At 43.6% G+C, this 127,240-nt stretch overlaps 3 protein-coding genes across 3 annotated transcripts; all 3 read right to left on the reverse strand.

Moving 5' to 3' along the window:
* Positions 1 to 13,220: 13,220 nt before the first annotated feature.
* Positions 13,221 to 44,802, reverse strand: LOC144272643 (high-affinity choline transporter 1-like). Its single transcript, XM_077834461.1, has 8 exons — positions 44,625 to 44,802; positions 38,184 to 38,297; positions 31,421 to 31,576; positions 28,532 to 28,680; positions 23,510 to 23,653; positions 21,256 to 21,409; positions 16,370 to 16,587; positions 13,221 to 13,754 (listed from the first exon to the last, which is right to left on the reverse strand). The coding sequence occupies exons 1-8, from the start codon at positions 44,800 to 44,802 to the stop codon at positions 13,221 to 13,223; spliced, it is 1,647 nt and encodes a 548-aa protein (XP_077690587.1).
* Positions 44,803 to 57,282: 12,480 nt separating this feature from the next.
* On the reverse strand, positions 57,283 to 71,307 carry LOC144257407 (high-affinity choline transporter 1-like). Its single transcript, XM_077807221.1, has 8 exons — positions 71,130 to 71,307; positions 69,049 to 69,162; positions 63,995 to 64,150; positions 63,363 to 63,511; positions 61,244 to 61,387; positions 60,678 to 60,831; positions 59,362 to 59,579; positions 57,283 to 57,759 (listed from the first exon to the last, which is right to left on the reverse strand). The coding sequence occupies exons 1-8, from the start codon at positions 71,305 to 71,307 to the stop codon at positions 57,283 to 57,285; spliced, it is 1,590 nt and encodes a 529-aa protein (XP_077663347.1).
* Positions 71,308 to 83,273: 11,966 nt separating this feature from the next.
* LOC144257472 (transmembrane 4 L6 family member 1-like) lies at positions 83,274 to 96,486 on the reverse strand. Its single transcript, XM_077805449.1, has 5 exons — positions 96,316 to 96,486; positions 92,363 to 92,428; positions 85,007 to 85,152; positions 83,992 to 84,178; positions 83,274 to 83,294 (listed from the first exon to the last, which is right to left on the reverse strand). The coding sequence occupies exons 1-5, from the start codon at positions 96,484 to 96,486 to the stop codon at positions 83,274 to 83,276; spliced, it is 591 nt and encodes a 196-aa protein (XP_077661575.1).
* Positions 96,487 to 127,240: the final 30,754 nt, after the last annotated feature.

Here is a 127,240-nt window from a genome sequence, read left to right on the forward strand (position 1 = left end):
ACAGCAGTCTGGGGAGTGCCCAGCCAGAGAGGGAACTCTACCAGGGCAGTGTGTGTGTGATGCTCTCATTTACATCCGGGTTTCAGGACAGAATCTCTTTTTTGAGCTTGCTTTCTCTGTCTGAAAGGGGTTTTCAAATAAACAATAGCTGGAGTTTTTGCAGATCGGAAAGAGCCCTGATTGGTCCACTTCTCAATTGGTACCTCCCCTGCATCTGCGGCTGATTGGGCCATTCCCCTGCAAGCCAAAGGGTCCAGATCCTGCCCCCCTCTCGCAGAGCTGGGAAGGGGGTCCCACAGGGAGGTTCTGACCAATGGCTGTCGCTGCATCCTGGCCTTGTGCCAGCTGCCCTGCCACCGACAGGGAGCAACACTGCCCCCCACCTCCAGTGAGTACCCCCACCACAGGTACCCCCTCCTGCACTGCCAACTGTACCCCCCTATTTCCCCCTCCCACTGTCCTCTTTTTGGGAACCTGAAATATGGTAACCGTAGCTCTCATTATTTTCAGTGGGGCCAAGCTTTGTCAATTCTGTTAGAAGTAAACAATCTGTGGCTGACACTGCAGAGCCCAAATGGCTAAACAGATAGAGACTGAGATTTTAAAAGCTATCTAGGGCACTTATGCACTTACCTTCCTTTACAGCTAATTAATTATCTCAAATCAGGCACCCCAAATTACTAGTCACTTTTCAAAATCTTGGCCTACATTTTAAAAACATGTCAATAATCAGGCCCGGATTAACCAACGTGCATTCGGTGCCCTTGCACAGGTCCCTCATCACAGGGGCCATTGACCACAGAAAAACCCCACCCCCACCCCCCAAATCTGTGTGGTCCTGCGATCCCACTGAAACATGCCAGGTTGCAACATTACTCACTCAGATTTGGCCCTGCTGCCTCTCATGATGTAGAGGTGGCTCGGCCAAACCTGAATGAGTGACACTGTGACCGGGGCTGGACCTGTTCCCTTCTGCCATAATCACTAAACTATCAGAAGGCTTGCCATGCCCCACCAGAAAGTCAGATGCTGCCCCTAAGGGGGAGCACCCCCCCAGCTGAGAACCTCTGTTCTAGGGAGCTGAAGGGGGCAGGCGGGCAGCACACAGAAGTTGTGCCTAGAGAGGCAATTGTCTTGTATATCACATGGTCCGTCTAGTTTAAGGAAGAGGAAGGCAATTTCCATAGTGCATAGGGTCCCAAAATTCTTTAATCTGGACCTGCCAGTAATACTTTTAAGAAAGAAGAAATGTTTGCAATTACAGTTCTACGGCAATATGTTTTACTTTCACAAGCAAAGTGAAAGAATGTAACATGATGAATGATATTAACTCTATTTAATGTTGGATTTGTTTGGAATTGTTGCAGAAGCAAAACCTATTTCCACAGGAATATCATGCCAATATATAGCACTTGCTCGGCAGTATTGCAAATTTGTCTCTTGCCTCAAGCTGTAATAAAACTGAATGTGTCAACACAGGAATACAGATCAAGGAGTAGGATAGAGGGGGCTGTTACATATTTCCTAGCAAAGGTGAGCTTTGATCCAGACGGCTGTGTGTAGTGCCTTCAGCTGTTTAATATGTGTAGTGTTGTCATACAGAAAATATATCCTGCAGAGCCAGGGCTCTGAAACTTTTTCACACAGCAGAATGCTTCCTAAGCTAGAGCCCCTCTTGTGGATGCCACCCTTCACAGCCCTCGAGGCAGCTTCTGTGGTACTTACATGGGACTCATCACTGAGGAATAGGGTGACCAGACAGCAAGTGTGAAAAATCAGGACAGGGGGTGGAGGGTAATAGAGGCTTATATAAGAAAAAGACCCAAAAATCGGGACTGTCCCTATAAAACTGGGACATCTGGTCACCCTACTGAGGAATCTGAGCCCTTCATGATCCTTAATGCATTTATCCTCACACCACTTCTGTGAGGGGGGGCAGTGCTAATATCCCCATTGTACAGATGGAGAACTGAGAAACTAAATGAGACAGATAGGAAGCCAGTGATAGAGCAGGGAGTTGTATCGGGGTCTGCCATGTCTCAGGCTGGTGCCATAACCACTGGGCCATCCTTCCTCTCTCATAGCTAGACTCTGTAACTTGTTTATATGAAAAGTAATATGAGGAAACAAGCTGAAAATCAGCTCACTTTAACATGATGGGTGAGATTAAAAAAAATCTTATGGAAATCCTAAAATAGACTTGGACTGGGTTACAGCGAGCAGCAGATGTCCCTACCAAAGACTGATAGATGCTTCACTCTTGTGCCGAACAGCTTTGCGGCTCTCCAAACAGCATTCTACAGACCACTGAAAAGTACTGTCCTGAAGTTGTTCCTTGTAAACAATAACATGGGGAAATTACTGCACATTAAAAATAGTTTCATTATAACATCGGCGTCAGTGTTCTCAGTGCAATGGCAATTCAACAGGATGCTGTCAGAATGCAGTTCTGACTCCGTTAGTACACTCAGACTATGATAACTTACAAAGAGATACTGTGACTAAAGCTGAGAGGGAAACAGTTTTCCCATCCTGTGAGATTTCAAAAAAAATTAAAAAATCCTATTCTGCACTGGGGAGAGAGTGACAGCAATTGCACCTCCACCCCTCCCAAATAGCGTAGGCTTGTGGCACTCACTTGCGATGTAGAAGACCACATTCAAGTCCCTGCTTTGCCTGAGACTTATTTTTCTCTTCATTGATCCTGTTTGTTATTGTGTAATTTTTAAGCATTGCATATCTGTCCGGAGCATTGGATGGACATCTTTTTATTACTAAAGTCTGAATAAAGTATATAAAGAATAAAATTTTCTTTGGCTGAAACTCCAAACAGTGTCTATCACCTATCTGCATTTATAAAGTACCTGTCCTTAGATACAGAGAGATGTGCACAAGAGTAACTAACCACAGGAGATTCCAAGAACAAGCTTTTTAAACAGACACGATTACCCAGTCACCCCGAACTAGAACTCTGTTTCTTCAGTTCCCAAAACACACAGCTCCACCAACTGAGCTTAACAGCAGTCACCCATTTATCATAGTGGCAAGTCCCTTATCCTCTCTGTTACGTCTCTTGCTCTTTATCAATAAACATAACATGAAGGAACCCCCTGGGCACAGGGGGATACAAGGAACTGTGTTCTCTAAATATATCAAACATGCAAGGCCTAGCTACATATACGCACTGCTGTGCTGGCAGGGTTGTGGTGGTTTCTGAAACACAGAATACAATGAGGGCCACTAGAGTGCTCACAAAATATGTAAAGGGATACTAACCCAATTCCTATACACTACACTCTCTGCAGGCAACATTAGCCCTTCCCCACCCTACCCAAAGTCAGTATCTGACATTGTGACATGTTACAACATACTTGCTGGACTCTTGAGACTAAAAATCTGGAGGACACACTTGAAATTTCCAAAGCCCTGTCCCAGTTACAAATATCAGAATCCTATTTTTGTGTGTCCTTCAGACACGCCAATTCTACCAACTGGTATAACTGGAATGGTCAGATACACGGTGAATATAAATATAATTTTATAAAAACTGAACCATTTACTTCATGCCATGGAACAAACAACAATATAAATAAATATACATTTTCCATGTTTGTCAGGAAGGACTTTACTCTAAAATCTTGCATTTAATAGAAAAATTATCTACCACTGCTGGGGTAACCTGCTGTGTCAGTTAATTGCCTGGGCCAAAAAAGCAAGTTCTGTCGTGGGTTTAAGTGCACAGCCACTTAGCAATTGACCCACAATGTTTTCAGGACTACAGAAGCACTGCTATCAGATTGGTTATAAACCATTGTTATAAAGTGTAGTCAATCATTTGAGACAACAGCAATGTATAAACTACATAAAGGCAGTCAGTTATTTGTCAGAGTTGTAATTCACATGTAATAAATTCTCCCCATTTTCATAGCGGTTTAGGGCCTGATTTTCAAGGACAATGGTGAATCCAAAAGCACACCTAACTTGCACGCACAGTTACCAGGATTGCGTGATCAAATCAGGGAGCTGTACACACACACCTTGTCCAGTTATGCGTGTAATAGGCCTGTTGAATGTACAAATACCTAACTTGCATGGGTAAGCACAACAATTGTGCATGCACTTTTTTTGCAAGCAGATTTGGATGAAACAGCTGAAATATGAACTTTCAGAAGGCAAATAATTAACAAAAATTGTGCTGGTGAAGGATGCCTGAAGACTGAAATCCTCAGTTATTGACCCAAAACACCTGGAAGAGTGAAGGGTAAGTTTCACTACTGAAGGGTTGTTTTGTGTTGTTACTAGAACATCTTCTTGTTTGGGGGAGCTGTTAGCGAGCACCTCTCCTTTAAATTCTTTTCATGGCCCTTCTTGCTGTGCTCAATTGAAAAAAATATAAAATTTGCAAATATTTGCACCCTTGAAAACACAGAAAGCCTGACTCTCAGGTACACTAGGGCCACTTTATGCCACTATGGCAGCATAAAGGTACCTTCCAGTGAGTGTAAATGACCTCCACAGAAAAGATCATTTAGGACTGTGTTTGGAGTTTTGTGGAGAGTTCACAAATTTGATTTCAGCAAAGGCAAACACAGAAAGAATAAAATTCTCAATGGAAAAATTGTACTTTCAAAATTCAATTTCCCCTCCCAACCTAAGAAAATAAATGGGATAAATTGCCAGCACCCTCCACTCTTAGTTACAGCTGTGAGGTCTATCAGCCTTCACTACAGCAGCACAGCATCTAACCTGCAGAATTGTTATTACTGGTGGAGTTGCAAGATGGAAAAACAGTTTAATTCTCACATCACAGGTTTGTAAGATCGGCACTAGGGATAAAACCCCATCTTTGTATTTGTTTACTGAACACATTTGATCTGGAATCATCAAGAAATGATAAACATGGAATCCATCAATGCCAGTGTTACAATGTAATTTTTCAGGGTAAAGCCACATTTGCTGTGGCTGCACAGGGTTCTCCTCGCATAGGCCCTCCTCGTAGGTCTTTTGCACATTGGTCAATTTCACTTTTTACTTGTGAAAAATTAAATAGGAGCTGTGAAAATTAGGTTAAATTAATTGTTCTGGCGACAATTCAAAATTGTTTAAAAAGATTAATTCCCCATATCAGGTGTTTATTTAAAGGGGCTTTGCTGTTCTTTGGTTTATGTGTTGGTGTGTGCATGGCAAGTGTATTCCTTTTACCTTGCTCTTTAAAGTGACTTGCTTTGATAAATGCATGGTATTGTTCTGAACATGGTAATTGTATTCCTTTCACAGAATGCATTTTCCGGCAGAATTTTCTGCCAGAAAATTAACTGCAAACATTTTAAAATCTTTGTCTAACATACCTAAAGTCTGGCAATCTGAAAAGTAAACATATAAATATATTTTAGCATGCAATCAGTTTGGATCTCTTGAACCTGCCCAATCCAAACAGCCAACCTTGAAAGCAAATATCAAACCCTAATCCATTTTCTTGTGAATGACTGCAAGATGACTCTGTGTGTACATGTGCTGAGCTGCAAGGAATAACTAAAAATCCCTTTAACTAAAATCCCAGAAATATGAATAGACTGAACTGACAGGAAGACACCATTGCTCGTATAATGGGATCTCCATCTCCTGCAGACTATAAATCCTGGACTACAAGTTATTCAACCTGCAGAGGTTCAAAATTGAAACTAATGCACCATATACTGGACCTTAACATGGCTACATAAATTGAGTTTACAGCATTCTGATCGCGTATGTGTTTGGAGAAAAGCTGGCAGCTATGAAATTATTCATGAAGAGGAGAAAGCTTTGAAATAAAATGTTATTGACCGTTAGTAAAATTACCAAAGGGCTAATGGCTACATCACTCCCCTTCTGTATCCTACTGTAGCTGAAGATATGGAATTTAATCTTTATAAACAGAAGGACTGTTAAGTGAAGTGACTTGCACAGAGTTGCACAACAAGTCATTATCAGAGGCAGGCACTCCTGACTCCAATATGAATACCCTCTCTGCTTGTCCTGGCTGCTTCTATTAACCCTCTCCTTGGAAGTAACACAGGAAACACCACATCAAATACATACCTAGTTTAATTCCACTGACTGTACTACACCAGGGATGAGCTTGGCTCACCATCTTTAATATACTTGGGGTGTTTTGTGTTTTTGAGTTAAGCTTATTTTAGCTTTTTGCTGACTGCACTGCCATATTTCTCAATTTTGCTCTGGCCCTTTGTCCTAAGTACAGTTTGTTTGCACTAAATGTTCTTGTTTCCTCTTGTGTTTAAAAATAAAGGAGAAAAATATGATTAGTAGAACCCTCCTCTTTCTCAGCCAGGGGTGGGAATTACATCTGGTTTCCAGCTTTGTTGGGTCACTACTAAATCCATGTGCTCTCATCCTGCCTGGGAGTTGAAGCTCACCCAATGCTGAATGCTCATCTGCTTTCTTACTTCCGCGGAAGGAGTAGGGAACAGAAACTGGGGCTATATGTCTCCAACAATTAACATTGTCAGGGCAAAGAGCAGCTAAGTAGATTCCCCACAACACACAAACTCCAGCAGCATGAATGAAAAGTACTGCCAGAACAGTCTTAGCTACTTTTCCAAGGCCAAGCACTGTGTAGACTTACACCCCATGCTGTCCCTCCCACATTGCGGGGTCCCAGAGCCCGGCCTCCAGCCTGAGCTCGAATGTCTACACTGCAATTAAACAGCCCCTTAGCCTGAGCGCCGCAATCCCAAGTCAGCTCACATGGGCCAACTGTGGTGTTTAATTGCAGTGTAGACATACCCACTGAGTTCAGTTTGGCATCAGGGGCTGGAAGTGCATATGCCACAAGACCACAATGTAAACATTCCCCTGCTCTCAAAGTCTTAGGAACTACATTGTTCATACACAGCTCAAAGGGCTGAGAGAGAGAGAGAGAGAGCAGAAACAAAGATTGGAAGAGAGATGGGAAGAAAGGAGACGGGGAGAAGGAAAGGGGAAAAGAAGGAGAGAAAAGTAAAAGTAAAAGGGGGTGGAGAAAAGAAGGTAGGGTGAGGAAGAGAGAGAGAAAGCTGGGGAGAGCACAAAGCAAACAGATTAAACTCATCCAGGACACTTACTCTGTAGAGCCCACCCAGCAGCCAGGCAGAGGGTCACAATCCCCAGTATGATGCCTTGTCTTCTGCAGCCCTGTAGAGGTCTCATTAGAGAGAAGAGCAAACCCCGGGGGTTGCATTTAACATGGTATCTGGGCCAGTATGACCGGCTCCGAGGACTGCCTGGCTAAGAGCTATCAGGCCTCTCTCCTTCTCCTGAGTTGCTGCCACTGATCCTAGGGCAGACCCAGTTCAGCTGGTTGCAGGCTCTGACTAAACCAGTTCTCACACTCTTTGTCTCTGCCGGAGCTTGAGATTGTTCTGCCGGCCACGCACAAAGCACACACATAAGCAGTAGGCTTCTCCCATTGCTCACAACCTGTGATCCTCTGGTATTGATTTAAGATGCAATTGGCTGAGGGCGGCAATGAGAAGAGGAACTACTATACAGAGTTATGCTGTAATACAGCCAGGAAATGAGCATCTAATTGGCAGTTCTGCAGAGGAGCCAGCAATGCTGCTCCGTTACTATGCACTATTCCAACGTCACCACTTTAGAACTGGGCCACATTCATCCCTGGTGGAACTCTGCTGACTTCAGTGGAGTTAGATCAGGGAAAAATTTGTGCCAGTTCCTTTGTCTGGGAGGAAATACATCACAGTGGCAGGGAAACAGACTATATGGGGTGTAATGTCCTCTAACTCTGCCCTCCACGCCATCTAGGCCCAAGGTTCAGACCCCCTTTGGTGAGACTCCCCTTAGAGAACCTCAGAAGACAAATCCCAAGTGAGGCTGCTGTCCCTTTTATTTCTAGGCACACTGGATTGTTTTACTGTAATATCCAGGAACTCACGGGTGATGTAAATAACATAAGCAAGCCTGTACAACAGCATCTCTGTGTTCCTCCAGACATGCATAATCAAAGAGTGCAGCAGAACCACCCAACCTCCAGTGCACCTTCCCCCACAGAAATGAGTGACTGCTTTTCACTCCACCACTCATGGGTCATCGTTTTCCCTCTCTCCAGAAATTAATAAGAAAGCGCTTCATGAGTTACTTAGATTGTAAGCTCCTTGGGGCAGGGGCTGTCTTTTGTCCTGTATACAACACCTAGCACAATGGGATTCTGGTCTATGACTAGGCCTCCTATGTGCTATGGTAATACAAACAGTAACAGCGATCAGAATGAGTTTTTCCACACTGAAATTAAGCTTGATACACATTTGGGGCCTGATCCTGAAAACTCTCAATCACTTAAGGCCTCAGTCTCCCACCCTTATTCACTTTGGCTATTTGAGGGGTAAGGGACTCCTCAGTGGGTGGCAGAATAATCCATCCTTTCTCTCACAAGTCATGCCATTGACTCCAATGGGATGACCCGCATGAGGGAAGGGTTTGCAGAACTGGGCCAAAAGTAGGATTCTTTTGTTCTCTTGCTTATATTTTCTTTTCCTTGTGGCATTTAAAACTCACAAAAGGCACCAGATTTGCTTTGCCAACCCTAGAGATTGAAGTCATCTGATCACAGAACACGTGCAGCGTAGACAACAGCAGTGCAAGTTTCCCTACACACACAGCAGCAGACCTTAGCCCTAACTGGAGGAAGCACCTTCAGGAATGAGAAGAAAGTTAATTATCTGTGTACCTAGGGATCTTAGGTGCTGGAACTAGGGGTGCTGCTACACCATCTGTCTGTCTTGAAGAAGTTTCCATCATATACCGGGTTTAGAGTTTGGTTCAATGGCTCTCAGCACCCCCACTATAAAAATTGTACCAGCATCCCTGCTAGGGATACTGGACTGAAGTCCTGTGAAGTCACATAGTAGCTGGTAATGGCCACAGGTATAAGTTAGTCTCAAAAACAGCAACCATCTTGCGTCCTTGGAAGAGAGACAGCTCTAAACAGGCAAAAAGCAACAATTCTGTAGTTCCTAATTTGCTCAGCCCAAATGACAGATTCCTAGGATGAAGTATAGCAGTGTGTTAAGTGGGTACAACTTCACTGAAGTCTGACGCTGTTTCCTTACTCAGTGAAGTAGTGTTGCCATTAAGAAAAGCTTGAAAACATGGCCCCCTTCAAGGTTAAAAATAAGAAGGTAAATAAAAAGAATCCAAAATATATTATTTGGGGGCTTAATTCATGATTTTTGATCTCTTGGGTTGGTCAGATTTCCTGGATATAAGTGGGGGCTTAATTCATGATTTTTGATCTCTTGGGTTGGTCAGATTTCCTGGATATAAGTGACTTTCATGGATTCTGTATGTCTGGCCTCCACAGAGCAGCATACAGTACTATAGCATGCTACATATGTATATATAACTGTAGAAAAATTATCTTGTATTATTTGAGAAATGGTGTGTGATCTTGTTATTAAAGATGGTAGGCTAATGTATGTGCAAAAGGGGGCAGCGTTAATGTTACATATACATCCTTAGTTTTGCCATTTTCTGATAAGAATTTAACTGTACAACCTAAACCTTTTTTTGAGAGAATTGTTAATAAAATTGAGGCGAATATAAAATTATGCAGCCACAATACCCAGATGGGCACAGATACCTTCTTCAATGCCAAGGAGTGTGAGTGTCGGTTGGTGTGAAAATAAGCAAGGAGTGGTAATGGTGCATCTGCAGGTGAGAACTGACTGCTTTGCTTGGTATGCCCACACAGCACAATCACACCCAAAGACAGCTCTTCATTGGAGGCCGGAGGCTGTTTTTTGCATAGATGTGTAAATGTCAAGCAGTGGGCCAATAATGGGGATAAAAATGGAATTTATAAAACTAAGGATACGTGACTGTGCTACTGATTGTCACTATGGACAACTAGCACCCCACTAGAGTCACAGCTCCAGCTCCAGTAAGGATATGTTGCCAGGTCATTTTAAGAATTTTTTCTTTGCACCAAAGTAGTTATCTTTAGTAGTCACACATTTCCTATGGTCAAGGGATTGGAGAGGTGTATAACACAGCAGCCTTTTCTCCAAGAGCCATTTTCTTGGTGTCATAAATATAAAGGGAAGGGTAACCACCTTTCTGTATACAGTGCTATAAAATCCCTCCTGGCCAGAGGCAAAATCCTTTCACCTGTAAAGGGTTAAGAAGCTAAGATAACCTCGCTGGCACCTGATCCAAAATGACCAATGAGGGGACAAGATACTTTCAAATCTGGAGGGGGGGGGAAACAAAGGGTTTTTCTGTCTGTGTGATGCTTTTGCCGGGAACAGATCAGGAATGCAGCCTTACAACTCCTGTTAAGTTAGTAAGTAATCTAGCTAGAAATGCGTTAGATTTCCTTTTGTTTAATGGCTGGTAAAATAAGCTGTGCTGGATGGAATGTATATTCCTGTTTTTGTGTCTTTTTGTAACTTAAGGTTTTTGCCTAGAGGGATTCTCTATGTTTTGAATCTGATTACCCTAAAAGGTATTTACCATGCTGATTTTACAGAGGTGATTCTTTTACCTTTTCTTTAATTAAAATTCTTCTTTTAAGAACCTGATTGATTGTTCGTTGTTCTTAAGATCCAAGGGTTTGGGTCTGTGTTCACCTGTACAAATTGGTGAGGATTCTTATCAAACATTCCCCATGAAAGGAGGTGTAGAGTTTGGGGGGATATTTTGGGGGAAGATGTCTCCAATTGGTCTCTTTCCCTGTTCTTTGTTTAAAACGCTTGGTGGTGGCAGCATATGGTTCAAGGTCAAGGCAAAGTTTGTACCTTGGGGAAGTTTTTAACCTAAGCTGGTAAGAATAAGCTTAGGGGTCTTTCATGCAGGTCCCCACATCTGTACCCTGGAGTTCAGAGTGGGGAAGGAACGTTGACACTTGGTAATGGAATTTCCTAATCCCTGCCAATTCCCCCTCTCCCAACTGCAGGGTTGCCCTTTTATAAGGACTTTTTTCCTCAGCATCCCTTTCTCAGGTTGACCCTTTATATTTGGCATGGAAAAGCAACTGCAGCTCTACAGTGGCTATTTTGTAATTGGCTGCTGCTGTTTACTTCATCATCCTCTGTTCCATCTGAGAAATAATCTCAACTCCTGTTATAAAAAGAAAAGGAGTACTTGTGACACCTTAGAGACTTCATTGAGCTGTAGCTCATGAAAGCTTATGCTCAAATAAATTGGTTAGTCTCTAAGGTGCCACAAGTACTCCTTTTCTTTTTGCGGATACAGACTAACACGGCTGTTACTCTGAAATCTGAACTCCTGTTATGTTTTTCCTGAGGAGGTGTGTATGGCTTAAGGATAGTTGTACAAGCTGTTGTGCATGACTCAGCAAGTTCATCCTTTCGGGACAGGGCATCTGCCTTCTTGTTTCCTGCACCTGGCAGGATGTCACAATGAAATTGAATCAGGTGAAGAAAAGGGACCAGCGGATCTGGCGCTGGTTTAGGTTTCAGGCCATGCCAAGGTTCTCCAGGTGTCTGTGGTCTGTAAGGGTCTGAACTGGAAATTGGGCTCTTTCAAGGAGATGATGCCATTCATCTGCCTAAAAGCTGCACGAACACAGCTGTCTGAAACAATGAATAAGTCTCCTCCCCTGGCCCAGTAAAGATAACTCAACTAAGGGGATTTGGATCACAGTTGCACTGCAGTGTGCGAATTACATTTCCGTTTCTCATACGTGCCTCGACTATTTTGCCTGCTTCTGAATCATAACACCTGCCATTTAGGAGGCCAATGAATTGAGACATTTGGGCCCCATTGTCAGGAATGAGGATGTGCAGCTCCCCACTCAGTCTCTGGGCAGCCTATGAGCACAGCTGATCCCCGCAGGGCCGCCTGATTGACTGTTCCCACTGATTGGCCAAGGAAGTCAGCAAGCCTGCGCTTTAGCCCAACAGCAACGACTGATCTCTGGCTGTCAATGTACATGTGCACACCTGCAATTGCTCCTGTGAAAGCCTTGTTCCTGCCCAGCTCCAGTCCAATCCTCTCCAGCTCTGTTTCCTGACTCGACTCTGACCCCTGGCTCTGGGTACTGGCTTCCAGACTCAGCTCTGACGCCGACTCTGGCTTCTGACTCCTGCTCCAACCACAAGGCCTGACCACTCACATCCTGGTTCGTGACACCCATTCATTCCTCTTGCAACTGAGCTGAAGTCTATACAGTTACATCAGAAACAGGCCTCAATATGTTTAAGTAAAACATATATGCATCTCTTAAAGCTTGTAATTGTTTGTACATTTTTCAAAGTTGGATACTAGAGGGAAAAATGAACTGAGTTCAAATTCTTCATTTTCATTATTATGCAGCCAAAATGAATGACTTCTACTCTTTTTTTACTGAAAGGGCACAATCCCTGCCTTTCAAAATATTCTTCATGTGGCTGTTTTTGACACACCTTTTACATAATAACATAGGATTGCAGTATGGGCTCACAACTGAGGTCCATATAGTCCGGTGTCCTCCTGTCTCTAACAGAGACCAGCACCAGATTTGTCAGAAGAAAGTGCAAAAACCCCCATAATAGACAGTTATGAAATAACATGCCCATAGGGCAGTTTATTCCCAACTCCCATCAGTTAGTGGTTGATTTATGTCCTTCTTTAAAGAAAACCCTGTCTAATAGAACTGTGGATTTCTTTCTTTAGCTTTATAAACTTCTAATCCTTCTCTGAATCTTTTTTTAGCTTGTGGCCTCAGTGATAGCTTGTGGCAGCGATTCCACATGTTAATTCTGTGGTTGTGAAAAAAATAAATCCTTTATTAGTTTTAAATGTTGGCTCAATTGATTTGGTTTAATCTATTATAAAGACAGAGACCAGTCCCAAAGTTCAGATCCACATCTCAAACTCTCCCCAAATGTGGATTTGTTTGGCTTTGGGGTTTAGGTTCAGTTTCATCGCAAACGTTCAATCTTATAATAACAAACCAATATATGTCTGTATAATGAAAGAAACAATGTTAATCAGAAAAGAGATTTCAGCTTCCAGCTTTCTAGGGGGATATTATAAATAATCATGCCTTTAATGAAATGAAATTCATGTAATGAATTTCAGCATGTAATGAAAAATACCTTAGCCCATATTATGAAGTACACAATATTAAGTAAACTGGTTAGTCTCTAAGGTGCCACAAGTACTCCTTTTCTTTTTGCGAATACAGACTAACACAGCTGTTACTCTGAAACCTAACAATATTAAGTATGTATTTCAATAGGATTAATATAAACTATATTTATTTGTAAGCCCGCTTGTTCGTCTATCTCAGGGAGTGGAACAGAAGCCTCCCTTTCTTTTATTACGCTGCAAACATCCCACCTGTGAGGGAGGATATTTCTCTTAAACAAAAACGCCACCAGGTATGAAACAGCAATGATAGTCCCCAAAGTGAGAAGCATGGTGAAGGTTTTAAAGGGGAACAGCTGAATGTAGACCCCATCCACAAGAGAGCAACCTGGGTAGTGAATAATAGGGGAGATTTTCAGGGAAGGCTCCCCTGCCAGCAGCCTTAACAGGAACCCGAAGAGGAATCCAGCAGCTGAGCCATATGTGTTGGTGTTGGGAATGAAAAGCACGCAGCAGAGCTGGGGAAAGAGAAGGGCGTACACCAGCTCACCACTCAGGAACCACAGATCATAAACAGAGTTAGAAAGGAAAGCCAGGCCTGCAGCTGCTGCCCCAAAAACCACCATGGAGACCCTCATTATACAGACGACTTCTTTCTCCGTAGCCTGTAAAATAAGAGAGTATTGTTGTAGAAATCATCATTGGCTCATTTTTAATCTCACCCTGAATTAGATCTCAAGGTTACAAAAGTCAGAGGAGTTTATTAATAGATGCTGGCACTGTTATAACAGTGCACTCTAGTGCTTGTGTAACAGCCCCTGCCTTGCCAGTAGTGTTTGAACTCAGGCCTTTCAGCACCAAAGCCCGCACCTCTGCCACTTAAAATAAAGGAGGAACTTTATTAGTTGTACTGTTGATTAATGACTGAGGCCAGCACATTAGTTAAAGTGGCCTTGAATTTTGGGTGCCCAACTTTAGACACCAGAGCCTGATTTTCAGAGGTTTGGACTATCTACAGCTGCATTCAAAACCAATGGGAGCTGCAGGTGTTCAGCTCCTTGCAACATTACATCACACAATATGTCCGCAAAACTAAGCTCCCAAAAACTGAGGCATGCAAGTGGAGAGGCCAGGACATTAACTGTAGTATCAAACCAGGTCAGAATTCATATGTTTCACCAAACAAATAATATTGATCCTTACAGATTTTACATTTGTATTATTTGTCTGTGGTAAGGAATTTTCCATATTAAAAATGGGTAAATTTAAGAAATGTTTACAGAAGTGAGGGTAGATTTTAACTCTTGCACTAAAGAGCTTTTCTGAGTTGCTTTTAAATCCCGCTGGTGGGCCTCATGCTGGGATAGATTATGTGGGATGAAATCAGAGGCAAGTCTAAATGAAAATACCTAAGAGAGTGTAAGCAACTATAATTTTCACCTTCTGGAATTCTCAGTGTGTAAGTTACGCTAACTTGGCCAATACTACAAAGTGTTGCCAAGACAGCTATGTCAGGTAGGAGTATGAAAAAAATCACACACTCCAGCTGACATAGTTATGCCAGCGAAGCCTCCTATGTGGATGCAACTGTGCTGACAAGAGTGCTTTTTTTTGGCAGAGCTGATGTTGTTCAGGGAGGTGGGGGGTAGCTATGCTGACAGAACTCCTTTTGCTGGCATATGCTGTATCTCCAGTAGGGGGCTTTGTCAGCATATCTATGCCTGCAAATGCTCTGTAGCATAGACAGGCCATGGGACTCTCTTCGCTGTTCTGTGGTGTGCTTTGAGGTACTGCTGTTTGAAACAGAACTCCCCCAAGTGAGGAACATGTACGGTTTCCATCCCCATCCCCCATGGAGATGATGATTTGGGCCAAATCTATTTAAAATAGCCTGGTGAGTTTTGCCACTGACTTCAGTGGAGCACTACAGGCCCTGAATGTGGTTGTGCTTGCCTTGGCAGACACAATTACCAACCCCAAGCCCTGAAAAATCATGAGTCAGCCCCCTCCCCCCCCATCACGAGATCTAAAAATATAAATAAATTTTGGATTGCTTTTATTTACATTCTCATGTCTAAACCTTCAATATGTACTCCACCTTTTCAAGTTTTTCTCCATCACCGTGAGGATTAGAAACTTTTGTTTAAAAGAAAGCTGAGATTCCCATGCAGTCTCTTGATTTCAGCAGTTCAAGATATTGATATTGACTTCACTGTGACTACTCGTGTGAGCAAGTGTCACTAGCATGAGTAAAAGGTGCACAATCTAGGCCCCATTGTTTTAGCAGCCATTTTGATTTAGTAATGAAGTGAGAACAACCTTTCAGGAAAATCAGACCGGCCTGTTAATTCTGGAGGGTTACTTGCCCACTCAAATTAGTGATATATTTTTCTAAAGCAGCTTGATATTGAAAACCTAGCTACACATCTTATACAAATAAGACTAATAATACCCATTTCTAGGATACAGTCACCTTGTGCATTAATCTTGGCCTCCTAGTTTTTCCTTTGTCATAACGCAATGTATTTGCCAGAGTTTAAATAAAAAGGTCAGGCCACCAAGTAACAAAGTACAGACCCCAAGAAATTCAATTTCCTGTCTTATCTTTACTACGTACCTTTAAATCACAGGATATCAGTGTGATTTACAAACTTTATAGATAAATCATTTCACCAGCACTGAAGTGCTGTCATAGAATCACAGAATATCAGGGTTGGAAAGGACCTCAGGAGGTCATCTAGTCCAACCCCCTGCTCAAAGCAGGACCAATCCCCAACTAAATCATCCTGTCCCCAGCTAGAAAACTTCTCTGTCACTTTTTTTAGTTCCAATTTCTAAAGTTTTCTTGCCTCCTCTGTGTCACATGAGAGCATCTTAAGTTTGTTGGGAAGGCCAGGTTTCTCTTTCTGGAGTCATTAATAATGAAACAAAACCACTTTAACAAATGGAACAATAGTCAGAGAGGAGCCAAAAAGCGCCTTCTGCTCTCTAATATGCTGCATGAGTGCTTTGAAGTGCTTTGCCCAAGGGCTTTTTGCTGTTCTCTTTGACTTCATTTGAGGCTATGAAATAGATGCACAGCTTTTTCATTTGCTAAATGACTAGTTCAAAGTCTGCTCTCTGTAGTGATTCCATCCCATGTCTAGAGCCCAATGACAGCATTTTACAGCAACATTCGCCTTGAGAAATCTCCTGGGGGCATACAGAGGAGTAGTTTAAAAACCTTCCATAACTTTCCCTATGTGATTCATGGTGTCAGCGGCTCACAAAGACTCCTCACCTTTTTCCTAAGAATTTTCCTGTAGATGTTGTGAGCTAGCATGGAGCTGGCTGATAGAAGGGCTGAATCTGCAGAAGACATGACGGCAGCAGCAATGGCTCCTAAGCCAGCAACGGAAACATACGTTGGGCAAAGATACTGCAGAACTATGGGTAATATCATGCTGGACTCCCCTCTTTCATTAGGGGTTGGCAGACCATAGCTTGTCTGATTCCAGTCTTAAAAAAGAAAAGAACATTAATTAACAGGGAGTTTTGGATTTGCTGTCTTAATTTTTCATTCCTTTACTCTCTTCTGTGTTGAAGTAACTAACAGTGAATTCCGCATTGATCTTGACCTTTTATTTTTCCCTGCAAGATGCAGTAAGACATACTTATTCCCCCTGAAACAATCAATAACTCTGAAGGGAAAGATCATTAGGAACACTGTCAGCATTCCTGGGCTCTGTAAGATCTCTAAATTGTCAGAAATCCACCAAAACTTTCTAAGCTTCATCATGCTTTGAGGTCTGTGGTTTGGGGGTTATGAAAATGGAAGAAAAAATTAAATGAAATTCAACCTTGAAAAACACCAGAACGTTCATCTGAAGGAAAATAATTCAAAGCACAGCATAGAAGGAAGATTCATAGATATTAAGGTCAGAAGGGACCATTATGATCATCTAGTCTGACCTCCTGCACAAGGCAGGCCACAGAATCTCACCCACCCACTCCTGCGAAAAACCTCTCACCTATGTCTGAGCTACTGAAGTCCTCAAATCGTGGTTTAAAGACTTCAAGGAGCAAAGAACCCTCCAGCAAGTGACCCGTGCCCCATGCTACAGAGGAAGGCGAAAAACCTCCAGGGCCTCTTCCAATCTGCCCTGGAGGAAAATTCCTTCCCAACCCCAAATATGGCGATCAGCTAAACCCTGAGCATGTGGGCAAGATTCACCAGCCAGATACCCAGGAAAGAATTCTCTGTAGTAACTCAGATCCCACCCCATCTATCATCCCATCACAGACCATTGGGCCTATTTACCATGAATAGTTAAAGATCAATTAATTGCCAAAATCACGTTATCCCATCATACCATCTCCTCCATAAACTTATCGAGTCAGATAGGTCTTTTGCTCCCACTGCTTCCTTTGGAAGGCTATTCCAAAACTTCACTCCTTTGATGGTTAGAAACTTTCATCTAATTTCATCTAACCTAAAAAACTCAGCCAGTAGTCATCCATACAATTAATCTCTCCTGGCTTCTGCTGCCAGAATCACCGAATTCTGTTCAGCACTGGTAGCTTTTGGTAGTTTTGCATTCTTTTAATTTTCTTGACAAACAACACATTTTCCAAATTTGTGGCAAGTCCTGTTCTTTCAAGTACATTTTAAGGGGCTTGTGTCCTTGAAGTCTTCATATACTGTAACTTCTCTGTAGAGGTAAAATTCCCAAAGTATATTGTTAGCATTACCACCACCACCATTTTTCATTTTGTACAAGTACACAGATTTGTGCTACAGAAGATATAAATTAGATCTATGTTAGCATCAGAACTGACATTTTTGTACTGACCTATGTATAAGCATCACTAAACTAAAAAGCTAATTTCTATAATATTTCAAAGGCTTGTACTGCATGAACAGGCAATTGCAAATTAAAACATTCTACCAGGCAGATCAGGTGCAACATCATATGTACAAAAGCTTACAAATAGAGAAGCATTACATGAGGAATTTATATATGCATTCATGTCTACCCACTATGCAGTACAAACTGTGGGCACACAATCTACTCTTTGGAATGTTGTAAAACAAGAACTTCATCAAATCAGTTGGTTTACAAACAAAAGTCAATGCAATTTGGGGATGCACAGGCAGAAGAAGGGTTATGACAGCTCCTGTCTACATACTATAGATATTTAGGCCCCATCAACGTAGTATCTGAGCACCTCACTAATACCAACAAGTTTATCATCTCAATAGTTTTCTGAGGTAGAGAAGTAGTAATATCCTGATTTTTCAAATGGGAAACTGAGGCACAGGGATTAAGTGACTTGTCCAAGATCACACAGGATGTTTGTGGTAGAACTGGGAACAAAGCTCAGATTTTCTGAGTTTCTTATGGTTTAACCTTGAGGCCATTTGTGATAAGTGAAGCGGGGGGTGGGGGGTGGGATAGCTCTCTTTTACGGACACCCAGCCAGCCAGTTAGCTATAAAATCCCTGTTAGTAGCTGTTCTCTACTTTCTTTTACCTATGGGCTTTTTTAACCCTTTACAGGTAAAGCAAGGAAGTGGGGACCTGACTAAAAGAGCCAATGGGAGGGCTAGAACTTTTTAAAATTGGGAAAAAACTTTCCCTTTTTCTGTCTGTTGTTGTTCTCTAGAGAGAGGGGACAGAGCAGAGACAGGGCTGTAGCTATGCTGTAAAAAGCTGTGGGCCAGGTATGAAAATCACTAGATCATACCTACAAACTACTCATTTGAAACCCCAGATATGTAAGTAGATCAGAAAATGTCTAGAAAGATGTGATTAGATTTATCTCTTTTATTTCTTTATGGCTTGTGGACTCCTCTGTGCTAATCCCCAAATGCTTTTGTTTTGCTTGTAACCATTAAGCTGGACCTCAAGAAAACCATTCTTGATGCTTAATTATTATATTTGCTCTTTTTAAATCTAGCAATAGCCTAAGTTCCAGATGTATTTTCTTTCTTTTGGTTTTTAATAAAATTTACCTTTTTAAACAACAGGATTGGGTTTTTGTGTCCTAAGAGGTTTGTGCATGTTGTTTAATTAGCTGGTGGCAACAGCTGATTTCCTTTGTTTCTTTCTCAGCTCTTCCCCGGAGTGGAGGTGAAAGGGCTTGAGGATACCTTATAGGGAGGAATTCCCAAGTGCGCCTTCCTGGGTCTAAAGGGGTTGGTTTTTTGTTTTGTTTTTTGCACTTGGGTGGTGGCAGCATCTACCCATCCAAGGTCAAAGAGAAGCTGTAAACTTGGGAGTTTAATACAAGCCTGCAGTGTCCAGTATTAATTTTTAGAATCCGTGTGGGCCTCCACCTTCTGCACTCAAAGTGCCAGAGTGGGGAATCAGCCTTGACACCATTCTTTTCCCTGCTGAGATTGCATGAGAGTTGGCAACGCTGACATTTTGAATCTCTGTGACTGTAACTCTGTAAGCCTAATATTGCAATGAGCTTTCTTTTTTTTTTAATTCTGAGGGACTGTTCCTCAGCTATTGTAAATTGGTGTGAGCTACACAGATTTACACCAGCTGAGGATCTAGTCCTCATTATATATGACTAGGGATTAAAACAAACAAACCTCTTTGTACCAGAGCATTGCCTATTTAACCATATCTGGAAAATTAATGAGGAAAATATAACTTCCAGAGTGGAAAGAATGATCTTAGGAGTAGAAAGAATTTTGAGACTGAGGATAGCAGGCCTGGGTCCAGCCTGCCCTGTTCCACGTTCTAGCCTACAGCTGCCTGACATTATGTCTTCTAGGAGTTGTAGGCCAGGCTGCAATGCATGATGGGAAAGAAAGAGACTATAAGAGGCAGCCTTTCGCAGTGCTACCAATTCTTGCGATTTTATCACAAGTTTCACAGGATTGGGTGATTTTCTTAAAGCCCCGGCTTCGTGTAGAAACTCAACTTTCATTTAAAAACTAAAAGTTCATTTCTAGCCATATGGTCATTGAGAAAAGTTTGAAAACGTGACCCAAGCCTTAAGGCTCAGAAACCAGAAGGCAAAGAAACGTTTTTTTAAAGTCTCATGATTTTTAAACCAGTCCCATGATTTTTGGAGCATGACTCATGGTTTTTGAATGCTTGGTGATAGCTATAATGCTTTCCTCAGAGTGGACAGAAGGCCCAGGCAAGCAGAAGCGTAAGGAAGCTCTTCATGGGCTTGGATCAAGGTGGTGTGATTCCTTCTTGAGAGGGAGCCAGGGAAGAAACCTGGGAGGGTGTCCGCTGAAGACATTTCAGAAGGCCTAGGATGAGATGGGCCAAGGTGGGAAGTGTCTGGAAAAAAGTGAAGCAGGGCAGGGATTTTAATGCAGTGCACAGCAGCTTAAGGTACATCTACACTGGAATAAAAGACTTGTGGCATGGCTGCGGCTGGCCTGGCCATGGCTGGCTCGGGTCAGCTGACTCAGGCTTATAGGGCTCTGGCTGTGGAGCTAAAAATTGCTGTGTAGATGTTTGGGATCAGGCTGGAGCCTAGGCTGGATCCTCCCCCCTCACAGGGTCCCAGAGATCGGGCTCCAGTCCAAACCTGAACGTCTACAGAACAGTTTTACAGCCTCGCAACACAAGCCCCAGGAGCCCAAATCAGTTGACCTGGGCCAGTCGCAGGTGTTTAATGGCTGAGTAGACTTTACCCTTAGTGGTTGAGGAAGCCTGGGCTGAAGACTGCACTAGACGATGGAATTTCTTTATGGTGCCACCTATAGGAGATGGGAACCTCTGCAACCAAGGAGAAGGCCCTGGAAAGAAAGCCAAAAAGGCTGTCTGGAAGATTTGGATTTTTCCATTTTGTTTGGACTCTTCTTTGTGACTTTTGTATCCTGGAATATTTTTAATTTTGACAACAGGGCTCTCTGAGACCTCCTTCCAGCCAGCTAAAAGGAGATATTGGGAAACTGAGGCAGACACTGCATCTCCATGTAGGAGAGGGAAGATGCCTGTTACAGTGAGATTGATATTTACTTTGCTATTCATTGTGTCACTGTTTACTTTTTCTTCCCCATTTGTTTGTTCTATCCATCATTTGTGCCTCATACGTATAGACAGCAAGATTTTGGGGACACGGACGTGTGTGTGTGTGTACAGCACCTAGCGAAACAGGCCATTGGTCATGGCCTCAGGGTGCTAATGGAAAGAAACAGCTTTTGTGTTACCTGTAGAAGCAGCAACTGCGCCAATAAGAACAGATGGAATGACCATGAAAACACACCCAAACCCTGCAAAATAAGAAGTGAGCCTTGCTTGTCTGGATGAGGAGGCCGCGAGGACTCTTTGGAAATAGATCTGCCATGGAATACTTCCAAGAGCCTGAAAAGAAGGTAAACCATTAAAAATAACTCATGCATCATTATTAGAGGCTGGAGTGACATTTGCTATAGACCTTCATTTGCTCCCTCCCCCACCAGAATTTTCATAGGTCTCTATACTCCATTATGTCTTCCGCTCTTTGTCTCCCTCCCTCCCAACTTTGCAGGATATAATATAATCACATATAATGTTCTACATGCTGACGCAACTTCGCCCCCTCTCCCCTGAATTTTTCTGAAATGACACCTGTGATTCGGGGCAAACCTATCCTCATGAAGGCAGTTCCTCCCTCCAGACAGTAGTCATTCTGGGGTTACTGCTGCTACTGAAACCTGTGGGTTGGTAATATTCCTTCTGGCTGTCACTCTGTCCTTTTGCAGGGGAGGGTGATTGTTAGATCTGTGGCATCCATTATCTTGGCCCCCCACTCCTCCCTGGGCTTGTCTCTCTCCTAACCCCATCCCTTTCCACTGCAGCCAGGAAAGATCCCATGCAGAACCAGGCTTCATAGCCCATAGTCCTTCATTCATTAGGCTTCCTTCATTCTGTAGCAGAGCTGCCCTTGTTCCACTGTTTTGTGGGAAAAGCAGCAGGAGTTTCCTTGTCAGGCACTCAGGGTGTCTTTGGCATAGGAACTCCTTTGTTGTCATTTATTATTTTTACAGCACCCAGTACACAGGACAAATAATAAGACTGGCCCAACCCTAAGACCTTACAATCTAGATTTAAACACAAGGCAAGAGTAACAAACTTCCTGGAGAGGGATGGGCTGAGGCAGGACACGAGTCACAGCAAGAAGAGCACCCTGTTCCTCAGACAGTATTATTAATGTTTATTATTAGGTCTGTCAAGCAATTTAAAAAAATGAATCACGATTAATCGTGTGATTAAAAATATTAATTGTGACTAATCGCACAATTACGCTGTTAATAATAGAATGACCATTTAGTGGAATATTTTTGGATGTTTTCTACATTTTCAAAAATATTGATTTCAATTACAACACAGAATACAAAGTGTACAGTGCTCACTTTATGTTTATTTTTATTACAAATATTTGCACTGTAAAAAACAAGAAATAGTATTTTTCAGTTCACCTAATACAAGTACTGTAGTGCAATATCTTTATCATGAAAGCTGAACGTACAAATGTAGAATTGTGTACAAAAAAACCTGTATTCAAAAACAAAACTACAATTTTTGGTGACATTTCACATAGGCACCAACTCTATGGGTGCTGAGGGGCTGGAGCACTCATGGGGAAGAATTAGCAGGTGCTCCGCACCCACCAGCAGCTAAGCTCCCCCCGCACCCGCTCCTCATCCCCCCCCCGAGTGCCGCATCCCACTCTTCCCTCTCCCAGCGCTTCCCGCCCGCCACCTAACAGCTGTTTGGTGGCGCTTAGGACTTTCTGGGAAGGAGGGGGAGGAGTGGGGACATGGCGCGCTTGGGGGAAGAGAGGGTAAAGAGGTGGGGCGGGGGCGGGGACTTGGGGGAAGGGGGTGGAATTGGGGTGGGGTGAGGGTGGTGCAGGGGCAAGCAGGGGCAGGGCCAGGAGTGGTGGGGGGAGGGGTCGAGCACCCACGGGGCAGAAGGTAAATCAGTGCCTATGGCATTTCAGATTTTTAAACCTTGCATGGAGGCCTGGGCACCTCCCAGCTGCCACAGGCAGTGCGGGACCCCTGGAGCTGCAGGTGGCAGGGGTACCCCGCAGCCCCCAGCTGCTGCAGGTAGCTCCTAGCCCCAAGCAGCTGCCCCGCTTCAGGCGGTATGGGGACCCGCAGGTCCCCATTTTGTCCTGGATATTTTTAGTAAAAGTCACGGATAGGTCACGGCAACAGGTCACATCTTCTGTGAATTTTTCTTTTTTGCCCATGACCTGTCTGTAACTTTTACTAAAAATATCCGGGACAAAATCTTAGCCTTAACCATAATAAAGATGCATTCATAAAAATATCTGAAATTCTGAAGTGTCTTTCTCCCTGTATTCTATCGTGTGAAACTCAGTCTGTACTAGTGGGTTTATAAAAAGGTGCTTTGCTTTTACTGTCACTCCAAGTGAACTATTAGAAGGAAAGGATGGAAAAAAGAAGCTCTTACCACATACAGAAGTTCATCTAACCATCTTCCAAGATACTCTGTTTCTAGTTTGCCAATCCATGGTACTTGATAGAATTCATTAACAGCGGTATAATAAATGCTTTCAGTTGCAGAGTTCAGCAGTGCAAATGGCACACAAGTCCACTATGTTTAGCATGAAAACAATTATCAGTACAAAAGGATAATGTACACCAGACAATATTTGTAACTCTTCTGTTTTCCCTATAAACCTGAAATTCCCCCTCCCCAGACCATACCACCACGAAATCTTGGCATTCCACAGAAATCTGAAATTGCCTCCCACCTTTAAGCTCTTATATGGGATTTTTCTAATGTTAAGGATGATGGTTGTGAGTAGACTGAGGCTGAGAAGGGGGAAATAAACTAGTCCTGTTTAACCTTTCCATTTAAACTTCTGTCTTGTTTTCGATAGCTCTTTTTATACAGCTCACATGGGTACTCTGTCCTTGTCATTTTATAAAGTGGCTGGTTTTGTATAGAGAAGTTGCTTTGCATTGCTGTGGTGCTACAAACCAGCCCTAAAGCTGGTTGAAGTGGGGAAGCATGTCGAGGACTCTTCCCTATACCTGAGCTTTTCTATAGATCTGCAGAAAGACTGCTGCACAGGTCCTGTGGGTGTTGTGCTGTGTTCCAAGGCATAGCCTCGCCTAGTCCTGACTCCATGTAGTCATATCCAGTGCAGTTTATCTCAGCTTCTTGACGGAATACACTGCTATGGGGCTGGGAACAGACAGTGGCAAATCAAATGGAATCTATCCCATTTGGCTCTAACAAAACAGCGGCTGAAATATTAATCATGCAGCCTCTTGAATAATGATGGTGATTAAGCAGTGATGATGCAATTACCAGTATCTATTTCAGTGGGGAAAACAGGCAACTCAACACAGTTATAACTCAGAGAGCCTTCTAAAGGTACAGCAAGCACTTTCCCCCTTGAGAATCCTGGATGTGACTCATTCAATTAGAGAGCAGTGCCCTGACCCTCTTCACAGATTTGCACATGAGGCTGCTGTCCTGAACATACCTAAAAACTGAAGGTTTACTTTTGCCCTAAATCTTTAAGAGCTCAGCTTTGGCTATAAGGCCCATGGAGGTGGCGATGTGAAGACACAAACCCTGGAGAATAAAAGACTAAGAGCAGTGTCACGGGTACACTCCCCTTTATGTTTTACTACTATATATAGCAATGGCGTAGCCAGGAAGGGACTCTTGGGTGGGCCCCGACTTTGGGTGGATGGGCAAGCCCCTGCACCCCAACCCCGCTCTCCGGCTGGAGCACCAGGCAGGCAGAGAGGGGCAAGTGCATGACCCCATTCCCCAACTGGAGTGCCAGGCAGTAGGGTGGAGCAGGGCAAGCCCCCAACCCCACTCCCCGGCTGGAGCGCCGGGCAGGCAGAGTGGGACAAGCCCCTGCACCCGGATCCCACCCCCCAGCTGGAGTGTTGGCAGGTGGGGGGAATGGGGCAAGTGCTGGGGCTGGAGCAGAGCCAGGCTGGAGGGGGTGGGCCTGGATGGCTGTGGCCCACCCAGGCCCACTTGTGGCTACGCCCCTGGTACATAGTGCCCTCCCAGTGGGGAACAGCTGTGATTGTGCTGTAAGGGTGTGGGGTGTGGCAGCAGAGACCAAAGGTCATCCTCCATTTTGGAAAGCAGGATTCCAGACTGCCAGGCCAGAACAAGCTGTGGCTGGCTGTCACTTATAGCAGGATCTTGTTGCTGTGTTTTAAGTGTTTAAGTAATAATGTCATGTTAAATATAAAGCTCTCTGGGCCTCAAGAATAATACCACACTCCCTACGGAGGGGAGCGTTTCTGCTGGCTGGCATAGATAGGGTGAGGACATTGTCTGTCCTGCCCCTTTGGGAGAGGCTGGTGCTGATGTGGGTGGTAGCCTGCACTCTCCTTGAGCTCTCTGGACACAAGTGCAGCAGTTATTTCTAGCCATGTGTGAGTGTGCTTCTGGCACCCAGCGGTTCCTAGTGCCTCTTGCTTTTCTCACCCCACCTTGAGCACCCATTCTGGATGAAAAAATCAATCGTGCCTAAATGGCTAACACCTTTTGAAGTAGGGTGACCAGATAGCAAGTGTGAAAAATTGGGATGGGGGTTAATAGGCACCTATATAAGAAAAAGCCCCAAATTTCAGAACTGTCCCTATAAAATCGGGACATCTGGTCACCCTATTTTGAAGACAGCTGTTTTGTTTATAGCCATGTTCTGGATGACATTAGACTCAGCTGCTGGTTAAGTGACTAGTGTTAACCTAGCCACCAGAGGGGGCCCATGCTGTTCCATAAAAGCAGTTGGAGAACTGCAGTAATGAAGCCTTGCAGAGTTCAAATAAAGTCCCTCCCTTGGGTCATATCAGGCTTGCAACATTTAAGGAAAGACAAACTGAAGACTAAAGTTTCCCCACTTTGGCCTGTGTGGATCTCCCTGCCTGAATTCCCTAGTGACTATTTTGTTTGTGATATTAGAATAAAACAGTCTGAACAAACACACAGATGCCAGACCCTGGCTTATGCTATCTCTGCACCTGAAAAACTACAGCCAGGAGAAGGGATGCAGCTGCTGTGTCCTAAACCTAGCTCCTCCAAAACCCATGCAACCTGAAGCTCATCTCACATCCCTGTAAATCAGGATGAGCTCCATGGAGTTACATTGGCATACAGCTGGTGTCAGAGAGAGGAAAGTCAGGCTGCAGGAGTTAATATTCTGCAGAGCTTGGTGAGTCGCTCCCAGGTTGAGCCTTGGAGGAGCATTCTGTGGAAGGGATCTGGGGTCAGGAACTGTAGGTTGTGTGAGTTTTAATGTCTTATTTACTATTTATGGAATGCATCCTCTTCCACTCAGAATACTCATAATAATCCTGGCATAAGAAGAGCTTGTGTAGACACTCCCTGTCTCTCTAAAATATGGGGGGAGGGGGGAACTGTTTTAAGAAATTTGTGCAGTAATCTGACCCTTCAAAGACAGAGTTCCAGTGATCGGTGGTGTTGGATCCAGAGTGGATACACAGTCATAATCATCATGATCTTTTTCTAATATGCTAAGACTAAACACTGTTTTTGATTTAAATAGTTTTAATTTCAGCCCATCTAATTTAGAAGTGCAGTTACAGACCCGTTTATTGCAAATTAAAGCGCAACACTCTGACAGTCATCTCCCACTGCTCATTCTGTTGGGATTGTTTTGGATGTCCAGTAAAGGCTCCATCCTACAAATACTTATGTGTGTGAATTAGTCCCATTGGACTGCTTGCCTGAGTACTTCATATAAGTGTTTGTAGGACTGTGCTCTGAAACCCACATCCTACGCAGACCCCTTGCCTTCCTACAGATCCATGGATTTCACTGGAGCTCTATGTGGATGCAGGGATCCTCCCACATAGAACTCAGTGTAGGACTGGGAAGTTAGGTACCGGTCCTACAAACACTAAAGCATGTGCATAACTCTAATTGAAATTAATGGTGTCACTCACGCGAGTAAAGTTAGACGTGCTTATGGAATTGAGTTGTTTTTAAGCACTATTGGGCAAGCACTGTTTTCTTTAAACTTTCACCTAACTTTGGGTACCTGAAATGAGCATTTCCAAATTTTCCAACACGTGCATGGTTCTTCCCACAAGTGTAACCTTAATCTGAACTTTGAATCTTTAAAAAAAATACCTAAAATATTCTCTGAAGATATTTCCCCCTTAAGTTATTAAATATATTTATATTTTTAAACTGTTATTCAGTTTAACAGTGATTTGGAGAGAAGGTGGAATTGAGGTTTTTGTGAGTCTGAATAGTGTATTGCTTGAGAAACCTGTTGCTGTTTTAACACAGACATTTAGAAAATGGCATGTTCCAGCTTTGCGGAAAGAATTGTTTTCTAATAAGTTCTGACTTTGAGGTGGTTTCTGGCACTCTTGCACATTCTGGATTTAAAATAAGCTACTGGGGAAGGCACTTGGAAGGACTTGGGAAATTTGGTCTTTTGATGAATTGACCTAGAAACTACAACACTACAGCCTCATAAAAGAATTATTGTTCACCCTGTGCTCGCTCCAAGACTCATGAAGGGTTTTACATATCATTTATGCTGCTTTGTAATTCCTCTTGTAAACCAATGAAGTGTTTGTCTTAATTAGACATACTGAAAGATCCTTGGGGCTGAGACTGTGGGTTAGATTCTGATCTTAGTGACACTCCTAAATCTATGAGGCCAAATTCTGCTCTGGATTTTGTAGGTGTAAATCCAGAGTATTTTCAGTGGGATTACTCCAGATTTATACTGTGTAAATCAGAGAATCTTTCATGGACTGTATGTGAGTCAGCTGTTTTTTCCCAAAGGAGCATGAACTTGCTTGAACTATTTCCCTCTGTTTTGATTCAATCTCCAGCTGTTTTCTGGGAATTCAATAGGGTGGCTCTCCAACACCCCCCCTCCCCCAGTCCCCGCACCCCAGTCAATTGATAGCTGCAGTATGGCCTTCCAGGGTTTCTGTGCTGCTGCAGGGCATCATTTTTCAGATGAGATGTAAAACTAAGGTTGTCACCATACTCTATGGTCATTAAGGATTTTATGGCAATTTCACAATAGTAGCAGTGTTAGCTCCAGTGACTGGGTCGATTCCAAGTGGGGCAATTAGTACAATCAAACTAAATGCTCTATAGTTTCAGTTATATCTGGTATTTTCTCTTCTTCTCCTAAACTGTTGTGTAGTGTGCGTATGTGCTGTTAAACAGTTACTGCCATCCACCCCAGAAGTGGCTGCATTTAAATGGTCAGTAAAATGACATTGGTTTTATGACTACAGAACTGCTTTGTTTCACATCCTGTACATAACTGCCTTTAGAGCAAAGGTTGCTTTTTAATGGTTTTCCTTAGATTGTTATTAACCATGCAATAATGAGATCAGGAAATAATAAAGAAGCCCCTTCTCTACATAAACAGGTTTCTTGTGCTTTACCTCTTCTACACTTCAATCTAAAATCACAGAAGTGTATAGGCCTTACCAGGCTGACCATCATAAAAACCAGCTGTATCACATCAGTGTACGCAACTGAGTATAGTCCTCCCAGTAAAGTGTAGAGTGTAACAGTACATGCTGAAATGATGATAGCTAAATATCCTCTGATATCCAAGATCACACTCATTGTAGCCCCTGTAAAGAAAAACAGCTTTATATATATCTACTCACACACACACACAAACATATATACATACATACACACACTATAATTACACAGTTGGCACCATACCGGTCACAGAACTGCAATCAATATCCTGTTATAAACCAAAACTTGATGCAAGGAATCTTCATGCATCTAATGGGCAGAAATTATTATACAATTTTAAAAATTTTATTTTAAATGCCTTTATTTTAAATGGTTTTTGTGAACATTCCACTTTTACAGTTCAGTCAGTACTAAAGTTTGGCTAGCCTCAAGCAGCGCAACTAATCTTCCCCAGTCTCAATGTTCAGTTTCCCTTTCAATTCCTCTGTGAGTGGAAACACCAAGGACTAGTTTCAGAAATGACACTTGAGATGGTGTAAAGGAGTTTAAGGAGGTCTAAATTGGTGTCATTTATTCACCCAGAGGCTGGAAAAGTGTGAGTTAAAGTAAGAAGAGGCATACTTAAGTTACATCCTCCTGTGAGTTGGTTTTCTTGCTACAGTCCTATCTTCCAGCTCTGTCAGTGTGTAAATTACACCAGCTTAAACTTCTCTAGGCCCCTTCAAACTCACTTACTCCCACTTACCAATGTGTAACAGTCAGAGGTGATGTGTAAAGTGGCTTTAACCCAGAAAAAAAATCTTTGGTAAAATATATCCTCAGTATTCCACACTTCCCAACCATACAACATCCACATACTTTCTCCTCCCCCAACTAAATCTCCAGACTCTAAATCTGGTCATTCTGTCTGGGTTTCCTAGGAACATAAGAATTGCCGAACTATGTCAGAACAGTGCTCCATCCTACCCAGTATTCTGCCTCTGACAGTGGCCAGTACCAGATGCTTCAGAGGAAGGAGGAAGAAAACTTGAAATTGTGGAATATCTTATTCATACAGAAAGCTCCTTAACACTGCCAGTTAGAGGTTGGCTTATGTTTTGCAGTATGAAGGCTTATCCTGTTCAAACTTTTGTTCTTTTTGAAAAAAAAAAACTCTTTACTAGCATAACTGTGGATATATTTGTTATCCATATAAATATCTAATCGTTTTCTGAATCCTGGTAAACTCTAGGCCTCAGTGATACCTTATGACAATGAGTACCACAGCTTAAATGTGCATTGTGTAAAAGTATTTCCTATTATCAGTATTACATTTGCTGTCTTGCAATTTCATTGAACATCCCATTCCTCTTGTATTATGGAGAGAGTAAATAGAAGTTCTTAAACTACCTTCTTTGGGCCACTCATTATTTTGTTAGTTTTTATCATGTCCCATTTTATTCCCTTCCAATTTAGAGTAAACAATTTTTTTATTCTCTCTTCACATGGAAGTTTTGCCTGGCCTTTAATCATTCTCATTGCCTGTCTCTGAAAACTCTCTTTACAAGTCTTCTCAGAAAAAACACCGCAACAAACCATTCCCATTTTTCCATCTCCCAATTTCATTCTTTTCTACATCTCAATTTTTCTATTTCCTTCTATGACACTTCCCCCGTCGCTCTCATCTTCTGTCTCTCCTCTTCCCCATCTTTCTGTACCTGTGCCCACCTCTTTCACTCTTTCTCTGTCTCTCCTATTTCCTCCTCAAGATCCCCTGCTCATTTCTTTAGCTCTCCACTTTATATCCCTCTCAGTCACTCTCCTTTTCTATTCCCTTCACTCACCTTCAGTCCTTCTCTTCCCTCTTTTGTCCTACCTCATTTGCTCTTCCTTATTAAGACTGCTGCCACAGCTTCCCCTTTCTTTCCCAATGGCCAGTGTGTCAAGAGCAAGGCTGTTTCTCTGCTTTTCCCTCTCTGCTTCTCTGTGTCATTTTGTCTCTGCTTCTCTCTTCCTCATGGGGCTTCTTCACCAGTGGATCCATGGACAGATTTAGGCCATTTAGGCCACACCCATGCTGTAGCAGTCAAGAGTTCAGCTGCATGTAATGGACTTCCTGTTGTGTGCTAGCTATCCCTTTGAGGAGAAAGCAAGTTTCCCTTTATTATCATGCTCTGTGGCGGGGGTATAAATTTAGCACAAATGGATTTCCCACTGATGTCAATGGCAGATTTGCACAGGGTGGAAGTATGTAGTAGCTAAATGTTTAGATTTTATCATAATTTGTTCAGTACCTTTTCGTCACATTCAGCATCACCGAGGGGGAGAATATTCTACCTTTAACATCGCTGCTATTTCTACCCCTTGTCACTCTTCCTTCTCAGTCCTCCTTTCCCCCGCCTCTCTTCCTCTCACTCTACATGATCATTTTTGTTTAGTCAAAGACCGAATTTTCCATTGGACAAAAAACTGTTCTGATGGGAAAAGTTTGCTCTGTCCTAGGTCACGGTGAAAGTTTCCTTTGCAAACATGAGGGCTACAAATCTAGGTGTTTGTCACCCTTGCCCTCGGGGAACCGCTGCCCAGTACTAGAACAAAACTAACGCCACCCTTATATTAAATAAAACACTACAGTGTTCTCTCTGCAGTAATAGTCCAAACACTCTGCAGCAGTAGTTCAGATCTTACAGCTTACAGTTACATAATAATAGTTCTGTGGCTCTTTTGTGCAGATTTTTATTGCTTATTTCCCTATTATGATTTAACTGTTGCGTTCTGTTCAAATTTCGGTGTATCTGTACAAATACTAAAAGGATCCAGAAACTACTGACTCTTAAAAAAGCTACATGATGCAAGGGGAAAAAGAAATCTATTCTGAATGAGTATATGTATAAGATATATACTTACCTAAAGCAGAAAGAATAGCTGCAAACCAAAATACATCTCCTATCAATGTTGGAAGAAAGAGAAGGGTTCCCATAGTGTTCCCATAGGTTTCTTGGAGGGGATCCATCATTGTTACATAGCTTTTGGATCGCATTGGCTTTACAAAGAAGAGGCCCCCTAGCAAAAATCAAATGACAAGGTAAATTATTATTTTAGTTATTGCCTACTAACCAAACAAGAATGGGGCCCCATTGTGCTAGGAGCTGTACAGACACAGAGTAATAGACAGTCCCAGCCCCAAAGAGCTTATAATCTAAATAGACAAGACAGACACAGGGTAGGAAAAGAGATATAACAGGCAGAGTGAACAATATGGTGACTGCAAACTTCATGTTAGTTCTATGATTTTTAATACATTTAAATTATGCATTTAATTATGCATAGAATATCTCCTGATCAGAACTATCTTGTCTTTCTGGAGGACGTCAGCATTAAAACTAAGAGAAATACATTATATCATATCCTTTCACTAATGTCTTCCTAATAAAAATTGGATGGTTTCCTCTCTCCTCCCCAAAACATTCATGGGTCACTATTACCAAGTTGTTGTTGTTTTTACATTAAGCCCATCATTACATTGACTTTATTTCAGAATAGAGATGAAAGACCAGTTCAGAAGCACAGAAAACCATTGTTTTGTGTGTGTGTAGAAACCAAACATGGCAAGAGGTTAAAGTTGAGTCCAAGCCAGAATTTTTTCAGATTTTCCATAATGGTACTGAGAGGGCATATGTGAGTGTTAGATATGGAAGCAACCCAAACTGTGGGGACTCAAGGTGCCTCCATCCACCACAAGTGTTGGAGAATGCGGGCAGCTTATGCCTGATACAAGGGGAGAAAAAGCCCATGGAGGGAGACAGAGCTCAGTAACTCTGAACAAGATGGAACCTGAACAGTGGTGTAAGTGGCTAGCGGAGATGCAGAAGCAGCAAGCAACTCAGCAGCAATGGACCACCCATGAGCAAATTCACACAACACAATGGCAACTGCTGCTGAGGGAGTTGATGACCCAGCAGCAGGAGTTCCACAAGAAGATGACACAATGTATTGTGCCAACACTGCACTCCTCAGGAGTCCCTGCAGGGCACAGTAGTGCCATAGTGGGTACCCCCACCAATACCCATGAAGCTAAACAAGATGGGGCCAGACAATGACGCTGGGGCCTTTTAAATTAACTTTGAGAAAGTAGCACGAGCTTCCTGGTGGCTCCCTGAGCAGTGGCCTTTGATTTTTGGCTCTATACTTGACAAGACCAGCACAGGCAGCCTACCATAACTTGGACTTTGAGCAGACTAGGACTATAAACAGGTAAAATCTGGCCTTTTGGACATTTCCAGGGAAACTCACTGTTTATCTTTTAGGTCTGAAACCCCTCCCAAGGGGGCTAGCCCCTGGGTCGTAGCTCAGTGTTTGAAGGAATACTGTTGGAAGCGGCTCCACCCAGAAGAAAGGTCTGGGGCTCAGGTTGCTAAGTGAATTGTGATCAAATAATTTGTAAGGCTGTTGCAGCAAAAGGCAGAGAGTGGGTACTATACCATGACCTGGGACTTTGTCAGATACGGTATGGTTAATGGAGAGTTTTCTAGAGGCCAAAAGGGCTGTTAGAGACAGAATTCATCAAGACCTTGATGCCACACAGGATAGGTTTGAGAGAAACCTGTGAAGGCAACCTCAAAGTGGTAACACCCACTCTGAGGGGGGTCCACCTTTGGGGATGTCCTCCAGGATGATCAGACCAGCCATTAGACCATGGGAAGACTGTGAGGAACAAGGGGGTCTAGCTCGGACATGACACTGCCAGTGGGACCATCAGTCATCTCAAGCAGCTGAAGCAGGACCTGCAGAACAGAGGCCGGCCACTACTCCATGGCCAAGTTCTCCTCCAGCTAGAACAGATACTGTCAGTGCCCCTGAGTAACTTGCTACTCTTCTGGACAGACAGGACACATAAAGAAAGGATTCTCTCTTAATGAATGTGAGTATGACCAGGGTTCTGGACTGCAGAAACCAGTACACAGAAAATGGTACCCCTCAAGTTGACAGTGCTGGTGATGATCCAAGGGAAAAGAGTTCCAAGACTCGCTGTAGGCGACGACATCCCCCAGAAAGTCAATTCACTCACAGTGTATACATGGCAATGTGAAAACATACTCCAGCTGACCCTGTGGACATGTTCTAAGGTGATAAGTGTAGTCCTGGCCCAGAAATTGGCCTACTTTGTAATCAAAGGCCAGGAGTGGCCATTTTTTGGCAAGTTGTTACTGTATGGGTCTGCCCAGTGAATGGGGTTCTGGCTCAGTTGTTGTAGAGTGACTCTCAAGGCTGGTAAACCTTGGGGAATTGGAAGATCCCTGAAGAAGGAACATCACAAGCAACATGCTTGTCAATCTCTGCAGAGAAGGAAGAGGTTATCAGCCTGGAAAAGGAAGTGCTCCTACAAGGCAGGAATTTTGTTCAGGAACAAAAAAACAATCGTACACACATAGCCAATTGTCCGGGCCTATGACCAATTGGCATTTATAAATGGGGAAATAATGGCGCATCAGAGGGTCAAGCACTATCCATGAGAAAGAGCACCTCTACTGAGTTGAAAGAGATCCACGAATGGGGTAAGAAGGGCCCAGCTGGTGGTGCCACGCAAGTATCACTGGACAGTATTGCAGTCTGAACACAACCTCCCATGTGCTGGACACCTGGGAAGACAGAAAACACTATCATGAGTACTAGCTCGATTCTACTGGTTGGGCGTGCGTCAGGAGGTGAGAGAATACTGTTCCTACTGCCCTGAGTGCCAGTTGTCCAGCAGCAAGGGGGCTCCCTGTGGTCCCTTTGCCCTTGATTGAGACACTCTTTGAAAGAATTGGAATGGACATAGTTGGGCCCCGGAAAGGATCACACCGGGGCACCAGTACATATTAGTAATTGTTGACTATGTGACCAGCTCCCCAGAGGCTGTTCCCCTTCACTCTGTGAAAGCTACAGTGATAGACCTAGAGCTCCTGAACCTCTTCTGATGCATGGGATTTCCCTAGGGAAATCAGCTCAGCTCAAGGGACTAACTACACCTCCCAGCTGATGCACTGAAGCTATTCCATAGAGAAAAGGCTACTCGATTATTGAAAAAGAGGTGCTACCGATTAAGCAGGCCATGGATTCCCTGAGGTATTACCAGCTGGGCAGCCCCTTCTCCTTGATCATGAATCACGCTCCTCTATGCTGGTTCCATAGTATGAAAGACTTGAACTGTGTATGATGTGATGGTACCTCGTGCTACAGCACTATAGCTTCAGGGAGCAACACCAGGTGGGAAAGGCCCATGCTAACGCTGGTTTTTTTTTGCCACGGGAAGTCGGAGATGGAGGCAGCCCTCCCCAAGACCACCCTCCCAACTTGAGTGGTGGGCTACGTGAAGGGGCACACCCTTTCCCTATCAAGGAGGAAGCTAACAAACTCCACTGGGCCTGGCCAGCACTATCTAGATACACCTCCAAGGCTTCCTGTGCCTGGTGGGGGAGGGAAAGGGGAAGCCTGCCACAGGAAGAGGCAGTTAACTGGGGAAGCTGCAGTGCCTCAGACAGCTGATTACAGAGATAGATCAGCGAAGAGGGAGACAGTCACTGACTGAGACAGCCCTGAGACTGCCTGGACTAGGTACAGATCAGGTGTCACCAAAAGGGGGCGGGGCATCTAAGGAAGGATTCTAACTCTGATCAGGATGATTAAAAGCCTATAGACAACCTGGGACCCAGAGGTGTGGCACAGAGACTGCCCAAGAGACTGAGCATCTATTTTTTCTTTTTCTTGTCTTTACTTTGTTCCTCCCTGCCCTCAGAGAGGGGGAAAGGAACTCTTTTTTTGGACAAAATCTTGTATACCCCAAGCAGCGGAAGGAATCTGTCCGTTCCAGAAACGCAAGCAACCCAAACCGTAGTCTCAAGAGGCTCCCACCTACCACAGGGAGGCACATTTCTTAGCTCAGCTCCCTCAAGCATGTGTAAACCCATCTTTGTCTGGCCGAGTTCATTTTGCATGAGAGTGCAGTATAGTAGAAGAAACTGTTCATACCAAATGCAGTAGGTGGCACTCTTCCCTCCGAGTCAAATTTAAGTGAAGATACTTCCATAGCTATATTGACCTGACTGTGTAGTGTGGACCAAGCCCTAATCTTTCTCTTATTAGAGGACAACAAAGACAACCTTGGAATCACAAAGATGAATGCTTATCCTCTTTGCTGTTCCACCCTCTTTTGTCATTTCCTTCATCTATTATGGCCATCTATTTACAGTGCAAGGGGTCTATTTTCTGTCTGAAGTGCCAAGCATGCTGTCGGTGCTATATAAATGCTAACAGATAACGGACAAAGTCTTGAATTCCTTCCTGCAGAAAGCTTCCATTGACTTCAACAGGACTGTGTCTGAGTACGTACTGAGCAAAGACCTCAATAATAATCATTTAAGATGATGGTCTTGCATCTTGGAAGTCAGTGGGAGTTTTGTCACTGAATTGAGGGGAACAAGGCTAGGGCTTCATAAGTAATAGGTTGCTGGGTCTAATCCAACACTCATTGAAGTCAATGAGAGTCTTTCCATTGGCTTCAATGGGATCAGGCACAAATGAGTAGAACCTTCACATTCTGATTTGGACTCTGGTATCTGGTGTGCTGATAGGATAGTGTCGGGGCCCAATAAGGGATAAAATATTAATAAAACCTTTGTTCAGTGTTACAACATTAAATAGTTATGTGCAGTTCAGATATTCAGGTTTAGCTGGCTTGTTTCCACTATAACAACCACCATTAACCATTTTTAAATCTTTTATTAAAAACATAGAAAAAGAAGGAAAAGCAGTTACAACACTGAAACCAAGTATAAGACAAACACACAAAAGGGGAGAGACAAGAATAGCAAAGAGAAAAAATGCAGCTTCTGTCTCTGATGCTGACTTTCACAAGTAGCTTCCCTTGTAGACTAACACAGGTCCAGCACATGGTCTTATCAGTCACTCAGACCTGGCAACCTTGTACCTCTGTCAGGCTGTCTAAAGCTGTTGCGTTAAGCTGCCTCTGATCACAGGCTCACAGCAGTTTCAAAAGGTAGAGTTGTTTTGGCTGGCTATGCCAGACTCTTATTAGACAGAAGGTAGAATGAGAAAGATAGTCCAGAGAAGAAACAAGATAGAGAGGGAAAATAACATATGAGGGAGGTGGATGATGGCAGGAACCCAAATCTCAAAACCCAGGTGGTGGTGGTCAGGATTTAGACTAAACTGATGGAGGTGGTAATTTCATCTGGTTCTCTCTGTGGCCAAGTCTGCTCTCATAGCCTTTCAGGATCAGGATGATGACAGCCCAATAGTATCAAGGTAGATCCTGAGGCCCCAGTGAAAGGTCTGAGGCCTTTTTCTGCAGCCACAATAGGAGAGCAGCAGCCATGAGCCAAGAAGCAGAACATCACATCCTCACATTCTGTCTAAATTACATTAAAATAATATAATATTGGGCTGTTACGGATGATATCCTGTCCTAATAGTAGCCACCATCACCAGATAAAAAAACAGATCTTAAGATGTTTAAAGAAAACTTTGTTTAATAGCATTCTGTCTGGCAAGGAATCCTGTGTCAACAGTTGTGGTTGTGAAATCTCTACTTTATTGTTTTGCCTTGATAGTCCCTACTTCTCTGTTGTTTATCTGCATGGTCTCTGTCTGGTTCTTTGATTGTTTCTGTCTGTTACGTAACTAATTTTGCAAGGTGTAAATCAACTAAAGTGGTGGGGCATGACTGGGTGGAGAATTGTTTCACAATGTATTAGGATAGGTCAAAGAATTATTTTGTAATACTTCAGTAAAATGATTGCTTAAGGTATAGCTAAGCAGAACTCAAGTTTCATTCACTATATAAACTGGGGTCCAAAAGGAAACTCTTGGGAACCAACTCCAGGACACAGCCCAAGATCAGAGCTGCCAGACCTCAACACCCTGGCAACCATATTGTGCAGAACCTGGAGTCCCCGGATGACCTGATCTTGACTGGCCAGCAGAAAAAGCTCATCTGCATTACTGGGAGTGGTGAGCATTGTATGCTTAGCATGTGCATTTTGTTTTGATGATTGTTAATAAATAGAGGTTAAGGATATTACTGTCTGAGGCTCTTTCACTGGTAAAACACCCTGAAAACCCACACAGTGTAAGGTTTACACCTTGAGCCCACGGAAGGGTAAGGGTGGGTGCCCTAGAGTGTGGGGTTATACCGTGAGCCCTAGGAACAGGGTAAAGGTGGGTGTTCCTACAGTGTGCGAGTAACCCCAGGAAACGATGGGAGAGGCAGCCACGATGGTACAGTCACCCCTACCAATCCCCAAAATAAGCAGTGTCCAAGAAGGGGGAGCAACCTCATTGCATTAAAATTAACCAATCAAAATGCATTTTGGTGATTTAAATGATAATAATTTTCTCCCATTTCTAGAATCTTTCAGTTTGTTGTTAAGCCAAACCAGGAGTTTAACAGGATCCTTGAAGTCCCCTAAACAGAGTTATTTTAATGTGAACGATCCAGTTTGTGCCTGTCTGTCTCCAACATTTGCTGACTTTCATAACCACTTTTATGCAACCCAGTTGAGTTGGACAACTCAGAATACAGGCATCTGAACAACAAGAAGGCTAAATTTTCATGTTGCTAAAACTGCTTTGCAATGAAAACGTCTAAGAATCGAATTGTTGTTTTTACCAATGATAAAAGCTAGAACATATCCTACTGGAGCCAGGACCCAGGCCAGCCCTCGTGTAGGGAGGTACACGATCTCAGACGTCCCATTGATGTAGCCACCTCCAACCCAAGTTGCTGGAAAAAAAGAAAAGCAGGAGGAAATTGAGAAAAAGAAGAAATCATATGGTTTTCCTTTACTTCAGAGCCACCATCATATTGTGTGCTAGAAGATAAGACATATGAAGCAGAAGCAAAGATAGAACTTCAAGAATATAATGTTACAGAGTGAATTTTCAAAGTGTGGGCCACTAAAGCTAGGCACCTAAATAAGTTGGCTGGTTTTCAGAGATGCTGAGTGCCTATCACTCAGTTCAGCAAAGCACTTAAACACAAGTACTTAAGTCTATCCCTACTCAGCAAGACACTTAGGAACTACTTAGCTACTAGAAAGGTTACACTGTATGTATCCGATGAAGTGAGCTGTAGCTCACGAAAGCTTATGCGCAAATAGATTGGTTAGTCTCTAAGGTGCCACAAGTATTCCTGTTCTTTTTGCGGATACAGACTAAAACGGCTGCTACTCTGAAACCGTTCTTTGATAAGTAATTCATGCTGGCCACTGATGTGATGCATGGTTCTGCAGTTGCTGCTCTTATTTAACCTGTATGGGACCATTAGGAGGATTAGTGAGGAGGAAAGGATTGAGGTGCTTTCAGCATGTAAATGACAGTAAGCAGTATTTTTCCATCCCGTCCAACTCTGGTGGTGCAGGCAAATGGCTTTTCTGGTGCCTGGTTGGCTTCAGTAGGAACTGTGGGAGCTCAGTGCCTCTGAAAATCAGGCTATTTCTTAGCTGTTGCAGCCTCTGCATTCTCCCAAGCAATGATTTTACACTTATCTTTCTGCTTTTCCCTCTTTCTGATGGGTGCCATAGCTTTGATAATGATCCTTAGCTGCCTTGGTTTCCCTTCTCTCACCTGAGTTTGTCTTCACAGCACCTTTCAGCCATGCCTCAGTATCCCTACCAGTATTGGGGTTTGCATCTGAGCCTTCTGGGTTCAAACCAGTTACATCATTTCCCAGCAATAGATCAAAAGGCATATCCTGCAGTATAACCACTGTCAGGTTCCCTGAACCTTCTCAAGCTTTTACAGTGATTTGGGTGTCAGTTTAACTTTTGCAGAAGAGGTTACAGGGCTTTCCCCATAAGTATGGGTGACCATAGGCACTGACTCCGTGGGTGTTCCGGGACTGGAGCACCCATGGGGAAAAATGGTGGGTGGTGAGCACCCATCGGTAGCCCCCCATCAGCTCCACTCCACCCTCCAGTGCCTCCTGCCCACCAGCAGGCCCGGCGGATCAGTGCCTCCCCCTCCCTTCCTGCACCTCCCGCCCACTGTGATCAGCTGTTTTACAGCATTCAGGAGCCTCTGGGGAGGATGGGGGAGGAGCGAGGACGGAGCGTGCTCAGGGGAAGGGGTGGAACTGGTTGGGAAGAGGTGGGGTGGGTGCAAGAAGAGGCGGGGTGGAGGTGGGGCCTTGGGGGAAAGGGCAGAGCAGGGGGGTCAAGCACCCCCCGGCACTTTGGAAAGTTTGTGCTGGTGAGGTGGCTATCTGATGTAACTCACAATTCATCTCAAAAGCATTTAATAACACATCCATGTCAGCCCCCTCCTATCGTGAGGCTAGGCAGCAGTTTAGAAAGGATGCAGTCTGAGAACCCTGGTATCTGAGGTCTGCCCCCACCTCCAGTATCCGGGTGCAACTGGAGCATTTTCTCCATTTCAAGTTCATGCTGATGCTCCTTTTCAGTCTGTACTTTCTCTTCCTGTTCATGTTGCCATTGCTGCTCCCAGTTTGCAAGTTGCTTGGCCTCAAAGTGCAACTTGTCTCTTTGAAGCTGCAGCTTTAACTCCTCAACCTGCAGTCTTTTCAATGCCAGCTGCTGATGAAGAGGAGAGCTTGGCCTAGATGGTGCTAACTTGCTGCTTCTGCCCATCCTCTAGGAGGTTGTTTCCAAGATCTTCCAGTCCTGTGGGGCTGTTCTGGTCTCCCTCTCCCTCAGCCTCCAGCAATCTGGGTGCACCTCTTGAGTCCCCTCCCAGTCGTGGGATATCAGTCTTTCTCTGGTCCTCGGAGTACAGTAGGCAAACCAGCTGGTCTTTGTCTGCTCTTGAGAGATTATCTGCTGCTCCCTGCATTACTGCACCAACTGACTTTTCCTTAGTTGCTCAGAACTCAATCTTCCCTGTTTTTTCCTATTCTTTCCTGAAAAGACGACAAGATATTTTTTTCTGTTGGCTTTTTTTCTACTACAATACTTGCTTTCCCTGTGTGATGTGATTATGTACACCACACTGGCAATGAAAGGGTTAATGTGCGCCTGAGAGGCCAATTATGCTCGCTGGCTGCACCTGAAGGGTGGGCCAGGTTTAATTAATGATGAAGCCCTGCTGGTGAAAGAGCTGAGCAGTGGCTATAAAAAAGGGAACTACCGAGTGGAGGGGGCTGTAGGTCTGGTTGTCAACATTGTGTTTCAAAAATAAGGGACTGTTTTCTTAGTACCCCTGCCCTACCCTCTCCTCCTGATATTAGTATTGACAATAAGCAGTACGCACCTACATTTGTCAGGGGTTATTTCTTGCTGCTTTTTTGCAGCACTCATCAGCTCCTGAGCTTGTTGCAGAGAGATGAAGAAATGAGGGACTGTTAGCAACCCTAGATGCAGGGAGAACTTTGTAGTCACTCTCTGGGTCTAGAGAGGTTGTGATGAGAAAGCCCAGGGGGAAAGCTGGGTCCTGAGATCATCTCCTGAGAAGTCTTGTAGGAGGTTAGGTTAGACACAGAGCAGCTACTGGGGTGAAGCAAGTTCTGGTGAGGAGCCCTGATAATAGGGCAGGATCTGGACTTCCAGGGAGAGAGCCCTGAGCCATGTTCATCTGATGATCAAAGAGGACATGAGAAACATGAAGCCTGCGGAGGGCAGAAGTGGATTTACATTTAGTTATGGATTTTGTTGTGGGATTCCAAGGGGAGGCCTGAGAGAAGGGTGAACTTAGAGAGGCTGTGGGAGAGGCCTGCTGACAGGCAAGCCTTCTTGAAGTCCAAAGAGTCAGCAGCAGCAAGAAATCTGGCAGAGTGAACCTTGACTCCCTGTCCTAGGGTCCCTGGACTGGAGACCAGTGTAGAGGGCGGCCCTGGGTTCCCCTATCAGCCCCTGATAAGGTGGTGTGAAACCCCTGAGAAAGGGATACGGGTGACTAAGAGCCCTGAGAGAAGGGTGTGTGGGCCATGGGGCCCAGAGTCAGGGCTGAAGACCTTTTGTAAGGACATTGGACAGCTGTTTATTGGACTTTATTACTCTGGAAGGGGTGGGACTGGCATGAGGGCCGAGTTGTGAGAAGAGGCAGACTGCTGTAGGACCAGAGCAAGTGTTGGTGGGGAGCATTAGATAAGGAGAGAGCTGGTACGTCCAACCACGAGGGGGCACTCTAGTGGTGAGTTTGCTCTTCTAAACCCTGCTATTCGCACTTGCTGAAAATTCACCACTGTTGTGATCCCAAACCACTGTAAACCTTGTTTTGCCAGGCTGGGAACTAGCGATCAAAAGCGCTGGGGATGGGCAGAGGGTTCACTTGTCGGCAGACAGGCTGGCCGAGACGGGCCCTTTGGAGGAGACTGAAGGAATTGGGCCTCACATCTCCAGGGAATCATCAGCCTTAGGGAAGAACTAGAACTTGCAGTACGCTCTGTTGTATTTTAAGAGACGTTTTCTCTGAAGGACTTTTGTTCTAAATCAGTGCTTCTCAGTCTTTCCAGACTAGCGTACCCCTTTCAGGAGTCTGAAGCCCGAGCCCTGCCAGCCGGGGCTGAAGCATGTAACTTAGCTTCGCCGGGCCCCCTGTGGCTTGGGGCCCTAGGCAATTGCCCTGCTTGCCCCCCTAATGTCAGCCCTGCACTTGCAACCCCCTTAAAGCTATCCTGTGACACCCGCCCCCCTAGGGTTTGCAACCTCCGGTTTGAGAAACATTTCTCTAGATGAGTTGATGTACCCCTGGAAGACCTCTGCATCACCACTGTCATTGCCTCATAGGGTTGCCAACAGTCCTTTATTTCTTCATCTCTGCACAACAAGATCGGGAGTTGCTGAGTGCTACAAAGAGCAGCAAGAAATACCCCTGGTGAATGTAGGTGAATACTGCTTATTATTACCATTATTATTAATAATAACCATGAAGATAATAATGATGATAATAATGGGAGGAGGGTGGGGCATGGGTGCTAAGAAAACAGTCCCTTATTTTTGAAATACAATGTTGGCAACCTTAATTTGTCCCAGAAGGAATAGAACTGCAGAGTCTGAGCAGTCAGACCTGCTCTGGTGATTGTGGCTGACACACCAGGAGCTGCAGCCCAGCACCTGGTCTGAGAGTGGGAGAACCCATGTTTCCACACTACGGCCATTACTTCTTTCTCAGACCTAGAAGGTGTGCTTGGAGAGACCAGGAGGTGTATCACATGCAATTAGTTCAGTAACCATGACACTAAGCACCTCTGAAAATCAGGCCACTTCTATTTAGGTATCTAAATATGAATTTAAATGCCTACCTTGAGGAACCCATGTCTGAGAACTTTGGCATATTGTCCAACTATTTTTTTAATGAATAAGAGCAAAAAATGACTGAAAAATAAAGGCTTTTGTTGAGAAACAAAGCAGCTATGAGAGTGCCGATCATTTATTAAATATCTGAAATCATCAGCAATGGCCATCATAGAAGGTTGTCTAAATTCTGCTGTCAGACCACTCACACAGCTGTGAGGGATCCCAGTCCCCCAGCACAGATCCTTGCCTTACCTGTCTTGGCAGCTACAGACGCAGCTCCACCTCCCCACATTCTCCCAGCAGGAGGCACCAAATAATCTGAATGTAGGCACAACATCAGATGCTTAAACATTATACACAAAAAACTTTGTGATGAAACAGGTAAGGTTTCTACACAGCAACATAACTCTCACAACCCATAGAAGCAAGGATATGAAAATTTAAGTACCCTAACAGTACCTACTCACTGGCACAAACCTCACAACTACCATACACACATTTATACACTCATGTCTCTGATGTGGTTATGAGGCCAAATCTCATTTTAGGATACCCTATATCTGAACAGGGATGAGGTAGTCTGATAGTAGTGATGGACAGGATAAAGAAATGTGAAAATAATGGAATAGAACATCCTGACCACTGAATTTCTGAACTTCCAGTTTCAGTTCTTCAAAATATTTCAATGCCCTATAGAAGTGCTATCCAGTGAAGTAGTACTTTGAATCAGGTTTTAAATGCTGCCCGCAAGATGGATTCCCATTTCCTTTCATCCTACTTGGTAGGCAAACAAGGGAGTAAAATTTTAATTGGTTCCTTCCTATCCCTAGTTCAGGTAACTCTTTTTTAAATCTGCCTCTGGGTGGTTCTATTGAACCTTCTGTTTACTTGCTCCAGGTATGGTTGGATCAATTTGCTGAAGTTCTATTAACCAATCAGAGAGGTGGAAAAGACCCTGTTAAGTCATTTAAGGCTCAAATGTATGAATGACTGATGCCTTTCATTGACTGCAATGGGCACTGAGGAGTCTTGACACTTTGCAGGAGGTACTTGGGGGAGATTTCCAAGGCGTTCACTGTTGGGCGCCTAACTCCCCTTTGTGCCTTTGGAAATCTCCCCCTCAGTGTCTTGCAGGATCAGGCCATAGTCAATGTTCCTGCTATGCAATGTTCCCTTCAGTTTATTTTCTAAGGCTTTGTCCAGTTTTGAACATCTGTATTCGCCAATGGGATCCGGTCCACTCTACTTGGGAGGCTGTTCCACAGTCTCAGTGGGAAGACATTCTGCCTGATATTCAATCTTATTTGTCATTTCTCCTAGTGAATAGAGGGCCCAACTTATTTTATTACACTTATGTGTAAGAACTGAGTAGAATTTTCAACAGGTTGGGATGGTGAAGCCGGTATGTGTTTCAGTGGCAGACAGACACTTGTATTTTGTATAACACCACTCCTCATTTACACAGCAGCTTTCTTCTGAAGATGTCAAAACACTTCACAGAGGTAGCTAAAATACTGTCTGTTATGGAGTCGAGAACAGAAACCATGATACTTAGTCCCGTGACCCTAACCCCTAGACGACAATGCCTCCAGGGTATAAGAGAGAGAAGGGGGAGGATTTCTGACACAGTATCCTGTGCTACTGGAAAAAAGAGCAAACTAAGAGCGCCAATAAAATTAAAGTAGGTGCATAGAAGAACAATTCCTGTCGCCAAAAAAACTGAAACTAAATACATGTAGAGGACAGCTCCTTAGGTTAATTATATAAGGAGAATACACAACAGAATTTAAGAAACTCTTACTGGTCTAAAATATAGATTAAAACCTAGAACAGGAATTAATATTAAGAAACAAACTCACCAGTTGTGGTGAATAATCCCACAAAAATGTTCATATTTCTGCCTCCCACCATGGCAACCTCGCTTCGGTTTGCATTCTTCTCCTCCTTTTTGGTTTTCCAAGCAGCCCAAATCCCAGTTGCCAACATTATCACATAGAACACAATTGTGGCTACCAGACCGGGGATGTTTAGAGCCATTTTCTGCAGCTGTATTATAAAATAATTCTGATCACCAGGACTAACGCAAAGCACCTCATAGAAGATTAAAAGTCTTATGATTGGAAAAGCATTAAGGGGTTTTGTTTTGTTTTTTATATACAAATGCCCTATTGTGGTGAATTAGCTCACTTTGAATTCCTGCTGAGTTGTAAGAACCCAAAGGAAGAAATAACAGTGGTCTCCCAAAGTGATAGGAATGATTACATGATCCAAAAGCTGACGTGCACTCAGCATGCCCCAGACTGGCACCAAGAGAAACATGCTCTCTCCCTTCAGACTCTCACCCTCTTTTCAGACTCCGCCCTCAGTGAAAAAATAGCCAGTCCTGCATCAGTAAATAGGACAAAGAGAAGAGACATTTCTTGGCTAAGGCCTAAATCCTGCTGTTATTAAAGTCAGTGGGAGCTTTGCTAACGACTTAAATGACAGCAGAATCCAGCCCCCCATCAGCTGGGAAATGACACAGACTATGAAATATGCACAAAATGAATTCAAAATAAGACATCAAAGAATTTACAAATGATTATCTTGAATGTGGTACTTGAGTAAAGTACCAGACTGATGGCCTGATCCAAGGCACATAGACATCAATGGGAGTCTTTGCAATGAGTATAAAAGAGTATAAAAATATTGCTCGGGCATGTAGGAATGAAATCAGGAGGGCCAAATCACACCTGGAGCTGCAGCTAGCAAGAGATGTTAAGAGTAATAAGAAGGGTTTCTTCAGGTATGTTGGCAACAAGAAGAAAGCCAAGGAAAGTGTGGGCCCCTTACTGAATGAGGGAGGCAACCTAGTGACAGAGGATGTGGAAAAAGCTAATGTACTCAATGCTTTTTTTGCCTCTGTCTTCACGAACAAGGTCAGCTCCCAGACTGCTGCCCTGGGCATCACAGCATGGGGAGTAGGTGGCCAGCCCTCTATGGAGAAAGAAGTGGTTAGGGACTATTTAGAAAAGCTGGACGTGCACAAGTCCATGGGACTGGACGCGTTGCATCTGAGAATGCTAAAGGAATTGGCGGCTGTGATTGCAGAGCCATTGGCCATTATCTTTGAAAACTCATGGCGAATGGGGGAAGTCCCGGATGACTGGAAAAAGGCTAATGTAGTGCCAATCTTTAAAAAAGGGAAGAAGGAGGATCCTGGGAACTACAGGCCAGTCAATCTCACCTCAGTCCCCGGAAAAATCATGGAGCAGGTCCTCAAGGAATCAATCCTGAAGCACTTACACGAGAGGAAAGTGATCAGGAACAGTCAGCATGGATTCACCAAGGGAAGGTCATGCCTGACTAATCTAATCGCCTTCTATGATGAGATTACTTGTTCTGTGGATGAAGGGAAAGCAGTGGATGTATTGTTTCTTGACTTTAGCAAAGCTTTTGACACGGTCTCCCACAGTATTCTTGTCAGCAAATTAAAGAAGTATGGGCTGGATGAATGCACTATAAGGTGGGTAGAAAGTTGGCTAGATTGTCGGGCTCAACAGGTAGTGATCAATGGCTCCATGTCTAGTTGGCAGCCGGTATCAAGTGGAGTGCCCCAAGGGTCGGTCCTGTGGCCGGTTTTGTTCAATATCTTCATAAATGATCTGGAGGATGGTGTGGATTGCACTCTCAGCAAATTTGCAGATGATACTAAACTAGGAGGAGTGGTAGATACGCTGGAGGGCAGGGATAGGATACAGAGGGACCTAGACAAATTGGAGGATTGGTCCAAAAGAAATCTGATGAGGTTCAACAAGGATAAGTGCAGGGTCCTGCACTTAGATGGAAGAACCCAATGCACCGCTACAGACTAGGGACCGAATGGCTATGCAGCAGTTCTGTGGAAAAGGACCTAGGTGTGACAGTGGATGAGAAGCTGGATATGAGTCAACAGTGTGTCCTTGTTGCCAAGAAGGCCAATGGCATTTTGGGCTGTATAAGTAGGGGCATAGCCAGCAGATCGAGGGATGTGATCGATCCCCTCTATTCGACATTGGTGAGGCATCATCTGGAGTACTGTATCCAGTTTTGGGCCCCGCACTACAAGAAGGATGTGGATAAATTGGAGAGAGTCCAGCGAAGGGCAACAAAAATGATTAGGGGTCTGGAACGCATGATTTATGAGGAGAGGCTGAGGGAACTGGGATTGTTTAGTCTGCAGAAGAGAAGAATGAGGGGGGATTTGATAGCTGCTTTCAACTACCTGAGAGGTGGTTCCAAAGAGGATGGTTCTAGACTATTCTCAGTGGTAGAAGAGGACAGGACAAGGAGTAATGGTCTCAAGTTGCAGTGTGGGAGGTTTAGGTTGGATATTAGGAAAAACTTTTTCACTAGGAGGGTGGTGAAACACTGGAATGCGTTACCTAGGGAGGTGGTAGAATCTCCTTCCTTAGAGGTTTTTAAGGTCAGGCTTGGATGATTTAGTTGGGGATTGGTCCTGCTTTGAGCAGGGGGTTGGACTAGATGACCTCCTGAAGTCCCTTCCAACCCTGATATTCTATGATTCAATGATCTCAGTGGACTTTGCATCAAGTCTTCAGAGACTCCAGTCCTCTGTCCCCAGAAGAGATATAGCAAGGCAAGGTTTCCCCAGCCTGCACTGCCAATGTGCTCATCCTGAGCAGAAGGGATCAGACTGTCCTTCCAACGTCTGTCTTTTTAATTGTCATGGGATGAAATGTTTATGGAAGGGAAAAAGTCAATTTAAATTCACTTTGAAATCTGAACGAATATTCTCTGACTATTTCCCCACCCTATTTCCATCTCTATTTGTGAATAATCTGAAAAAAAAAGAAAAAAAAAAGCTTAAAGTAATACTGCATTCAGAAAACTATTTCAAATTTGTGAGCCAGTTTTCCCCACATGTAATTAAACATCATATTGCTTTCAAGGGCTAGTCCATGTAATATAAAATAATAGATGATAGATGGTTTAAAGCTAAAGATAAGCTTGTTTCCTGAGGTATAGAACAGAAGACTTGGCTGACATAAGTGAGTGTCCTAGTCAGTTCGGGGTGAGATTTTTCAAAAGCACCTAAATCACTTAGATATATAAGTCCTACTGACTTTCAATAGGACTTGTGCTCCTAGGTCACTTAGGCTCCTAATTGCAGTTGAACTGATGTTTACTTTCAGATCAGCCTGAATATTCAATTTCAATTTAATGATCACCATGTCTCTACTCTACAATAGTTAAAAACCTTGATATCCCAAAATATTAAATAGTGTTTCAAGAACTGTGCTGTCATAGCAATGGAAAAATAGATATTACAAAAGAGAGCCAGGAGTCTTGGTATTTTATACTGTTCAAACCATAATCTGTGATATCCCTGCCTCCTCCAAAATCTCTGAGTCAGGGTTTTAATTAACAGCTGAAGGTATGAAGATTTAAATTCACTTTAATTAAAACCAGCTATAAATAAATTAGTGTGTTTTAAATTCAAATCAGAAAACAATGGCCTTACTTTCTTAATTATGTTTTACATTTATAGAGCACCATTTATCCCCAAGAGCTTTACTATTTATCTAATCTCTATAATCAATCACCATTGAAATGCAATAAAGCAACTGGCTTGTAGTGGGAGAGAGGTTGAATTTGGCTAAGGGCAGTAGATCCCACCCCACCCATTCTTGGAAGGTGAGATACAAGATCTTTACTGAAAAGAAAAGGAGTACTTGTGGCACCTTAGAGACTAACCAATTTATTTGAGCATAAGCTTTCATGAGCTAGTGCTCAAGTGAGTAGCTCACGAAAGCTTATGCTCAAATAAATTGGTTTGTCTCTAAGGTGCCACAAGTACTCCTTTTCTTTTTGCGAATACAGACTAACACGGCTGTTACTCTGAAAGATCTTTACTGTTTGTGCAAAGCTGATAGGTTCTCAGTTTTCAAAGTCTCCCAAGAAAACATCACACCCAGTAAAGCTGCCAGGTTCTCTGTTTGGGCCTGATCCGGCATACTCTCACCCATGTGACTATTCCAATTGATTTCAAAGGGACTGCTCACCTGAATAAATGGGGGAGACAAGGTGAGTCAGGTAAATAACTTTTATTGGACCAACTTCTATTGGTGAAAGAGACAAGCTTTCAAGTTCCACAGAGCTCTTCTTCAAGTCTGGGCTAAACAATAAAGGTTTTTAAGATTGGACCTTTACCCATGATACCGCGGAAAAGTGAGAGACCAAATTGATAATAGTGTGATTTGAACCTGTGATTCCAGCGAGTATCTTTCATCTCTAAATTTTTAGACCAGATGCATCAGCATGGTACCTGAGCACCTTAAGAGTTCACTTTTTCTGGCTTAATATGAAGTCCAGAGTGAGTCCCTAAATCATTCTGCACCGCAGTTTCCCCATCTGTAAATGGGAATAACAACACTCACCACCTTCCTCAGGGGGTGTTCGGGGGACTGATTAATATCTGTACAATGCTTTGAAAATGGGAAGTGTGATATAAGCATTAAAGAGTGTTGCAAGTGATTGTATCTTTGTAATTTACAGTGAAGTTGGGTCTTCATAAGTGGAAAACCCCCATTTCCCTCTGCTTATACCAGCAGCATAAAATGTATAGCAAGTTCGTAGGCCTGAAATATGCCAGGTGTGTCAAGTGAATTCAGATCTTTACATTGCTTAAGAGGTTTAGGTTTTAAGGTTGTGTTAACTTAGTGGAGATTGTGGCTCCCGAAAACCTTCAGTAGTGTTCTGTGTAAAAGTATGCTGAGCTGAAATTTCAAGTCTGTCCTTGGAAAGTTATGACTATCCCAGTATGATGTCATCAGTAGGTTAAATGTTTAAGGTCCTGGATGTTCTTTTTTTTTTTCTTCTTTCAAATAGGATATGGAAGTGGAACAACAGCAAAAGGAGAACAACTTGGTAGCCAGCAATAGACATAATCATATTTTATTAAAAGGCATTCATAGAATCATAGAATATCAGGGTTAGAAGGGACCTTAGGAGGTCAGCTAGTCCAACCCCCTGCTCAAAGCAGGACCAATCCCCAACTGAATCATCCCAGCCAGGGCTTTGTCAAGCCTGACCTTAAAAACTTCTAAGGAAGGAGATTCCACCACCTCCCTAGTAACGCATTCCAGTGTTTCACCACCCTCCTAGCGAAAAAGTTTTTCCTAATATCCAACCTAAACCTCCCCCACTGCAACTTGAGACCATTGCTTCTTGTTCTGTCCTCTTCTACCACTGAGAATAATCTAGAACCATCCTCTTTGGAACCCTCTTTCAGGTAGTTGAAAGCAGGTATCAAATCCCCCCTCATTCTTCTCTTCTGCAGACTAAACAATCCCAGTTCCCTCAGCCTCTCCTCATAAGTCATGTGTTCCAGTCCCCTAATGATTTTTGTTGCCCTTTGCTGGATGTTTTCCAATTTTTCCACATCCTTCTTGTAGTGTGGAGCCCAAAACTGGACACAGTACTCCAGATGATGCCTCACCAATGTCGAATAGAGGGGAACGATCACGTCCCTCGATATGCTGGCAATGCCCCTACTTACATCCCAAAATGCCATTAGTCTTCTTGGCAACAAGGGCACACTGCTGACTCATATCCAGCTTCTCGTCCACTGTAATCCCTAGGTCCTTTTCTGCAGAACTGCTGCTTAGCCATTCGGTCCCTAGTCTGTAGCAGTGCATGGGATTCTTCTCTCCTAAGTGCAGGACTCTGCACTTGTCCTTGTTGAACCTCATCAGATTTCTTTTGGCCCAATCCTCTAATTTGTCTTGGTCCCTCTGTATTCTATCCCTACCCTCCAGCATATCTACCTCTCCTCCCAGTTTAGTGTCATCTGCAAACTTGCTGAGGGTGCAATCCACACCATCCTCCAGATCATTAATGAAGATATTGAACAAAACCGGCCTGAGGACCGGTGCTTGGGGCACTCCACTTGATACCGGCTGCCATTCTTCTTGCCTTCCAGCTAAATGTGCCACAGAGTGGTCCAGTGAAATGGATACTGGCCAGGGAGCTGAGTTCTAGTCCTGCTTGTGTCATCACTTAGTTCTGTGACCACCACGCCACTTAATCTCACTTTGCCCTTGGTTCCCTATCTGTAAAACAGGGGTAACGATGCTTTTACCCAGCATTGTAAAATTAATGAATGTGAAGTGCTGTGTGTGTTCTGAATATAGCTGTAATCTGACATGGTAATTCCATGTTTGCTGTTCTCCCTGCAACTATTATGGAACTGCAGTGAGAACAAGCAGATTTCTACTACAAGGCCAGCCCCTGTTCTACCTCCAAACCACAGTGCTAGCATGCTAATGGTTCTTTCTACCTAGCCCCTTCCCCAAAGAGATGAATGCTTATTCCAAGCAAATGTAGCCCTTTGTAGCCCACTGCTGGATGCACAGCCCAAGAGTTGGTGTAGAGTCTTATTCCTCACATCTTGCCCCAACACCTTTTATACTGATTGGGGGAATAGTCAATGTCTCCAGAAGTGGTGTGTATGTTTGCCGAGGGAGTTAAGACAAGAGTTGATGGAAGAATTTGTGATGGAGCCTAGCCAGGGCCAGGGTAAAGGAGCGGATATCTCAATTTCATAGGGGCACTGGGGTTATTGTTAGCAACACATACAGGGACAAAGCTCAGTTGCTACTGTTGAGTTAATTTTGGTGGAGCAAATGGGCTCAGAGAGTCAAAGGTGTTAACATGGACCCTGTCACTGTACAGCACTAAACAGTTAAACAAGGTTCGGGGTTTTGAGTACATCAATCTTGGCCTGTTAGTTCCATGGTGAATACTTCATTAAAATCTTTATTACCTCATTACATATACAGAATAAGAGGGAAAAACAGCAAAAGCATTTTAAATGTAAAATATTAAGTCAGGCTTTCATTTTAACAGCATCCTTTATTGGCTTTCCCTGTAGTTGTATCCACTGTATATAAGGAAACCACCATTTGACAGTATGTTCAAGGGTGCTAAAGGTGGTAATAACGATCCTTTCTGGAAGGAAAAGAGAAAAAGATAATTGCGATAGGCTGGAGCTGTTGTTAAGTCTGATCCTGCTTCCTTGAAGACAAACGCACACAAAAGGCCGGGGAGTATAGACGCCGACTCCGTGGGTGCTCAGCACTCACCGGCAGCCAGCTCCTTCCCCTCTCCCTCCCCCAAGGGCCTCCCGCCTGTTGGCGGTCCCACCAATCAACTCCTCCTGCTCCCTCCCAGGGCCTTCTGCCCTCCGCGATCAGCTGTTCAGCAGCGTGCAGGAGGCCCTGGGGGGAGAGGGAGGAGCCGGGACGGGGCATGCTTGGTGGAAGGGACAGAACTGAGTGGGAAGGGGTGAGGGCGGAGCAGGGGTGGGAAGAGGCAGGGTGGGAGCTTGAACCTGGGGGAAGGGGTGGAGTGGGGGTGGGGCCTGGGGCTGAGCGGGGGTTCAGCACCCCTCGGGAAAGGAGGAAGCCAGCGCCTGTGCAGGGGAGAGAAAAGAACACTAAAGATAGAAAATGCAGCTTCCACCTTTGGACCTGACTTGTAGTTCTAAATTGTAACCTCAGGGTGGAGAAGCCTGGGTACAGCGTATTGTCTTTTCAGACACCCCAAGATCTGGCAAACTTGCATCAGGCTGTCAAATGTGGTGCTTTTAGCTGCCTCTCTGGTCATGGGCTCACAGGAGTGTTGCAAAAGATGCAGTTTTCTTGGCTGGCTAAGCCAGACTCCTCATAAACAGTGTCCTGCTTTGAGCAGGGGGTTGGACTAGATGACCTCCTGAGGTCCCTTCCAACCCTGATATTCTATGATTCTATGATAGAAGGAATAAGGTGGAGAAGGAAAAGGACACATGAGGGAGGGGAGCTGGCAGGAACCCAAGTCTCACATTCCAGGTGTTGTTCAGGACTTAGCCAAAACTGGTGGAGGTGACTGTGTCATCTGGGTCTCACTCTCTGGCCCAGTCTAACCAGAACGCCTTTTCAGATCAGGACGATAAAGGCCCAATGGTGTTACAACGGATTCTGAGGCTGGGGCGTCATTTGCTATGAAGCAAGGGGGGGCAGTTGTCTCCTCCCAGACTGTTCATAAGTCTGCGTGCTCCATTATATCTTCCACTTTTGTGGGGGAGGTTGGGGTGGGTGGGTGGAGGAGACTCTGCAGGTTACAATTTATTCACATAAAATGTTTTATGCTGATGCAGCTTTGCCCCAACCCCCAGATTTATCTGAAATGACACCTCTGCCCAGGGTCCCAGGAGATGGTGACTGCCATGGTGGTAAAACTCATTCCTTCCAGTCCAACCATCCTGCTCCTGGCATCACAATTCCCTCCAAAGTCTCTTTTTTGTAAGGCCCTTAAAAGGGGGTGGTGGGTAGAATGTTGTATCCCCTCATTATTTCATCCACCGTTAGGCCTCATTTCCAACACACCAATTTTGGCCCATTTCCAATTCCACCCTCCTTTTGTTTACCACAGATAATCTCATCACAGTCCTTGGGTGGTATCTGCAGACCTTTCTGTTTGGACTAATTCAGGCTGGCTGTCTTTAACTGTGGCTGACTTTTATAAACAATTGTATGTAAGAGGCTGAGTTGGACTTTTGTTACCTTGGACAACTTAGAGTACAGGCCTGTGCACAACACCATACCCTGATGTGGTACTGGGATAAAAGCATTAAACATATTAGTGTTTGTGGGGAGGGGTACTCACAGGGCAAAGCAAGGCAGAGCTGGGGGCTGGGCAGAAGGGCATTAGATGTGGTTTTAGTTGGTCAGCTTTGATACCTGGTATGGGAAAAGTTTTTAAGTGTTTACATTTTTTTCTTTAGTTTGTGGGCTACTAGGGCCAAAAGGTACTCTCCCCTTATTGTGGGAGGATGGAGAAGGCCAGGATGCTGGTGGTAAGTCTTGTGTAATAGGAAAAGAGCAGAAAGGAATGGTGCTCAAAGCAGATGCCCTTCTGCTGCTAGTTTCATGTGATTGCAGAAGCAGCAAATGTCGCTAGTGGGAACTATCCTCCATATAGGGACCTGATCCAACTTCCATATGAGGGACAGGCAACCGTGGAGTCTAGAAAGGAAATAACATGCCAGGATCTGTCCCCAAGTTGCCAAGATTCACCATTTTATTGCAAGTCTCACAATGTTTGGTGTTTTTTCCTAAAACCCCAGCTACTGGAGTCATGTGACTATATGAGACCCCCAACTTTAATTTTGTTTAAAAAGTAAATTTCTAGTCTTCGTGGTTGCAGTGAAAAGCTTGTGTTTTAACTCTGATGATTTTTAAGCCAGTCATGATTTGGGGTTGGCAATACTGCAAACCTGATCATTAGAATTGGGTGAGAGAGTTTATCTTGCAATCAGAATGACAGGTCCTTGCATGATGATTGTTTTTTAGTTAACACGCAGCCTAACTGGCTCCCAGTGTAGCTTTGAATTGATGCTAACCACAACTTACGTGAATCTTAAAGCCTGGATTCTTTTGCTTTCTAAAGGAAACCAAAAACACCCATGCAGTTTGGTATCTTAATTAGAGCAAATCTCCTCCATTCAAAGCATTTTCCACAGTTAGGATGATTCATTTTGGGTTGAAGAAAAACAGACAAGCCAAGAGAGAGCATAAAAAACTCCCATCAGATATGGTTTATCTGGTAGTTTTTCAGTCTACTTCCTCTTCTGTCCCGCTTCGCCTCTTGCTCATCCATCTAGGCAGATTGTGACAAGACTGGCAAGTCTAATTAGCTCTTTGTGTCCACTGATTGACATTCTTCAGTAGCAATTGCAGGCTATAAGTGGATGTAAAGTCCCTTAGTTCACAAAAGCACCAGGAATATTTGCTTAAGTCTTCATTTGCAGTAAGACACCTTGCTTACACGGCTCTTGAGGGCAGGAGCCACCTCTTAGTTATGTCTTTACAATCCCTAGCACAATGAGGGTCCTAAGGCCCCTAGGAGCTACCATGTAAATAGTAATATTACCTGGCTAGCTTTTTCAAGTTCCCTACTAGAAGAGAAAGTTAAGTTTCTAGGCCACAAGCCTTGTTTCTTTATCAACAGCAAATTAGAAAGAGAATATGGAAAGACATGATCAGGTTGGAGGCCAGGTCTGTGAAGGTTTGGGTTAGGTTCAGAGAGGTCCAATTGTTTATGCAGTTTAAGCCAGGACACTGCAGACTTCATCTGAGTAAACTAAGATGATAATCAATAGCACTTGGTCACATAAATGTTATTTGCATTTTAAGACTGTATATTAATAACAACTAAGGAAGAGGTCTCTTTCCAAGAAACTTTTCCTCTGTGTAGCATAACTTTATCATGGCTGGGATCACAGAAGTGGGAAGTAGATGGTGCAGCAAGTTGGTAATAGACTTTTACCTCTACGGCTGTCTTTCCAATACAGTCAGATCAGGAATGAGTAGGGCCCTACCAAATTCATGGCCATGAAAAATGCACCACGGACTATGAAATCTGGTCTCCCCCCCCATGAAATATGGTCTTTTGTGTATTTTTACCCTTTTACAGATTTCACAAGGGAGACCAGCGTTTCTCAAATTGGCGGTCTTGACCCAAAAGGGAGTTGAAGGGGGGTCACAAGGTTATTTTAGGGGGTGGGTTGCAGTATTACCACCCTTACTTCTATGCTGCCTTCAGAGCTGGATGGCCAGAGAGCAGTGGCTGTTGGCCAGATGCCCAGCTCTGAAGGCAGCATCCCGCCAGCAGCATTGCAGAAGTAAGGTTGGCAATACCATACCATGCCATCCTTACTTCTGCACTGCTGCTGCTGGCCGTGGCTTTGCCTTCAGATCTGGGCTCCCAGCCAGCAGCTGCCGCTCTCCAGCTGCCCAGCACTGAAGGCAGCCACCACCAGCAGCAGCAGTGCAGAAGTAAGGAGTAAGAAGAAGTAAGAAGTAACAGTACCACAACCCCCCCCCTACAATAACAATGCCTTTTTAGATCAGGATCCCTACAATTACAACACCATGACATTTCAGATTTAAATAGCTAAAATAATGAAATTTACAATTTTAAAAATCCTATGACTGTGAAATTGACCAAAATGGACTGTGAGTTTGGTAGGGCCCTAGTAATGATGAAGAATCCTTATGTGACTGATGTTCAGAGAACCTATACACAAAGAGTTGGTCTAAATATAGATCCTAGTTGACATGCGTCAACTGTCCATGTTAGCCACCAGGATGGTTAGCAGGCTCAGTGGTAAGGCTAAGGATTGAGATTGTTTGTGTCAATTACATTACCTTCTTTGTGGGTAATATGTTTGTATCTTTATATGGTAACCGAGATTTAATGGTAATTATCCATGTCTAGTGCCTTCTATGTTCAAATCAGTGTACAAACACAATTTTGCTCCCACTCAAATCACTGGCAGTTTTGAATGACTTCAGTGAAAGCTGGAGTGGGTGGATCCTTACTTAAAACGTTTCATCTTCAAACTCTTTACAAACCTTAGCTAATTAATCATCACCACCTCATGTGATGTAGATAAGTATTGTCATTCCTGGTTCAGCAAAGCACTTAAGCATGTTCAAAATCTGAAGTCAGAGGGACTGCTCACGTGCTTAAAGTTAAGCATGTGCTGAAGTCCTTTGTTAAACAGAGATAAGATTGCTCAGTTGCTTACAGGTAAGCATGTGATTAAGTGAGATTCTGAATTGGGGCCATTATCCCCATTTTGCATATAATAAAACTGGGGACCATAGTTTAAATGACTTCACCAAGACCACAAGAGGAAGTCATTGGCAAAGGCTTATATAGAACTCAGGAATTTCCGGCTTCCAGACTTCTGTTTAAACTGTGATTAGACCATACGTCTGTAAAATTCAGTCTAGCTAATGTAAAGTATTGATTTCAACAGCCTGGTTGGTCCAATATATAATTTATGCATTGTAAAAGTAGTGGGTGACTTATTTTTTTCTGCATCTGATCTCTCCCCCAACAGATGGCTTTGCCATTTCACTGGGGACTATATCAAATTCAAAAGGTAGCATACTTGTCTATATACTTTCATAGACCTGATACTATCCCCATTGAAGTCTGTAGTAAAATTCCCATTTGCTGCAATGGGAGCAGGATCAGCCTGTGTGTGTCTTATGAATAAAATACAATTTGTTAAAGGATCAATCAGTCCCCTTTGTTGTGTGATGTGGAGGTGTCACGTACGAAGTTCACATCTGTGGCAACTCACTTTGTAACCTCTCATCCCTACTGCATTTTTCAAGCTCCTAGTACCAAGAACATGCAGAAGCATTGCGTTATTTCATTATATTAACAATTCTAACCACTGCAAGATCAAGTTCCTTCACCAGATGCCCTTAAATTGTTGCATATTCTGACTTCATTCCTTTTCATAGTGCAAATGGAATTATTGTTTTCTTTGTGAATCTACCAAATAATTCATGACTGGCGAGAGAAGACTGGAAAAGAAATGTCATTAACCTGCTAACTTAACTGCAGAATGCTCAGTGATGCCCTGCATTTAATCATGATTCTCTAGTAGCATAGGTGCTTGTAAATTCACCTGTTCTCCTATCTGGCGCAGGGCGGGTGGGTGAATGCACCATTTTCTTTTATTACACTGCAAACATCCCACCTGCGAGGGAGGATGTTTCTCTTAAACAAAAACGCCACCAGGTATGAAACAGCGACAATAGTCCCCAAAGTGAGAAGCATGGTGAAGGTTTTAAAAGGAAACAGCTGAACGTAGACGCCGTCCACAAGGGAGCAGCCTGGGTAGTGGATTATAGGGGGGATTTTCAGGGAAGGTTCCCCTGCCAGCAGCCTTAACAGGAACCCGAAGAAGAATCCAGCAGCTGAGCCATATATGTTGGTGTTGGGAATGAAGAGGACGCAGCAGAGCTGGGGAAAGAGAAGGGCGTACACCAGCTCACCACTCAAGAACCACAGATCATAAATAGAATGGAAGTAAAATGCCAGGCCTGCAGCTGCTGCCCCAAAAACCACCATGGAGACCCTCATTATAGAGACAACTTCTTTCTCCGTAGCCTGTAAAATAAGAGAGTATTGTTGTAGAAATCATCACTGGCTCATTTTTAATCTGATCCTGAATCCAATCTCAAGTTTACAATGATCAGATAAATAATATCCAGATCCAAATTTTACAAATAGACTTCAGCTGAAGAATTTAGTTCTGGATCCAGATTTTGAATACACCTACGTTCAGAGGTATTTGGATCTAGAATTTTGGTTTGGCCCATCAGAAGCTATCTGTAAGCATTACCAACCTGGGCTGGATTTGAATTAGTCTTGACTTAGAAAAACTCTACATTCAAATCTCTGGGCCATGTTCATTTTGAAATACATCTTTGGAATTAGAGTAGCTAATAATAATAAAAAAGTACATAGTAAAATATATAGTAAGAACTTACTATCAAATACGGGAGCTGAGCAACATAGAGTATGTCTACACAGCAAAGAAAAACCCGTGGCTGGCCCATGCCCACTGACTCAAGCTCGTGGAGCTCAGGCTGTGGGGTTGTTTCATTGATGTGTAGACTTCCAGGCTCGAGCTGGGGCCTGAGGTCTAGGATCCTCCTACCCCGCAGGGTCCTAGAACCCAGGCTGCAACCTGAATCTGAAAGTCTACACAGCAATAAAGCAGCCAGCAGCCCGTGCCCTGCAAGCCAAAGTTACCATACCCATAATAATTTATTTTGCCATTTTGAGTTTAGAGAACTTCTGCAAGCTTCTGGTGTTTTTGCAAAACCCAGTTTGACTTTGGCAGCATGGGCTAGCCTGTTGACCAGAGGAATGGGAATCACTAGCTCTTGGATTCTGTTACCACTTCTGACTTGTATACCTTTACGGACTTGAAGCTATAGCTATATTGAAGTCTATAGTAAAACTCCCATTTGCCGAAATGGGAGCGGGATCAGTCTCTCTGTGTTGTATCAATAATATACAGTCTGCTAAAGCATGAATCAGTCCCTGTTGTTGTGAGATATGGAGGTGTGATCTACGAATTTCTGCCAGGGCTGAGCCCTGACATCTCTAGGCTTGGCCGTTCATAGCCCCAGCACCTCTGGGCTTGCTGCATCAATTAAGAATGTAAAATAATTGCTTGAGACACGTCACCTAATTGCTTGAAGCCGAGCACCTCTTTTTTTACAAATTAAGCACTGGGCATTGCTGTGCTCAGTGTTGCAGCACCTAACCAAATCTCATTTTCCAAAAGGATTTCAGCAGTTAGGAGCCAAAATACCATTGACAGCCGATGGGATTTAGACTCTTAAGGGCCTAAATCACTTTTGAAAATTAGATTAGGCTCCTAAATCAGTTGGGCCTTGCAATGCTGAGTACAGCAATTTACTAAATACCTTTAAGAATCTGGGCCTAAATGACTTGTACAAGGTCACATATCCCAGTCATGACAGACAAATGTTCAAGTCTGGGATCTCCGGGCTTCCAGCAGACAGCAGTGCTGTACTGGGGAGAGCAAATGTCATGTGAAAATTCAAGTTTCCCTAAATTTGACAAACAGTTGAAATTTTGGGAATCTGAAATCAGACACCTGAAATGGTGGCAAAAATTTTGCACAGATTTTCAGTAGTTTCTCCCCGCTGTAAATACTAGTGTTGAATCTGTCACCTGTTTCCTAAGAATTTTTCTGTAGATGTTGTGTGCAAACATAGAGCTGGCAGAGAGAAGGGCTGAATCTGCAGAAGACATGACGGCAGCAGCGATCGCTCCCAACCCGCCAATGGAAATGTAGGTCGGGCAGAGATAATGCAGCACCAATGGCAGTATCATGGCTGACTCTCCTCTCTCCACTGGTGTTGGAAGACCATAGCTCGTCTGGTTCCAGTCTTGAACACAGAACAAAAAAAGGAGGCGAAGAATTCAATATTTAATTCATGCTTTTGTTGCCTTCAGAGCTGTATTTCTACAAAGAGCCATCCTTCCGCAGCTAAAAACTGTGTTCTAGAACTTAGATTATGTTGTTTCCTGACTCCAATTGGTGATCAGTGTATGTCCTGAAGCATGAGAACTGAAAGTCCTTGGAAACCTAGCTAGAAAGTATGTATATGTTGTTAATGCCAAATCCTAACACTGGTTTATGCATCAAGTAAGGGCCACAATGGTCCAATACTGCTGTGTAAACTGGCAGTGAACTGAGTCAACCACTTGGAGGGATGGTTGGTCCAGGGCACAATGTGCCTGCAAGAGTGTCCTTTCTGCTGCTTCTGGGAACAGGGCACTGAGAGGTCTGTCCGCCCTCCAGACATAGATTGCTCAGAGATGGGGTCTTTGCACTGATTTCTCTGACAGCTTTAGCCCATAAGTATCAAATTCTTTTCTGACTCTTAAGTTATTTACTTCCACAAGAGCTTGATCCTGCTCCAACTAGGGTTGAGATTTTTTTTTGGAGGGGAAGGAGGAGGGAGGAGTTTGTTTTTGTTTTACCACTGAATCTTTAAATTCCTTTGAGCGTTTTCTCCCCTGAACATGATCAAATGATACCGACACAACGCAGTAAAGATCGTGAGTATAAAGCAGTGAGGGAAAATAAGTTTTATTGGTCTTTTTTTTTCCCTTTTTGCACTCAAGAGTATGTATTGTACTGTGCACAGAATAGAAACGTGGCAGCCCCTTTATTTAACATAAAACATTTAAAATAGATATTCGGTATTTGAATACCTGAATCAGAAGCTGGAAGGCTCCAGCATTCTGATTCGGGCCCCTAAATAAGTGGCCTGAGTATCAAAAATGCTAAACGTCCAGCAACTCCCACTGATGTCAGTAAAAGCCACTCGATGCTCAGCACTGAAACCAGCTGCTTTCTTAGGTGCCTAAATCAGGACAACGTAGTCCTATCTTTAGGCCCCATTTTAATAATCTTGGCCACTGATTTTAAACCTTGAGCAAAAAAGTACATTTCTTAAAGCCACATGATTTAGTTTTACCTGTGGATGCTGCTACGGCCCCTATGAGCACAGAGGGGATGGCCATTAAAAAGCTCCCCAATCCAGAGAGACAGGAAATAAGCCTTGCTTGTCTTGGTGAGGAGGCTGAGAGAACTCGTTGGAAATAAGTTTGCCATGGGATACTTCCAAGAATCTGAAACGTTCAAATGTTAATGCAGTGAGACAACGGTCCATGCCTGTTAGTATTATTTTATTTATTGGTAGGGCTAGTAGCACCTTCTGTTATCAAGATAACCTGACACTTACCATTATAAGAGCTTAGTTTCAGTTGCTTATACGTTTAACAAACTTTAACTGTTTTAAAAGTTCAGCCAGAATGGTCCAGCTGTTTCCTGAGAATGTGACCTCTGAAAAATGCCTTTTTTGTGATTCTTTCTTAGCGCCTGGATGCTTGGGAGCAGAGAGTTGAAGTTTGGTGTGCGGTGGCCTTTGTTTCAGGGATGAGTCTTTTGCCAACTCTGTGGACTGGCTTTGGAATGGATGATGAAACCATTCACCCCGTCCACTCTCCCACCCCACCAGCCAATCCAAGAAAGATTTCTTACCAGATATAAGAAGTCATCCAGCCACCTTCCAAGATATTCTGTTTGTACTTGCCCAATCCAAGGGGCTTGGTAGGATTCCTGAGCAGCAGTGTAATAAATGTTTTCTGTTGCAGAGTTGAGCAGGGCAAATGGGACACAGATCCACTGGGATTAAAATGGAAACACTGAATCTCTTCACTAGCTTCCTCTCACTTCTATAGCCTATTCAAGCTCCTTGGCCTTGCCTTTGCTCTAATTTCCTCCTCTCCCACTTCTGCTTCCTACAACCATCCCAAGCCTTCTGCCTAATTGTCCCTTTTATCTCCTCCTCTTGCTCGTCTTCATTTCATGCCACCCTTTATTCCTGTTCCTGTATCTCATTCCCACTCCTTTTCCCTAAGCATTTCCCTCAAGCTCATTCAAATTCCTTCTTGTTCTACAAGGCCTTTCAGTGCCAGCTAGACTGATGTCTATTTTATAGGGACAGTCCCAATATTTGGGGCTTTGTCTTATATAAGTGCCTATGATCCCCCACCACCTCTCCTGATTTTCACACTTGATATCTGCTCATCCTAGTGCCAGCCCTCTGTAATTCACTAATGCATTAAGGTTAAAATCTTCACTCCATGTATCATATCCTCTATGCCAAGAATTTGGTATGTCAATGTTCTGTTATTAACAGGAAAAAGAGAGTCCATCAGAAAGGGGCACCAAATATGAATTATTGTCACCGTTGTAATGTTGGATAAACTCAGACACAGAGAGATTGAGCACATTCTCAGCTGTGCACCAGGCACAAAGGAGGTGCAAAGAGAAATTTGTTTTCCCCCATTCTTGGGCCCTGTCCTTCATCTGCATGGTCATCATAGAAATATAGGACTGGAAGGGACCTCAAGAGTCTTCTAGTCCAGTCCCCTGCACTCAAGGCAGGAGTAAATATTATCTAAAGCAGTGGTTCCCAGACTTGTTCTGCCACTTGTGCAGGGAAAGCCCCTGGCAGGCCAGGCCGGTTTGTTTACCTGCCACGTCTGCAGGTTCGGCTGATCACGGCTCCCAGTGGCTGTGGTTCGCTGCTCCAGGCCAATGGGAGCTCCTGGAAGCAGCGCGGGCGGAGGGACATACTGGCCGCTGCTTCCAGCAGCTCCCATTGGCCTGGAGCAGCGAACTGCGGCCACTGGGAGCCGCGATCGGCCGAACCTGCGGACACGGCAGGTAAACAAACCGGCTCGGCTCTCCAGGGGCTTTCCCTGCACAAGCGGCAGAACAAGTTTGGGAACCACTGATTTAGACCACCCCTGACAGGTGTTTGTCCAACCTACTCTTTAAAACTTCCAATGATGGAGATTCCACAACCTCCCTAGGCAATTTATTCCAGTGCTTAATTACCCTGACAGTTAGGAAGCTTTTCCTAATGTCCAACCTTAAACCTCTCTTGATGCAATCTAAGCCCATTGCTTCTAGTCCTATCCTCAGAAATTAACAAGAATAAATTTCTTCCTCTTCCTTGTAACAACCTTTTATGTACTTGAAAACCTGTTACCATGTCCCATCTTAGCCTGCTCATCTCCAGACTAAACAAACCCGACTTTTTCAATCTTCCCCTATAGGTCATGTTTTCAGAACCTTTAATCATTTTTGTTGTTCTTTTCTGGATTTTCTCCGATTTGTCCACAGCTGTCCTGAAATGTGGCTCCAAGAACTGGACCCAATACTCCAGTGAGGCCTAATCAGTGCAGAGTAAACTGGAAGAATTACGCCTTGTGTCTTGCATCGTGTAGTTAAGAGCATGGTTGCTTTATTTAAATTAATTGGTGTTTTTGGATAACCGTCTTCTTGGGTTTTGTTTATTTCCAGCCAAGAAAATTATGGGCTAGATTCTGCTATCTTTACTCATGTGAATAGACAGTAGACTACACCCATGAGTAAGTGCTACTCAACCCAAGTAAGAGTTGAAAAACTGCTTTATGTAGTCCTGGGGCCTTTTTGTTTTTACACCTAAAGTAGAGCTTTGGGGTCTGAGACCAGTGTCAATGGACCTTCTTTGGACTGAGACTGGTGAAAATGCGAGAGGAATTTTGTCTCTCATCTTTGATTATGAAATCTTGAGAAAACGGATAACACAGAAATGCATTGAACTTACCAGGCTGAGCACAATAAAAATCAGCTGTATAACATCTGTGTATGCAACTGAGTACAGCCCTCCCAGTAAAGTGTAGAGTATAACAGTGCATGCCGATATGATTATGGCCAAATAGCCTCCAATATCCAAAATGACTCTCATTGTTGCCCCTGCAGACAAAGACAGTTTTGAACAATCATAACAGGTCTTATATATGCAAGTTTCTTATTATACAAATAAGTTGTTAAATGATACCAATGGCAATGTAGTCTAGCGGTTAGTGCACCTGGCTAGAAGCCAAGGATTCCAGAGTTTTATTTCTTGTGCTGTCACCAACTTACTTTGTGACCTTGGCCAAGTCACTTCAGCTCTCTGCACTTCAGTTTCCTCATTTATAATATCAGGATGATAGTAAATAAATACACATCATTACCTAGTACTATGGAAATGTGAATTTTATATTTCGATCAGTTTTACTTTAAACATGCACAAGAAACATTAGGAAAGGGAATAAATAATATAGTTTCATGAATTAGCGATGAACACATAATCCGCAAAAGGTGGTGTAAAGCAGAGCTATCCATGGCTGTCTTTCCCTTGTCTTCGCTACATCATCTTTCTATCAAATACAAATGCTGAGCAAATATATTTACCTAATGAAGCAAGAATAGCTGCAAACCAGAATATATCTCCTATTAAAGGTGGAATAAAGAGAAGGCTTCCAATCATGTTCCCGTATGTTTCTTGGAGAGGATCCATCATTGTCACATAATTTTTGGATCTCATTGGATTTACAAAGAAGAGGCCACCTATCAGAAATGATAATATTGTCATTGAATTTTATACACATCTCCTAAGAAATTGTCAGAACTGTCCTCTTGTTCTAAATTATATCTGTATTAAAGCCAGCATTAGTCAATGTTCACTGGTCACACTGCAATAATTTGCTAATGTTCCCCATCAGCTGATCACCTCATTAAATATCCACATTTACCAAGCTTTTTAAAGTGCACTTCTCATCAGTAACCATCTTCTTCAGGCAATGCAAGGCCCTATGGAGTTTTCACTGTAAAGGGTCTTACATCATCTGAAAAAAGTGCACTTTGGCATGGGCAGTGGGTGACCCGCTGGCTCAGGGAGGCTAGTGCCTGCCTGAGGCCCCACTGGATCCCAGAGCCCCACCCTCCCCATGTCCGCCAGCCCTAATCCCCCAGCACCCCCAAGCACAGGGCGGACAGTCCCAGCTCTGGCATCCTCCCCCCTCAGCACTGGGCAGTGTGGCCCCAGTGCCTGAGGGCCCCTCAGTGCTGGGCAGCCCCAGTCACCCCAAGTCCAGGCTGCAGGCAGGCCACGGCCACCCTAACCCTAGCTCCAGCCCCAGCCCTAGCCTGCTTCCCTGAAGACAAGTGACCAGCTGGGCTGGGGCCAAGGGAGAAGGACAAGAGCAAGCAAGAGGGGGCTTTCTGGGCAGAGTGTGGATGAGGCCACACCAGGCTCTTTGGGGAGGCACAGCCTTCCCTGCCTATGCTACCCGCCGCCCATGTGCTTTGGTCAATATAAGGCAATAGGCTTGTCCTTGATTTTGTGAATGCTAGGTGCCATGCAACATATTGAGATAAATGCTGCCCTCAGTTACATACAATGAAACGTGCAGCTCCCCTATGCCTCCTCCAAAATTAAATTATCTTGTTTTTAATGTCAGCACCTCATGAACTGAGCCCAGTCCTACACTCCTTCCTCATATCAGCAATCCTCACTCAAACAAGTAGTTCCATTAAAATTGATGAATGTATGTAGTGCCAAATCCTGATGCCTACAGGACTACTTGTCTGGGGATTACTGACATGAGGAATGGGTGCTGGACTGGACCTGCAGTCTCTGAATGGGGCTTCTTGTGTTGGTAAGGATTACTCATGTGAGAAAGGGTTGCTGTGCCCATAGGCTACTGCTTTAGGGCCTGATTGAAATGGAAGTCAATAGGCATCTTTCCATTGATTTCAGTGGGCTTTGGATCAACGTCATAGTGCTCTTCACAGGGCAGATATTTCCCAGTGTAAGAGCACCTCTTCCTTGTCTCTACTTGTAGGATTCTGCTAAATTCCTACTACACGCTTCCGGGGGAAGCTGCCCGCAAATGGCACTGTTGCACACCCACTACTCCAGCTTTATGTGATGGGCTGGTGTATGGCTGTATCTAATTGTGACCTGCCCTTGACATTGTAACTGCCATTTTGAAGAATGTGACTTGCATTTGGAGTGTGTAGTTGTGCCTGCCTAGAGATGCCAAGAACAGACCAAGGCAGCTTATGGTAATGCAGGGCGCCTCCCTGAAGCAACTAACACAAGAGTCATCAGTGGTGCTTGTCAGAACACTGGATTTGCTGAAACCAGTGGCCAGGTTAAAGGAAACTGGTTCTCCCAGTTTGTCTCCCAGGGGAGTAGGACTTCAACCACCTGACTGAGATCATGAAGCTGGTCAGTAGATAACGTGACAAAGGGGACTGAAACCTTATTTAAATGCAAGATCTGCTCTTGGTTCTCACTCTCTTGCTGAAAAACAGAGACTGCAGAAGGTAAAGGGCCCATGGGGCCTACCTGCTTGACACATGGACTAGGCCTAAGGACTCACAAGAAAGGATGAGCATAGACACAGGGAAACGAGCATTCAGGCTCCTGTTGTTTTCCTAGAGATCTGTAACTCTTGTATGCTTTGACAGCAAAGCTTACTGTGATTTTAAAAACTCCAGAGCAAAGCCTGTGTTCCTTACTTTACTTGCCATGTGTCCCTAAAGAGTTAAATTACAATCCAGAGCACCCACAGAGGGGGCCAGACAAGCGCTCTGTACCCAGTAGTGGGCCTTAGGGTATGTCTACCCAGCAGCGTAAGCCTAGGCTTAAGCCTGGGCTCAAATCTAACTCCCTTGCATCCACATACCAATTGTGCTAACCAAGAGCTCGGAGCTAGGTTCCCAGGACCCTGCAGGGCTGGAGGGTCCAGGCAAACATTAAGCTGGCTATGGGACCTGGTGTTCGAGCCCTATTGCTTTCCTTTGTGCACGGGGTCCCAGCTTGACTCGGGTCCCGGCAGTCCTCCGAATGTATCCCAGAGTTCCTTCGGGCAACTTCCTTAGTTTTCTCTATGCTGACGATCTGTGATGCCATCTGTTGCACTCTATTGCAAATGGAAGCTGCACCTCCCTTTGCAAATGGCAGCAGGTCGAATCAGCAGGTTAACCCCTTGTTTACTGGACATGCAACCCTAGGGAAGGCAGGGCCCTAGAGAGAAGAGCAGGGATCAAGCGACTGCCCTGCAGAGAGGGGGGAGAACAGAACTCGCAGCTCAGCATGGCCGGGGAAGGATGACCCTCAACACCCTGACCGCTCCCCCTCCCTGCAGGGCTGCTGCTTGGTCTCCACCCTGCTCTCTGGCCCCCCCGGGGGCTGCATGTGCAGAGTGCCCAGGCAGTGTGTGCTGTCAGGGCAGAGAGTGGGAGCCAGCCCCCAAACTTCCCCACAGCCTCCCAGAGATCTCTTATCCCTGCCTCCCAGGGCGCGTCGGGGCAGGGATAAGGGATCCTGGAAGGTGCTGGAGCACACAGGGATGCACTTCAGTGCTCTGCTGCCAGCCGGGCTGGAGTGTTTTTCCTCTGAAACCTGCCTTTTATGTCAAACTTCGAAACAGACAGACAAAAGTAAATAAAAAACCAGCCAAACGAAAACACCTTCACTGAACATTCCATTTCAGAAATTAAGAATTGCGAAGTTTCACTTTCATAGTTTGACAGCCGGGGAGCCTGATGTGTGAATTCTCCTCAGAACAGCTGCACATGGGCCTTTTCCTGACTCAGCCTAAACTGGTGAAGAGCCTAGTTGTCTGGTTAGATGGTAGTTCAGTACAAAGCCTTCTCAAACCCCAGTCATTCTACTGAGACAGCCACCAAATAAGCTAATTATGCAGCTTATGTACTCATGTGATCCTTATGGGCACCTGAGTCCCACCAATAGCCAGCATTAGTCAACAGCAGGTGTGTGCGTACGCGCGTGCGTGTGTGTAACTCATACACCTCCTGGGTGTGGTGTTCTGTCCCATCTAGGGCAGGGGTTCTCAAACTGGGGGTTGGGACCCCTCAGGGGGTCACGAGGTTATTACATGGGGGGTTGCGAGCTGTCAGCCTCCACCCCAAACCCCGCTTTGCCTCCAGCATTTATAATGGTGTTACATACATTAAAAAGTGTTTTTAATTTATAAGGGAGGGGGTCGCGCTCAGAGGCTTGCTATATAAAAGGGATCACCAGTACAAAAGTTTGAGAACCCCATATGTAGTGGGACCGAGACCACTTAGAGAGAGAGATTAATGAGTCTGCTCTACAGCCTTAGCTAAGGGCCATATGGCATTTAACTCATGCAGTAGAGGCTCATGTATTTAGCTCCAAAGATCCCAGGTTCAATCCCGATGACCGGGGTCTATCAGTGTTACAAGTGAGCGCACCAGGAGTCAGAAAATCCTTAATCTCGAGTTGAAATGCCATGTAAATTCTCAAGCCCAAGGTTCAGTCAGGTCAACTTGAGTCCCACTAATCTTAGGCTTACATTGCTGTGTAGACATACTCTGAGAGGCCCAGAGTTAGAAGCAGTGACTGGATGCTGACCAGATCCAGCTGGCTTGGAAGCACATGGGCTCCAAAGTTGGTACAATTACAGCTGACTGGTGACTGTCCACTAAGGGACTTGGCTAGGTCTTCTGTAGCAAACATGCATTGAGATTTAGGGTGTTAGGAGAATGTATTTTGGTGGGGAAATCATGGTGATACTTTTTAGCTCCACAAACATTTCAAAGAAAGAATTACATTTTGTTGAGGGCATGATGTTCCTACTTCCAAAAGGATATTGGAGAAAAACAGTATTCACAGACTATCACACGCAAACAAAACACACAAATAAGATTCTCTTGCTGTAGATTGTCTCATGCAGGTGAATCTCTGCATCTGCACAGAGCCCCATTGAGTTCTGCATTTTAGGCCCTAATCCTCCAATTATTAATCCCTTGAATTCTCATCCTGAATCTATGGTAGGTATGCAGAATATAGTCCGATAAAGGCCAATTATATCACTTTTGGGATGTCCACTATCTGTCACTTCATTCAGAATAATTTAAACAGCCTGAGTATTTGACAGTTATCTGAGTGTAGAATACGTAATATGTAGAATGTATATTGTAGATGTTGGGACATATGAAAAGATGCCTGCTTGTCTGGCAGGGAGGGAGAACAGCCAAGTGAAAAGCTGAGCCAGCACTTCAATCAATCGGATGAACAACTGGTTCAATCAGGGGAACAGCTTGGTCAACAACCTGATCAGGTAAACAACTGAGTTAGCAAACTAATCTTAGTGTTAGGCAGAAAAGTGTTTATATCTATAATGACTAATTTTGCAACAATATATTTAAGGTGAGCACCTGAATGTGGGTATGCGCTAGCATTTAACCCTATGCTGTGGCATGTTTTGGTGGACTGATCTCTCATTGAATCAGCAAATAAAAGACATACTTCTTCAGCTCAAGAGTCTGTCTGTGAACCTGTGTGTTCTGGGTAGCAGGGAAAAGACCCGGTCAACACTGGGAGAGTCTGCATTTTTTAGATCCATAACATTGGATTAAAAAAAAAAAGATTTATAACATGTTTTTGGGGTTTTTTTTGTTTTTTTTACCAATAACAAGGGACAAAGCAAATCCTATTGGCGCCTGGACCCACACTAGTCCTCTTGTGGGAAGATAGACAATTTCAGCTGTACCATTGATATATGCTCCTCCGACCCAGGTTGCTGAAAAAAAAAAGGGGGGGGGGCAGGAGAAATAGTGATGAGACATATATTGCCTTACTACTCTCATAAAACATATTGAAAAGTACAGAGCCAGACTGTGAACCTCTATTCACACTGGTGAGTGTTTACTCACACTCACATTTACTCCAGATTTTTTTTACTTCACATTTATCACATTTACTATCACATTTATCAGAATCTGACCCTAAAGGCTAGTTTACACTACACAGGTTCTGTGGATACAGTTATGCTGGCAAAAACCCCTACAGGGGATGCAGCGTAGACTGACAGGAGTTTTTCTGCCGGGATAGTAACATCACCTTCCTGGATGACATTAGCTATGGCAACAGATTTCAGAGTAACAGCCATGTTAGTCTGTATTCGCAAAAAGAAAAGGAGTACTTGTGGCACCTTAGAGACTAACCAATTTATTTGAGCATAAGCTTTCGTGAGCTACAGCTCACTTCATCGGATGCATACTGTGGAAACTGCAGAAGACATTATATACACAGAGATCATGAAACAATACCTCCTCCCACCCCACTCTCCTGCTGGTAACAGCTTATCTAAAGTGATCACTCTCCTTACAATGTGTATGATAATCAAGTTGGGCCATTTCCAGCACAAATCCAGGTCTTTTCACCCTCCGCCCCCCCTGCCCCCACAAACCCACTCTCCTGCTGGCAACAGCCCACCCAAAGTGACCACTCCCCTCACAACGTGCATGACAATCAAGCTGGGCCACCTCCAACACAAATCCAGGTCCTCTCACCCCCCCCCCTTCCCTCCAAAAACCACACACACAAACTCACTCTCCCGCTGGCAATAGCTTATCCAAAGTGACCACTCTCCTTACAATGTGTATGAAAATCAAGGTGGGCCATTTCCAGCACAAATCCAGGTTTTCTCCCGCCCCCCCCCCCCAAAAAAACACACACACACACACAAACTCACTCTCCTGCTGGTAACAGCTCATCCAAACTGACCACTCTCCTTACAATGTGTATGATAATCAAGGTGGGCCATTTCCAGCATAAATCCAAGTTTAACCAGAGCATAGCTGAATCTATTCCGGGGGTTTTGCCAGCATAGCTGTGTTGGCTGGGGGATGAGGCTTTTTCACACCCCTGTCCGACATAGCTATGCTGACAAAACATTGCAATGTAGACCTGGCCTGGGTAAAATTCTGGAGAGGTGATACTCAAAGTGAATAGCTACATTTGTATGGAAAACTCATTAATGTTCAGAAAAGGTTTATTTTTATTTCTATTTTTGTTAATGGTAGACACTGGCTGGAGCAGATAGCAAGAGCAAATAGCGTTACATTTATTGTTCCTTAATAATTTATAGAACATAATTCCCATGTATCATGGTCCTTTACAATAGCAAATGTGTGCTTAAGAAAATAAATCCCTTAAAACAACAGTCAAGCACATACTGCATTCAAAAAAGTGAGTCTTCAGCTTAGACTAAAACCAAGCAAATCTGCTGGCCAGACAAATGTCACTTGGGACAGCATTCCCCTATTGATAGGTAAGAGGGAAAAATCTCTGATGATGGGAAAACACAGAAGAAATAGAAGAGGTGTCAGAAGCATAGTGTGTAAATGCTTTAAAGAACTATATATACATCCTTCTTTATAGGCAGATTCTGATAGCCTTACCCATGATGAGCAGCACCATATCCCACATAAAAAGTAAGGTATTCAACACGAGTGTAGGTAGCAGAATCTTGCCCTAAATTAGCACCACATACTATCCTCTTGAGTAGTATCATATTCCTTAGGGAGTCCCACTACTCAAGACATTAGGGACTGCTCAGTGTGAGTAGGGCTGGCACAATCTGGCCCACAATGCTAATAAAACTTCCATATCCCAGACTTAGAAGAGCAAATTTATGTTGTGAATGAGAAAAGCTCAACCTGAATGTTTTAATAAGATAAACAGATTTCCTTTCAGAACACTTACCAGTTGCAGTGAATAATCCAATGAAAAAATTCATGTTCCTGCTCCCCACTATGATCATCTCACTTGGTTTCCCTTTCTTCTGGTCCTTTTTGCTTTTCCAAGAAGCCCAAATTCCAATGGCTAAAGTTATTGCATAAAACACAATTAAAGCTACCAAGCCAGGTATATTCAGAGCCATTTTCTGCAGTTTATTCTGGACCACAGAGATGAATATGGATTCAGTAGTGCTCACACAGTACCAAAAAGAATTATGAGCCAAAATTTTGGTCAAGGTACTGGATGCTATGTCTTTCAGTCTCCACCCTTCTTGAGGAAATATCCAATCCTGCCTTCTGGGTGGAAGTAGGGTGGGGTAGATAAGGGACTGGGACTAAGGCAAATAAGCATTTATGTGTTGTATAATGTCAGTCTGATATCAATGAGGGGAAATGTAATATTTTGTATGATATGCATTGGCATGTGAATAATCAGTATCCGTTTTGCTTGGTTCTCGTTATGAGGTCAGAACATATGTGGATGAGAATCTTGTCTGAACAAAGTTGACTGAAATTTAAAAAAATCATTATAATAAAAAGAAATTCAGGAAAGAAAAAAATCAGTGATCAACTGAATGAGTAGCAATGCCTTATTCAAATCAAGCTCACATCAGTTCCATTGATAAAGGCAGGCAGGGGTGCAGACAGTGTTGTGCCATACCATAAAATAACAGGTAGCACAGCTGTTTCTCTGGAGGCTGTATTTAACTAACTCCTATTAGAATGTTTCTCAGGTAATTAGAAAGAGAAATCTTTCTTTGATAAATTTAAGAAGCTGTCCTTCAAACAGATAATGAACCTCCAATAGGAACCTCTTACACAGTAGGATGTGAGTAATTTATATAGTTTAGATGTCAACGTTTTGGTTGATCTGTGGCTGAAATTCTGCTCTGGGCAGTAGACTTTCAGTCTTTCTCCTTCTGTCCACTGAGATATGATCCTTGATGCCAGGATCATATCAAAGATTGTTTTTTGAACAGTCCTTCATTTGCATTCTTAGCTGGAATTTATAAGTCCAAAACATCTTAACAGTTTCTTCCAAACACATCACCTCATGCAGAGATCAAGGGGCAGCAATTTTGTGAAACTCACATGGCACAGCTCAAAGATGACCTTTAGTTTAACAATACACACTAAGAACTAACGTACATTGATTGCGGATGTGGAGAGTCTTGAAGAGAAAGACCTGGGGCGAACCTTGGGTTTTTTTTATTTTTTATTATAGCATTCTGTAAACAGTCCATCAGCAATCCCTCTGTGTACAGTGTTCTCAAAACATTCTGGAAGCAGTATGAAGCTGTCCTGATTGCAGAATGAAAGCCAGTTCAAGGTCCTTCATGCTGCTGGGTTTGTGGCCCAAAAATTCTAATCTAACAGCAAACATTTTGTTTGAGCGAGAGACGCGTTCAAAGTGCAATTATATGAGAGGTTTTTAACTACATTTTTGACAAAACAGATGCATCTGACATCAAACTGTAATATGAAAAATTCATTAGAAATAGCAGAGGAAGCAAGATTTGTGTAAACTTTGCTTCAATCTGACAGGGGGATTTGTACAAATAGAAATAGTGTGGTTGTTTTCATTTAAAAAAGAAAAAGCCTAAAGGCCAAATTCTGATACCGAATAGTACTGTAGTCTTTTAGTGATCTTATTAAAATCAGGTACTATTCAGCCTGAATAAGAGTATCAGAATTTGGCCCTAAATGTATAGATATAAAAAGCTAGGTGAGAAATACTGTACATTTTAAATATACATTTTCAGTGTGGTATGTTACTAAGAGGCACTAACTTTCACATTCACCATAGCACCTGCAAAGTCCTAGAAAGTGAAACTGTTCCAGGTCATGAATAGCCTGGTGAATGTGGGCTGTCTTCTCTTGTTTACTAAGTCGAGTTTTTCTTGCTGTGAAGAATTTTCATGTTACTTTTTGGATAAGTCACCAAGATCCAGCCTGTGTGGGCATTAAATCTAAATTCTGTGTCAAGAAGTTGTATTTGCTGTATTTAAACATAACTTCTAGATTCATAGATTCCAAGGCCAGAAGGGACCATTGTAATCATCTAGTCTGACCTGCTGCATAATACAGGCCATAGAACTTCCCCAAAATAATTCCTGACCTAGAGCATATCTTTTAGAAAAACATCCAATCATGATTTAAAAATTGTTGGTGATGGAGAATCCACTAGGACCGTTGGTAAATTGTTCCAATGGTTAATTACTCTCACTTTTTAAAATGTATACCTTATTTCCAGTCCAAATTTGTCTAGCTTCAACTTCTAGCCATTGGATGATGTGATACCTTTTTCTATTAGATTGAAGAGCCCATTATTAAATATTTGTTCCCCAGGGAGTTAGTTATAGACTGTAATCAAGTGACCCCTTAATCTTCTCATGATTTTGCATTGCAAATCAAAATATTTCTGTGTTTGGATGAAATTTTTTGGTTTTTAGGTGCTCAGTTTTTCAACAAAAAAATCTAAATTTTCGACAGAAAGCAGCCACTTTTAATAGAAAATTTTTATCAAACCCCCATTTTTCTGTTGAAAAACAGTTTTGATGGAAATTTTTTTGCCAACTCTAATTTTCAGTGATTTGCTTCACAAGGGCAGTGAGCCAGCTGTCCCTGCATAAGCTGGGTGATGCTGGGTAATGATGTCCTCCTGGTCATGGTGGACAATCAAATGTCCAGGCTGATTCTCTTAGATCTTTCAGCTGCCTTTGATTCCTCTGACCAGGGCTGTCCGTACCCATATGCAAAGTACGCAGCTGTGTAGGGCACGAGGAAGTGTGGGGCACCAAATTTCCTGGTGCCCTAGGCAGCTGCATACTGCTCCAGGCCCTGCTCTGCTTCTTCCCCATGGCCCCTGCCCCTGCTCTGCCCCAGCCCCGCGTCTTCCCACCGCTGCTCTGCCCAAGCCTGGGAGCCAGGGGAGCAGAGCGGAGCGGGCTAGGGCCGGGTCACTCCACTTCCCGCCGCCCCGTGAATGCGGGGTTGGGCATACCCTGCTCTCAACGGGCTTCAGGAAGAGGAGAGACCTGGCCCCAGCCCGCTCTGCCAGCTCAGGCTGGGGGGCGGTTTCCCCCCTGTCCCCAAGCCTGCTCCTGCCCACCCCCACAGAGGCCTGGGGCCAGCTCGCCCGCCCCCACCCTCCCACAGAGGCCTGGGGCCAATCCGTCCCCGTCCCCCCTGCAGAGGCCTGGGGCACCAAAATGGCTAGGGACGGCCCTGCCTCTGACTGTGAGCAGAGGCAATTGCAGGATATGGAGCCTTAGGCGTTAATAAAACAGCTGTAAATATTCATTCTATCTTGGAGCTGTACCAGCTTTCCAAACAAGAGTGACTGTTTTTATCACATCTGGCCAGATTAAAACCGAGGGGTCTCTAAACACTTTCTTTCCTTTCCATGCCCTCAAACAACTTAAACTGAGCAGTTTCTGACTATAAATAATGTGGCTAATGTTTAAAACAAATAAAAAATATTTAAAGTACTGTATCGTCCTCCCTTTCTATTTAATCAAGAGGTGACCTTTTAACCCTTTTTTAAAAAAGGCACATGAGTACTTCTTTGTGGGAAAAGTGACTACTGTGCTCATGCATGGTAACTGTTTAGATTTGGTTCACATGTAGAACAGTCATATATACTCACACAACTCTCAAAGATCTACTTTTAGTGAGAGGGCTAAGGACCTAATGTTACTACTTTTACTGTCTCTAGGCAGATTTTATTTAAAGGATCTGGCCACACAGTGGGGTTTGGTACATACACACAACTGAAAAAAATGTAGTTATTGGAGGTGAGGTTTAAAAAAAAAAAATGTAACTGAGAAACACATTGTGCTGGGATGAAATTGCCTCTCAAGGAGAAAAAGTAAGTCACAGGTGATTTGCTTGCTGAGGGGTCTATTGCATAAGAATACTTAGCATTTGTACAGCAATTTACATTTTCAAAGAGCAGTAGAAATGTGAACTAATTTGTCAAATTAAAGGCCAGATTTTAATCTTTTGAAGTCAATGGCAGTTGTGCGTGTGTGCCTTGGAGGGCATAATTTAGCCCTAAGTAAAGTCATTACCTTAGGCAATTAGCATTAATTGTGATAATGATTTTTAAGATCTGGACACCTATCCACTACTAAGAACTGGACTGAGACCTCACATTCATTTCACAAGGCAACTATTGGATGGCAGGAACATTCTGTCAGCTCTGAGCTAGTCTGAATTTGACACAGCGACCTACAGGTGACATTTCCATATCCATTACCAGTCTGGGCCACCCACATTTGGCCTCCAAACCTTGTTTAAGTTCAACTGTATTATAAACTACAAGTCAGTGCTTCAGAGTCATGTTTTTCTCACAGAGGAGCAGAGATATATGTTGAGCTTCTCACTACACAAATCTTACGTGTTTAAAAGTCAGTAACAACATCCTCATTGCTGTCACACAAGTGATGGCTTTGCACCCCGACACGTTTTATTGTCAGTAATAAACATTGTAGGAACATAGGATTTGCAATACTGGAACAGACCAATGTTCATGTATTCCAGCAACATCCTGCTTCCAACAGTGACCAAGATTAATTGCTTCAGAGGAAGACATAACCTTCCCATAATGTACTTAATTATGTAATATTACATAGCTATTTGAAAGGAAAAAGATAGTCTTTCTGTTCCCTGCTTTGCCACTGATTTCCTGTGTGTCCTTTGATAAGTGACTTCAGTTCTGTGTGCCTCAAGTTTTCCCAGCTATAAAATTGAGAATTAAATTTATTCCCCTCTTCACATGAGGCTTAATTCATTGATGTTCATAAAGTTCTTTGAGATCCTAAATGGAAGTAAGTGATCAGTTTATGCCTTGAAACATTAGGAATGATTGCTGTTGTAACTGTAGCCTGGCTTATATAGCTACAGATGCTGTACACACCATCATGCAACTGTCTAGTCCTTTGAAAACCATGTTGGTATGTATCTGAGGTCCAAACAGAAAGTAGACAAGGAAGGGCCCCTCTAAAAACAGTGGAGGAAGATGCAGATTTTGCCTCCAAGACAGCAGTGACTGACTATGATAAGAACACATTTTTGTTTGTAGAAATATGTAAAACACGATGATTAACCAGAATTGGCTACACATTTTGGAACTTTATATCACTCAAAGACACAAAGAGAGAGAAGAAGAAAGTTCTAGGTACAGAAATGATAAAACAGTAAGTTTTCTAAATTGGAGAAATTAAAGACTCAAGAAGAGATACACACTGTTCTTCTGTTTAGTCTTTCTACAGAGGAGGTTTAGTCTTTCTACAGAGGAGTCGCCTATATTCAGAGTTAAACAGAAAAGAAGAAAGCATTGGGGTCTTAAATCAAGAATTCTTGACTCAGGGCACGTCTTCACTGGCAACGTTAAAGCGCGCTCTAAAAAACCCACCTCCAGGAGGGGAGGAGCTCCCAGCGCTGGTGCACTGTGTATACTGGCACGTTACAGTGCTGAAACTTGCAGCTTGGGTAATATCTGGTGTTCCTGGCCCCTTTCAGTATAGTTTGAGGCTTGAGTATGGCATAGAGACTGCATTAGTCTTCCTGGTTGACCTTCCGTTAATAGAAGGACATCATAGAGTCTAAGGCCCCAAGGGATCATTGTGATCATCTAGTTTGATCTCCTGTACAGTGCAGACCATAGAATTGAATAAGGCCCAAATCACTAATAAATAATCATAAGACTCAAATCACTTCTAGGAACTTTTATTTTCTCCAAGTGCATTTCCGAGTCTGAATGTAGCTGTGGGTGAGCTTCAGCCTCGCAAGAAAAGTATAGTCCATTCAGAATGGAACATGCTTTTATTCAGTCTTTTATATAGAGTGCTGAGATACGACACTGAGAAGTGAATAATAAATGCCTAATGTAGACAGATATATCCTTACCATTTGACCTGAGGCACCTATCCTCCATTGTAATGTGCAGATATGCTCAATGCAAAGCATCTGGTTATCTTCTTGAGCACTTGCTCCATAAATTCTAGATTACATGCCCCCACTTTGGTCTGTATTGTAAATGTGTGGCCTGGGGCAGGCCAGTAGGTGGCTCATTGCCTCAGTTTCTCTCTTGAGTCCCCAGTAATTCCATGCAACCTCTACTCCATCAACATAGTTTATTAACAAAACATAGTACAGATATATACACCAGAAGGATAAGTACCAGGGAGGGAGAGGGGTTATTTAAGTTAAGTGCCAATGTGGACACAAGAACAAATGGATATAAACCGGACATCAACAAGTTTAGGCTTGATATTAGGTGAAGGTTTCTAACCATCAGAGGAGTGAAGTTCTGGAACAGCCTTCCAAGGGGATCAGTGGGGGAAAAAAACTTAACTGGCTTCAAGACTGAGCTTGATAAGTTTATGGAGGGGATGGTACGATCGATCCAGCCGGGGATGATTTATCACGTCTAGTGAAGACGTGATCGACCCTGGTACTCCACCAGAGCGAGAAGCGTAAGCGGAGTCGATGGGGGAGCATCAGCAGTTGACCTACTGCAGTGAAGACACCGCGGTAAGTAGCTCTAAGTACGTCAACTTCAGCTACGTTATTCAAGGCTTGAGCTCTAGACACACGCAAACCCCAGGGGACTGTGTTCTTACTCAGTCCCCTAACTCCCTTTGGAGATGATCACAGCCAAGTTTCCCATCAATATCTAGGGCGACCAGATAGTAAATGTGATGGGGGAGAATAGATGCCTACATAAGAAAAAGCCCTGGATATCGTGACTGTCCCTTTAAAATCAGGACATCTGGTCACCCTAGCACAAATCAAACTAGAAAACACCTTTAGAATAATATTTAATATTTACAGATATTCGTAAAACAGATGATCCCATGGTGGATAAGACAAACAAATAGTGATCTACATGAGAACATACAGGTTACATTAAACACCTCTAATGCAGGAGAACTTGTAACAAAGAGATTACAAAAAGAAAAGGAGGACTTGTGGCACCTTAGAGACTAACCAATTTATTTGAGCATAAGCTCTCGTGAGCTACAGCTCACTTCATCGGATGCATACTGTGGAATGAAAGCTTATGCTCAAATAAATTGGTTAGTCTCTAAGGTGCCACAAGTACTCCTTTTCTTTTTGCGAATACAGACTAACAAGGCTGTTACTCTGAAAAAAGATTACAGAAATACACTTAGCTTTTCTTACTTATTCTAGAGCCCAGACATGTCAGTTTCTTTCCCTTAGTGCTGGCACAAGCTGGGCTGACCTGAGTATAGAGATGGTCACCAGGCAGCAAAACCTTCAGTGACTGTTCACGTGAGCTGATCAGGATGGATGTTTTAGGCTTGTTAAGGTTAGCAGGAGCCCTGGAGCTGGCACATGTCTGCTGGATTCTCTCTCTCACACACTCAAAATATATGCTTGTGTAATCACTTATCTGCCTCCCTGACCCCTTTACCTGAGGGAATTGCTTGGATTTTGGTTGATCTCCTGGCTACACCAGTTCTTAATAATGACATCGCACTCGGAATTGTCTGAGGCATAGAAACTGTCTTCAACAGCCATGTGGATTCTGACTATCTGAACCAAAGGGCTGCCATCTTCCTTTTGATATCTGGTTGTCTGGCTCTAACAGACATTCCTGGGCTGGGAGAAGAGCTGGTCAAATAAGCCACAAAGTACTTGGCATATATTTTTGTGAATAAAAGTGTTGGGTTTGGTTCACTGTCATTTACAGGGCCCTAATATTAATCATTCTCAAGTATTTGAGTGGTTACTGGGAATTCATTTAAAATTCATGATTGCTGGAGGTTTAAGAAATACGAGTGTAATGCACTGGCTGTGGTGTGTGTGTGTGTGTGTGTGTCTAATTGCTGGCCCCAGCAATTATAACAGCCTGCTGCATACTCACAGCTAAAGGAGTTACTCCTTCAGGTAAAATGGTAGAGCCTGTGGGTTTGGTGCTAAAAGACCTAGGTTTCATCCCCACTAGGGTTGCCAACTGTCTAATTGCACAAACCCAAACACCCTTGCCCTGCCCCCTCTCCCGCCCCTTCTCTGAGGCCCCACGCTCACTTCCTCCATCCCCCCTCCCTCTGTTGCTCACTCTCCCCCACCCTCACTCACTTTCACCAGGCTGGGGCAGAGGGTTGGCGTGTGGAGGAGGTGCGGGCTCTGGGAGGGAGTTTGGGTGCAGGCTCTGGGCTGGGGCAGAGGGTTGGGGTATGGGAGGAGGTGAGGGGTGTGGGCTCCGGCTAGGCAGAACTTACCTCAGGCAGCTCCCAAAAGCGAACAGCAAATCCCTCTGGCAGCGGCTTCTAGGCAGGGGGTGGGGGTCAGGGAGGCTCCATGCACTGCCCCGTCCGTAGGCGCTGGCTCCACAGCTCCCATTGGCTGCAGTTCCTGGCCAATGGGAACTGCAAAGTAGGCGCTCGGGGTGGGGACAGCATGCCGAGACCCCCCCCCACCCCCCACCAGGGCCTGCAGGAACGTGCCGGCTGCTTCCGGGAGCGGTGCAGGGTCAAGGGAGGCAGGGAGCCAGCCTTAGCCCACTGTGCCGCCGGACATTTAGCACCTAAAATCTCCTGGTTTGGCTTCAGTAGCTTCCAGGAGATAGAGCCTGATTCTGGGAGATTCACGGCGAGACTGGGATGGTTGGCAACCCTACTCCCAACTAGTGACCACAGTGTCTGTATATTCATCAGAACATTAGAAGCGTGTTTTTTTCATCATCTATTCTCCTCCTGTTTAAAAAGTTTCAGTCATCCAATCAGGGAGCAGAAATGATACCATGTGACTGAAGTGACCAGTCCTAGCAGACTGCTCATGAATATCTGATAGGCTGAAATTGGTTTGCCTAAACTACTTGAGAAATACATATGAATAATGAATAAAGCGATAGAAATCAGGGTCAGCACAGGAATAATTTGCAAACTGAAGAAAATGATAAATTTGCAAAGAAATTGTATTCACAATGAACAATTTGCCCAGTTCTAGCTGACAAGAGTCTGGGTTCCCTTGTTAACAGAGTTAACGTTTTTCCTACAGGCTCAGTAGAGTTTGTTAGTGATTATTTTATTCCTTCCTGCTTGCTGTGATGCAGTGTAAGAGATTATAGGGTTTTATAAAGAGTTATCTTATTAGTTATTGTTTCTTTACATGAGTTTCAAAGCAGCTTTTCCTTAAAAACGCTGCTCCAATAAGTTCTCCCAAGTTTCACTGTCACAGCTACACATACAAAGCAGTTCCTCTGTGCCAAAGCTCCTGCCTGACCCATATTCAAGACAGGCTTTCGCCTAACATCTCTCCTCTTTGCAACCGAACGCTCAGCAGCAAGCCGCCTGTCCACTTACTTTGCTTCCACTGCAGAAACCCATTTGAAGAAACAACATCTAACGAGGCAGCTCTTCATAATAGAGAGTAACCTGTTCCAGCCAGTTAACTTCTGGTTTCCTTGGGAGGTGGGGAGGAAATAGCAGTAGTGGGAGGCTAGTTGGGGTAGAGTGGGTGCGGGGTGGTCAGGTGGGTGATGATTGGCTGTGTCAGAGCTGGAGTGATGGAGGAGGGTGAGTCTAGGAGCAGGAGCAGACAGAAGCCAGAGCAGAGAGGTAGTGGCAGACAGTAGATGCTGCTGCTGCAGGAGCCAGAGAAGCAGGCAGGCAGTAGTGAAGCAAGCAGCACTAAGGGCGTGTCTGGAGAATTGAGTGGTGCAAGGGAGTCAGGCCAGCTGGCCTAGGAGAGGACCTTCCTGACAGCTTGTGTAGGGTGGGGCAGACACATGGACCTGCATGAAGAGGAGAGGTGGGTGAAAGGAGCTGGTTGCTAGCAGGTTCCATCTGTGTAAACTAACGGCTGCAGCACAGTGGCTGTGAACCGTTTGATCACATACTGTCTGTGAAGCACTGCTAGGAACAAAGGCCTGAATTCTCAGGGACATCATGGCCCCTCAGTGTAACTGAGAATCAGGCTCTAAGGGTTTAATACACTAGAAGCACGTTCATACAGGTCACTCTACAGCAGCTGCACATTTCTCAGGACATGACAATAAACAACCCATTTAAATTGTTAAACATGGGATAATCTGCAGTGCGTTTTCATGCAGTGAAAGGACAAAATTTACACAATTTAGCCAAAGACAACACTGCATTTTATTTCACTTTTCATCAGTTTTAAAATAAAAAGATTGCTGCAGTAAAAGGGACAGTAGTACTGTAAACCTCCTCTCTGATCATAGCCCCTTGCATACTTCACTGTATAGAACAGCTGGAACTTTTGGAGCCACTTACGGGATTTGGATGCATCCACATCCTTTATTAGTATTTGAAAAACTTGGCCAACCTGTGTATTTCTCTCTTGCTTTTATTTAAGAGAATATGCTTTAAAACATGATGGGCAAAAATTTAAATATTGGTGCTTAAGCTGCATCCCCTAAAAGACACCTGTTGCCTGAACATAACCGGCATTTATTTGTTCGAATGAGGGATCTGCATGCATATATCAGGTGACAGCATGAGTGACCGGATACTTCTGTGTGAAAATTCCCAAGGGGACAGGGAAAAATGTCCATTTGTGTGATCAAATGCAGTAGTCAAAAAACATTTTTGAAAGAGGAAACAAAGGTTTCTCCTTTTGCAAAACAGATCCAAAGTAACCTAACTTTACAGTTAGGCAGTTTTTAAGAGCTTCTGATATATATGTAAAATATCTTACTACTTTTTGTCTTAAGCAGAAGAATCAGTGACAATTGTAGAAATTAGCCTTTGAAGTGGCCAATAAAATGACAAAGAATTCACAGACTTTCTGGAATTTACCAATCACATGGATTTAGCATTTAGGGCTTGATCTCACACTCAGCACTTTGTGGGATCATTGCTTGCTGTAGCACTGAGAATGATGCCATTTGGTGCCTCTCAGGGCTAGCTTCAGTTTCTCAGAAAAGCGTGCACAAGAATGATCAGAAGTGCAATTTAAAAAAATTAAATACTGAATATGAATATGTTCTACACTAGGATGTGCATATCAGACTCCCCTGGAAATGAGTCTGAATTTTTTTTCCTCCTTATAGTTCAATAAGGCTAGTTATTGGCTAGTTGGTTACTACATAACATGCCTTGCATGTTGGGGCAAATGCATCTCCAGGGTTACCAATGTGCAACATTATTACCTTTGAAGTGCTGATTTTCAGTGCAGCATTGGCACTTTACAGACCACCACAGCCTCCTACAGCACCCACAGAAGTGTGAGTGGAGGCTGGCTCCACAGAGGTTAAAGCAGGTTAGAAACTGGCCAGCTGCCTGCTACACCGGGCCTCCACAGTGCTACAAATATTGGCCCTATTTAAGCAACATCGCTACTGCTAGGTCCTGAAAATACCCTTTCTGAGCCCAGTATTGACTGAAGACCAGTGCTTACGTACCAAAGGGATAGAAATAGACAGAGCATGACCTGAAGATGAGCTCTGTGTACGCTCGAAAGCTTGTGTCCCTCACCAACTGAAGTTGGTCCAATAAAAGATATTACCTCACCCACCTTGTCTCTCTCATATACTGGGACCGACACGATTACAACAACACTGCAAACATAGATAGAGCATTGCCAGAGAATCCATTCCAGTTTTACACAGGGCCAGGACAGGGTTTGCGGAGCATTAATGAGCATCTTTAGACATCCAACCAGCATGGATGAGTTCAGTAAAGCCGATAAATCTTTATATTAGCAATGATTACATTCAGTCCAGGTTTCCATACACAACGGTCAGAACTTCAAAGTGACATGCTTGCTACACAGGGCAGCACTTGCGGGGTAAGCAGTGAATTTTAATTGGAGAATGTTTGTGATTGAATGTTTATATATGCCAGGCACTCTTGAAAAGACAGCATCATGTTGCCAGTACCAGAGACTTAGCCTGGGTTCTTAGAGGAGACAAAAAAGAATCTGTGACCTCAAAAGTTCTAGTTAATTCACCCCCTCCCATCCAGATATCTTTATAAAATGTTCTGGAGTTGTTTTGAAACTCCTGAACATCTTGGGGTCCCTCTGTCCCCACAAATACAGCACAACACATTATGATTATACATGAATCCCCGCAGGTCTATGCTTGTCACTAGCATTCTTTGTAGGTGATTTACATTCCAGCAATATGTGTCTGAAAGACAAGGAAGGAAAGAATGTCAAGTTAATTAAAGTTCCAGATGGATATCAGGCTTGCTACAGGAATCTTATTAAGTTAAAATAAATGGCAACCTCCTTGTGGAGAGAAATCAAAATGTAAAGGTGTTTTTCTTGCAAAAGAAGAGACTTGAAAGCCAAGAAAAGATTTCTGCCTCATTTACAACCCACAGATAACATAATCTTGAAACCTGTATGTCCATAGATGGGCTTCAATCCCTGCATTTTGAAAAGTGACTAGTGACTTTGCGTGCCTCAGTTATTGAGTGCCCAACATGAGACACTTGCTTTTCAGAGGGTGGGTGCTAAGCATTGTCTAAAAATCAGATCTTTTTATGTAGCTCAAATTCAGTACCTGCAAATTGAGATTCCCCAAATCACTAGTTGCTTTTGAAAAGGTAGTCCTAAATAACCACAGCATCAGACCCTTTGTCCCCTCTCCATGTGGGAATAACTAGTGTTATGTTTTTTAAACGGGGCATTACTTTTTATTATTTGTCCAACTATTTAAAAAGTCCTTGAGATTTGCATCGTTTGTTTACATATCTGATATTATACACTATCAGGACAATTTACTGTGGTTCTGTCAAAAGTGGGGCTAAAATTATCGTAAAGTCTGATAAAAATTAGTAAAAATAATATTTACTTTGTGATATCTTACATCGGATACTCACCTTTCTTTTCCTCATGCATGTGCCACATATGAATCCAATAAGTCCATTGATGACTTGAATAAAGCAAAGAAAAGCTTCAATTGTACCAATCCCCAAGAGAAGAGAAAACAAGACAATATTCCACATAATAATGTTTTCAGGTTCTTTGCAAATGCTCCATGTTGTCTGATTAAACAAATAATTGTCTCTGTAAGTAGAAAAAATAATTGACAACTTATTATGAAGAGTGATTCAAAAAGACTTCATCTGTTAAGAGTTGTACCTCAAAGACTGGGCCTGATTCTCTCCTTCTTGCTATCTTTAGAAGTCATTTGCAAAGCGTAAAGTGAATGTAAAACTCTAACGCAGTGGTCTGGTAGCATTTTATACTTTGCAAAGGTGTAAATGACAACATAATGTGCAGGGCCGTGGAGAATTAGGCTTGCATTACATGGCTGCCTGCATTAGATCCTGTGTTTTGTTTCAGGACAATTTTAATGGCAAAATACAAAAGTCCACAGAATATCAAAAATGTGCCCATAATCTGTTGCAATATCTGATCAGCATTCTCCAGTCCACTTTGCAAGATGTTGTCAGGGTTAACTTGCAAAAAGCCAATGAAGAGATTTTTGCTTTGCTTTTCAGAGGGATGTGGGAGAGGGCTCAATCTGGTAGATTTCCATCCAACTGTGTGATGTTTTAGCCATGTGACTCCCTTTGACTTTAATAGGAGTCTAGGCTCAAATCTCATACAGTCCCATAAAAGTATCGCACAGCCATCACACAAGTCTGGTCAATAGCGCAATGGAAACAAGGCATCTGTGTCCTCCAGAACAAAAGCAGGCAGCTTCCCAGAGAATAGGCCAGAGAAGTTGGACCAAATGAAGGATGGCTGGGGCCTGCTCACTCAGAATAATACAGATTCAGGATCTGATAGCGCAGAACATCAATTCAGTTCAGAAAAACCTAGATCTGCTGTTCGAAGGGTGCAAAAATTGGCCCTTGCAGTTTGGAAGAGTCAGTACCTCATACTTACGTCAGTGTGTCATTCCGGAAAGGGTAGATATATACTCCATCACCGGTGTCACAAAGAGGCCCACTAATCAGTCCCAAGGATGAGATGACCATACAGTATACCCCTCCTGCAGCTCCCAGCACAGCCAGCAGCACAGAGAGCAGCATCTGAAAGGGAGAAGGCCCTGAACATTGTCTGTATGGACACAGAGTATTATGGACACCTCAGACTGTGAATGGAAAGGGAATCCCTCTTTAGCTGTTTTGCACTTTGGGCAATAAAAAATAACAACCGTAATTTGGGGCCTGCTTCACCGCTGCAGGAATTTGAAGTTGTTGAATCTTTCCAACTCTGGTGCAGCTACCCTCTGGGCTGAAGAAAGGTGCAAATTGCATCCCACCTGCCTGCAGAGGTGGGTGAAGCCCAGACTTTTAGGAACATAGGACTGGATGGGTATGTCTACACTGCAGCTGGGAGCGTGCTTCCAGCCCAAGTAGATAGACTTGCACGAGCTCGAATAGCAGTGTGGCTGTTGCGGGATGGGCAATGGCTCAGGCTAGCACCAACGCCCAGACCAGGGGGCCAGGAGGGCTTGGACTCGGGGGCCTGGCCTGAGCTGCCGCCCGTGCTACTATTTCCAGCGTGCTAGCTCAAGCAGAGCTAGTGCGCGTCTGTCTACCTGGGCTGGGAGGCTCGCTCCCCTGACTGTAAAGCGAGAAGAGTCCATCGTGACCATCTAGGCCGACCTCCTGCACATCACAGGCCACAGAGCCTCACCCAGCCCCTCCTGTAATAGACCCAGAACCTCTGGCTGAGTTACTGAAGTCCTCGAATCATGATTTAAAGACCTCAAGTTACAGAGAACCCCCCATTTACACAAGTTGAAACCATCAAGTGACCCATCCCCCTGGCTGCAGAGGAAGGCGAAACCTCCCTCGGGTCTCTCCTAATCTGACCTGAGGGAAAAGTCCATCCTCACCCCAGATACAGTGATCAGTTAGATCCTGAGCATGTCGGCAAGACCCTCCCCACTCCCTCCGCCAGACACCTGGGAAATAATTCTCTGTAGTAACTCAGAGACTCCCCATCGAGTGTCCCATCATCGGCCATTGGAGATATTTGCTGCTAGCAGTTGCAGATTGGCTACATGCCATTGCAGGCAATCATACCATCCCCTCCATAAATGTATGAAGCTCAGTTTTGAAGCCAGTTAGTTTTTTTGCCCCCCACTGCTCCCCTTGGAAGGCTATTTCAGAACATAAGAACCTAAGAACAGCCACAGTGGGTCAGACCAAAGGTCCATCTAGCCCAGTACCCTGTCTTTCGACAGTGGCCAATGCCAGGTGCTCCAGAGGGAAGGAACAGAACAGGTAATCATCAAGTGATCCATCTCCTATCGCCCATTCCCAGCTGCTGGCAAACTTCACTCCTCTGATAGTTAGAAATCTTCATCTAATTTCAAGCCTAAACTTGTTGATGGCCAGTTTATATCCATTTGTTCTTGTGTCAATGTACCCCTGATAGACCCTGGTCATTGGCAGGTGGGATCAACCTGGGACCTCTAAAGCAGGGATAGGGAACCTATGACATGCGGGCTGGATCTGGCCCACTGCTTCATTTCATCTGGCCTGCTGCAAGTCTCCCCCTCCTGCACCCAAACTCCCTTCCAGACCCCCCACTCCCACCTGCACCCCAACCCCCTGTCCCAGGTTGGAACCCCCCCATCCAAACTCCCTCCTGGAGCCTGCACCCCGAACTTCCTCCTGCACCCCAACTCCCTGCCCCAGCCCTGAGCCCGCTCTTGCACTCCAAACCCCTTGGACCCAGCCCAGAGCCCCCTCCTGAACCCCAAACCCCTCATCCCCAGCCCCACCCCAGAGCCCGCACCCCCAGCCAGAGCCCTCACCCCAACCCCCCACCCCAGCCCGGAGCCCCCTCCTCCACCCTGAACCCCTCATTTCTGGTCCCACCCCAGAGCCTAGGGGAAGCCCCGAGCCTCTGCACCCCCCCGCGGGACTGTGTGTAGCCCACAACTAACTTTTTCTGTGGGTCAAAGGCCCCTGATAGAAAAAAGGTTCCCCACCTCTGCTCTAAAGCTTAGTGCATGACCCTCTACTGGAGAGGTCTACAATCTGGGGGTGCACCCCCTAGGGGGGGTGCAGAGTAATGTTTCGGAGGGGTGAGGCTCGGGCTCGGACCAGCCCCCACAGGGGGGCGGGGAGGGAGCACTGTCCAGCTCTGCTTCTGGCCCTGGCCTTGCACCCAGGGTCCCGCCTGCTGGCCCCGTGCCCGGGGATTGGCTCCCAGCCATGGCTACCGACCCTGCGCCCGGGGTCCTAGCTGCCCACCCTGTGCCTGGGGCTCTGTGCCCAGTTTCGGCTGCAGGCCTCGGCCTCTGGCGAAGGGTCAGCCAACCACCGAGGGTCCACTCCCACCCCCAGCTGTGGCCCCAGCCTCAGCCCCCTTACTCCTGCCTATGTCCCCACCCTCCCGGAGCCATGGCCCCGCTCCCACCTCCATGGCGGGGGGGTGAGGACAGGGATAAGAGGGGGCGCAAGGTAAAAAGTTTGAGGACCACTGCTCTACTGCATGAGTTAAAAGCTTCTAGCCAAGGCTGTAGCAGACTCATTAATCTCTAGGTGATCTAGGTGCCACTAGAGGGGTACAGAGCACCTCACCCAACAGGCATGGGTTAAATAAATCAACATTAGCACTTAACTTAAATAATAGCATTGTCCTTTAGCTCACATAGTTTTTCTCCTTCCCTGGTGTTTACCCCTTCATGGCTTTAATTGCCTGGAGTTCCATAGCAGATCCGCCAGTGATGGCAGCGCATAAGACTGATTCACTGCATCTCCTGGGTTCCCTCAGCCAGCCACTTTTAATCATCTAAGAGTATATGGTTGCTGTTTGTATATGGAAAACTTTGATAAGTGGTGCTACCAGTGGTGCCTTTAATTAGGGCTGCCTAATACGTCCGGTTATAAGATGTACTTTTGGTTGCTTATAACTTTGCCAAACTTTAACCATTTGGGATGCAATTTTCCATGTTGGGTGCCTGGCTCAGCCTGGATTTATTTATTAGAAAGTTTTGGATAAAATGGTTCAGCCAATTCCAGGAACAACATGAGGGAAAATGCATTGTTTTTCCACCGGGACTGAGTGTGCTCCAGGCTGGGGCTGCAGGGGCTGAGCAGGAATTTCCCTGCAGCTGCTCCTCGGAGCTACTGGGGGCTGCTGTGGTGCCACCAGGAAGATTGTCCAGTGATCTTAATGCTTCTGTTGCTGGTGCCTTGGCAGCGTGGAGGAGAAGGAAGTAGCTTTGTGGTGGAGACTTACAGAAGCTGGGGAGGGAGATGAAGACTAAGACAGGAGGGGGCAGAAGGGGAAAGGTCTTTAGCCACTGGAGAACTCTCCAGTCCAGAACATGGAATCAAACTTGGGATTCCTGAGTTTCAATGTTCTCTGCTGTCAGCAAATATCTGTAAAACCCACTGGTAAAAATGTGTCTCATTTTCCTTGAGTGGCTGATCTACATAGATGATGTCAACCTACTACTGCTATTGGTTACTGCCTTAGGTCAAATGGCAGAGGTTTGTGTTGTAGATCTAACAGTTCCAAACCTATTGATGAAACATGTGAAGGTTATTATGGTTCCACATGATGGAATTTCTGTGTTTTTTTCAGTATGCTTTTTTAAAAACGTAGGAAGCTACAAAAAAGTTACAGCCAAGATTGAAACATCAAGCACTCAAAAATTAGGTTTCAGAGTAGCAGCTGTGTTAGTCTGTATTCGCAAAAAGAAAAGGAGTCCTTGTGGCACCTTAGAGACTAACCAATTTATTTGAGCATAAGCTTTCGTGAGCTACAGCTCACTTCATCGGATGCATTCAGTGGAAAATACAGTGGGGAGATTTATATACACAGAGAACTTGAAACAATGGGTGTGATCACTCTCCTTACAGTGTGTATGATAACACCCATTGTTTCGTGTTCTCTGTGTATATAAATCTCCCCACTGTATTTTCCACTGAATGCATCCGATGAAGTGAGCTGTAGCTCACGAAAGCTTATGCTCAAATAAATTGGTTAGTCTCTAAGGTGCCACAAGTACTCCCTTTCTTTTTTCAGAAATTAGGAAAAGCCAGAATTGAGGTTGCAAATCTTAATTAGGCCCCCTTGTGCATTATGATATATAGCAGAGAAGTTTTATGGTATGTTACTTCTGCATCATGAGGCAGGAGACCCAAATTATGGACAAGATTGTGGGCTTTAAGCTGTTGCCCTTAGTTGGGCGGAGTGGAAGGGCAGGACATTGGAGGCTGCTCCTGGGGTGACTGTGCTCCTGTTTTAGGCACAATGTCTCCAGGAATGGTTGGGCAGCTCAGGCCTGAGTATGTCTGCTATTCCCTTTTACAGGTCCCAAGCTGAGTTCCCCATTATACCCACCCACCTTTGCTAGTGGGCAGTAGGGGGACCCGTTGAAGGATCTAGTGCTGCAGCTCACACCCGACTCCCCTGGTTCTTACACACTAAAAGCCAAAAGACTGTGATTTTTGCCTGATCCCTTAAGCCCTCCCTTTCCCTGCGAGAAGTGGGTACAGGCTAGCCCTGCACTGATATATCTTATAAATGGCTCAGGTTAAGGGACTACTAGATAATGATGCTCCTGTTGTTACAGGAAATATTTGAGGGATTTCCTCTCATTATACCATAGTGGTGAGGATGTTTTTGGAGGAGGACACCCCCTCCTGCAGGACACAGAAGCTCACCTAGGTTGTTACTTTCCAAAAATTATTATACCTGTTCCCATAATGAAAGAACAAAAGGGCATTTAATGAAGTTAAAAGGCAATCATTTAAAATGTATTAACAGAAATATCCATTCCATAACATATAATTAGTCTGCAGAAATCACTGCAGATGGAAATGGAGAACTTAATAAGACAAATAAAAGGATAGATAGATAGATAGATAGATAGATTTATACTTATTTACCATTTGTATTGCAGGAGCACCCAAAGGCCCCAGTGAGGATCAGGGCCCCATTATGCGAACCACTGTACAAACCCATTAATCCTTTTCCCCCCATTGCTGAAGCCCCTTGTCATTGTTTGTGAATCACTGGCAAACCAATTTTGAATATTCCAGCTCCCTGTAAAAAATCTGCAGAGCCATTTCCTTATATCATCCTTCAAATCTCTCCTTAAAACTCATCTCTGCTGCGGTGCTTATAAATCACTCAACAGTGGCTGAGCTGTTGGTATAATGAGACTGTTGCTTATTACACTAGTCAGAACATCCCTCTGTTACCATGGGCTTCTCCCCATCTAATTTCTGCATCAAGCCATAACTTCTGCTTAAGCTGTAAAATAGCTTGTAAAAATATATCCAGTCTTGACTCAGACTGCGAGTGATGGAGAATCTACCACGTGGCGAGGTGAGCTGTTCCAAGTGTCAGTTACCTTTCCTCATAAATTTGTACCTTATTTCTAGTCTGAATTTGTGTAGCTTCAGCAGCCAGCCGCTGGTTCTTGTTATGCCTTTTTCTGCTAGATTAAAGAACTGTTTGCTATCAGCCATCTCTTCTCCATGTAGTTACTTGTAGAGTCTGATTGTCACCTTTTCCACTGTTTGTTATAGTCATCAGTGGCTCTTGTCTTATATTTAGCTTGTAAGCGCTTTGAGATAGGGACTGTCTTTTCATTCTAGATACATTTACAGTGCTTAGCACAATGGAGTCTGATTCCACATTGGGGTCTTTGGGCACTACTACAATACAAATAATAACAACAGTAAAGCTGAAGTGTGTATGCACCAGCTGTCAGAGTAGGGAAGGCTAAGGCCAGACTCTTGGGATCTCAGCTCACAGTCAGGGATGCAGTAGTGAGTCAGCGGCAGAGTAGCAAGTGGAAGGATAGTGGAGCTAAGTGGTGCCAGTCAGATGCCTCTTATTGTCTTAGCTGGCCAAGGAATCAAGGACTCAGGAGTGGGAACAAAGCCAGAATACATCCTACGGGGCTAGAAGGGAGTGTCTGTCTAGCCTGAGTGTTGTGCTGGGAGGAACCGTCTGAAATTCTGCTGGGGGGGGGGGGTGAGGGACTAGACTGGAGGAACAGCTGTGTCTGGGGTGCACCAGTAATTCTGGTGGACCTGAGTCCCATTTAGCTTATTTCACCTGTTGTGATTTAGCACGTACTGCAGAGCAACTGAACACACGGCCATGTCTCAGGTTGTGACCTGTTGCCATGTCCATCCAATGCTTTGTCAGATCAAAGGCAATTACTTAAAATCAGATTAAATTCCTTAAATTTAGTAAAGCACCTTAACAATGTAGAATGATCTCATTATGAGTCTTACTAAATGTAAACTGAAAGGTATTGATGAAAATACTTTATTGCTCAGTTCTAGTTACAGGCTACTGCTAGCAAGGAACTGGACTAGAAAAACATTTCTAAATCAGTTTATCCTGGCTAACGAAAACTGCAGTACATCAGAAACAACAATTAATGTACAAGGCATGGAGATTAATTGAGATACCCTCACAGTTTGTTTGCCCTGTCATGTTTGTAATTTTTGAGGGACAAATTCTCCCTGGCCTGTGGGTGGGTGGAGAGAGCACAGAGAGCCTTTCCATCTCTGGTGTGTAACTCACTAGAGGATGTGGGTTATAGGTCCCCCTCAGTGATGCCCTGCAGAAGATGTGAGTCTGTTACAGCCCCAGCTAGAGAGACTTGGCTTTAGCTCAACCTGTAACAGGTTTCACTTCTAGATGTAGGTACCCTGTTCACTCCCTGGTATGTTGGACAAGATGGCAGCTGTCACATCAGCTCTGTACAAGGGTCAGGGACAGCCCCAGTCCCTGCATTTAGGGGAGCACAGAGATTTCTCCCTCCACGCACCCATGGAAAAGCCCATCACCAGAGGGAGGAAGGAGAGGCAGGACCCTGGCACTGTCCTCACATGAACAGCCACAGGAAAGGGGCTAGGCTGTGCCACCCTAGAGGATGGTATACTCCAGGAAACTGGAGCAGTGATTTGCTCTACTTGGAGTGGGGTAGTGCAACTTTGTCCCACTCCACTCTACACTTATTATTGTGGCTAAATGTTCCAAATCTGGCCTTGGGATAGATACTAGTTTATATAAACACTCCAATATATTAACATTCTTGCTAGATGAGGCTGCTTCTGTGATGGGGTCAATCAATCATACGCTAAGCACAGGGATTCTGTAGGTCAAGCCCTATTTCTGTATTGGGAGGATTGGACTGTCAGTGGTTGCGTGCTTTGTGCCTTTCCATCTGCTCAGCTTCCACTTAAGGGCTGTTATTCACGGATCATAGTGATTGCCCTTTTCAGCACGTAAATTGTTGCTTACCCCACATCTGTTAGCACAACATCCAGCTCCACCTGCACCCAGCATCATAAATGCTGGCAAAATAACCTGTAAGTTAAGCACATATTGAATTAATGCGCGAGGTCTCCATACACTCAGCATTAGTTGGACAACGTGTGAATTAAGTGGGATCATAGGATGAAGCTACTTTAGCTTCTCCTGGCTCTTCACTGTGTGGTACACCAATGGAGACTCTCTTGCACATTGGCAGAGTGACTTTAGGTAGCTCTATGGTATTCCAACTGACTCTAAGGGCTTGTCTACACTACCCGCTGGATTGGTGGGCAGCGATCGATCCAGCGGGGGTCGATTTATCGCGTCTAGTCTAGAAGCAATAAATCGACCACCGAGCGCTCTCCTGTCGACTCTGGTACTCCACCGGAGCGAGAGGCGCAGGTGGAGTCGACAGGGGAGCATCAGCAGTTGACTCACCGCACTGAAGACACTGCAGTGAGTAGACACTGCAGTGAGGTCCTCCCCCTCCCCACCTCTTCCTGCCCCTGCTCCACCCATGCCCCTCCTCTTTCCTGCCTCTTTCCATCCCCTCCCCCAAGCGCTCCCCTTCCCCTTCCTTCCCCTCCCTCCTAGCACGTTATTCACGTAGCTGAAGTTGCGTAACTTAAATCGATCCCCCGCCCCCAGTGTAGACCAGGCCTAAGGAAGTTCAGTGCAGTATTAAGGGGACTGAAGGGCAGATTTGCAGCTAGTGTAAACCAATGTAGCTCCATTGACTTCAGTGGATTTACACCAGTTTACACCAGTTGAGAATCTGGTCCTAAACTAGAGTGCGGGGCTTTAAATTGCACCATTTTACTCATCATCCCTGAATTTGACCTTTTGTGTTAGACCACAGGAAGGTGCAAACAACACAATTCAGGATGTCCTATCACGCCACATAGGGTCTCCCTAGACCAGCGGTTCTCAAACTTTAGTAATCCGAGGATCCCAATTTTGATTTAAAATTTTGCTGGGGACCCCCAAGTCCCCCGCTCAGCCCCAAGCACTGCCCCCAGTCCACAGCTTCCCCCAAGGTCCTCCCCCTCCCCACCTCTTCCTGCCCCTGCTCCACCCATGCCCCTCCTCTTTCCTGCCTCTTTCCATCCCCTCCCCCAAGCGCTCCCCTTCCCCTTCCTTCCCCTCCCTCCTAGCACCTCCTGGACGCCAGAGGGGAACGGCTGTTCCCCGGTGTGCAGGAGGTGCTGGGAGGGAGGGGGAAGAGTTGAGGGAGGAGTTGATCAGCGGGGCCCATAGACCCCCTGGAGTACCCTCGTGGACCCCCAGTTTGAGAAACGCTGCCCTAGACAACACAGGTTGGAGAACTACATGGTCTGTCTGTGTCCAGTAACCAGAATAAAGAATCCCCCTTTATGTTCATAAAATAGCTGAGTCCACTGTCGTTTGTGTAGCTCTTTCATGCAGGAACATGGGAGAGAAAAGCATTTCACTGGGGCTGTCTAGCAAGGGAATGGAAGGCAGGATGGACTCGGGGGCAGGTGGAGTACTTGAAACTACTATTACCTCTCTTTTTTTTTAAACTGACTAGATTTCAACCTGACAGTATCCCTTTAACAGCTCATCACAACACTTCCACAAGTGCTATGGGCAGAAAGCGAAGAATATAACGTCCATTGTAACTGAACCTCAGTGGGGAATTTATGTGAGCAGAATGAAAATACTTCTGTTGGAATTTGGCTAGGACATTGGGATTTAAAAAATCCTCCTGTTGCGAAAAGTGCAATGAGGTAGTCAACAGTGCAACCCCAGCAACACAGTGTCCTCTAGTACCCTCCTCAGGCATTTTAGAGTATTGACTGAGAGGCAAGAGTGCCATCTACTGAATCAGCAGCCCTGCTTCCCTCACTACCCTCCTTTTCCTTGAAGGCCTCCTGTCCAGTCTGTGAGTGGGCTATTTTGTCTCAGCTTGGAGCAAGTTCATTTGTTTGGAGTGCAGGGCTTGTTTGGTGCGTCTTGCTTTTCTGAGCATCTGTATCTTCCTGCCTTTTGAGGTTAGAATGAAAATTTGCCAGTACGCTGGCATCAGTGAGGTGGGGGTCTATGTGTTGCGGGGTCTCAGTCACTTCCCAATGGTGCCATTCTACGTTTGCAGCATCGAGTACTCGTAACAAATGAGTCATTCTTCCTTTCCTTAAATGTCTGAATTTGCAAACTAAGGAAATTGAGGGGTTTTAAGCAAAATAAAGGTCTGTGTTCTGTTTTTATAAGGGCATGTCTTTTAAAAAGCAGCCATGGAAGACAAGGAGAGAGCAAGGTTGAAATGAGCCAAAGCTGGCTACTAAATGGGAAGGTTGTGTGCTGTCATGGTACACAGGAGCCTGGATTCAGTTCCCAGTGTGAGACTGACTTTCTATGTGACCTTGAACAAGTTGTTTAATTTCTTCATGTTTCAGTTCCCTTGCTGTCACGTGGGGATAATACTCCCCTTCTCCCACACTTTGTCTATTCACACCTCTTTCTCAGTCTATCACATAATTTCATGGAAAACATATACACTTAACAGCACTGTTTTGCTGATCAATAACTACTCGTAGTGCGGTTGTCAGCGTTTTGGAGATCAATGCAAACGCCTCTTCCCCTCTCTGTGTCCACTTTTGATGCGCACCATCCTGGCCACAGCCTAGCCTTATTAGAGCCCTCAAGAGAAGTCATGTTCTGAATGTGACACAGGGCTCTCATGCTGAACATTAGTCTTTTCTTTCATTGAAAGCCAGTGGCCCCTGGGCTTGGAATGGTATGAATTTTTCACAGGTACCTGTGGTACAGTTTTAATCTTTGTTCAGACTCCCTGTTCATACATCCAGAACTCAGCATGAGGGATAGGCCTATGGAGTAGGTGGACGGTACACAAGAAGAGCCAGGCAAGCTATTCATAGCAGACAATTTACTCATTTTTCTGTTTGTGAGATATGGACCTGATCCAAGCCTATTATACTTAATAGGAGTTTTTCCATTAAGTTCAGTGGGTTTTGGATCAGGGCCTTACCGAGAACAGACTTTGATTTTTATGGATTTGTTGTTCATAAATATTCAGTGAGGAGTACATTTCATCTCCTCCTTTATGTGAGGAGATGACAGCCTATTTAGTGTGTATGGTCTATTCACTTAGACTCTTTACTGTTCGTTATTTGTGGTATATGATTCATCACCTCAGTTGCATGGCTTTTTTTCCTGCTCCTTGATTGCATGACTGAATATGTAAAGACAAGGACAAGCACTTCATACAATCTATTCAAACACAATGCATATACAACTGTGGGAATTCACACAAAGAACAGGCATTCCCCAAACATGCATGTGGACAAATAGCTGGTCATACACATGTTCACAGAAAAATGACCAAAAGTAAAAAAAGTTCAACCATTTTCATAACAGCTATTTGGAATTCAAACAGTGCTCACAAAATAGAGGAGCAGTTCAGCACTACTTGATTTTGACAACAGCTCCAATAAGGGCAAGCCCAAACAAGCTTCCGTGCCTCATGAAAGGTGAGAATAAAATCAATGGAAGGAGCAACAAGGCAACACAACTCAATAAATGTGAGAACTTACAACCTAACGCTGAATTTACACATTGAGCCTGAAAGAAACTTGTGTGTGTGTTCACTACATAAATAATGAAAAGCCAACATTTTTGTTTCCTCTAATATTTGTAATTTGGAATTTCTTTGGACACCAGGATTTTCATAAAGAAGTTATATTTCTTTCTATAGGTGATTTCCCCTTTGCCCTCTGGAAAGATGCCTTCTCAGTTTTAGACCCCAGATAGTTTTAAACTTTTTCCCACAGATAAGTTGTGTCATCTACAAATGTAAAGGCAGCCCCCATGGATTGTTATTTGGAATTGATAGAGGCATTGATAAGCTTTAAAAAGTTGAAATAATTAAAACAACAACAACAACGACAAAACTTCTCTCTTACCAGTATCCCAGCTCCAAGAATGCCATGGAAAAACCAGACCAAATCAGTTATCTTGTCGGGCTCTATAGCATTTCCATTGGGGAAGTACAGGAGAAGATTGGAGATTATGGCACATACAGCTAATGGGAATAACACAACCCCAATGCACTTTGAACACTTTCCAGTGCACATTGTAGCTCACCCCTGTGGAAAGAAATGAGAGAGGAAAGTATGGGTCGTGGCACAGTTTAAAAAACAGTGAGACTTGACAAGGCAATCGTTTTCTTTCTTTGTTGGAGAGAACTGTAAAGTATGTGACACTTGTTATGAAGCAAGATATTTTCAATTAACCATTTATTTAAGAAAGGCTCTACTATATAGAGTTGTTCGCCTCCAGTTCAAAACTGGCCCTGGTTAGTAGTAAACAAATATTGGTTGCTCAGTGTCCTGTGTGAAATGGCTGTGTCCTATGTGAAATGAATTGATGGTTTCATTCTAGTTCCTACAGAACAGCTGTTCACATCATTAAGATCACCACTGTGGCTGGCACTAACTAGTGCCCTTCCTAACAGTGTAAGGAGTGGGGTCAAGGACTGAATAGGCATGGAGACTGAGGCATCCTCTTTCAATTGGTTAGATCTTCAGGCTCAGCATGAGGTGCATAGATAGCATGGCTTGGAGCAGGTTACATTGCAGTTGCCTGTGTGGTGTGCTTGTTCGAGCAGAGGACTTCAGTTTCAGGACTGTCTATTGGTCCCTATATGAGCGCTAAACTTATTTAAAAGAAAACCAGTGCAGAGGTACATTTAGTTCTGTGGGTATTTGTGGAGAGCAGATATTTGCCTGAGACACTCATTAGCTAATAGTGCCAGGTCATCTCATCTTCAGAAAAGTGGGAAGACTGTTATATTGTGAAAAGCAGCGGCCCTATATTTTCTGGCTTTCAGGTTTTCAGGCTAATATGTCCCGTTCTATACTAAAAACATGCCTGGTGTCTCATACCCAATAGTGAATCTTTACTCCATAATTAAGCTATTGGGGGCCACTATTTTTCCACAGCACACATTTGGCATCATCAACAACAGTAAAGTTTCCCCACACTGCTAATCCTGGAAGGATTCCTTCTAAGGCCTTGTTTACATGGAGCATTTCCCCAAATGCCAGCAACCAAGGGACAGCCACTGATGTAATTGCAGTGGTCTAATCCCAAAGTACAGACAAAGAAACCCTCAGTTTGCACCAGCACCACTTATACTTGCTTGAAACTGGGGTAAGTCCACCGTGCAAATCACTGTTTTCCTTGTCTACCTTTGAGCGTTGCACCAATGCAGCTACCTTGGCAGATGGCTATTAACTACTGGAATTGGGGAAAATTTCCGAGGAAGACAAGACCTCAGAGGGAGAGCATGATTTAGACTTCATGCCCATTCATTTCTTTGCTTCTCTACTCAGTCTACAAAAAAGAAAAAAGAAAAAAAGACAGAGACAGGATGGGTGAGGTAATAACTTTTTCTGGACCAACTTTTGTTGGTCCTAGAGATGAGCTTTTGAGCTTACATGGAACTCGTCTTCAGGTCACCACCCCGCAACCTTGCCAAGCTGATCATCAGAAGCAAGCTCCCCACAGATCAAACCCACCAATTCAAAGCAGCACCAGATCTTGCCAGATGCAAAACCTGCAGACACATTTCTACTGCTATGATGATCAACACCCCCCACAACACACCTTTCAAGATCCATGGGTCCTATGCATGCCTATCACAACATGTGGCATACCTTATCCAATGCACTAAATGCCCCAATAACAACTATATGGATGAAACCAGATCACTATGCTCTCAAACGAACTCACACAGAACAATGATAAAAGACAAAAAGCCCATATCACCCATGGGTGAACACGTTTCACAAAATGATCACTCCATATCTGACCTCTCAGTCCTCTAAAGGAATCCCGCACAACACCTTAAAAGATGAGTCATGGTCAGGTGTTAACAAGCCACTTCACCTTGAATGGTCTCTTAGAATATGTGTTAACTACTTTTGCCAAACAATCTGTTCCAGCTTGTATTTACCTGAGTACCTTTCCCATACCTGAAGAAGAGCTCTGAGTAAACTCAAAAGCTTGTCTCTTTCTCCATCAGAAGTTAGGTCAATGGTGTGGTGTGGAGTGATACTACCTCACTCACCTTGTTTTAGTAATACAACAAATCTTCATTTGATTTTTTTTTATTTTTAAATATTAACCTGACTTGTCTCTCTAATATCCTGGGAACAACACAGCTATAACAACACTACAAGATAATACCAATGGTGATTGAGTGGTTTACGGCATGGAAATCTATCCACTAAGAAGTGAACTCATATTTCCAGTCCTTCTCACATAGGATACTGAAAGGTAACTTTCAGTCACTGTGGATTTGGGTTGGATTCACACCATTGATCTAGAAAAGAAAGGCTCCATATCCCAGGCCAGACAGCATCCTCTCAAGTTGAAACCCATGAAAAGGGACAAAGGGAAAGGGAAACTCCATGATGTTCCCACCAAAGAAATTTATTTATTCTATCTCCTCTGATGTGAGAGGGCTTCTATATGACCCACTTTAGTACTGTACAGACGATAGATTGATTGCATTTCAGTGTGGTGTGCTTCTTCATCAGCTGGTTCAATCAGAATGAAATCTTTAGATAACATGTCCCTATCAGGGTTAGTGCACTATATACACAATCGACAGTTTTCAGAGGCTACTGCTAAAATATTACATAAAGAACAGAAACAGATTAGAGGTTTAATACTAAACTCACAGATATCACGAACCCCCAAAGGAGGGAGGTCTGATTGATATTGGAACCTGATCCACAAATAGTTCTCCATGAGAGCTTTGAAGTTTGAGATTACTGGGATTGCGGTTTTTTTATTATTATTTTTTGCACTGTGCTATTAACATCTAGTAGAAATCCACAATTATTATTATAACTGCTATTATTAATAAATATTCATATTGGCATCATGACTAAAAGGATCAAGGACCCATTGTGCTAAACACTGTATAAAATAGAGATAGATACAGGCAGGTAGATCTCTGCCTTCAAGAAGTTTATCATCTAAAAAGAGGAGCGATTTATAAAGTGTAGGGGAGGGAGAAAATGATCAAACTATATGCAATTTTTATACACAAACATACATTTTTATATATACTGTACGAATATTTTTGGAATAACAAAAAAGTCAATATCAGACTTCCAGTGCCTGGAATGCTCCTCAGTTTAGCCATTTTACATTGGCTGATTTTTCATTGGTATTGTGGCAGAAGTGGATCTTGAGAAGGGATGTGAAGGGGGAATGGGTAGTAGCTTTAGAGAGCAGTTCATGGAGGGTGTCCCATGCATAAGGAGCAGCGTGAAAGAAAGCAGAAAAATATTTGAGGGAAAAGCAGACAAGCTGATGGTTGAAGCTGGCATTACTGGCAGAGAAGGGACGTCAGGGCAATGAGTTAGGAGAGAAGAAAGGACCAGTGAGTTGTGTATGACATGAAGTTTGAACTTGGTACAGTGGAACTGAGGGCTACAGTGAAGGGATTCCAAGAAATGCAGGATATTACTGTCATATAGTAGAGATTGCCAGTCTTTTTGTCAGTCTGCATTTCTAAAGAGTGTAATTTGCATTGTTCTTCACTGCTACAAATTTAACAGCAAAACTTAGCATTTACATACCATACCTTCTGAGCATTTTACAAGCATTACATACAGTAATTCATCTTTTAAACAAGTTATCTGTAATTAAACCATTTTAGAGTGATATGTTTAAGAAAGGTCATTCTTGCCTCTCGCTATCATTACTTACTATTCAGACAGTGCCCAAAATTGGGCAGAGCATTTTACAATCATTTACGAAGACAACTCCTGGCTCAAAGAGAGAAAAAAAATCTGAATAGATAGGCAACTTACAAAGGAAGGACAAAGAGGGAGGGGAAATGGATGTAGGTATTTTTCCTTTGTCATTTTTTCTTTGTCAGCCTTGTGTGTTTGCCTTTTCTTAAAAAAATTTACTTTTGCCCATCTACACTTAACTTTTCATTTTAACCCTTGCTCTCTTCCTGTGCATGCCAACCCTTGTCTGTTTGCACTACCATTTTCTCAAAATAAGCACATACAGCTTAACCACATTTCTGTAAAAGTCAAATCATGTAGGGAAGTTTCATATTCCCCTTGTGCAGCTTTCGGATATACCCATAGGGCCAGATCATTGGCTGATGTAAATCAACATAGCTCAAACAACTTCAGCAGAGCTAAAATGACTTACACCAGATGAGGATCTGGTACACTATCTTTGAAATGTCTGACTATTGCTTCAGACTGCAAGGAGAATCAACCTAAGCATCGACAGCCAAGTTCAGCGAGGGCTTCTCCCACTGAAGTCATTGCAGCTTGCACCTGCCCACATCAGGGCTGAATCTGATCAAGTTACAGAAGAGAAGACATACCAGAGAGACTTGAACATCTTGCCAATCTTACAAAGAAGAATCAAACCCACTCCCTTCAACTTCAGTGAACAAGACTGTGTCTGCAGTAGCCTTCTGCTTTTTAATTAGAGCTCTCAATACATTAATCTATGTATTGCTGAAGAAAGTAAGAAAATATCTCTGCTTACCTGGCTATACAGGATTAAAATAGCTACCAATGCTTCAGCTCGCTAAACAGCAAAGTGATTTTTCAACTGGCTTCAAGTTTTATATTTCCCCTCTCCCTGTACCAGCCTCAGAGAGGTACAGAAATGTTCTTGAGTGATAGATTCCATTAAACAAACAGGAGTTTCTCCCCAAAGAATGAGGAAATACCCAAAACTATCCTTGGTTGGCCAGCGCACAGGCTGCATGTCACCCTGCAGTATTGATTTTTTTAAGGCACTGTTCCACTGGTCAATGCCCCCCCTAGGTCACATTGATTTGCTGTAGGTCGGTGCAGTCCTTTTTCCTGCCACAACCTTTTAAGTTGTGCACGATGTCACAAATTAGGAAGGCCAAGAAAAGAAACATATGTAATGCAAAAAATAAATATGAATGTATTAAGCCAAGAGAATGTACAAGATGATGGCAAAATACAGTGGGACGCTCTTAAAGAAAAGTCTTTTTGTTTTTCACAGAGCAGTTTTGCTATACGTCAAAGTCTGGCCCAGTCTTTGCCCGTAGTGTAGAGCTGGTTCCGTAGTCAGCTGATACATGGGGTTTGGGCTTAGGCCTCAAGAGGTTTGATCACCTCTGAGTCCAATAAACTGCTATTGCTCCCTGCAACACTTTCTATAGCCACTAGGAAGCAAACCACAAGAGGTAGCAGCTTCTTCCTCCACTTCTTCTGCAAGGCCCATTGCTGAGCAGGGACTGGAAGGAATTCTGCTTCTCACTGTAAAGTGGTCAGGAGTACCATTGGGTCCCAGCCTGTCCCCAGAACTGTGACTCTTCCAATGGTTAAAGACCAGCCAACAAGGGGGGAAGAGAAGGAAGAGACACAGCAGATAGGACCTCAGACGTGGGTGAGGGGGTTGGAGCACTGGGCCAGGTGAGAGAATAAGAGTTTGTAGGATGGCAGAGGTGGGGAACTGCGGCTTGGGGAAAGCAGGCAGATACTGCAGAGGGTTGATAGTTGGGTTGTGTGCATATGGTGGCAGCGTATAAGATGAGCATGGGGTGGTTCAAGCGTGTGATGGGAGGGTATGACTCTAAGAGCATCCCAGGGCCAGAGAGCCAGGGGCTCGCTGCTATCAGGTAATGAGTTTCAGATGGCCTGACCAATTCAGTGTACCCCAACTCACTATGATTATAATCTGTATCTAAAAGGTGTCATGTAATGTGTCATTGGAAAACTAATAGATCATTAATATTCTTGCATGTTGTATGTAGTTGGTGGGTATTAAGAGTTATGGATATATGCTGGGATCATCACTAATGTGTGTTTAAACCTGGCATGTCAGGGGGAGTTCGTAAATAGTTTGCCCTAGACAAAGGAATGTGTGTGCTCCTTTGACCAGCCCAATCATTAGGCAGAGTTGCTATACCAATAAAATAAAAACCAGCAGGATCTTATTAAAGGGGAAAAGGCAAAATGCCACATTTATTGTGAATACAGAAAGAATCATAGTAAGCAGTTAGTTATAGCTATAACATTCCATTCAATTTAATATTTATTCACACATTCATTCACACACACACACACACACACACACACACAGAGGTTCTGCAATGTTGTTATCATAGTTACCAGCCTTAGAGTTGCTCATGCCAAGCCACTGGCCAGGTGGCCTGGACACGAGGAGGGAGCAGGGCCTTGTCAGATGCTCATCTGATGCTCCTGGAAGTTGGTTTGCAGAATCAGACCCCAAAGTTCTCACTTTCTAGAGTCCATTTTTATAGGAATTTCTTCCTATGCCAGTCTATGGGAATTGCTTCATCATGCTGTTGCTGAATCAATCAGCAGACGGCACATTCCTGATGGCTCTGTGCTGCCAGATGTTATCTTGTTCTTTGGTTCTCACATTTTTGAGGCTGTTGGGTGGATTCCAGTCTGCCCTCCGGGGGTTCTCTGGTTATTTCCACTTGACACCTTCTTCAGCTGATGGACACTGGATTCTTAGGCTGGCACCTCCCTGATCATTCAGTTATTATCCACACCAAGCATCTATCCACATAGATCCTCTATCTCTATTTTAATCCCAATTGTTAACAAAGCGAGATGAATACAACAAAAGGGCGGGGAGTCTCTGGGTGCTGTTTCTGTTGTTACAGAGTATTGCTTTGAGTCTCTCTCTGTGTGAGTAGTTGTTGTTACAAAGAATTGCTTTGAGAACAGACTCTGTCTTAGAATGTACTAACACAATTAGCAGCTTGCAAGTTTCACACATAGAGGGAGAGAAACAGTACCAAAAATCAAGAGACCTCTTAATTAGTAATACCCTGGAATTTAAACTCTGGGGAATCAAACTCATTTGTGATTTTAATACAGAACTTCTTTAATATGATCCAACATAATCCCCCTTTTGACACTAAGATTTATAATCATCAGTGTCACTTTCTATGTAGCCTATTCAAGAGAAGGTACTATGAGGCAATTTGAGTTTGTGATTCCTATTCATCCCACATACATGATCCTAGTGATGCATCTTTACTACAAGGTTCTGGGGCAACAGGCAAGGTGAGGCACACCCACTTTTGAGGAGTCCATTCGGTACAACCTCTAGTGTCCAATAGCTTCCCTCCCTCCCCAGCCCACTGGCTCGAGGTCCAGGGTAGCCAGAAGGATCCCATGTGTAATATGGGGAGTGGGCTAACCTTCAATACCTTTGCCTCCAGGGACTGTTGGTGTGCAATTTTGACAACAATTTCTCCCATTCACAAGTCTGGTTTTACAATACTGGAAACGTATTGCATCCATTCATATTGATAAGTATCAAACAATGATCATAGAATCATAGAATATCAGGGGTTGGAAGGGACCTCAGGAGGTCATCTAGTCCAACCCCCTGCTCAAAGCAGGACCAATCCCCAATTAAATCATCCCAGCCAGGGCTTTGTCAAGCCTGACCTGATCTCTTTCTTTGTTTTAACAAATGCATCAAACCCTTAATATTTCCCAATATGACCCAGAACATTTCGTGTTCCAAAGTAGCTAGGGCAAGTATCTGCATTTCAGTGCATCCCATAGCTATGGCTGTGTAGTTTCCTATTTCTAATTTTTTTCGTATGCATAAGCCATGTGGTAGTATTAAGCCATTTCCAAAGATTCCATCGGGCTTTTAGGTTACCCAGACCAATTTGGACCAAGTCTACATTGGCATGTACTTGTTTTTGTATCAGGCTGTCCTGTAGCTGGGACAGAGAGCTTAATTTATTTTTAAGTACCTGCTGTTCTGCATTATTTTTTTTTTAAACACACAACAGTGCTAGCAACAAGACAAGACAAAACATAGAACACAAAACACAATTTCTATTGTGACCGTAGATTCATGGTATTGGGTTGCTCTTCAGCTGGCATCAGCTTTTCCTGATTTTCTGAAAGACAAAAGAACATGTTTCTACCCCTTTTTGTGGTGGCAGATTATTGCTTAAAATATTTCTTTTACAAATACCCTTGCTGATTGCAGGCAAAACAGAGGAATTACCCCCATATTTTCCTGTTTTTGTTCTATAGGCAGGCCAGGTTTCAATGGTTTTTATCTTTTAAGGGTTATGGGGAAATTATCCCACTATTTAGTCATTTTTCAGGTTTCAGAGTAGCAGCCGTATTAGTCTGAATTCGCAAAAAGAAAAGGAGTACTTGTGGCACCTTAGAGACTAACCAATTTATTTGAGCATAAGCTTTCATGAGCTACAGCTCACTTCATCGGATGCATAAAAGTGGAAAATGCAGTGAGGATGTTTTTATACACCCAGATCATGAAAAAATGGGTGTTTATCACTTCAAAAGATTTTCTCTCCCCCCACCCCACTCTCCTGCTGGTAATAGCTTATCTAAAGTGATCACTCTCCTTACAATGTCATTAAATCCCTGAGGTGAGGTACCTCAGTTTCCCTTCTTATACAGCAGACCAAATTTATAATGTTTTTCCTGCTGTGTTAAGCTTTAAGTTTATTTACAGGTAATAGCTGAGAAGCATCATTACCATATGACCTTAAAGGATTTTTCCAAAAATCATACACACTATACATTGTTACGGGGTACTTATTATCATTAAATTTATTAAAATTATCTTGTTATCCCATGCCTTTTATTTAGATAATTTGTTTGCTGACCAGGTGTGTCCTTTATCTGCAGCTCCTTTGTGCTGCTAGTTCTTTCCTTCCTTTATCATTTAGGTAATTTGCATTTTCAGAGATGCTTCCTGCTTTTGGATTTAAAGCCATCAGCAGCTCAGAGACTCTATCTTAAAAGGGACACAATCAACTTTCACCAGAGTTTTGATCACTTTTTTAACTTCTGCTTCCAAAACACACAACAATCTGAAAAAGAAAACCCAACCTATTGTGGCTCCCTTTGGAGCCCGAATAGCATTTTAATTAAGTAGCATAGTATGTTTGCATTTCTTTTGCCCCTTCTGCAATATACGCTGCACATGTTATGGGGTAAACGCACATTCCTTCCATAATTCTACTTCTATAACATTATCCAGATCCATTTTTACATAAGGTGTAACTATTTCTTTTTTTGCTTACAGAGTTTTCATGTACCTTTATCAAAGTGACAGTCTGATTACTCAGAGCCATTTTAAGATTCAGTGTTTCTAACATTGCTTCTTTTTGTTTTGTGCACCTCACCCCTGCTGTTGCTTCAGAGGGGCACTGTCTTTTTTAATTTATTTTTATTTATTTACTACAGCTCTCATCTGCTATTTTGTTACAAAAACAAACAAACAAAAACTAACCAAACAAACAAAAAGAATCCAGAATCTTTTTTTCTATTCTCCTGATTTTGACTGCCCTGCTGCAGCCACAACTTAAAAACATTTTAAATTCTGTAAAGTATTGAGTTACCTTTTAAGGGTTAAATGCCAAATCCCAAAGCCAAACAACACTAATTACCTGTGTCTAGCAAAAAGGTCTGTCAGTTTTGCAACTTTGAATTAAAGAGTCAAATGGATTTTTAGTGGCATTATTTAAAACAAAAACAAAACCAATTGGTCCTTAGAACTTTACATATTTACACACACACAGACAGATACATACACATTTTCTTTTCCTTAACATCCCTTCCACACTGGTCTGTTTTTTACATCTTACATTCCCTTTATACATTTGAGGCAGTTAAGTTCCAATAGAACCCCCTTCTGTTCTTTTAGCAAATTTGACTAAATTGTTCAGTCAAATGATTTTAATCAGATAGTTTATTTTTGCCTGGCTAATTTACAGACATTCCTTTGGAAAGGGGCCCATTTTCCCTTCAGAATGGCTGCAAAGAAACCAAGAATGCTCTTTCTCTAACACTTTTCCTTTTTAACATTTTCACAAAGTTTAGCTGCTTAATTCCCTCCAGCCTCTGCAGAGTTAACTTTTTCACTCTTTTCTTTTTGTAATTATGCCTGGGGGTGCCATACATAGGACCTTCTCCCCCTTCACCTGCTGTAATGGCTGCTACCTGTTTAGAGGCAAAGCCCAATTTTTGTCTCAGACTCTTAATTAGTGATTCACAATGACTATGTTTCAGAATAACAGCCGTGTTAGTCTGTATTCGCAAAAAGAAAAGGAGTACTTGTGGCACCTTAGAGACTAACCAATTTATTTGAGCATAAGCTCTCGTGAGCTACAGCTCACTTCATCGGATGCATACTGTGGAAAGTATCGAAGATCTTTTTATACACACAAAGCATGAAAAAATGGGTATTTACCACTACAAAAGGTTTTCTCTCCCCCCACCCCACTCTCCTTCTGGTAATAGCTTATCTAAAGTGATCACTCTCCTTACAATGTGTATGATAATCAAGCTTAATCTATATGCTTTCCCCCTGCTACCTTCCTGGAGGCCAGCAGGTCTGGTTAACCTAATAAAAATGCCTAGCTCAATAGAGCTGGCGGTGTGCACACCAATATTTACAATAACTGAGTTTTTTTACCAGTATTCCCCCTTTTGCAATTCTCCACCAAAATGTTATACCAATAAAATAAAAACCAGCAGGATCTTATTAAAGGGGAAAAGGCAAATGCCTCATTTATTGTGAATACAGAAAGAATCATAGTAAACAGTTAGTTATAGCTATAATATTCCATTCAATTTCATATTTATTCACACATTCATTCATACACACACACAGGTTCTGCAAGGTTGTTATCATAGTTACCAGCCTTAGAGTTGCTCATGCCAAGCCACTGGCCAGGTGGCCTGAACATGAGGAGAGAGCAGGGCCTTGTCTGATGCTCCTGGAAGTTGGTTTGCAGAATCAGACCCCAAAGTTCTCACTTTCTAGAGTCCATTTTTATAGGAATTACTTCCTGTGCCAGTCTATGGGAATTGCTTCATCATGCTGTTGCTGAATCAATCATCAGATGGCACATTCTGACGGCTCCGTGCTGCCAGATGTTATCTTGTTCTTTGGTTCTCCCATTCTTGAGGCTGTTGGATGGATTCCAGTCTGCCCTCCGGGGGTCCTCTGGTTATTTCCACTTGACGTCTTCTTCAACCGCTGGACAGTGGATTCTTAGGCTGGCACCTCCCTGATCATTCAGTTATTATCCACACCAAGCATCCATCCACATACATCCTCTATCTCTATTTTAATCCCAATTGTTAACAAAGCGAGATGAATACAACAAAAGGGCGGGGAGTCTCTGGGTGCTGTTTCTGTTGTTACAGAGTATTGCTTTGAGTCTCTCTCTGTGTGAGTAGTTGTTGTTACAAAGAATTGCTCTGAGAACAGACTCTGTCTTAGAATGTACTAACACAATTAGCAGCTTGCAAGTTTCACACATAGAGGGAGAGAAACAGTACCAAAAACCAAGAGACCTCTTAATTAGTAATACCCTGGAATTTAAACTCTGGGGAATCAAACTCATTTGTGATTTTAATACAGAACTTTTTTAAAATGATTCAACAGAGTCAATGAAGGTCCATTTATATACTAGGTAAACAATCCTAACAAGCCGAGGAGGAAGAGAAACTTTATCTGGTCTATAAAGACAGGGGGTCTGAACCTCAAGTGGTAAGCAACTGAATCAACTGCTTGTGTAAATATTACTGTATTAGAAAAGTATAACTAGTGAGGTGATTTATGAAAGCCTATGAAACACAGGTGATTAATATCATTGTGAATTGTATGTATTAACACTACCTAAGGAATTGTGGATACTCATTGATATTATGCTTTAAAGTCTGTGACCAAACAAAGGGAGAAACAGGTTTTGCCCAGAGAGGAGGGAAGGCAGCTATCTACCTGTCTCCAGTGAAATTAAGCAAGGTGTGACCAAAACCAACAGAAGCCCCATTTATATAGAAATCAGCAGGGGGATGGAAATTCCATAGGAAGGGAAGAACAGCATGAGGTCATCCTCCCTCTTGAAGCAAGATAATTAAACTTTGGAAGATATAAGCAAGGACAGAAGCCGTCTTTGGCATCAATCACTAGACAGACACAAGGGAACAGCGCTCTTGCAAGCTGAGAAAGATGGGTCCTTCAACCAAGGAGTGGTGAAGTCTCTGGGAACTGAATATAGATGAGAAACCTGCTTAAGCAAAGATCTTTTACTTAGGAAGCCATGGGAAGCCAGCACCTTGTACTTCTGTGGAAGGTCCTGACTGCGAGAAATTCAGCCATGACTGGGACAAAGGAAGATTGGCGAGAAAAAACATCTTGAACAAAGCCTGTACCTTGCTAGGTTCAGTTTTAGTCACTAGAAAGTGTGTTTCATTTTTATTTTTATTTCTTTTACTTGGCATCACTTAACCTATGTACTATTGCTAATAAAATGGTTTTATTTTTACTATAAACCAACTCAGTGCTGTGTTTGCAGGAAAGGGTGGATTTACTTCAGGTAAGTTAATAAACAGTGATATGCTTTTGTCTCTTTAAAGGAGCAAACAAGATGTATTAATTCTCTGCATGGCCCAGGAGGGGGCTGGACACATCAGGGCAGATGGTTTGGGGAAAATTCAGGACAGGGTGTGTGTTGGGGTCACCCTGCAGGTAGTAACCACAGCTGGTGAAAGCCAGGGTGGGGCTGTCATGCTGTAGGCAGGTGCATGGTGAAGGTGTGCAGTTCTGTGGGGCTGGACAAGGTGAGCCATGGAGAAGAGGGGAAAAGTGTGAGCGAAGACAGGGAAAGAAAGATGAGTGGAGGGATATGAAAGAGGTTGAGGTCTGATTAAGTGTGTGTGTGTGTGTGTGTGTGCGCTGGGGGCGGGAGGGAAGCAAGAGCACAGTCCCAAGTAAGAGAGAGTGAGAATATTGAAGGGAAATTATACACAGGGATGGGCAGGAGACAATGGAGGCGCAGAGGGCAAAGAAAGGCCTTGAAGGAACACAAGAGATGGGCTCAGCGAAAAATAATACCATGAAATTTTAAAAGAAATATTAAACACAGACAAATTAGACTGAGGGAAGAGACATACTGAGCATGGCCAGGTACTTGATTTGATAGAAAATGTAATCGCAAATTACTGGTAAAATATACACATAAAGCACTGTAAGTAACAGGCCATGGCTGCACTTGCACCAGCCCAGCCATTAACAACCACCAAATATCTGAGAGCTCCCTGCTCTCTGATAGCCTCTGCCCCTAGAGCAACTGTAGTGCTGAGAGGTGCCACTTGCCTGGCCAGCTTATATCTTCTGCTTCCTTCTGCCTGGGCGATAGCACTCTGACAACGCTGAGGTAGGGGTGCTGCTGCTGCTCCTGCTACACACTTGCATTAGCAAGTGTGTTTGATTTGTGATTTGTCATGCAGCACAAATAATTGAAATAATAAAATAGGTATACATAGTGGGAGGCACCGTGGCCTAATATATAGCCCACCACCAAGGACTCAAGAGACCTGGCGTCTATTCTTAGCTCTGCCACTGGACAGCAGGGTAGTCTTGGGCAAGCCATTTTACCTCCGTTTGCCTGAGTTTCCCCTCTGTAAAGTGGCGATAATGATACTCACCTCCTGTGTGAAGTGCTTTGAGATCTATACAAGAGCTAGGTTATGTTTAACTGGAGTATTGTAATGGGAGATGCCAGCGATATGAAACCTTTCCAGTCTGTGCTCCGGTGGCTTTCAGTGTTCTGCAGCCCATCCCCCGATCAAGCAATATTTTCACTAGCTGCCTAGGCCTGCTTCTCAGTCACATCTGTGGCTCCTAAGGGTTTAGGAGCCCCCCTTGAGTGCAAAACCTCCTCACTCCACACAGGCAGAGTCTGTGACTCTGGCCTTAAACTGCCATATATGAGCTCCCCAATATCCATGACTTGGGGTAGGGGAAGGGCAGTCTTCCCTATGGCTGACTGACAGCCAGGGAGAACTGAACAGACTGCATGGCCCATAAAATGATCTCACTCAGGGAGAGGATGGGCTCCACTGTGGTAAAACTACTCCTCCAAACCCAGCCATGAAGGGAGGGGGACTGAGCCTTCCCGCATAATCCCACATAACACAGTAAGTATTAGGCAAGAGCTGTACAAGGTGACGGCATCCTACAGCTTTAATAACCTATGTGATCTTAGTGAGGATGGGGTAGAAGAGCAGGTCAGAATCCACAAAGGACTGTTAGGGGGGTTCCTGGCCCCTCTGAACAGTGACAGTTTACCAGTATTGGAGGGAGTGCCCTACGGTGTGTTGGGTCTCATACTCAGGATCGGTCAGGTCAGTGTGCATCCAAGACAGGAAGGTCAGGAGCTACTGCTTCCTTCAGTGAAGCACACCCAGGGCCAGGATTTGTCCTTACAAAACGCAGTGGTGTCCTTTCCAATGTCATGTTAAAAGTGTTTAACACAGACAAGAGGGTAACAAGGGAGAGCGGGGAAGTGGTAGATGTGGTATATCTTGACTTTAGCAAGGATTTTGATACCATGTTGCATGACCTTCTCATAAACAAACTAAGGAAATGCAACCCAGCTGGAGTAACTATAAAGTGGAAAACCATTGCCAGAGAATAGTTATCAGTGGTTCACAGTCAAGCTGGAAGGGCATATCAAGTGGGGTCCCACAGGGATGAATTCTGGGTCCAGTTCTGCTCAATATCTTCATCAATAATTTAGACAATGGTATAGAGAGTACACTTATAAAGTTTGCAGACAATACCAAGCTGGGAGGGGTTGCAAGTGCTTTGGAGAATAAAATTCAAAATGATCTGGACAAACTGGAGAAATGGCCTGAAGTAAATAGGATCAAATTCAATAAAAACAAATTCAAAGTACTCCACTTAGGAAGGAACAATCAGCTACACACATACAAAATGGGAAATGACTGCCTAGGAAGAAGTACTGCAGAAAGGGATCTGGGGGTCATAGTGGATCACAAACTAAATATGAGTCAACAATGTGACACTGTTGCAAAATAAGCAAACATCATTTTGGGACGTATTAGCAGGAGTGTTGTAAGCAAAACACAAGAAGTAATTCTTCCACTCTACTTTTCACTGATTAGGCCTCAACTGGAGTATTGTGTTCACTTCTGGGTGCCACATTTCAGGAAAGATGTGGAAAAATTGGAGAAAGTCCAGAGAAGAGGAACAAAAATGATTAAGCATCTAGAAAACATGACCTATGAGGGAAGATTGAAAAATTGGATTTGCTTAGTCTGGAGAAAAGAAGACTGAGAGGAGACATGATAACAATTTTCAAGTACCTAAAAGGTTGTTACAAGAAGGAGGGAGAAAAATTATTCTCCTTAACCTCTGAGGCTAGGCCAAGAAGCAATGGGCTTAAATTTCAGCAAGGGTGGTTTAGGTTGGACATTAGAAAAAACTTCCTGTCAGGGTGCTCAAGCTCTGAAATAAATTGCCTAGGGAGGTTGTGGAAACTCCATCCTTGGAGATTTTAAAGAGCAGGTTAAACAAATACCTATTGGGAATGGTCTATATGATACTTAGTCCTGCTATGAGTGCAGGGGACTGAACTAAATGCCTCTCGAGGTTCCTTCCAGTCCTACAATTCTATGGTATCCATCCATCCATGCATTTATATGGCCCACCTCACCTGTGCTTGTTGCATAAAGATTCGAAACAACAACCAGGTTCATGGCTAACTCACTCCAGGTGTAAGCTTCCTAAAGAGGATCTTGTGTTCAGACCAGTACAGATTGTTTTCTAGATAGGCATATCAATCAGTTGCCATTCCCTACCCTTTCTTTATCTTTAAGTCTCTTCTTTCTCTCTCTTGCACAGTAACCTCAGTTTCTTAATTCTAGCTATCCCTGGTCTAATATAGGGTAGTGATGTCATGAGTTAGCTAGACCCATCAGCAGCCCTCCTATCCAGCACAGAATTAGCCTCCTACAAGCCTGACTGCCTGTACCTACCTTCCCACTACACTGCTAAAATGCTGCTTATATCTACAGTACTTATCATTGATTTTAATGAAGCCATTCCAATTTACAGCCAGCCGAGGATCTGGTGTTCAACGTGCAAGAAACTTTTTACCTGAGATAACAGAAGTAATGTGCTGTTGCATGTGGTCTGCAAGTGACAAAACTGGCTCCAAAAATGGGGTGTGTGTGAAATCATTACCCCACTTAAATCAGTAGTAAAACTCTCATTGATGTCAGTAAGGCCAGAATTTCACCTTGGATGTCTGGAGCAGAAGTGCTCAAAGATCAAAGAAAGGGAAGAAAGAAAGAACTTATGTCATAAAAAGCCTGCAAGTGTGCCCTTTATCAGAGGGCAAACATACGTGTGCTAATGCAATGCAATGCACATTTTCCAGTGATAAAGTAAACAATAGCACCTCACTCATTTTCACTAGTAACTGGGAGATCCATTGTGAAAGCAAGAAGCAACCAAATAAAAGTCTGGCATCAAAAATGTCTTTGTTCTTTAGATTTATTTATGTCTGATAAGTAGCATACTATAACAGGAAATACGCAGGAGTGCATTGTGTAAGTAATGAAATCTTAGGCATATGAGACTATTATAGCACCTACTATTGATCTTTGCTGAGAAGGCAGTAGAGAAGGCTAGTTCTTTTGTGAAGACAATGAAGTTCTGAGGATTAGTGAACTGAGAATTAGTGAGGTTTTATCGTAATGTCAAATGAGGAGCCAATAGGAGTACATTTCTCATTTCTAAAATGGATCTCTTCGGGTCTGTAATCCCACTGATAGCACTACAGAAAGCATTGCTCTGCGTGAGTAAGGGTGAGTGAATCCAGCTCACCATTTGGGTCTGAAAGTAGTGATCTTTATCTTTTCAGAAGGTTAGTTAATAATATGTAGAGTATTCAATAGAAACACCAAAGAAAAACAGCATTGTAAAAATGCCAAAGATAGCTTGTGACACGTGAAATTGCCTTTTTAACATTTACCTTAAGAAATGTTTACTTTGCCAATTAGTTTGGACATAATACAGAATCAAAATGGCGACGTTCGAAAAAAACCCCAAACAGTTCTATAAATACTGATTTTCCTCTTTTCTTCACTACCAGTGAAGGGCAATAAGCAACGTATTCCTTTTCAGGCTTCTTAAAAGCAAATAAAAGGTTTAATTTGAATACAGAACCCCTGTTTTATTGTTGTTCCTCTTCCATACCCTTTGTGCTCAAAGGGTAAGGCTGTTAAATACATGGGGGCAGATTCTCCACTTGTGTAAATTGTCACAGCTCCTAGAAAACTAGCTCCAGAACTCCAATTACATCAACTGAGGATCTGCCCCATTAAACTGAGATAGATCAACTTACCTTCCTGTGCAGGTCAAAACAAAAACGTAGCATAGGATGGTTCAAAGACAGCGGGATGGCTGTCTATGCTTCAAATCGCCAAACCAAAAGTCTGTCTGTCTGTTAGTCTTTGGCTGACTTTCTTCAAACTTTCAGGAGAGATTAATTTGCCCTAAATAAACCAAAAATTTGCTTTATTAGAAAAACCCTGAACTTTGTCTGTGGAGAGGCTGGTAACCAAGCTGAGTATATATATGTGTGTGTGTCTGTCACCCTCCAGTATTGATTTTTAAGGCAATGAAAGCATTGCTCTGTTCCATTGATCAATGTCCCCTGCTTATATTGATCAGCTGTACATCAGTGCTGTATTTTTTTTTTTGCCATAAACTCTTTATTAATGCTCCAGTTAAGCTTAGTGGCACAAGTAACTTGGGGGATAGCTCAGTGGTTTGAGCATTGGCCTGTTAAACTCAGGATTGTGAGTTCAATCCTTGAGGGGGCCATTTAGGGATCTGGGGCAAAAATTGGGGATTGGTCCTGCTTTGAGCAGGGGGTTGGACTAGATGACCTCCTGAGATCCCTTCTAACCCTGATATTCTATGATTCTGAGAAAGGAAACGTAAACATATATATATATCTACACCATATTAATAATCAGAATACCAGCTGTAATATTACCTTGTATAGTATAATGTGTGATTTGGAATCTAATTATGCCATCATTCTGTCTTGCAGGGCATATTTGATAGCCCACTTACTCCTTTAATAGCTCTGTTCTGTTATTAATGTAGAGATGGTGTACTAACTATAACAGGTCCTCTTAGTTGTTTACATTATATGTAAACAACCAAATTCTGCTGTCATTTATACTGGTATAAATCTGGAGTGAAGTCAGAAGCATCACTCCAGGTTGACACTAGTATTACTGAAAGCAGATTTTGTTCTAGTGTTGGCATTATCACAAACACTTTGTTTTTTCCAATCTTATGATGATCTTCTATTGTTCAGGTATTTCTTCAACTCTGGGAAAGTGAAGGGCTGTTTTTCCTGGGGAAGGGTCTGCCATTGCCTTCCCCCAGATCTGGGGGACAAACACACTTCATGTTATAACATATAGCGAAATGATTGTGAGTTCTTCACAAAATGGATCATGTCTTCTCTGTTTGGAAAGTGTGTAGGTGCTACCAGAAATGGCAATAAAATGCAACAAAACAATATAACACAGCAAACTACTTTGTTTAAATCAAGAATGAACATGAATCCTTTCAGAATAGGTTTTAAACATGCACTCTACCGTCTTTATAAGTGTGTGTGCTACAATCTCTTTCTTATAAAGATGTCTTGGCTTTCATTAATATTGTTATTGTTAAACTTATATGAGTTCTCTGAATGTACATGTGCTTGTAACAACTTCATAACTTTTGAAATAATTGGTCCTTCTTTCTCCTTTAATTTACCTGTCTACATTATATTCTTTCAATCTGCTCTCCTTTTCTCCTTCCCTTCCGCATACTCTTTCTTTTTGTATCCCTTCCTGTACCCTTATGCACCTATCTCCATTCTCTTCTCCACTCAGACAATGTTCAAAGCTTGGCTTATGGTGAGAAATAGCTAGCCCAATCTACTCTTACAGCAATGGCTCAACATCAGCAATGATACAACGAGGAGACAGACCTTGGGAAACAAGCCACATATTTATCCATTGACAGTATGTTGCCTGCTGTGTGATCTCACTGAAACCTTCAGTTGTTTGCACAGCCAAGGGTTGTTTGCAAAAGCCAGTGTGAGTAGTTAGAGGAAAAGGGAGGGAGTGGGGGAAGGGTTGAGATGGCTTTCTATGATCTGGATTCAAAACAGCCAGATGTTTATCCAAAGATCTGTTATCTATGTGTCCACTTGCTTTGTCTCAAAACTCATTTTACTTAATTACACAGAAGTGTTGCTGAGACAACATTGTGCAAGCTTGAAAATATTTTGGAGATGATACTATCTGGTGAACTCTGACCTATGGCCAAGGGTTACTTGTATACAACTTGTATACATCTGGGGTTCACTTGGGTGCACTGAACTGAGGATGAACTGAAGAACTAAAAGCAATACACAGAAGAAATACCCAGTTTTGCCTGGTTTCAGGGGGAAAACATGCATTCCTCTTCCTGAGTTCCAAATCCCCTCTTTTTCTTCAAATTCATCCTTATAATGCACTACTTCTCCCATGAAGCCTTCAATAATGACCTCTCCTAGATATTCCTACAAGCTTGAGCGTATGTAGCTAACCTCTGTACTCAATGGCTACCATATAGTCCATATTCTGTCTTGGCTAGCACCCAGATAATCCCATGAAAATCAACGTGTAAATCAGGACAGAATTTGGCTCTGTGAACTTGATCCAAGACTTCTGGAAGTCTTTCCATTCACTTCAGTAGAAATTGGATCAGACACTTAATTTAAAAAACAGCAACAACAGAGGACTCAGAGTAGCAGCCGGGTTAGTCTGTATTCGCAAAAAGAAAAGGAGGACTTGCGGCACCTTAGAGACTAACCAATTTATTTGAGCATAAGCTTTCGTGAGCTACAGCTCACTTCATCGGATGCATTCAGTGGAAAACACGGAGGAGTGGCATCTAGTGAATAAAGCAGGGAACTGGGATCTATTTCTGACTGTGCTACTGACTCACTGTGTTATCTTGGACAAGGCACCTAGGGCCAGATTTCCAAAAGTGGCTTTTTAATTCAGGTGACCCAATTTTCAGGATCCCAAATCTAGACATTTAAGGTAGATTCATAGATTCCAAGGCCAGAAGAGACCACTGTGATCACCTAATTTGATCTCCTGTATAACAGGCCACAGAACTTCCCAAAAATAATTCCTAGGGTTTAGCATTTAGAAAAACATCCAGTCTTGATTTTAAAGTCGCCCGTGATGGAGAATCCACCATGACCCTTAGTAAATTATTCCAGTGGTTAATTATTCTCTGTTAAAACTTTAATGTATACCTTATTTCCAGTCTGAATTTGTCTAGCTTCTACTTCCAGACATTGGATTACATTTTATTGTCTAAATCTGGGCACCTGAAAATTGAGGCACCCATATTTAATGGCCGCATTTGAAAATTTGTGGCTAACCCCTCTGCCTCTCTTTGTTGGATCATATTAAAGAAGTTCTGTATTAAAATCACAAATGAGTTCGATTCCCCAGAGTTTAAATTCCAGGATATTACTAATTAAGAGGTCTCTTGGTTTTTGGTACTGTTTCTCTCCCTCTATGTGTGAAACTTGCAAGCTGCTAATTGTGTTAGTACATTCTAAGACAGAGTCTGTTCTCAAAGCAATTCTTTGTAACAACAACTACTCACATAGAGAGAGACTCAAAGCAATACTCTGTAACAACAGAAACAGCACCCAGAGACTCCCCGCCCTTTTGTTGTATTCATCTCGCTTTGTTAACAATTGGGATTAAAATAGAGATAGAGGATGTATGTGGATGGATGCTTTGTGTGGATAATAACTGAATGATCAGGGAGGTGCCAGGCTAAGAATCCAGTGTCCATCGGCTGAAGAAGGCGTCAATGGAAATAACCAGAGAACTCCCCGAGGGCAGACTGGAATCCACCCAACAGCCTCAAGAATGGGAGAACCAAAGAACAAGATAACATCTGGCAGCATGGAGCAGACAGGAATGTGCCATCTGCTGATTGATTCAGCAACAGCATGATGAAGCAATTCCCATAGACTGGCATAGGAAGAAATTCCTATAAAAATGGACTCTAGAAAGTGAGAACTTTGGGGTCTGATTCTGCAAACCAACTTCCAGGAGCATCAGATGAGCATCTGACAAGGCCCTGCTCCCTCCTCGTGTCCAGGCCACCTGGCCAGTGGCTTGGCATGAGCAACTCTAAGGCTGGTAACTATGATAACAACCTTGCAGAACCTGTATGTGTGTGTGTGTGTGTATGAATGAATGTGTGAATAAATACGAAATTGAATGGAATGTTATAGCTATAACTGCTTACTATGATTCTTTCTGTATTCACAATAAATGTGGCATTTTGCCTTTTCCCCTTTAATAAGATCCTGCTGGTTTTTATTTTATTGGTATAACATCTTTACCAACATGTAAAATGGGGATAATAATACAGCACTTGCCTACCTCTCAAGGGTATGACTAAGGTTTAATTAATGTGTAAAGTACCTTGCAATCTTTAAATTATAGGTTCATGCAAAGTTTTAATAATTTTTAAAATGATATAGCAGTTTAAAGTTCCCTAAAGATGTGATCATAAATGATGTTGGTGATCTGGAGTTCACTGGGCAATGCTGCCTTTTCATTAAGTCATTAAGTTTTTAGTGACAGGTTTCAGAGGGGTAGCCATGTTAGTCTGTATCAGCAAAAACAACGAGGCGTCCTCATGGCACCTTAGAGACTAACAAATTTATTTGTGCATAAGCTTTCATAGTCTAAAACCCACTTCATCAGATGCATGGAGTGGAAAATATCGTAGGCAGGTATATATATTACAGCACATGAAAAGATGGGAGTTACCTTACCAAGGGGGGGAGCAGTGCTAACGAGGACACTTAATAAATATAATAAAATAATAAATAAACCATAAAATAAATTAAATAATAGGCTACATCCACCCTGTTTGAATTGGTCTTGTTAGCACTGACCCCCCCACTTGGTAAGGCAACTCCCATCTTTTCATGTGCTGTAATATTTATACCTGCGTACTGTATTTCTCACTCCCTGCATCTGATGAAGTGGGTTTTAGCCCATGAAAGCTTATGCCCACATAAATTTGTTAGTCTCTAAGATGCCACAAGGACTCCTCGTTGTTTAAATTTTTAGTGATAACCCTACATTTTCAAAAGTGGCTGCTGATTTTGGAAAATGGCTTAGGTTGCGGTCCTGAAAATTGAATTGAATCTCCCAAAATCAGAGGCCACTTTCAAAAAAGTAGGCCATAGTCTGTTCAGTGTCCAGGAGAATATGAACAGAACTTACAGCTGAGGCCAGACCCACAGAGATAACAGAGACAGACCTCAACTGGTAATATTAGGGTGACCACCTTTTCAAAATGCAAAAATGGGACACATGCAGGAGCCCCGCCCCCTCAATGGCCCTTCCCCTTGCTTCTCCTCTTCCCCCTGAGGCCCAGCCCCCTGGCCAGGCCAGAAGCTGAAGCCAGGCAGTGGTAAGAGTCACCCATGGAGCCTGGGCTGCTGTGGGGAGCCCCAGACCCTCCACCTGCCCAAGAGCAGCCCCTGACCCGTGTCCCTGCCCCCTGGGGTCTGCCACCCAGGGCAGGTGGAGGGTCTGGGGCTTTCCACCGCAGCCTAGGATCCCTGAGTGGCTCTAATTTCTGCCCGGCTACAGTTTCTGGCCTGGCTAGGGGTGGGGCCTCAGGGAAAGAGGAGAAGCAGAGGGAGGGGCCTCATGGCATGGGAGGGGCTAAGGCCCTCCTCAGCCCCACCCCCCACCGGGAAGAGGCTGGCACCACCACTGAGCCTCAGGCAGGCGCGGAATGGTGCTGCCGGGAATTCGGGACAAATTGTCATTCAGCCTGGGACTGGGACTTGAAATGTACATTTCAGGACTGTCCTGCCCAATTAGGGACAGGTGATCACCCTAGCTGGTATAAATCAACATAACTCTATTGACTTCGATTTACCTCAGCTGAGGATCTGGCCCATGAAGTATAATGAGTTATGAACTAAACTAAATCTTACTCAAGTTATATACACTTGAGTTAACTCCCCTTGAGTTAGCTTACCTCAGGCATGAGTCATCACATTGAAAAATAAAACATGAGCTGCACAGAGTAGTCCTGTTAGCAGCTGGTGCATTGCGCTGACTCCGGGTTTAACCTATACCCCTTGATGGGCCGGCCAACTTGAGTTAAAAGCATAATCATACTCGTGTTAAGGAGTTTTGTATGTGCACAGGCCTTGAGATAGGGACAGCACTTGAGGTATAATTCGACTTCACTGTAGTGAAGAGAAGACCTAAGGCCATGTCTACACTACGAAAGTACTCCGATTTTACAGAAGTCAATTTTTGGGAACAGAGTGTATAAAGTTGAGTGCATGCGTCCACACTAAGCACATTAATCCGGCGGTGTGGGTCCACAGTACCATGGCAAGCGTAGGCATTCCGAGCGGTGCACTGTGGGTAGCTATCCCACAGTTCCCGCAGTCCCCGCTGCCCATTGGAATTCTGGGCCGAGCTCTCAATGCCTGATGGGGCCAAAAATTTGTCGTGGGTGGTTATGGGTAAATGTCGTCAGTTAACCCTCCCTCCCTCCCTCCGTGAAAGCAACAGCAGACAATCATTTCGCCCCCTTTTCCCTGGATTGCCCGAGCAGACGCCATAGCACAGCAAGCATGGAGCCCGTTCAGCTCACCGCAGCAGTTATGACCATTGTAAACACCTCATACATTATTGTGCAGTTTCTGCAGATCCAGCACCTGAAAAACCAGGTGAGGAGGTGCGGTGATGAGGATATTAACAGAGATTTCTCTAAAACTGCAGTCCCCGGCAATTTGGAGATCATGGTGTTACTGGGGCAGGCTCATGCCGTGGAACACTGATTCTGGGCCCAGGAATCAAGCAGAGACTGATGGGACCACATAGTGTTGCAGGTTTGGGATGATTCCCAGTGGCGCTGAAACTTTCGCATGTGTAAGGGCACTTTCATGGAACTTTGTGACGTGCTTTCCCCTGCCCTGAAGTGCAAGAATACCAAGATGAGAGCAGCCCTCACAGTTCATAAGTGAGTGGCAATACCCCCACGGAAGCTTTCAACGCCAGACAGCTACCGGTCAGTCGGGAATCAATTTGGAGTGGGCAAATCTACTGTGGGGGTTGCTGTGATGCAAGTGGCCAATGCAATCACTGAGCTGCTGCTATCAAAGGTAGTGACTCTGGGAAATGTGCAGGTCATACTAGATGGCTTTTCTGCAATGGGATTCCCTACCTGTGGTGGGGCTATAGACGGAACGCATATTCCTATCTTGGGACCGGACCATCAGAGCAGCTAGTACATAAACCGCAAGGGGTACTTTTCAATGGTGCTGCAAGCACTGGTGGATCACAGGGACGTTTCACCAGCATCAACGTGGGATGGCCAGGAAAGGTTCATGTTGCTCGTGTCTTCAGGAACTCTGGTCTGTTTAAATGGCTGCAGGAAGGGATTTACTTCCCAGATCAGAAAATAACTGTTGGGGATGTTGAAATGCCAGTAGTTATCCTCGGGGACCCAGCCTACCCCTTAATGCCCTGGCTCATGAAGTTGTACCCAGGCAGCCTGGACAGTAGTCAGGAGCTGTTCAACTACAGGATGAGCAAGTGCAGAATGGTGGTAGAATGTGCATTTGGACGTTTAAAGGGTCACTGGTGCAGTTTACTGACTCGCTCAGACCTCAGCAAAACCAATATTCCCATTGTTATTGCTGCTTGCTGTGTGCTCCACAATCTCTGTAAGAGTAAGGAGGAGATGTTTATGGCGGGGTGGGCGGTTGAGGCAAATCGCCTGGCTTCTGAATACGCACAGCCAGACACCAGGGCGGTTAGAAGAGCACAGCTGGAAGCGCTGCGCATCAGAGAAGCTTTGAAAACCAGTTTCATGACTGGCCAGGGTACTGTGTGACACTTCTGTTTATTTCTCCTTGACGAAAACCCACCCCCTTGGTTGCCTCTAAATTCTCTGTAAGCCAGCCGCCCTCTCCTCTTCGATCACAGCTTGCTTGCAAAGGAAATAGTCACTATGGTTTAAAAAACATGTATTCTTTATTAAATGATTATAAAAGTAGGGAGATAACTCACAAGGTAGCCCGGGTGGGGTGTGGGAGGAGAATAGGAGGGAAGGAAAAGGCCACTTCAAAGCTTGTTGAATGACAGCCTTCTGTTGCTTGGGCTGTCTACTGGGGTGGAATGGTTGGGAGCCTCTCCCTCCTGCGTTCTTGGGCATCTGGGTGATGACGCTATGGAACTTGGGGAGGAGGGAGGGTGGTTAAAAAGGGGCTGCAGCAGCAGTCTGTGATCCTGCTGCCGTTCATGAACCTCCACCAGACGCCAGAGCATGTCCGTTTGATCCCGCAGTAGCCCCAGCAGTAGCCCCAGCATTGCCTCATGCCTCCTCTGAACTTCCTGCCGCCACCTCTCCTCACGTTCATCGGCCACTTTCCTATACTCTACTATTGTGTCCCTCCACACATTCTGCTAAGCTCTGTCAGTGCCAGACGACTGCATGAGCTCAGAGAACATTTCATCGTGCATGCGTTTTTTTCGTCGCCTTATCTGAGATAGCCTTTGGGACGGAGGAGGGAGGCTTGAAACATTTGCAGCTGCTGGAGGAAAAAAAGGGAGTGAAGTATTTTAAAAGATACATTTTGCAGAAGAATGGCTATACTCTTTCACGGTGAACAACGCTATTCACATTACACAGCACATGTGATTTTGGTACAAGGTCACATTTTACATCTTATATTGAGTGCCTGTGGCTTTGGTGTTAGAGATCACACACGCAGGGCCGGGCAACAGAATTTGGCTTTCAGACGGCCATGGTAAGCCACAGTCTTTCGGCTTCTGCAACCTTCATAACAGCAGCACCCTCCTCTCCCATACCAAGCAAAGCACGTTGGTTTTCTGGTACGCTTGTCTGAGTTCCTTAAGTTTCACGCGGCACTGTGTTGCGTCCCTGCTGGAGCCTCTGTCCCTCATGGCTTCGCAGATTTTTTGAAATGCTTTGGCATTTCGTCTTTTGGAATGTAGTTCTGATAGCACAGATTCCCCTCCCCACACAGCGATCAGATCCAGTACCTCCCGTTCGGTCCATGCTGGAGCCCTTTTTCGATTCTGGGACTGCATGGTCACCTGTGCTGATGAGCTCGCCTGGCCAAACAGGAAATGAGATTCAAAAGTTCCCGGGGCTTTTTCTCTACACCTGGCCAGTGCACCAAGTTCAGAGTGCTGTCCAGAGCGGTCACAATGGTGCACTGTTGGATAGCTCCAGTAGGCCAATACCTTCAAATTGCGTCCACACTAACCCTAATTCAAAACGGTGATGTTGATTTCAGTGCTAATCCCCTCATTGGGGAGGAGTACAGAAATCGGTTTTAAGAGCCCTTTATGTCGAAAAAGATGGCTTTATTGTGTGGATGGGTGCAGGGTTAATTTGATTTAACACTGCTAAATCCGACATAAACTTATAGTGTAGACCAGGCCTAAGAGTACTGAGAAAAGGGCAAGACTCAGAGGAAGTCAGGTGAAGGGGGAAGATGCTAAGGTGGAGACAGGATCAAAAAGGAGTTAGGAGAAAGATGCACTTGATAACTGGAGGACCCAATCCTTTAAATCTTGTCCCTTGCCCTATGTACCAGGTAGCACTGAATTTCACCCAAGTGACTGTACTGTGACTTACCACACATAAGAACACTCTTCATTTCTGCCCATTAGAGGGAGCCTGTCCCGCATCCAAAGAATAAAAGCTAGCACTTTAGAGTGAAGCTTGTACATGCTGGATAATTCATTCATCTTGTAAACCTAGCTTTTTGATGCCCTGTAAATCCAGAAAGCTGAGGAAATTATGCTCTTTGCTGTTGACAGGCAGAAACACTGGGTGCTGATTTTTAAGAAACTGGTTATTTTGAACAGTTATGCTGCAACAAATAGGCTACAGCCCTAGGAATGCATTATCTGTTTTTCTTCATAGCAACTTCAGAGATTGCACACAAGCCAGTGTTCTGGTGTTAACACCTTCCTTGGGGCTTTGTAGTAGGATCTATCAAAATGGTCCCATAAAGCAAGAGGGTCTCTGTGGAAATGGTCAGGGACTAGCCCTAAGGAGGTCTGGGTTCAATTCCTGGTTTAGCCGCTGACTTCCCATATGACCTTGGAGAAGTCACGCAAAAAGAAAAGGAGTACTTGTGGCACCTTAGTACTTGTGGCACTGAGTGGGTAGTACTACCCTACCTCACAGGGGCGTTGTGAGGATAAGTACAAATGATTGTGAGGTGTTCAGATATTGTGGCCATAAAAGTATCATAGATAGTTCCATGTACAATTGAATAAATGGTGTTGAGAGCTCCCTTGAACATAGTGGGGTTTCATAGGGATATAGCAATGTGGCTGTATGGATCACAATGCAGGAATTGGGTCATATTTTGTAAGTCACCATGTTGCCGAGTGGTTTGACAAGTCAGTGTGGAATCATCCCCTGCTATCATTTACTTCAGTCTCTATTATTTACAATTAAATTACTTTTGATTTTATCAAGGCAAATAGTTCTAGCTCAGAAGCCAAACACAACCTTAATAATGACAATATGAAAATCAAGGTAGTGATTTGGTGAGAGTTTATAACCAACCCTGTAGTTTAAAATCTCTTTGCAGTGCTAAACAAGACCACCTAACACTTGCCTCACAAGAACCACATTACTACCACGTAAATGAGAAGCTCACACTGAGAGATGTGTGCAATGAAGCAATTCTCAGTTTAGAAGTTCAGTTTAGATGTTCTTACAGAATGCTACTTCTTAAAAATATAATAAGAATTGATACCCAAAAGATTTAAATCTGCATATTGTCCTGTTACAACAAGCTGAAAGGAACATCAGGGAAGGAAAGGGATCATATCTTTTCTGTTCCTGGCTCTTCCATTGACCTGCTATGGAACCCTGGACAAGACACTTCACCTCTCTGTTTCCTCTCCTGCCCTGTGTCTGTCTTGGTTATTTAGATTGCAAGTTCTTTGGGACAGGAGCTACATGAGTTTATACAGCACCAAGCACAATGGGCTCCTAATCTCATTTGCGGCCTCCAGATGCTCCCGTCATATGAATAATACCAATAATATCACAAGATGCATTTTAAATGAAACTCAATTAGTATTTAAAAACAAGGTCACAAAGGAAATAAGGCTAGGGTATTTCTGAAATCAAAGAACTTCTAACCAAGGCAGGGCCTTCACGCTAGATCAGAGCAGGACAGGTGCTGCAAGGGCGAAAGTCACACATGAGGACTTATGCTACTCTTAAACCTTTAACATAGAGTTTAAGTGGTGTATGGGGTCTTGGGAAGAGCTCTGTACATGCTGAGATTCCTCCTCGGAGAATGCATGTGGTCAGAGAATGACAACGTTGTTTGTTAACAACAGGAGGCATTCAACTATTCCCTGAGAGATAAGTAGAGTTATATTCCAACCTAAAACCGGCTCTCTCTGCCTTGTGTGTATTTGGATATGCATGTATGTGAAGCCAGAGAGCCCAACTTTTGCAATTTCATCACAAGTCTCATAATATTTGGTATGTTTCCTAAAGCTTCAGCTCCTGGAGTCATGTGAGACTCTCAGCTTTTATTTGAAAACAAAAAGTAAAATTTTAGCCCTCAAGATTGTGAAGAAAAGCTCAAAAACATGAGCCCTAAAAACTCAAAGCAGAAGGCAAAAAAGAACAACTTTAAATTTATTAGTTTTTTTTAAAATGTAATGGTTTGTTGGGCTCCTAAGTCATGATTTTTGAATGCTTAGGGTTGGTAATCCAGACCTTGCTAGCTAAATTAGAAAAAAAAGTCTATTAGAAAGCATATTATCCTGAGACTGTGGCCAGTCACCACCTTGACCGCTTTTCTAGGAAGTTGTACCCCTTTTCCCAACCCTTTGCTTGGTGTGTCTGTCTTGTAACAAGCCCTTTGGAGCAGGGACTGGGCCTCCCTATGTGTTGATACAGCTCCAAGCACATAGTGAGTGTACCAGAAACAAATCATTGTTGTCATCCTTTCTGATTTCAAGTCCAATTGCATAATATAAATAATGAATAATAATTTTGCCTATCTGTGGGTTTTTTTCATCTTTAGATCTCAAAGTGCTTGACAAACATTAATTACATTGGCTTCACAACACTGCTGTGAGGGAATTAAATCTAATTATCCCTCATTTTGTAGATGAGTAAACTGAAGTCCAGAGAGAAACTAAGTCGAGAATTATCAAATTTGAGTGCCGAAAGTTAGGCAGCTAAATGCATATTTAATCACTGGGAACTGTGGGCACTCAGCATGTCTGCAACTCAGGCCATTTGTTTAGGTGCCTAAAGATGCCTAATTTAAATGCCTAATTTTAGTTTCCCAAATTGAAAATTTGGATTTAAGTCATTTGCCCAAAGTCACGCAGCAAGTCAGTAGTGCAGGGATCAAGCATCCTGGCTCTGAGACTTTCCTAGTCTAACTACCAATCACACAACTTCCCTATGTCAGTAGGCACAGATTAAAGCTATGACTCCACGTTACATGTACTGAAGCTGTAGACAATCAATGCAGTGATGGAATTTAAGGGTCTGATCCTGTCATGTTTTGAGCGCGTTCAAATCTCACTAAAATCAGTTGGAACTGAAGGTGCTCAGCTCCTCACAGGTTCAAGCACTTAAAAGGAAAGGATGCAATGAGTAAAAGCTGGGTGACTGCAAATGTGCAGGGGTAGGTCGTCTGGTAGAGACCAGTATAAAAGCAGCAGCAGGGATGCTGGGGAGGGGTTAAGAACTGACCTTAAAGGCAAATGATGATCTGGGAATAAGCAGTGAACACGTTCAGGTGAGCAGCAAGGGTTGTTTGTTTTAACTTGTGTAGCATTTGGGCTAAGAGAAGGGGGAACTCTCTCACTCTTCATTCCCTTACTTGATGCTGATTTTTCTTAATACTAGGTTGGGAGGCCTCTACTGCTGCTACAATACAATTTTCTTCAACTAGAAAGCAGCAAAGTCAGCTAAGACTGGCAGGGTTGGTCTTTATTACAAAGCTCTTTAGACAAACTAAGGACTTTACGAGGGCTGAAAATATCCCACAAGTGGTGTAAAATCATGCTGCTTCAATGTGGGCAAGATACCAAGCTTCCAAAATGCCATGACATCTCCTCCACCAGTTCCTCTAAGTGAGAGAACTTTAACAGATCAGCTGGAGAACATTGGTCATTTTAAACTCCTTCAGCAAATACAACAGCCTATGGTCTAGAAGCAATCACACCACTTACTCCCTCCCCAGGGAGGCTGTTCTGCACCCTCAATTATTCAGTTATCTACCTTAAATATTTATAATGGGCTTTTCAGTGCCTGAAACTCTTGCCACAACTCCCAGGTGTGTGTGAGATAGAAAATGGGGCAGTATAATAATCTGAAATCCTGTGGGCAGAATTTACCATGACATTAAGTGGGTCAATGCCATTAAAGTCAACAGAACTGCACCAACTTATACCCCTAGTGAATCTGGCCCAGTGTCATTAAAGCACTGGAAATACTACAATATGTGCAGTGAAGGTCAATTTTTTTTTTAAATCCTCTAGTCCAGGCTGTCTTCTCCAGCCTTAGGGAAAACATAAGTTGCTGCCATATTCTTTTGTCCACAGAGAGGTCTGTCCTGTCCTGTCACTGCTGCCTTTGAATGATCACAAACACTTCCAGACTAACCCACCCAATGGGCAGGTGCTGAGTGCCCTTAACTGCTAGCACAATCAGTGGAGTTGCATATGGATCTCACTGTGTCTCTGCAGGTAGATCTGGCCAACTACACCAAAGGGGAAACACCTACATGGTGCCATTAGTCTTAGTAATGACAACATGCCACTGGGGTAGAAG

Source organism: Eretmochelys imbricata, chromosome 1 (assembly GCF_965152235.1).
Source record: "Eretmochelys imbricata isolate rEreImb1 chromosome 1, rEreImb1.hap1, whole genome shotgun sequence".
In the NCBI taxonomy this organism is placed as follows: domain Eukaryota; kingdom Metazoa; phylum Chordata; order Testudines; family Cheloniidae; genus Eretmochelys; species Eretmochelys imbricata.

Bases quoted from the DNA above. Each gene is read 5' to 3' on its own strand.
- LOC144272643 (XM_077834461.1), bottom strand. From the start codon at position 44,802: ATGGCTCTAAACATCCCCGGTCTGGTAGCCACAATTGTGTTCTATGTG. The intron at 28,681-31,420 runs GTAAGTATATAT...TTTTCTTTACAG, and splicing joins AGCTATTCTTTCTGCTTTAG to GGGCTACAATGAGTGTGATC. The intron at 13,755-16,369 runs GTGAGGAGTCTT...CTTATTTTACAG, and splicing joins GGAAAATTCTTAGGAAAAAG to GCTACGGAGAAAGAAGTCGT.
- LOC144257407 (XM_077807221.1), bottom strand. From the start codon at position 71,307: ATGGCTCTGAATATACCTGGCTTGGTAGCTTTAATTGTGTTTTATGCA. The intron at 69,163-71,129 runs GTAAGTGTTCTG...TTTTTTTTTCAG, and splicing joins TGGATTATTCACTGCAACTG to CAACCTGGGTCGGAGGAGCA. The intron at 64,151-69,048 runs GTAAAAAAAACA...CATTTCTGATAG, and splicing joins TGCTTTGTCCCTTGTTATTG to GTGGCCTCTTCTTTGTAAAT.
- LOC144257472 (XM_077805449.1), bottom strand. From the start codon at position 96,486: ATGTGCACTGGAAAGTGTTCAAAGTGCATTGGGGTTGTGTTATTCCCA. The intron at 92,429-96,315 runs GTAAGAGAGAAG...CTTAACTTACAG, and splicing joins TTCTTGGAGCTGGGATACTG to GTTATTTTGCCAGCATTTAT. The intron at 83,295-83,991 runs GTGAGTATCCGA...CTTGTCTTTCAG, and splicing joins CATGCATGAGGAAAAGAAAG to ACACATATTGCTGGAATGTA.